The sequence below is a fragment of the Lycium ferocissimum genome, chromosome 12 (genome assembly GCF_029784015.1).
Source record: "Lycium ferocissimum isolate CSIRO_LF1 chromosome 12, AGI_CSIRO_Lferr_CH_V1, whole genome shotgun sequence".
NCBI classification, from domain to species: domain Eukaryota; kingdom Viridiplantae; phylum Streptophyta; class Magnoliopsida; order Solanales; family Solanaceae; genus Lycium; species Lycium ferocissimum.
Genome location: NC_081353.1, coordinates 41,684,238 through 41,797,882, shown reverse-complemented (window position 1 = coordinate 41,797,882; position 113,645 = coordinate 41,684,238). Strand labels below are relative to the sequence as shown.

The window sequence follows — 113,645 nt, the reverse complement described above, 5'->3', positions numbered from 1 at the left end:
TATCCAACTAATTCAAGGATAAAAATGACAATAACATAAAATTATTATTTTAAAACCTAAACTAGACAGCAAAGTAATACTCATTATAATATAGGGATTTTTACACTCTATGGTAATTATGAAAAACTAATTACCCATTTTAGCCTATTTTTAAATTTTTTACCCGAGGTAGCCATCATCATCTCTGTGAAGATATGCTTGTATTCAGATGTCCATCTCATTGTCCATTGCAGGGAAGTAAAAGCTGGACATATCTATTTCTGGTTCATTCATAAGCAACCGATTCCCATCATTTGCAGGTTGTGCATAATTAGTTAAAATCATGTCCTCCGGTGGTGAAGATGAGAGCTTTTTGTGGTGCTTTGTTTGTAGAGTTTGGTGGGAACAGCGGGGTTATGCAATTGTTATGTTTTTTATGGAGTTTTCATCGCGGAAATAGATAGCTATGGGGTATCTATGACGGGTTTCTTAACTATTTTTCATGGTGGTCTTGGGTATATTCGTATGGGATCAAAATTAATTTTTGTATAAGTTTGTATAATAGTGTAAAAATCTGTATAAACATCTGATATACATTTTTATACATGGTTGATACATTGTCAACAATATGTGTATACATTTTTATACATCACATATACAGGGTTATACATTATTATACTTCACATGTATACAAAGGAATTTGTCACGGGAATTTCATATGCAGGTTTATACATTGTTATACATCACATATACATGGTTATACATTATTATACTTCACATGTATACAAAGGAATTTGTCGCAGGAATTTCATATGCAGGTTTATTCATTGTTATATAGCACATATACAAGGTTATAAATTATTATACTTCACATGTATACAAACTTTATACGAAGTTATACATAGATTATAAAGTCTTGAGGCTGCATATTGGTGATTATACACCCAGTAACTTGGAAGGAAACAAAAATGAAGCTTTATTTGACCTAGCATTCTATCCCAACAAATATTATACATGAGCAGTTAAAATAATATTGTTGTCTTCTTGCATATCCGCAAACGAAGAAATCAAGGTTCAGCTAATTCTAGTGATACGTAATGGTTAAATGAAGCTTTATTTGACCTGAAATCCATCCATTGCCACCACTAAATGGACAAAATAATTAAAAGAAAATAAAGCAGCTAGAGTAAACGCATGCAATAATAAGATTCAAGGAATTAACAAGAAAATAAGCAGCTAAAGTGAAATATATTTTTAACAATGTGGCATAGTCTAAAGAGAAATGGTTATTCAGGCTTCAAAAGCACAACTTTTTTTTTTTTAAATCAAAAGGCATAAAAGCCTTCTTCTTTTTTATTATTAATAAAGCAAAAGCAACTAAGAGTCTAAAACAAAACACAAATAAAACAAATGCAAAAGGAAAAAGTCAAAGTATCTAAGTGGTTAAGAATAGGAAAGTGTGTTCTACTTGGGAGATCTTCATCTTCGCATATGGGACATTTTTGGTCAAGATCCATCTGAAATTTGGTCTTCATCTTTTAAAATCCAAGGTGGGTATGCTTCATTTCTTGATCATTTTCACCTTTTACTTCACCTTGTTCAGTCCGTTGGATGTGTTCTTCAGATCTGAGAAGCTGTTGATGAAGATCGAGCTGAAATTTGTCCTTCTCCTCCAGAAATCGAGTGCTAGGTATGCCTTCTATCCATTCCTTTTGTAGCTGTTGTGATTTTATTTTGCTGAATCTGCTCATTGTTGTCTCTATATGTGCCAATTTGCCGATTTGCTTGTGTTTTAACTGATGTACTCTGCTTTGTGGGAAATTTCGTTGGGATGTCCTCTGTAACGTCTTGATACTACCCATTCTTAGCAGCCTTCCTTGCATAACAGATTCTTGTTCAATGGGATGAGCACCTAATGGCACTAATACCACCATTAAACAATTGTCTGATAGCAAAGTATTTTGCCATGGGTGTATCCTTTCATGAATCTTTTTTGATTTCCTTTTCCTCTTTGTTGAATCTTTCATTGCTATGTTTTATTAGTCTCCCTGTATGTATGTGTTTTATTTTTTTTATTTTTTTTATTTTTATTTTTATTTTTTATAAATGTCCTTTGGTACCTGCAAAAAGGAAACAAACAGTTAGTCAAATTAATCCCTATATTCTTCTCCCAAAGGATTTGAACATAGGGATTGTAGTCACTCCATTTCATTCCATTTAGTTCCTTCATGTGCAAATTCTCCTTCTCAGATATGGCAATTGTAACTTGTCATTGTTGAGTAATCTTCTTCCTTCCCTTTCCAGTTGCTGAAATGAGCTAACTAGGACGCTGCCATTATCTAGTGCCAAATTTGCCAAATAATCTGCCATTTTATTTCCTTCTCTCAGAATGTGATTCACACTTATACTCCTAGTGGCCATAATTTCCCAAATCTCCTCCATTTCATTCACTATTTGCCAAGGCACCTCCCAGATTTTATGAATCACCTTCACTAGAAGTAAAGAGTCAGTTTCAATGAGTACCTGATCCCTCTGAGTGTGCTTAATAAATCTCAGAGCCTGAAGTATGGCCATTACTTCTGCTTGTGTATTTGTAGAATATGCCCCCTCTATCTCCTCTGCCTGAGCATGAATAATGTCTCCAGTATTATTTCTAACACAGAAACCCCAAGAGCTTCTACCAGGATTACCCCTCGATGCACCATCTGTGTTACATTTGATCCATCCCATTTCTGGAAATTTCCATAGTACCTGTGTAACCTTGTACTTATGAGTATAAGCCTGTAACACTTGCACCAATTCATTCCAATTGTAGGGTGCATACTTAAAGTTACTCCTTCTCACTTTCATGAACATGATAATATTGTGCATGAAAATAAAGTTACTCCTTCTCACTTTCAAAAGCACAACTAACTGTTGCTATGAAATTTAAGTACTCAACATAGTCCCAAACAGAGCTGAAAGAGAAGCTTAATTGAATATTCAGCCTCTTTTATAACTAGGCCATGATTTGTTGGGCCACGGGTTTGTAATTTAAAATATGGGCTATGAATATGTAATTTTGACTCATAAATTGTTTATTAGTGAAATTTTCCCTATAATATAAGCCAGAATAGATCTTCAAAACATTATCTAAACCAGAGCGATATCAAAAAGAAATTCTAAAATAAAACTATCTTGAGAAAGATAAATTAAAGAATGTTAAAAATCTTGAAGAAATAAAGCACCAAGAAGAAAAATCCAAGCATGGTAGCATAGTAAGAATTAGAGGACAAATCTCTTTTGCTTTGTAGTTTACACTTTGCATACAAAGGTATAAAGCATATTTGCTACTCCGTAAACAACAAAGAGAAAAGATTATGAAATTAGGATAAATAATTAGAAAAAACTTTTGACTTTTTGAGATTTTTAGTTTGAGAATTTACTATGAATTAACTTTTGGATATTTAACTTTTAAAAAAGAATTTATTAAGCAATTTTGGCTCAAATTTAGAAAAGTTCTCGGGGCTTATGTCCTAAATGAAAGTCCAGAATGTTAGGGCTTACATCCCACGATACTTACGCCTCGCCAGTACAATGAGTTTTTTGGTGCGCCTCGCCTCAGGGCTGGCCCAAAAAAGTTAAATAATAAAGAGAAAAGATAAGGAAATTAGGATAAACAATTAGAAAAAACTTTGACTTTTTGAGATTTTTAGTTTGAGAATTTACTATGAATTAACTTTTGGATATTTAACTTTTAAAAAAGAATTTATTAAGTAATTTTGGCTCAAATTTAGAAAAGGGCTTACATCATAAACAAACGCCCAGAACGTTGGGGCTTACACCACACCATACTTACACCCCGCCAGTACGGTGTGTTTTTGGTGTATCTCATCTCGGGGCTCGCCCAGAAAAGTTATATACAGGAAAGGGTTCAAGCGACAACGACGGTGCGAGGAGATCTCTTCTCAATTATTTATTAGCTAGAAGATGTGCTTCTACATATAAGCACACAAATGTTGCTTTTCACCACCGATATGGGAGAAAGTTCACTTGAAAAGTAATTTTTCAAATTTTATTTCCCTCCATTTCCTAATTCACACTTCATCTTCAAAGCCCATACTTGCGCCTCATTTGTTTGCACTTAATGTAGGTTTGAATCTGAATGATTCAGATCTCAGCCTATAAAGTGCATTTATTTTTATTAAGATTTAACCACTTAATACATCTAAATACATGTGATTCGCCAGATCTAAAACCAAGTCTGAAAATCATTCGGTTCCTATCTTGCTCTTTTATTTTTTAAAATATTAATTTCTTATTATTATAAACGTTCCTTTCTTCTCCAATCCATCTCCCTGCATATGCACATCAACCATGGCTAAGGATTTCCAAACTTGTCCTTTCAACTCATTTATATCCTTCATTGTCAGTTCAATAAAAACAAGAAACTATCATCTAATCTTCAGCACAATGACACAAGAAACAAATTCTATATCCGAAATTGAAATGGCCAACCATGAAAAACAACCATGAACAAGATTAGACGACCTTGAACTCTTCCAAAAATGCACTGCTAATACCTTCTCTAATCACCTACCACCCCAGTAGAATAGGGGTGACCCACCACCACCTTGATTGTGGTAGATTTCATTGAGTTACAACGGAAAAAATGGTGGATCTAATAGTGCGAGTAGTATTTGGAGATTGAAAAAATAATAAATTAAAAATTGAATCTAGTTTCTTCTTGTTCGTTCTTCCTTGAAATTTGAGTTTTGAAGCTTAAAAGTTTTTTAGTGGATATTTGAAAAGTTCTAATTTGTTGGTGGATCTACAAAGGCTACGGCAGTAGGGACTTTTCTATATGCAGGTGTTGGATGCTAGGATTAAAAGTTGAGATTCTATTTTTTTTGCCCTTTTTGATTATGTTCATTAATTTTGAAATAAAGTAATAATATAAATTTATACTTTTATATTATACCTTTTGAATATTTAATTATTTTTTATTTGAATTGTATATTTATAAATAAATAAATTATACATATTCAGATGTTGAAAAACAAACGGTCTTAATCATTCGGCATTCAGATCTAAAGACAACATCTTAATCATTCAAATATGTATTCAGATTCACACGTCTTAGAGCCCGTTTGGATTAGCTGAAAAAAAAAGTGGTTTTTAAGCATAAATGTTTAAAGTACTTTTTAAGTACTGACAGTTATTTTATAAATAAGCAGTTACGTGTTTGGATAAATGTGCTTAAAGGATTTTTAGAGGTAAGAGTAGTATTGGAATTTGATAGATATATTTGTATGGCTAGAAGGATAATTTAGTCTTTTGTATTAGTTTTACATATTATAAATACCTCTTGTAATTATACAATGTACATCATTGAAGATAGTTATTGTTTCATGGTATCAGATACCCAGGTGGTCTCCAACTCTTTTTTCTACGTATCACCATGGTTTCACCTTCTCAAACCTCTTCTTCCTCTTTTATGGCTACTCTTTCATCTACATCTCTCGGTTCTCAAACCTCCTCTTCCAAAGCAACTCTTTCTGTTACACCTCCTATTACAAATTCAGATGTCTTTGTTTCCAACATCAAAAACTTGATTCCTACCACTCTTGATTATGCAAAGTACATGCTATGGAGAGAGTTATTTCTTCTCGTGTTTAAAGGACATGGTGTCTATGGCTTCATCGATGGAGGTTTTTCATGTTCAGAACTAACTCTTACCATTGATGACGGAACTTTAGTTGTCAATCCAGCTTTTCAACAATGGGTCCAACTTGACTCCATTGTTTTGTCATGGATACAAGCCACAATTTCTCAAGAGATACTTCAGGCAATTATTCATCCTAACAAAACTTTTACTGCTCGCGAGGCGTGGTTACAAATTGAATGTCTTTTCCGTGATCATGTTAGTTCCCGAACTCTCCAACTTAAGGTCCAATTTAATAACCTTAAAAAAGGTTCCCTTTCTATTTCTGATTATGTGCACCGCCTCAAGTCCATTGCGGATGCCTTGATATGAATTGGTAATCCTATCTCCGATTCTGATCTTGTTCTCCAAATTCTTTCTGGCCTACCTTCCTAATATCTCTCTGTTAGCACTCCAATATCTACCAGAATTGCACTTCCTACTTTTCTTGATACTAGATCTCTTCTATTTTTCCAAGAAACTCAATTAAATGGTCTCTCCTCTGATGCATCAGATTCTTCAACTGCTTTATTGGCAAAACAAAATTCGTTTTCTCAAGGACGTGGACATGGGAGAAATTCTAATGGTAGTCGATATGCCAATGGTGGGCGTGGCAGAGGCCGCAACAACAACAACAACAACGCCTACCATAAAAATTACTCCACTGGTCCCCCTAATTTGCTCCGCATCCAAACGCTCCTTCGATTTTAGGTCCAGCTCCGTACTCTATTACTTCTCCCTTCTATCCTCGTCATCCAGCACCTTCTCCCTTTCAATGTCAATTACGTTTTCAATCGACTCATACTACATGAGATTGTCATCTCTTGGATCTAAAGCATTATTTTCTGATCTTCAATCTTCATCCGTTACGCATTCATATACTCCAACAGGTAATACTCCTTGGTATGTTGACACTAGAGCCTCTTCGCATATGACACCCACTCCTTCGAATCTCTCTTCTGTTCAGTCATATAATGGTAATGATCGTGTTATGGTGGATAATGGTAATCAACTTCCCATCTCTTATACTGGTAATAATACTTTCTCTACTCATTCTTCCACCTTTTCTCTCAAAAATTTCTTAGTTGTTCCAGCTCTCTCTTGCAATTTATTAAGTGTTCGTAAATTCGCTTCTGATAATAATTGTTCAATTGACTTTGATGCTTTTGGATTTTCAATTAAGGACTTCAAGACGAAGAGAACTCTTCTCAGGTGCAATAGTCTAGGTCCGGTTTACTCCTTCTGTCCATCAACTCTTGTTGTTGCTGCTCATCATGCTTTTGTTGCCTCCTATGATTCTCCAACTCTCTGGCATCGTCATCTAGGACACCTTATTTTAGCTATTCTTTCTAGTTTAGTTAGAAATAATAATTTGCAATGTTCTTTTGCAAAGCGATTAGATTTTCTTTGTAATGCTTGTCAACTTGGCAAGCATACCAGATTACCATTTAAGGAATAAACCTCTTTTTCTACATCCCAGGAGGTGAGAAGAGTTGAGAACAAAGTGGCGAACGGGTGCGTAACGCGTGGGAATCTGTCAATAGTTCGGGCCAAATCAAGAAAGCTAAAAAGCGCTGTTTGATGAGCCTGCGTAGTATTAGGTAGTTGGTCAGGTAAAGGCTTCTTTTGAATTGATTCACAGTGATATTTGGACCTCCCCAATTCCCTCTGTTACTGGTTTTCGTTACTACATATTATTTCACGATGATTTTACTAAATTTTCATGGGTGTTTCAAATTCGACACAAATTAGAGGCATTTCTTTTGTTCAAAAACTTTTATTCTTATGTTTTAACTCAATTTTCAATCAAAATTAAAATGCTACAATGTGATGGTGCTAGAATATGTCAAACTTGCTTCATTTCGTGAATTTTTAAATTCAAATGGTGTTTGTCTTCGCATTTCTTGTCCACATACTGACCAGCAAAACGGTAAAGCCGAACAAATGCATCGCACTTTATTAAATATTTTTCGGTCTTTACTTTTTCAATCTTTTCTTCCATCTCAATTTTGGGTCGAAGCACTAAATACTGCCATCCATCTCTTAAATATTTTACCTTCCTCTAAGCTTAATTTTCAAACTCCTTATGAACTTCTTTTTGGTAAACCACCCTCGTATCATCATTTACGTGTATTTGGTTGTTCTTGTTTTCCTAATCTTCATGATTATGCACCACATAAATTGAGTCCTCGGTCTAAACATTGTATATTTCTTGGTTATCCTTCTAATTATAAAGGTTATAGGTGCTTTGATCCTGTAGAAAATAAAGTTTATATTTCCCGTCGTTATTTTTCACGAGGACTCACTTCCCTATCCTTCCTTAATTTCCAAGTGTATATCTCCAAACACTTCCGTCTCTTCCTTTAAACCCCCATCATCCTTATCTTTGCCATCTCTCACGTCTTCAGCTATATCTCCAGATATATCTCCAAATATTTCTCCTACTTTAGCTCCAAATGGAGTTTTAAATTTTCATACTTCCCCTAATCTAGCACCCTTTGGTCCCCTGCCTCGACGTTCCTCTTCAAATGTATTTTCCTCATCCTTATCTCCTATTCCAATAAATTCAACCAGTACTTATCCTAATATCACGTCCTCAATGTTGCCAGCTATTAGTTCTTCTCCATCTTCACTACCTTTTTTAAATTTTGCAACTTCTCCATTATCCACTTCTCATCCCTTTACATCTACTAACTCTCCTAGACTTCTCCTATCTTATCACATGTGCATAATTTTAACATCCTCCCTTTTCCAGTTTCTTCGTCTCCTAGATGCTCTAGACCTTCTTTACAAGGACAACTATCTCTTCTTTAAGCCAAATAATAATAATAATAATAATAATAATAATAATAATAATAATAAGAAGAAGAAGAAGAAGAAGAAGAAGAAGTTGGGGTTGAGCAACTTCTTGGTTTTGGCTTATTTTAAGTACTTTTTAACTTAATTTAAGCTGTTTTCTATTTTATCAAACACCCAAATAAGTTTAAAAAATGGCTTATAAACTGGTTTGACCACCTTATAAGCCAATCCAAACGGCTCTTAATCTTAATTAAAACAAATGTAGCCTTAGTGTCTTTAAGGCAACAGTATTTGCTTTGTTATGCGATTTACGTCATTAACTAGTGAAACGTTCCTTTTAACACATTTACAACAAAAACTCATACTTCCATAGAATTTAAACCTGAGTCAAGATGTCAACGTTGAGACTCGAACTTTACGCATTCAATTCTCCATCTTCTTTGGTCTTTTATTTTTCTGAATCATTATGCTTTAACCAAGTTTTATAATCTAACTGCTACAATAGTTAGGGCAATAGCGCAAAGCTTAACTTATAATATTGTTATATGCATGGATAATATCAAGAATCTTTACACTATTAGTGTATTTTAACCTATTGTAGCATGTACATGTCCCTTTTTTTAAGGTTACTAATCTACCAGATGAGCAAGATAAAAATAGTACAGACACTTTACTTTTACCTCCCTACTGCCCACATCATGATTTCACCCAGATAAGTTGTTTGCTTTTGTAATCTAACTAGACGAGCACTTGTAATTAACTTTTAGGAGGCCTAATAGTGTAAAAATTCATTTACGTGCATAAACTAGAGAAGTTATGTATGGTGAAAGGGTTCACTTGAATCCCTTTCGCCAGATAATTGTACTACGTATATATAGGTAAAAACAAGATTATTTATGCATACATAAAACTTGTTTGAATCCCTTTTGGTTTTGCAGCTTACGAGGAACAATATTCGACCCAAGCCACAATGTTTCAAGACCAAATTGAAGATCCAAATTTAGTTGTGGTAGCATTTAGAGGGACAGGCCCATTTGATGCAAATGCATGGATTTCAGACAGGGCGAATGACGTATAAATACATGAGAATAGGGTATATTACAATATATGACGATATTTTTCAGTTTACAAAATGTAACGATAGATTTTTTACAAAACATATACGAAAATTTTCGCTCAAGGCTTAAAATTTTGTGTATGAAATGTATATATCTCTCTCAGGGCTTAAAATTTTCGCTCAAAATTTTGCATATGAAAATTGTATGAAATATGTATATCTCACACTTATTATACACATATCAGTTTTTAATATTTAATGACTAATTTATATAGAATTGATACACATCATATACACTATGTGACCACACATATCTCAAAACTGATATAGACCAGATTCCATACAAATTTCATACACATATCAGCTTCCACAATGATCACACATATCTCAATGATACAGACTGAATCGCCATACACACTTAATACACAAAGCCGCAGTCAAAAGCTTTCTATTACTAATGTATACAAAATTTATAGACATTTTATACACAAATGACAACACACATCTCAGTAAGAAAATAAACAATTCGACTACTAATTTATCATAAATATACACATTTCATACAACCAACTATGACCAAAAAACATCTCAAAGTTAAAAAAGTTTTTAATTCCTTCAATTTAGACGACAGCTTCTTCTTCTTTGATGTTTTGGCTTTGTCAACCTCAGTGCTTTTAACTTTAGGAATATATATTTTGTCTTTGAAATTGTATCATTTGTGTCTGATTTCTTCAAAGAAATCTTCATTTTTTGTTGGACTACGTCGGAATCACACTTTGTCTATCATGCTTGAGTTTTTTCCTAATCTCTCTGGATTATGGGGAAATTTTTCACACACATTGCAGGGCTTGTTGCAAACACAACTTTAGGGCTTTTACGAGGGGGAGAATTAAGATAAAGTTTTAACCATTTTTCCGATCCACAAGGGGAAGGAAAAATAATAATAACTTTGAACGACGTAAGAATCTAGATTTTCAAATAAACTGAAATTGGCTAAAAACAAACAATGTGTGAAAATTGTGGGTTGATGAAGATAGTATCGTGCTTGAAATTGAGTGAAGGAGGAAAATTGATTTTGGATGGAATCTTGCCTAGAGTGTAGAGAGAGAGAGAATATTTTGAAATTTTAAAGAAAAGTGAAGAAGACAGTAAGGTGAAGGAGTAGCCCAATAATTAAGCCAACAAACAAATAAGTTTCCCTGAAATTGAGCCCAAAATCGTGGCAACTTCTAGGGCAGCGAAAAAGTTCACATATGATATAAAATGTAATATATTTATTATGTTTTGTAAATAAGGAAAATTATTCTTATATTTTGTAATTTAGGGTCTTAACTAGTATTACTAGGTCATATTCCCTTCGTTATATAGACCTATCATGGTATGATCTTGAAGGCATGGGAAAAATCCATGCAAGGTTCATGAAAGCCCTAGGGTTGCAAAAGAAAATCCATGCAAGGTTCATGAAAGCCCTAGGGTTGCAAAAGCCCATTGGTTGGCCCAAAATCCAAATACAGCATTAATCAAGAAGCCCAAGAACAAAATAATAATAAGCAATTTGCATATTACAAAATCAGAGAAGAATTGAAGAAAATATTGAGCAAAAATGAGAAAGCGAAGTTCATAGTTACAGGACATAGCTTAGGTGGTGCATTAGCAATTTTATTTGCATCTGTGTTAATTTTGCATGAAGAAGAGTGGCTATTGGATAAACTTGAAGGGGTTTATACATTTGGACAACCTAGAGTTGGAGATGAACAATTTGGGAATTTCATGATGGTGAAATTGAAGAAGTTTGATGTGAAGTATTTTAGGTATGTTTATTGCAATGATATGGTGCCAAGATTGCCCTATGATGACAAAACTCTCTTCTTCAAGCACATTGGATCTTGTCTATACTATAATAGCCTCTACAATGGCAAGGTAAACTTTCTAGTCTTCTCTATATTATATTTAAGGATCTAGAATGTTAAGATAATGCATGTGGTGTAACATGGCATGAAATATTGTTACATTATCAGTATCGATCATTAACGAGTCTAGGATTTTAACATAATGGGGTGAGATACCATTACACTCACTATGTATTCGTGACAATAGATGCATACTTAACATAAAATGTACTCCCGCTGTCATAAAAAGAATAGTAGTGGGGATCAGAGCATGGAGGTCAACATATTTAGTTTTTAGCATTAATTCAAACATCAAATTTTTCATTTAAAAAAAAAAAGGATTTTACATATTCAAAAGCTACATAAAAAGTATTAAATCGTATCTTAATAGCTAAAATTAGAGGAGGGAATCACTCCTATTTGACTCATCGGATAATAAATAATGTCAGTCTTTTTCTGAACGAAGATAGTTATCTTTAGAACTCTCCGATTTTTTATACATAGTTCGAGCTGAAAGACATATACGGTACTTCGGTCGCCGCATTGGAGACACGTTTATTGATTAGGAGATTAAACAAGTTCATTAGTCTTAATTAAATTCCAGTTGTTTATGGAGTAGGTTTTCAATTCACCAAAGTCTTAATCTGAGACTAATTGCAGGTTTTGGAGGAAGAGCCAAACAAGAATTACTTCTCACTACTATGGGTTTTACCAAAGGTGTTGAATGTAGCTTTTGAGCTAATTAGGAGTTCCATCCCTTGAATTAAGGGAAGTGATTAAAAAGAAAGTTGGTCTGAGATAATGTTTAGGATGGTTGGATAATTAATCCCGGGATTATCAGCTCATGGTTAGTAGATTATGTTAATATTACACGCTTAGGTTCTTCGTCTTCCTCAATCACAAGAAGGACTTAAACACGATTAATTCCCAAGCGAATTTGCTCTATTTTACTCAGTTAGGATGAAAATACCCTCAAGGCATGTATAAAGTGTGATATTTGTGGTAGGCTGTTAGCCATTTAGCTTTACAAAATTCATATTGATTGTATAACCTAAACAGAATCATAGGGGTGTTCATGGTCCAGTTTGACTCGATTTTTGATTAAAACCAAATCAAACCAATTAAATCGGGTTTTTTTTTTTTTTATATATTCAAACCAAACCAAACCATTATAGTATAATTCAATCGGTTTCGGTTTTGTCGGTTTTATCAGGTTGGTTCGGATTTTGCGGTTTTTAATGAAGTATTTTATAATGCAAAGAAATTGATACAAGTAAGGTGAAAAAAATGAAAATAAGATACAACAACTATGGTGAAAGCAATATCACATTCACATCAGTGCTAAAACATTCATTCCGTATCATTTTTGTTTAAGGACTTCTTCGTTTGTTGAAGGACTTCAAGTTACGCACAAAGATTTTGCTTTTATTCCCTCTCATAGTGGCAGAGACATAACCGAAAATGTAAGCAAATACTACACAAATTTGTCTCATCATCTCTGTAAAAAGAAAAAGGAAAAAAAAAAACTCTGAGCTTCATTCCCCTAAGAATGTGGATGGAAATAGAATAAGAACACTACCCAAGAAAATGGGCTAGACTTTTCTTTCTAATTATTTGAATTAGTATTGGACTTGAAATGAACCAAAATTATAAAGAAGATACAAATTTTTTTTAATTAATATGCAAGATATATATATATATATTATTAGACATAACCGAAAATGTAAGCAAATACTAGACAAATTTGTCTCATCATCTCTGTAAAAAGAAAAGGAAAAAAAAACTCTTAGCTTGATTCCCCTAAGAATGTGGGGGGAAATAGAATAAGAACACTACCCAAGAAAATGGGCTAGACTTTTCTTTCTAATTATTTGAATTAGTATTGGACTTGAAATGAACCAAAATTATAAAGAAGATACATAATTGTTTTAATTAATATGCAAGATATATATATATATATTGGTTTGGTTCGGTTTTTTTAGGTGTAACCAAACCAAACCAAACCAAATATTAATCGGTTTTTTAAAATTTAAAATCAAATCAAACCAAACCGAGCAGGTTTTCGGTTCATTAAGTCGGTTTGACTCAGTTTACCGGTTCAGATCGGTTTTTCGGTCTCATTTGAACACCCTACAAAATCATATTGATTTTGACGTTAATTTAAGTTGAGAAAGAATAAGGTACTTTTAAGTTTTAACAACTCTGCCTTGATTTATGGACCTTTACAAGATACAATTGTCAGATCTTGTCGCTTGCGTGAATCACTTAAACTTTGATATGTTTTCAGCGTCATAAAACACTCCCATGAGCTATTACCCTTTCTTCAAAGGATGACTGCATCCATTGCGGAGTGCAGATGTTCGTTAGTATTTGGTTGAGCATGGCATGGTATGCTAGCCATTTAGCTTTACCCTACCATGAAAAAAAGGAGAATTTGAATAGCAACTACTCCAACTCCCTAATAATGCCGTGCCACGAGTTTGAAGATTACAAAATATCAATTTCTACCTGTCATGGTTAAACATATTACGACAGCATATTACTAGTGGTGAAATTACAAGATTCAAGTATAATAATCTCTACATAGTCCAATCAAAATGGCATATCAGCATCATTTTTCATGGCTATGACCAGTTCCCCAGGTTCCACATTAAAATTATATGATGCCACGCTTGGGGGATCCGAGTCCACTGAGGACTTCCTGGGCTGGCCTTGATCATATCGCGGTCTTTGGGTCCCCTCGTCCCTCCTTGGAGGAGGACGAGCTGCATACGGCTCATACCAGTCTCGCGGGTTCCTTTGCCTAGCGGTTGGGGTGTACAAAGGAAACCGACAAACCGCACCAAACCGACAGTCCGAATCAAACCGAGAAAAAAATCTGACTAGTGGTTTGGTTTGACTTAGTTTGGTTTTCCAAAGAAAAACCCAACCGCCATTGGTTTGGTTTGGTTTTAACTAAAGTTAGTCAAACTGAACCAAACCAACCCGACATTACATATATAAAATTTCAAAAATATTTTATACACAAAAATGTTTATTTATAATGTAATTTATAAATATTTCTTAAACTTTTTCGTAGTTTTTTTTTCCTTTTACATATTATTTCAAGCTTGGATTTGGAATTCTGAATAGTCCAATAAGATTTATGGCCCATAGATGTTGTAACTCAACAAAAATTAAATTCATACTAATGATAAAAAATAAAAAAATAATAATAAAAAAAAAAACTAGGAATGATAAACAAAAAAACTAATGCTAACAAAAGAAATCAATTCTAACACTAGAAATGACAATAATGTTGGATATCTATTCTTTAGTTTTATATTGACTTAAATAGTGAAAATACATAACTTGATGTGTTTTTTTCTTTAATAGCTGGTCATGTAATTAATACTTACTTATTAGCCTTACTTATTTTAGCATGACTTAGTACTTTTAGATTATGATCATTTTCTATATGCCTTATAAATTAGTCATATTTATTATAGCATGACATATAATTTACCCAACTATGAGTCGGGGTCAATCCCACAAGGAACAATATAATAGGTGATCTAAACAAGTAAAAAATTATCACCAACTACGCTAAGCCAAACACTTTTTCAATATTTGATTTTTTTTTTAACAACTAACAAAGCTAACTAGAAAGCGGGTAAAATGATCAATGGCCACAAGTATGGATACAAAGGAAATTACGCTCAAGTAACGATCCAATTTATTTTATGATTTTAAAACTATGAGTGAGTTTATGCTAATTAGATAATGATCTCTAAAATCTCATCAAAAGTCTCTCGACCAAATCAATAAATTTCACTCTAAGCTTTCTCAAGCCTTAGAGTGTGATATTAAGCATAATCAATATAATCTCAAGTAACTTTCCTATCTCTAGCTCAAGTTATTAAATGGGATTTAATGACCTAAATTCTTGTTAATTAATCTTTCCCAACCTCAATCTTCATCTCTCTCGAGCTCAAATCGAAGTAAATGGGCGGGTCTTAGGGTTAGCTAATCCCTTAAAAAACATTAAAAAACAAGATAAATTAAACCAACATTAATCCACTTCATTAGCAATAATCAATACATAAGCAAAACAAGAGTTTCATCCAACACTTTAATCATAGAATATTTTCATAGACAAGATTCAAGTGAAGAACTTAAATACTACACACTTAGATATTCAATACAAAGCAAGAAATTAAAGAGATGAAGTGAAGGTTCAAGAAAGTGCTCAACCAAATCTTCAACTTCAAAGTGTGGTGTAAAACCCTAGCTCCCAACTCTTGTAAAAATGGCCAAAGATGCTGATATTTTCCTTCAAGTGTTGCTTTTATAGCTCCCCAATATTTCCACATCAAAATATGACCAAAATAGCCCAATATTTTTAGATTTGCAAATCTGTCCCATTTTTGCAGTTTTAGCCATTTTTGTCATTTTCTTCACTTTGACCTCTTTCTAGCTTGTTTTTCACTTGATTTCTTCATGATCACTTCTCAATCATATAAAACTATAAAATTGAAGTAAACGATATTAAATGCACTATTTTCTCAATCAAAACATAACAACAATCTAAGATTAAAGAAGAAATAAGTTGGTAAAATACCAACTTATCAAAGACGACTAATTCGATCTCGCGTCGCTGGAGGTCGTGTCCAGTGATGGATGCTTTAAAGATCATTATGTGATCCTTCGGATCCATGGTTCCATCATATTTAGGAATATCTGGTATTTTGAACATCTTTGGGATGAGCGCGGGAGCCGTACTTGGTTTGTACGAAATCTTTCCGTATTTCCTCGCTCCCCGCCCCTTTTAGAATATGGGGAGCCCTAGGTATTTGGCTCATCCGGTCATGGAACTCTTTTTCTAACTTGGCAATCCTTTCTAATTCTGCACTCTGTTTGACTGGTTCCGGCTCTATCTGCTTCGTGTCCACCTTGGGTGTCCCAGGCGCCTTAATGACCTCCGAGTTATCCGTAGGGCATTCAACCGGTGCTCCTTTGGGCCCCGACCATGCGGTTCATGAGCTTCTCGATACGTTTCATCATGGCGCTATTTGATTCCAGAACTGCTGCTAGTGTTATCTCTGATGGGAAGTCGTCCGTTTTATACATTCCTTTCACCCTGGGGTGAGGGCGCCTTTTCCTTTTTCCAGAATAACGTCCTCGAGGAAGTCTCTCGCTGCTTTTCGCCTACTAGTCAGGGTGGTTTTTCTTTGTTGGGGCTTCGTTATGGGTTTCCTCTAGGGGTGGCATTATTTCCTCCCTCTTTACTTGCGTTTCCAATTTTGGGTTGATTTTCCTGACAAAGCTATGCTGGTTCCTCAGCTACGAGCCTTGTGGGTCCCTCATTCCTGCTAGAACACTACTTTCTGACATGCTGCTAGCTATTATAGGCATGATCAAGCATGTTTTTTCTCTTCTCTTTTTTCAAACAGAACGACTCGAGACCTGAGTAAGCCTTTTAAGGTTTTCTGCTTTGGGTCAGGACGACACCACAATTGTCTATCCCCACAGATGACACCAAACTGTTTTTCGGTGAAATCGGATTTAACCAAAAAATCAGTTAAAGATTTGTTTTCTAAGGGTTTGAAGACAAGTGGGACGTATCTAACCCCGAGAACTCCTTATACGAGCATGGTAGATCGTGATATAGTTTATTGAATAACAAAATAATATAGTATGATCAAACAGATAAAAATGATCTGAAAGTTATGATTCCGGGTATCTTCCCCGTTCTCTTAAGAATAGATTGATGTTTGCAAGAGTATTTGTTTACATGAATGTGTATGGGAAAGAAGAAGATGCCTTTCTTTTCCCCTAAGTTCCCTTATATAAGACAAAATAAGATTTTTCTAACCCTAACGTTCTAGCGATGTGATGTGACTGTGGTTCAACGTACGCTTTTGCTATGACACACTGATCGAGGCCTGCGGACATGACCCGAGTTGGTAGGAGTGGAGGACAGCTGTGTAGATACCCCGAACTCTCCGAGTTCTCGATTGCTGAGGCTCGCCCGGATATGCATTTTGTCCATAGCACCTTCCTTCTTCCCTAAGCTAGGTCCATCTAAGCCACTTCTCCATTCTTCATAGTTTCCAAGGTACAACTGACGTGACTTTTTCCGCCACCCTTACGTATATACCTACGATAGCGCTCTGACCGTTGACTGCTGATGTGGCGGGAGTTAGTGAGAATGGGAACCAGCTGGACAACCCCTGTGGCCGAAATAAGTTCTCGTGTCCGGACACGCTTTTACCCCCATACAGTCATATTTCTATAGATAGATTGAACCTTTATCATTTATTTGTTAAAGAATTTTGAAAGCTAACATTACTAATTACGGAATTTGACATATGATTTGCATGGGAACTATAGGGTGAGCCCCGAACATTGAGCGTTGGGCGTTTGACGCACACCTTTGATCTCTAAGACGTAAGCCCTACATAATAAAGTCTCACTCGTGAGCCTCAAGACATTTTGTGAATGCCCTGCCCAGGGGCCAGCCCCAGACAGGTCACAAAATGACGTTTAAAACATTGTTTGGATATAGTATCTCCATTTTCAAATACTCAAGGTTGTAACCTCCCTGTTCTTAATTCGTTCTTTTCATGATCTATTATTTTAGTTATGAGATTCAATGAACTCTAATAGAGCTTTTGATTCCGGTTGTTCTTGTAGTATTGATTTTTATCCCTTCGTCTTCTTACTTTTTCTCGCACAAACAAATTCCGTCTTTTGTACAGGCAAGGAAGCAATTTATAATTTTGCCATCAAGAATAGTAATTAGTGGTGGTTTATCAACCTTACATTAACTCTAGGTTACGTTAGGTTTAAATGACAGAAAATTATGACAATTTGATACAACATTTATAACACGACAAAACTTGGGCAGACAAATTAAAAAATATGGCGTGTTCGGTATGGATGTTTTCTAATTTTCTCATGTTAATTTTAAAAAATTTTTAAAACATGGTATCTTGTGTATATCTTGTATATGTTAATGGTATACTTGTGTATATTTTGAATATGTTGTTGGAATGAAGACTCCCAATGGCTATTTAAGTGGAAAAAATTATAAAAAGTTGAGAATTGATACAAACCACCAAATAAAAAAATAATTGTTTGGTTTTAAATTGATAACATTACAAATTCAAAACATACAAACTTGAACCCCCCCTTATTACAAATGAAAAGTTTTTTTAAAGTTTTGATGGAGAAATTTTATTTTGGTTTTCATCAAAGTTCAATTTTGTGCCTTTTGTCCCAGTGCCTACGTAACGGACCGGTACCCCCAAAAACTCGAATTTTTACTTCATATTATATTTGACCACAATGTATAAAAATTAACATGTTCCTTGTCTATTGGTTAAAATGCAACCACACCGGTTGAAATTGATCGTGATCGAGAGGGATAGGGGTGGAGGATTATCATTATCCATTAAATTTAAATTTTTTTGAACTTGGAATATATGGAAGAGAGAGAGAGAGAGAGAGAGAGAGATTTTGATGAGTAGGAAATTTAGGGAAAGAAGAGAGTAGGGATTTGTGAGGGATGGGTATCGAGAAGAATAAATGATATTTATAGATTAAAAATAGGGTATAATTTGAGGAACTTGATGGTTGGGGTTGGTGGGGCAACTAGATTTTAAAAAAACTTAATAAATTTTAGTATTAAAATTTCTTTTTAAAATAATAAAAATTCACTTATATTTCACTACCCAACCGAATATGAAAAAATAAGTAGAAATTCACTTATTTTCCAAGAGCACATTTTCTAGAAAAATTTTTTACTTTGAAAAAACATTTTCCATACCAAAACACCCATAATGTGTAAAATATAATTAATTGCCACTTGAAGAAGAAAAAATCTAAGGAGTAAAAATATTTTACTTTGAAAAAACATTTATAACACGACAAAACACACCTATAATGTGTAAAACATAATTTGTGTTGAAGAATGTTTTCTAATTTTCTCATTTTACTTTGAAAAAAAATTTTGGAAAACATTTTCTTTAGGAACATAAGTTATAAAAATGTGTAAAATATAATTTATGCCGCTTGAAGAAGAAAAAAAATCTGAGTAAAAATATTTTACTTTGAAAAAACATTTTCCAAAAAAAATAATGTTTGTAAAATATAACTAATTGCCACTTCCAAGAAGAAAAAAAGTTTTGAGAAGTTTATTTTATTTTATTTTGGTTTTTCCATACCAAACACACCTATAATGTGTAAAATGTAATTAATTGCTTCTTGAAGAAGAAAAAAATCTAAGGAGTAAAATTTTGACTAACGTTGAAAGTTATTTCCTTGTGAATAATTGGGTGGTGGTGAGGGATAGTGGGTGGTGGTTGGGTGGATAAGAAAAAACTTTCCATTTTTCATAAAAGTAAAACAAAATATATGAAATAGAAAATTTAGGAGGGGTGGGTGAAGATGAAGTGCGTTGGAGGGTAGTGGATGGGTGGGGGTGGGATTTGTTTGGGGGATGGGTGGTGGAGGGCAGGTGTCTTATATTGGGTGGTGGATGGGTTGATTTGATTTTTTTTTTGGGGTTCCATATTCTGACTTTAGTGGCCAATAAATGTTTTCTACTCATTGGGACATATGCATAATTTGACAAAATTTTTTCACTACCTTATATCATGTGGAAATATAAAGATAAAGTGAAATTTTTTTACTTTGAAAAAACATTTTCCATAACTTGCCCCATAGTACCTAATAATTGCCACTTGAAGAAGAAAAAATAAGGAGTAAAAAATCACTTTGCAACCAAAATATCCCAACAAACAATAATGTGTAAAATAGAATTAATTGCCGCTTGAAGAAGAAAAAATCTAAGGAGTAAAAATATTGCATTTTCCATACCAATACACCCATAATGTGTAAAATATAATTAATTGCCACTTGAAGAAGAAAAAATCTAAGGAGTAAAAATATTTTAATTTGAAAAAACATTTTCCGTACCAAACACACCTATAATGTGTAAAAGTATTAAAAACACACTTGAAGAAGAAAAAATCTGCCCATTTTTTTTATTTGAAAGTTATTTCCTTGTGATTTTATGTAGGCCATACAAACAAAAAAAAAAGGTTGATATAGAAAAATATCAGTAAGGAATAAAAATTTTTAAGAAATATATTTTCACAAATTTTGTATTCATGTACCCTATATTTTTTATAAAAAATGTAATTAATGTTACATTTTCATACAGTATTGGTATATCTATATAAATAATATATAAATGTATATAACACATCACTAGCTGCAGAGATGAACTTCTTATGCAATTTTTATTTTATTTATTTATTTATTTATTTAATTTTTTTTATTATTATTATTATTATTATTATTTCAATTTTTAGTTGTCATTCTTGTTCAAATCAAATATCAAATGGCTGAGATAAAAAATCTTATCGATAATGCGATAGACAATACCACTAATCAGAAATATATAGCAAGTTGTAGTTCAAATTATGAAAAATAATCATTCGTAGTGTCTTGCCCATAATTAATAAAGTTGGCAATTTCTTCAACCCAAAGTGAAAAATTTTCATATAGATATAGGGCTTTAATTTATATAAATTTATATAAAAGTAGGAATGCTTCTCTGGTCCACTTTTGCTGGGAGCTATTTTTTTTTTTATTTATTTATTTATTTTTATTATTATTATTATTTTATTTTTATTTTCACATTTTTAGTTGTCAAAATTTTGTTCATAATGAAAAAATAATCGTTATCATGAAGTTCCAAAATTTGAGACTAAAACTCTAGACATATTGTCCCGAAGTTTTAATGTAAATCAAATCAACAAATGATTATTTTTAAAATAGGATAGAAATGTGATCAATTCACCTATTTTTACGTTGAATTCTTAGTAATAGCTGGTTTCTAAAGGTAAAATTAGGGTGGTGAATATATATGATGGAAATACTAGTTGATGAAATATTCATGGTGGATTTAACCAACCCGTACTACATAATGCTATTGAATTTCGATTCAATAAGGTTGCTATAGAATAATAATGATATCGAATAAGAAATTTTTCAGAAATATATAGCCAACTAAAGTGGTTAATGTAGTTATAAGCATTTAGTGTATACCTCTATAACCTACTTTCTTCAACAGTGTTACATTTTCATACGGTCTTTGTGTATCCATATAAATAATATATAAATGTGTATAACTACAACTATGGAATAGAGCGAAAGAATTGCTACACACGAACATAGCTAATAAACTTAGACAATTTTTAAATGTCATTCACCAATTCTATTCAAAGTTCAAACCTCCACCAAATGGCTGAGAGTGTAAAATCTCTATCGATAATTATGGAGAAAATACCACTAGCAGTAGTTCAAATTGGAAACAATAATCATTCGTATTTCTTGCCCATATTAATAAGATGATGGGCAACCACCAAAGTTCCAAAAAGATGCTATCTTTAATAACCTTTCTTCTTGTTTTAGTTTGGATTAAAAAAAAAGGAATGCTTCTCTGGTCCATTTTACAACTTGATACGCAATGATTTTGATTCTTAAAATCAAGGGAACATTTGTTATGTCGGATTCTCACTAGGACTATCGATGGAATTCACAAAAAGCCAAAATTTAACTTCTATAATGAAAAAATAATCATTATCATGAAGTTTCAAAATTTACAGGTAAAACTCCAACATATTGTCCTGAAGTTTTACTATGCGAGTTGGATTCGAAAAATGATTATTTTTAAAATAGGATTGAAATGTGATCAATGGATGCTATTTTTACGTTTACTTCTTAGTAATAGCTCAGATGTTTCTAAAGGTAAAATTAGGTAAAATATATATTAAACCTGAAATACTAGTCAACAAATATTCATGGACGATTTAACCAACATTTCCCATATTAATAAAATTGATTAATTACCAAAAAAAAAAAAAAAAAAAAAAATTTACCTACCTAGCTGTCTGCCCTGTTAAATCTTGATCATCGCTTGCTTTGTGTCTGCCAACTTTATATTTATTTTTAAACTAGATGACTCATAGCACGGGCCCAATATTTACAAGTAAAATTTCCAATTTCTTCTTTTTGCGAAGATTACTTTAGAAAATTTCCAATTTCTTCTTTTTGCAAAGGTTACTATAGCCATCATTTAATTAAACAGTCAAACCTCTCTATAGCATTGTTGGGTTCGAAGAAGCGAAATCTTTTGGTTGCTATAACGAACGCCTGTTATACACCTATAACAGCAATGACATTTAAATAATATTTAGTTCTTATAGGAAGCAAAGATGCATATATAAAATCTAATTTTTTTTAATTTTTAATTGCCAAATTATAAACTTAATTACACTTTGTATAACGAAGGAATATCTTTTAATGAGGAAATTAATATTCTTGTCATGAATTGTGTATTGAAATATGAAAATATTTGGTCAAAATCTCTAGACCTATTATTCATAATCTTAGAGATTTATATATCTATAAAGATGATTAATCATTATATTGTCAAAAGAGTGTACTATTATAAAGACACAAGATTGAAATGTCTCATTTTACTTTCTTGTGTCTTTGATTATAAATGTTGTGTCTTTGATTATAAATTTTTATAATCAAACGGCCGGAATAAATTTATATATGTATAAAGATGATTAATCATTATATTGTCAAAAGAGCGTACTATAATAAAGACACAAGATTTAAATGTCTCATTTTACTTTCTTGTGTCTTTGATTATAATCTTGTGTCTTTGATTATAAATCTTTATTATAATCAAAGAGCGTACTATTATAAAGTTGGTTGTTGTTGTTATAGGCAAAAAACTGTTATTGATAGAAAAAATATAACATAAAACATCGGTTCCAAAAAAAAACTTGCATTGATTCTTTTTTTTAAATAAAATAATATATATATATATATATATATATATACATAGGGGAGAGGGGATTACATTCGAACACTTACCAACAAGGTGAAAGTTTATGTAACCAACCAACTGAGAAAACTTGATTGTTATAGAGAGGTTTGACTGTATAGGATGTTAATTGTGGGTTTGAGATTGTTTAGATACACTCATTTGTCAATGAAACAATTGACACAAAGTATCCCGAATCCATTCCCCTTTAACATAACTTGAAGGGACAGTTTCTAGAATTCTAGAAATTCTTCTTAGTACTTTTCAACTCAAAGTTTAAATCTTTTTCACTTCTATATGCTGAAGTGAAGACCATGTGGAAAGAATGAACAACAACAATCATGAACTTCAGCCCTGAAAAAGATAAAGAGTTTCAAAACAACTGACATTCTAAAAGATTAAATTATTCCATAATTTTGCAAAATCTACTAATTTTCCCTTGCTTCCGAATGACAAAACAGCAAAAAAATAATTCTTTGACTGTTGTTTTCTTTTTCTAAATTTGTTAAATCAATAACATTGAGGACCTGCGTACTGGGCATTAGCTAAGAGGTGAGATTTATCAAAATGCCATTATTTCTGAATTTACAAAAATGCCCTTGGACGACCATCTTGGCTCTTCTATATAGTAGAAATTCTCCCTGAAAGAAACAGACTACTCAATCAGATAACAAGACCATATAAGTTTCGGACAAGAAAAGGGGTCTATCAAATACAAATATTCTGTTGCGCTATACTACCATAATTATGAAGTTATTTACGTATGGTCATTAAACTTTATTAGAAATCTAATTCTGCCAAAATATTCTAAAATATACATGTATTTTTTTTTCTCATTTAATGTTCAGCATCCGCTTTGAGGCCCGACTAGCTTTGATTCACTTCTGGAATCTCACTTTGTAAAAATTCTCTATAAAATGTAGTTTCATATCCAATGTTCGAACTCGAAACCTCTGAATCTGATTAAGGATGAATGAATACTTATTATTTTACAACCGTCTTAAATGATCTACACTTGTAATTATATCCTCTAAAGAGTTTTACGAATTAGTTTTAATCGGTTCCATTTTTACCTAAAGAGGATTATATTGGGATGTCATTCTTTCCCCTAATTAAGATAAGGTAAAATAAGGGGTGAAAAGTAAAAACTTGTCAATCACTCTAAATTATCATGAATATATTTGTGTGTGACGCGCCAACCACCACGAAGATGGAGCACTAGTTGAGTTTCTTTGAAATTCTACATTATGACCAAATCACTTAAAATTAGCTTTAATAAAATGGTCAATCTATATATTATTAACCAAACTATTTTAGCTTGATTAAAATGACCATTTTCAAATATCCACTTCCAATAGAAACCAACACAAAAACAACCAGATTGCGCCGCCGCCCGTGCCTATATGTGACAGAAAATATACTTGACAGCATATAAACGATTTTTATATTTACATTTAAAGATGGCAATCAGATAATGACTTTAACGATAATTATCCACAATAAGTAAAATTAGTAATTTGAAGAATATAAGCTAAGGCTGAACTACGATTTTCTACAATAGGCTAAATTACTATAGTGAAGAAAATAAGTATTCTATGCTGTCAATGCATACTAATACGAGTTAAAGCAATCGAAAATCTTCAAACACGATAATTGAGATTAGCATTTTATAGCTACTTTTCTTCCAGTTGTACATCCGAGTTATTTGTATTTTCTCGAGTTGAATTGAACAAAATGAAGGAAAAGTAACTACTATATTAAATAATATATAGTACTGTAATTGGCTGATTTAAGGACTATTCAAAGAGAAACCACGTAATTAAGTATATCAGACATGTCGGATTGACCAAGCTGAGGCCAAAAGTGCTTACTTGCTTTAAAAAGTGTTTATTTTAGAGAGGCTAAGTGTTAGACCAAGCTTTAAGGAAAAAGTAGTAATATTTTAGAGTAGTAGCAATTATTTTTATGAAACGGAATAAAGTAGTTATTCCCATTCAAAGAGAAACCACTTTTATATCATAAAAATTCAAAAGTGCTTACGAAAAAGTGTTTATAAAAGTGTTTTAAGGAAAAAGTAGGAGTAAAATTTTTTCAAATTGATTAGTCAAACAGAAATCACAACGTGCTAAAAGTACTTTTTCGAAAAGCACCTTTCAAAATATTCCCTCCGGTCGATATCATATGGTATTTTTAGCTTATATATTTAGTTCAAAATAAATATTTTGTTACATAATTAAGAAGATATAATTTTTTTTGCTTCCAAATGTACTTTTATTTAGATAAGTGAGTTTTTACATAACCAAGAAATCATATTAAATATGTATCATTTAATTAAAGGTAATTTAGCGGATACACCTCGATGTGAATAAATTTCTTAAGGGAATCTTAAGACCAAAGACAAAGTAAGACACCGTGTACTTGGAATTTATTTACATGAACTCAAACTTTGACAAGTGACAATCTTATATTTTAGAGACATAAGGTAGATTATTTATATAATCATCAATTAGTTTACAAATATATCCAATAGGATAAAACGTGTTTCTTAATTGAAAATGTGATTATGTAGATTATTTATATAATCATCAATTAGTTTACAAATATATCCAATAGGATAAAACGTGTTTCTTAATTGAAAATGTGAGCTCACTAAAACCCTCATATAACTATATAAATATAGACATATTTTGTGAACATCATCATCTAAAAATAAACATCATCATCTAAAAACTTTTCATACACATTTCTTCTAAGTTATAATGTCTAACAAGGAAGAATTCTGCAAAGGTTACTTTGAGTTAAAGCCACAAGAGGCTAGTTGCTTTGATTTTATTCGTATTTTATATTCTAGTGAATTCTCATTATTAAAGTTAAAGTATATTTTGATCTATCGGACGGTGTAGAGAGGATAAGAGGCTTTCGACGGCGATGGAAACCTTATATTTATCTAGCATGTGGTTTTGCAGAGATTCTTGTTTTGAAATGATTTAGAAACCTATGGATAGTTTAGGTTATATAGTTGGGATGTTAATTTTTAAAATATCCTTCTTTCAATGGTGGAATTTCTTTGTTTCCAAATTGTAAAACTTTTTTTGAATATATTCCACAAGGTTTATTATTTTCAAAATCTCTCTTTTTGTCTTCTCATTTATTAATTAATTAATTATGAGTATGTCACTTTAAATTTTTATGGAATCATCCTACCCAATCCTACCAAAGAAATTATAAGATCCGCTACATGAACCCTCCCTTTTGAATTTCTCAATCACCAACACTATGATTTTTTTTTGACAAAGTCTTTTTATATAATGATCAATTTCACAAATATATCCAATTAAATATTTTCTTAATCAAATGGATTATATTCTTTTTTATATAATTAATTTTTTAAATTTGATATTAATTAAAAAAGAGAGGAAAAAGAAATTTAACTATATAAATATGTTCGATGGAACAAATGAAAATTATCATCTAAAATTTTTTTACATTTTGTCGCAAAAACATTTTTTGATGTATTTTCCGCTGAAAATTCCATATTTCCGGATATTCTAGTGAAACCTTGAAATTTCTATGATCCTAAAGATGGAGAATATAGTCCACACGTGTCAATCATGGTTTGAAAATTTAATAAAACGTATTTTCTTAGTGGGGCGTGCCATTATCCTTCTTTCAATGGAAAGCTAATTATGAACAATGTCACTTTTTTTTCATGCTCACTATGGAATCATCCTGATAAGGGTTAATCCAATCCTACCAATGACAAATTTCATTTTTGTTGTTTTCATCCAGTCCCTTAAAAAAAAAAAATGATCACGACGTCAAGAATTTATTATTATTAAAAAAATATGTTCGGGCCATTTGGGAATTTCTAAATTCAAAAGTGTTAACATTGTTCATTTGTTCTACTTCTATTTTTTTTGCAAAGTCTTCTTTGTCATTCTCTTAAATGGCTTCCAATTCTAAGGTATTTCTTTTTTTTTGTCCTCCTTTTTTTTAATCAAAATCACAATAAATCCATTATAAATATTTTAATTTCACTCATTTTGTGAAATGGGTAATATTCTTTTTTGAACCCCAAGCCTTAGATTGTTTTAATTTTTAAATTTGATTGTTAATTAAAAAAATGTCACAATAATATATTTTTAGAAAAAAAGAAAAAAAGTGTAGATTTTTATTTAGTAAATTGAATCATATTACGAAACAAACATTTGGTAGTTTTTTGAAAATGAAATATGTCATAATTAAAAGGTTAAATTTTTTGTTACATAACAAATTGAGTTTTTAACATTGATATTATTAAATAGGCTTTATTTTATTGGCTTTTAAATTTTGTGTATTATAAAATTTTTTATATTGTCAGTGTAAATAAGTAAAGTATTTTGTATTGTAGGAAAAGCAGTAAGGCCGGAAAAGTCATCGAAGAAGTTCAGGTCGTTGATCGGAAACCTTGATATGAGAGTGGACTTAGACAGGACAATAAAGATGGGAGACAGAAGATATAGTCCACACGTGTCAATCATGGCTGCTAAATTATCGTATGAAAATGAAGCCCTTAATAAAACAGTGATCCAACATCATTGGCAGGTAATTAATTACTTTGCAATTTTAAGCAATCTTCCCTTCATTGATAAGAAAAGTTTTGAAATATATTTCTACTGATAAAATATGTACAAATTGTATTAATGTTATATGCAGATGCATTTCTTGGGGCTACAGAACTTCTGGAATGGTAAGTTGATTTTTGTCTCTCCAATTCATTTGACATAGTTTGAATCTGCATGGAGTTTAAGAAAGAATAATTTTCTAAAACCTGTGATCTTAATAAGATGTATTATTTGTGTGGCTATAAATTTTTTGAAATTTGTTGCCTAAAACAAGTTATAACATTTTGCTTTATATTGTTATAAACGAATATCATTAAGGGTAAAGCATATAAAAGATATTACTCTCAAATATAACTATAGGTCTTTTTGACTAAAATGGAAAGGGTGTCATATAAATTGGAATGAAAAGAGTAATTAATATAGTATCACAAATAGAACAACATTAACAATTTGTACACAAGGGGTGTACATGGACCGGGTTAGTTTGGATTTTTTAAACACCAAACCAAATCAATTACGTCGGGTTTTAAAATTTATAAATCAAATCAAACCAATAAAATTCGAATTTTTCAACCTCGGATTTTCTCATGTTATTCGATTTTCTCGGGGTTTTTTTTTCGGAATAGTCTTGATACAAAACATATAACTTTTACTTCAAATATTTCTTTAGTCCTAGTAAGATACAACTAAGGTGTTTCTTAAGAAAATAACACAAAGTGTGAGAAGAGTGATGAAATTGTATTAAAATATTCAACAAAAGCTAATAAAATCAGTTAAAATAAATATTGCTAATTAACAAGTCATAAAGAAAATGACAATAATCTAAAAATACTAAGTCATGCTAAAATAAGTACGGCTAATAAGTATTAATTACATGACAAAGAAAAAAAAAACTGAAGTTATGTATTTTCACTCTCTAAATCAATTATGCAAAACTAAAGAATAAATATCCAACATTATTGTCATTCCTAGTGATAAATTGAATTTCTTTTGTTAGCATTAGTGTTGAGTTGGTTTTGGTTTGGACTTTATTTGAGTTACTAAGATCCATAGGATATATTTATTGGCATTTAAAATTCTAAGTTCAAGCTTGAATAATATGATAATACATAAAAAATTACGAAAAAATTTAAGAAATATTTATAAATTACATTACAAATAAATATGTTTATGAAAAAATATTTTAAAAATTGAGTACATGTAATATCGGGTTGGTTTGGTGTTGACTTTTTTTTTTTTTTTTTTTTTAGTTAAAACTAAACCAATCCAATTATAGTCGGGTTTTTTTTTTCCAACACCAAACCAAGTCAAACCAAACCACTAGTCAAATTTTTTTTTCTTAGTTTATCAGTTTGGTGCGGTTTATCGGTTTACATTGTACACCCCTACTGTACACTATATATCAGTGTATATATTTAATCCTTTCTCAAATTTATCGAACTCTTGTCGACCGTGGTTTGATTCAATTAAAAGATCATAATCAAAATAACTATAAACAACATTTTTGCTTTAGTATATATACTTCAATATGGGATCAGTTATAGGTTACCCAAATGTTACTCCCCTTTGAAGTTAAGTATTTAATTTCCAGAAGTCCTTTCACTTGACAGAGTTATGACGGAGGCGAATGTAAAGTATCGATATCGGGTTCATCTGAATTCAATAACTTCAATGCATAGTAGAATTTATGCAAAAAAAAAAATCTATAAAATTACTAAATAGTAGATCAATGTGAAAAACCTTAAAGATTGAATCTCTAAGGCTTAGACCCTGGAACTGTCTACGGTTATGAATTTCAACAAACGTAAAATGCAGATAGATTCCATTACATCCTCTAAGTGCTTTACAATTTTCCAGCTATACTTATCTCTTAATAATTAAGTAATTAACTATACTTATGAAAATAGTGCTAATCTTTGACTTTAGCTTTATCATTAAGACATCAGAGTATTAATAATTCACCTCCAGATCTCACAAATGACTAATTCATTAAGCCATGTACCTGGGGATGTTCATGTGCAATAACATAAATTATAGTGATTGATTGAGATGATTGCTTTCAAAATTGCTCTCTTTATTATTGAGTGATCCAAAAAGTACGTTTTGATCTTTTACTAGCTTCTTCTTCGGTTGATTTCACTTTATTACTTTTTATTTATTTGTTAGGCTATTTACATCATTAACTAGTGAAATATTAGTCCTTTTAACACATTTAAAGCATCAAAATGATATTAAACCTAATGTCATACTTTGATAGAATTCTTTTTATTTATTTGTTAGGCTGTTTACATCATTAATTAGTGAAATATTAGTCCTTTTAACACATTTAAAGCATCAAAATGATATTAAACCTAACATCATACTTTGATAGAATTTAAACTTGCGTCAAGACGTCACCGTTGATTTACCAACAGAGAATTGCATATCCCTTATTCAATTCTCCAATTCAATATAGTTTTTGATTTTTTTTTCTAAAATAAAGCTGAAATCGAATACAAATTTATTTCTTCTGCCTCATTATCTTTACCCCAATTTTATAATCTAATTGAACAATAGATAGAGCAATAGTGGAAAAATCAACTTATAGACATGGATAATATTTAGAATTTTTCTTTATTAGTGTGTTTTAGCCTATGGTAAGTTGTAACACGTGACCTGCCTTTTTTTCTTTCTAGGTTAGTAATCTAGCTACACATATACTTATAATTATATTTTAAGTGGCTTGATAATGTAAAACATCATTTACACTGTCATTGTATACAATGGCAGAGCTATGTATGGTGAAAGGGTTCAATTGAATCCCTTTCGCCGGAAAATTGTACTCGTATATAGGTTAAAAGAAAAGTTATGTATATATATAACTTGGTGAATCCCCTTTTGTTTTGCAGCTTACGAGGAGCAATATTCTACCCAAGCCACAATGTTTCAAGACAAAACTGACGATCCAAACTTAATTGTGGTAGCATTTAGAGGGACAGGTCCATTTTATGCAAATGCATGGATTTCAGATATAGACCTATCATGGTATGATCTTGAAGGGATGGGTAAAATTCATGCAGGGTTCATGAAAGCCCTAGGGTTGCAAAAACCCATAGGCTGGCCCAAAGACATTATTAATCAAGAAGCCCAAGAACAAAATAATACTACTAAGCAATTTGCATATTACAAAATCAGAGAAGATTTGAAGAAAATATTGAGCAAAAGTGAGAAAGCAAAGTTCATAGTGACAGGACATAGCTTAGGTGGTGCATTAGCAATTTTATTTGCATCTGTGTTATTTTTGCATGAAGAGGAGTGGCTATTGGATAAACTTGAAGGGGTTTATACATTTGGACAACCTAGGGTCGGCGATGAACAATTTGGGAATTTCATGATGAAGAAATTGAAGAAGTTTGATGTGAAGTATTTTAGGTATGTTTATTGCAATGATATGGTGCCAAGATTGCCCTATGATGACAAAACTCTCTTCTTCAAGCACTTTGGATCATGTCTGTACTACAATAGCCTCTACAAAGGCAAGGTAAACTTTCTAGTCTCTATACTAACTTTAAAGGACCTGTCATGCTATATGATCCATCTCGGCCAGTAACAGATCTAGAACTTTAAGATAGTGTAAGTGGTGTATCATTACATTCACTATTCTTACATTATCGATTTCAATTAGTAACGAATCTAAGATTTCAAGATAATTTGGGGATGGAGCACCATTACATTCAATATGCATTCAGATGCATATTTATATAAAATGTCTTCTACCGTCACGAAAAGAGTAGTAGCGGGTATCTTATCACGGGGGCTCAACATATTTCGTTTTTAGCATTAATTCAAACATCAAATTTTTCATTTCAAAAAAAGGATTTTACATATTCAAAAGCTACATAAAAAATATTAAATCGTATCATAATAGCTAAAATTAGAGGGGGAAATCGCTCCTATTGACTCATCGGATAATAAATAATGTCATTTTTTTTCCTAAATGAAGGGAATTATCTTTAGAACTCTTCGATTTTGTATATATAGTTCGAGCTGAAAGACTACATATGCCACTTTGTTCTCCCATTAGATTGGAGACACATTTTTCAATATCATTGATTAGGAAATTAAACAAGTTCATCAGTCCTAATTAAATTTCAGTTGTTTATGGGGTTAGTTCCAATTCAACAAAGTCTTAAGTTGTTACTAATTGCGTGGTTTTGGAGGAAGAACCAAACAAGAATTACTTCTCACTGCTATGGGTTTTACCAAAGGTGTTGAATGCAGCTTTTGAGCTAATTAGGAGTTTCATTCTCTCTTGGCTTAAAGGAAGTGATTACGAACAAAGTTGGCTTGAGATAATATTTAGGATGGTTGGATTCGTAATCCCGGGATTATCAGCTCATGGTCCAGTAGATTATGTTAATCTTACTCGTTTAGGATCCACCCTTCATCTTCCTCAATCACAAGAAGGACTTAAACACGATTAACTTACAAATGAATTTGCTCTATTTTACTCAATTAGGGTGAAAATACCCTCAAGCCATATATAATGTGTGATATTTGGGCTAGCCATTTAGCTTTACCAAATTAATAGTGATTGTATCAGCCAATAAAAGAGAAACATATTGATTGTGACATGAATTTACTTTTACTACTATATATAAGGGGCAATGTAATGAGTTTGTAGTACTTAGTTACATTATAACTATTGGTTGGCCCAACCAAACTGGTTTGCTCTTTCAAATTGTCTTTAGAGTTGCTATTTATTACTTTGTGTATGAAAGTATATTCTAATAAATCAAGATACTTTGAAACCCTTTTTGATAGCATATCTTTTTTCCATGTCTTATTTTTGCCCCTACTTTATTCCATTTTTACTTAGGTTGACACAATCAATTTGGTCAATATAATCAATTTTGAGCCCTTTAAAAATGCTAATAAATTTGTCAATGTATTGATGTTATCTAATAAAAATAACTATGCACAAAGATAATCTAAAACTGTGATGATAATAACTTTGAAGAACACATTTGGTACCGGAAGAGTACTATATCGATCAAATTTTCTTTAGTAATTCTTAAATTACCATTAAATTTCTCTTGATCTTATTTTTAGTAAAAAAAAAAAAAAAAAAAAAAAAAAAAAAAAAATTATTCTGAAAATATAAAGTTAGATTTAATGATTTAAAACAATTATACAATAGAAAATAAATTTTAAAACTTTTTAAAAATTAATAGATTAAAATCTTGGAAAATAAAAGAAAAAGAAAATTTATATTTTATTCAATTTGCTTAATTAAGTGGAATAGAAAAGAGAAAAGATGCTTACCAAGTGATCAACTCCTCAATCTCATATTTATTAAATATTGATAATCGCATCTTTCTTTTCTTGCAGACAATTTAATTTGTCAGAACTCATGTAATCCTTAATTGGTTGAGTAAGAAAGTTTTCTTTTAAGAATAAAGCATCAATGAGTTAATGTCAAACTAAATCAATTCTTAAACTTTGTTTCAAAGAATTCAATATATTTTGAATTTCATCCAAACTTAGACTTTAATCACCATATTTGTTTTAACATAAACCTTCGTCACATGAAATTATGAGTAGTTAATCAATGAATAGCAAAGCATGTATTCCTACCTCTAACTAGAAATTATATGCTCACAAATTCATAAAATATAAAATTGTCTTTTTCAATTTATGACTATAGTCAATTTGAAATCTTTTTTTTTAATAAACCACTACTAGGAGACACCTAGTAGCTCTTTTTTATTATTTTATCATTAAATAAAGTCTTTACACAATAAAAGAAAATGTGAATAAGGACCACTAAAGTCACTTTTGTCCGCACAAATTAGGGGTATAATCCCTAATTTGGAAAGTGTCCTCCATTCCCATAGAATTTGTTGAGAGAGAGAGTTTTCACTCTTGTTGTTCCATCTCCACTCTTCAAATGATGAATCCTTGCTGCTGGTTGCTTTTTCCGTAGATCTGGTTGATTCGAGTCGGAGCTCTTCCATTGATGAGTTCTCCTTCATCATATTTTGGTCTACTCAAGTGAAATCCAAGCTTGGTTCTCCGCTTTCCAGATCTGAATTTATTGAATATTCCATAACACTGTGCTCCATGTTTAGTCTTTCTCTTGTTGATGCTTCGAATCTGCTTGTATGGGTTGTTGATGTTATTTCTCATGTTGTTTTCTTTGGTCTGTATTTTTCCATTATTATTGCTTGAATCTGTGTTGTATAATTTCTCAGAACCGCTGTTGTTGAATTGGTTTAGGTCTCCTATCAGAGTATCTTTTCATGTGGTAGCTCAATATCAGTGATCCAGTAGAATGAACATCAGATGATGTTAATACCACACGCTGAATCCCTTTTATTGAGCTGGTCCTCATGAAAGTTGCTCTAATATAGCCCACCTTGAGAGTTAGTTTCCTAATGTTGCCCTTGCCCTATGTTGGTATTGATGTTGCTGTGATTAGTGTAGACCTTGACTGATGTTTGAGCTGACCTCCTTGCTGCTAGAATATCCGTGCTACCCATAGTGTATTTTCCATTAGTTTTCCAACCACCGGAATGAGCATCCAAGGATGCTAATACCACACGTTGGTCAGTCCATAGTGGAAACACAATGATTATGTAACCTGCAAAACAAGTAGCTATGTTAGTGTAAAAAATAGAGTTCCTTTTCCTCTTCTTCCAAAGAATTTGAGGAATTGGGACCCCACTGATCCCCTTCTTCCTTAACTTTGCTCTTAGCCTCCACTTTCCACAATCTTCAAAGAAAACAATCATCTTTTACAATTTCTAACCCTCAGATAGGGAATGCTACTCTTATCACTGTTGATTAACTTTCTCCCCCATGTCTCCATTTCCATGAAGTTATTAGCAATGAAATCACCTTTATCCAGAGCTACATTAGCAAGGAAATCCGCCAATTTGTTCCCTTCTCTGAAAAATGCTGAATCAGTATAGTTTTCCTTTCTATTATCTTCCAAATCTCTTCAACTATGCTAATGATATGCCAAGGACACCTCCACAGCTTATCAATGATATTTTTCATTACCAATGAATCTGTTTCCACCACCATTTGGATGATATTACTTCTGTCCATATGCTTTAGAGCCTATAAAATGGCTTCAGCTTCAGCTTGTGCGTTGGAGAAATTCCCATCCTTCATCTCCTGAGCTTTAGCATATATAAGATCACCATTAGAATCCCTGATGCAAAAACTCCAAGCACTTCTTCCTGGATTTCCCCTAGAGGCCCCATCAGTGTTGTATTTTGTCCATCCAAAGATCAAAAGGCTTCCATTGAACCAGTGTTACTCTCAGTTTTGGAGAATACTCATGCATTGCTTTAAGTAACTCCATCCAGCTATAAGGTGCCTATCTAAAATTTCTCCTGCTAGCCCTCAAAAATAAGTTCAAAGTATGCATAATCATGTACTTTAACTTATTAACAGAGATGTTCCCATCATGGAGCAAGGTATTCCTCCTTTTCCATAGTTCCCACACTATAATAGCTGGTATCACCTGGTAAATTTTCCTAATATTAGGATTTACTGGTGTTTCCGACCATAGTGTTATCACCTGTGAAAGTTGTAAACCTGCAATATTGAATCCAGCAGGGTCACAAAAATACCTCCAAACTGTCTGTGCCACAGTAGAGTTCAGAAAAACATGAGCTATGGTCTCCTCCTGTGGAATAGTACAACAGTTACATCTTGAAGCAAATTGGAACCCCCACTTCTTCAATGTATCATCTAAGAGCAATTTAGATTGCCAAATTTTCCAGATGAAAAAACCAATCTTAGTAGGCAACCCTTTAATCCACATATATTCATACACTTTTCATGGTTATTTTCTTTGTCTCATCACTTGGTAAGCAGACTTTACTGAGAAGGAACCACTAGTATCCAATTTCCAATAACCTTATCAACAGTTTTCTCTCCAGTAGGTGGTTGAACATGTTGAATAATGTGGTTTGCTATCTCTTCTGGAAGCAAATTCCTTACTTGCTCTTCATTCCATCTTCCATCCACCTGTACATCTTTTACCAAAACAACAGTGAAATCACAAGAGTAATGTTATATCCCGTATTTTGCACGTTGGAATATTTTAAGTTGGATTGCGACAAGTTGTGGATAAGACTTTTAATTTTCGATTTTGTTTTTGTTTTAATGCACAAGTTGCATATTCATCTTTTCATTGGTATGGAGTGTTAAGGGTAAATTTGGAATAAGGAAAAGTTTGGGATGTTGAATAAGTTATACGATTGTATGGAGTTTTGGACATATCCAGTATGCAAATAAAGAGATCGGTGTATAAAAGTTTTAGGTCTCGAAATAATTTCCGCGGATGAACAAAGATTGCTACAGAGGGTCGGCCGCTACAAGATCGCTACGGTGACTTCGGCACTTTTTATAAAGGGGCTTAACCCCTCATTTTCAGCCAAAAAATCAGACCAAAAAAACATTCCAAATATTCTAGAAAATTCCCCAACCTTCCACCACTAACTTTTAGCCCGAAACCAGGTATAATTCTCAAATTCCGGTCCGGACAACAGATAGTTGCGGCTTCAAAACTAGCGTATTGAGGCTTTGTGTCTTAAGTTCAAGGTGGAGGAGTAAATATATAGCATTATTATCGAGGGAAAGGTATGAATCTCTTTCTATTTGTGTTAATATTGGTTTATTTACGGAGAAGGAGTCAGAAAATCGTTATAAAATGGTTCTGATGGAAATATGGGACAAACACCATATGGAATGTTTATGAAGTATTTTGAAATTGGAAATATTATGGTTAATGTTATGTTGGTTATGGGATGATTTGGAAGTTTATGCGAATTTTATGTAATTTTTATACTTATGAGAATTGCCTTGTTAATGTGCGGATTAATGGTGCAAATTATGAATTTGGAAGGGAAGAATGTGTTTGGTGTTGTTCTCGGGTTCGGAGACAATTTCGGGTGAGTTGGGATGTGGTTTTGGTTGTTTGGAAAAATTGTGTGAATTGTTTAAAGCGTTCTTGAATATTGTCCGTATGGTTTTGGATTAGTAATCGAATGTATAAACGTTGATATTGGTTTGAATGTGAGTGAGGGAAGTAAGTATGTCGAAATATTATGAATGCTGTGAAGTTATGTAAAAAGAGCTACTAATGTTAGAAATGCATTTTGAATTGATTGTTGATGTTGTAGTTTGGTTGTTGGTATTGTTGTTGATGATTTGGCCGAGTTGAAATCTCGGGGTGGTGTATTTACAGAGAAATGCTGCCCAATTTTCTCGTAGAATTTGGTATTCGTTTGGAATCGGGTTCCTAAATGCTCTTAGCTAATATTTGATTCTTAATGGCATATTGTAGAGCTTGGGAAGTTCGCGACGTAAGATTGGATTAGCTTCGAGAATAGACGAGGTATGTGAAGCTTACCCTTCTTTTCTTTTGGCATGTCTTAGACGGGATTAAGGTATGACATGATTTGTGCCTCGGGGTAACTCCATTCTTAAGTTTCGAGTATGTTTGTGATTCGTATTTGTTTTTGATGTTGGTATCCTTAGCATGGTCGGCTATGGTTCGTATGTTTTTGATATGATTGAGTTTGAAATGTTGTGTAAACGATTCTTATTTGTTTCTTGGTATTCGTATCCTTAATGCGGTCGAGTTATGATCCTTATGACTTTTGTATGATTAAATTTTCAAGGTTGCAAAAGAGTTTTGTTTTCAAAAGAGATTTGTTCTTAAACGATTTCGAAACTACGAACGCCCGTAACTTTCAAGGAAGGGCTCGGATCGCTTTGATACTTTCACAAATGACTTTGTGACGAGTAATGACTTAAATTTTCATAGGCGGTCCCGGATTGGGTTGACGCTCGTCCGTGGGTCCCGCGACCTTCTATGTTGGTTCTAATGACCTATTTTCGAAAGAATCCGATCTGACTATCTCTCGACCCCCGAGTATGATTACTTATTTATCTGTTGAGTTTGAAATAAGGATTTTTATGCTTATGACTTTGATACGTGAATATGGTTTCGGAAGTTCGGTTTGATATATTCCCGAGTGATATTCGGAAGGAAATCTGATTTGACTACTTATTTGGCTTACAAATGATGGTTCGTTTGATTAACCTATTAAGTATTTGAAAATATTTTAAACTGTATTTGGTTACTTGTGATTCTCGCTCGTGCATTTTGTTGTTACATTTTTCGCCGAGTCCCGGCCGGTACGTGTGATATTGTCCGCCGGATACTTGACCGCGGTCTGTGACACGACATTTGGATTCTTGGCCGCGGCATGTGTGTGTGTGATATTGTCCGCTGGATACTTGACCGCGGGCTGTGACATGACCGCTGGATTCTTGGCCGCGGCATGTGTGTGTGTGATATTGTCCGCTGGATACTTGACCGCGGGCTGTGACATGACCGCTGGATTCTTGGCCGCGGTATGTGTGTATGTGTGACATGACCGCTGGATTCTTGGCCGCGGTATGTGTGTATGTGTGTATGTGTGATATTGACCGCTGGATATTTGGCCGCGGTATATGTGTCTATGTGGTATGTGATATGTGATGATTTGATGATATAATATGTGATGATCTGATGATACAATATGACATGTGATATGATAGGTGATAGTATGACGGTACGTTTACGATATTATGTTATATAGGGATTGGGCCGTACGTTTCTCGGCAATTGGTTAATGTCAGCTCATGTGGTATGTTTGAGTTTCCGCATATACGAAGCAGAAATGTTTTTCAAAAAAAAAAAAGCAAAGCATTTTGACATTCTGATTTTCCTATTTGTCTTCTGTACCGCTTATGTATGATTTGGAGGGCAGATGTAAGTACCTTGGTATTCGGCTTATTATGCTCGCGTTCGGTGCACTTTACTTTGATTATGACTCCATTTTCTCGTACTTGTCGCTTTGCATACTCGACATATTCCGTACTAACCCCTTTCTTCGGGTCGCGTTTCATGCGCGTAGGCACCCACAGATGAGTAGATGATGTTAGCAGAGATGTTCCAAAGGATTGGCGAGCTCCATTTCCTCCGGAGTGCCGCCGAGTCCGGAAAGTGCGTTTGTGTGGTATCCGAGATGTTGGTAGAGGCTTTGCGTACGCTGTCGTGTGCGTGATATATCGGTTTTGTAATCGGCTATGTAGGCCGACATATTATTATGCATTATGTTACGTATTTGTTGTGACTACAGATTTTATTTGATTTGAAAAAGACGAACAAGATGTTTGTTTTCCGAAAAGTTTCCTTCGCATTTTGACACGTTCGTGGGCCCAAGACGATTATGAGAATTATGAGAGTCTGCGGGTTCGCTCAGCCCTAAGTAAGGGTCGGGTGCCCATCATGCCCTATCGGAAGTTAGGGTGTGACAAGTAATTAGGTGGTAATCTGTGAATTAAAGCTCCTTTCCTATCCAGTTATCTAGCCAAAAATAAGAGTTTCCTTGCTTCAATTTCCACTAAATCTCCTGATCAACTATATTTCTACATTGTAGCATCTTTTTCCACACATAAGTTCCTCCCTTCCATTGTGCTATGACAGCATTGCATTTCTTCAGATACTTATTACTCATGTATGTCCTCCACAAAGACTGTTTTGTTCTAAAATTCCACCATAGCTTGGAAAACAATGCTTTGGACATGTCCTGAAGACATCTAAAACCCATACCTTCCTCTTCCTTTGGATGACATAAAGTTGACCAAGACACCCAATGTTTGCTTGAATTTCCCACTGAGTTACTCTAGAAAAACTTAGCAAATATTCTATGTATTTTGACCAAAAACTCCAACAGGTGGATCACAGGCTGATAATAAGTGAATAGGCATACTCTGTAAAACATGGTTAATAAGAGTAGTTCTTCCCCCTACTGAAAGCAATTTTCCAGTCCACAGACTCAATCTATTTTGTATCTTCTCAGTAATCTCTTTAAAGTGACCAATTCTTCTCCTTCCATAATAGATAGGCACTCCAAGATAAGTGAAAGGAAATTCTTTTCTAGAAATATTTGTACATGCTACCACACTACTGGCCAGAGTCTGAGAAACAGAATGGTGGGGGAACACTGCACTTTTCTGTTTGTTGATTTTTTGACCACTTATTTTCTCATATTCTGCTGGAGTCTCCATAACAAGCTTCAAAGAGTGGGGCTGTGTAAAGTCAATTTGAAATCATTCTGCATACTTCAAATTATGTTACTAAACGTCAAGTGATCTTTGTCTCTTTGATATCTGTTTATCCCAAGCGAACTTGCTCTCTTATAACAATTCTTTTAGTAAATTATCAAATTATATGATCAAAAAATTTAACTAATGAATAATACATGATTAAGAAGCGATCATTTTAAAAGAGTTGTGCCTAAGAAACGTGCACAATTTTTTTTTTTCATTAAAAACATTATAAAGTGCAGTATTATCTTGATCTTGGAGCACGGGCTTCACTGGACTAGTTAAGTTTAGAAAGAACATGGTATTTTTTACAACTCTTTACATATTTATGGACCTTAACAGGATACATTTTTAACATCTCATCGCTAAATTTGCGCTTTCTTCAAAGGATGACTACATCCACTTCCAAATAATAGTCAACGTTCATTATTTGATTGAGCACAACATGGTATGCTAGCCATTTAGCTTTACCCCACCATAAAACATAAATTAAGAACATTTGAATAAACACTACTCTAACTCCTTAATAATGCCATGCCCCGGGTTTGATCATTACAAAATTGTGCACAATAGTACAAAATAATTAGTTTCTACCTGTCATGGTTAAACATATTACGATAGCATATAGTAGTAAATTGCAAGATTTAAAGTTAAAGTATAATAACTTCGACATAGTCCAATCCAAGTAGTAAGGGTGTACATAGACCGGGTTGGTTTGGTTTTTTCCTTTACCAAACCAAACCAAAGATGTCGGGTTTTTATATTTATAAATCAAATTAAACCAATAATACTCGCGTTTTTCAACTTCGGATTTTCTCAAATTTCTCGGGTTATTCAGGTTTCTCGGATTTTTGTGGCTCGATGTAACTCATCTTACAATAAGCAACAGTAGAACAATCTGAGTTCCCAGAATTGCTAATACCAGGAATATACTGGAAAAGCATGTAATTTTCAACCATCTGCAAGTGAAGCTTGTGCATTTTCACGTCAGATTACCACTTATGTTGTTCATGTTATTAGACATAAAGGAAGTCATGGAATCAAGTCGGTATCGCTTCTACTTGCCACCATTTTCACCACTTGATCAAGAGTAGTTGCTAAAAAATAACCTCTAACAAGTAAAGGTTCCTAGAGAATTTCAACACTTAAATCCTACTCCTTCCAATAGGGTTAGAGACAAAAGAGAATTTGACAATGGGCTTAAACTCTAAGCCCAAATCTGATGTTAAGAAATAAAAACTATGACAAAGTCAAAGAAAAAGATATAAATTATACTTATTATAATAAATATTTTTATGTATAAATTTTTTTTAAGTTATACTATATATATAATATCGGGTTGGTTTGGTCTCGAGTTGACTTTTTTTTGTTAATACCAAATCAAACTACTTATAGTCAGGTTTTTCTTTTAAATACCAAACCAGTAATCAGGTTATTTTTTCGATTTGACTCGATTTATCGGTTTGATGCGGTTTTGTGGTTTGGTTTTGTTCACCCCTACCAAGTAGCGTTTCACCACCATTTCATCCAAACTTATCACATCTAAAAGCGGAGCCAGACACCAAGGCACATAGCTGAATCTCACAAGAAAAAAATGTCCAATCTCAGAAGTAATAATTTTTTTTATACGTATGATACTCTTTCTATACAAGAATGATACAGTTTATATACATATGCTGGAATTATATATACACTTTCTATACAAGAATGATACAGTTTATATACACTTTCTATACAAGAATGATACAGTTTATATACATATGCTGGAATTATATATACACTTTCTATACAAGAATGATACAGTTTATATACATTTCTATACAAGAATGATATAGTTTATATATTGTATATGTATGATACATTTTCTAGACATATGATACACTTTCTATTCAAGAATGATACAGCTTATACATAAATTATACAACAATGATATATTTTCTATACTTATGTATGAAATATGTATAATATGTGAATCATCAGTGTATAATCAATGTATAACTAATGTATAATATATGTATGATTAGTGAGTATACGTTTATGATACATTTATTATACACAAATTACACAACAATAATACAAACCTATGATATATTTTCTATAGATATACGGTACGGATACATATTCTGTACAACAATGATACTTTTTTATACGTATGATGGTCCCCAGGGTTTTCTTTAGTGACATCCCATCATCAGTTAAAGAGATATTGCCTCACATCTAGATTTGGAAGACTAGAACCATGAGATTGAAAAATCACACTCATTGCTACGGATTCAGGTACGCTTCCATGTTGAGTCTATTTTTCTCAATGATTTGACATGATAAGTCTAGGGTAGATCGATCTACAGTCTAATTCTAACATGAACTTGATACGATCAGTGCATTTACCATCACCTTAGGATGGTATAGCCTTAAAAGTGAAGTGGAGTTTCAAACAAGGAAAGGCATAGCGATAGACGAAATGCTCCAATAAAAAAAAACAAAAAAAAAAAAAACAATTTAACATTCCCTAACTCATACTACCCTTATAATTAAAAAAATTTATAGCTGCATAAATATATATGACTTGTTTTTCACGGATCACAAGTTGAAAAGTATGTCTTTTTCCTTTCATAAATTCATACCCAATCAAACATCATATTATAAATTAGGAGAGAGAAAGTAATAAAATTGAAAATACAAGTCAACAAGTAACTAATCATGTACGAGTAAACAACCTCAAAAGCAATCTTGAATTAATTTTTATTCAATCGAAATGTCAAAATCTTTTGTCTAACAAAGTAGTTACCTTCACAGCTCTCTGTTCTATCAAATCTTAATTATCCCAGACAGACTACTCAATCAGATAACAAGAATAAGTTTTGGAAACACTGTTACAGTTACGGAATTATTTCACGTATGGTTACTAAATTCTACTATTAACTATTATAGAATTTAATTATGTTTTGTCACATTAAAGTAATTGTACTTTATTTTTTTATAATAGTAAAATTACAAAATTTACTAACTATAAAGGTAAGTTAGAAGAGAACAACTGAACAAGCTCACACCAATGAAATTAGAAGAAAAAAATTGATGAAGTAACAAAGGAAACAGTTGCCCTTTTCAATGAAAAAAAAAGAACTGCTAATAAGCATCATAATGGACTTATAACAAGGAGGCTTTAGCCTTGTGGTCTTAATCTATATAAATCTAGTCTTCTTCTTTTCCTAAGGACGATCTAATATATGATCTCAAGATAAAATATTCCTTCAATATTATATATTGTGCTGGTTTTTTTTTTATTGAATCTTTGCTAGTTTCTATGCTTCTAATCTATATTATATTAAAAGAGCGAGGGCCTTAGAAATGTTGTTTGAACTTTTTGCCCTTCATTAAAAGACTCTACAATACATAAAGTTGTCATTTACTGTTTTTCTTGAATTATTATTTAATTATATTATGAATGAAGTTCTAATATTTATAACTTTACAATATTACCTTATATACTAATAATATAATTAAATACCAATCCTAAACAATTTAAACCGACACCAAGTACTATATAAATGATTGCCGTGCCTACATTCTCCATAAAATTAGGTTTAAAGAGGTACGTTAATTGACTCAATTCTCACTTTTTATTTTTCTGTGCGTCTTCCTTCTCTTCATACTTCTCTTAGTTTCTTCTACTATTCAGTCATTATTGCAATTGTCTTATCTTTTTAGTTTGCATCAATAGTTAATTTGATTTTGATATTTTATTACATTGCTGAAGCCTAATTCTGTTTCTAACTCCTTTATTGCTTTTGCTTTTGTTTTCCATCTCTTTTATGTTCTTTACTTGATATTGTCTCTATTAAGCACACCAATTGAAAAAAGCTAAATACTTATCCACACCAGGTACTTACATCAAGTCGATGCAATTTGTTATATTTTAATGATTTAATGAAGTGAATGTATGTGTTAATTAATCATGGTTAATGATAGTTGTATATATTCAAACACATAATGAGATAATTACCCTCACCATCCTTATTTAGTCTTATTGCTTTATAGTTTTACTAACACGAAAGTCCTTAGCGAAATGTCGTTTACCTTTTTTACCATTTAACTGTAGTCGCAATGGACAAGGTAGTAATTTGATTATTTTCTAATATTTAGAACATTGAAATCAATTAGAATTTTGGTTATAAAATCTTTCTTTATTTGAACTATAAAGAAACTCCTATTACTTAGGAATTTATATTTCCTATATTTAGGAATTTGAATCAACCAAAATTTTTGTTCTTAAATATTTCCTAATTTAAATAAAAGAATCTCCTATTATTGGGAATTTAAATTTAAAATCAGTAAGCTAAGTAAACTCCTATATAAATCTTTTGCATAGAAGGCTAACAAAACAATTAACCTTCATAATCAACAAATCAAAATAAATATAATTAACCGTGATTAAGTGTTAAAAAGTGTATATGCAAGATAGTATATGATTTACATTTATTGACTTTGTATAAACACTCGGTATGAATAAATTTTGGTCGAAAATTACTCCCTTGAATCATTTTTAAATTTTTTCACCTTTCAAAACATCCACTTGGGAACTCGGTCAAATATAAATATTTTGTGGTTGAAGCCATGCGAAAATTATTGAGAAACAGAGTAATTTTATTTTAAACTTAATGTAAAATTTCATTGAATAAAGTCCAAGAATGCAACAATCGCATCTCCACCATTAGTTTTTCAAATAGTTAACTTTGTTGCATTCAAAGAGGCAACAAAATATATCAATAGAACAATCTTTGATACTCAGTTCATTTAGATTTATTAATTAATCTGACATTAAATGTATGAAACTTAATATAATCATATTTCTTACTTACATGTATTTACTTTTTAGTATTCTTTGCAGACATACTAAGCATTTTAGTAAATTTAATATAATTGATTCAACTAAATTGTAAATCGTAGCAGGTTTAGAAGATATTCAATTTTTTTGTTTTATAAAAAAAAAAATCAACTATTGCTTCAATAGTTCGATGTAACAAGTGAATATCCATATGTATTTTAATGTATATTTCTGTTTTACATAATTTGTGCTAAGTTTGTAGCTAAGTCTAACTTTTTCCCTGAAGTGTTTGTTGTCACTCACATGAGGTACGCGCTTTGGTCACGCGCAAAGCGCGTACGCTGAACTAGTTTTATATTATAAGAGCTTGTTGAATTTTAGGACAGTGTCTATGACCTGCCTCAAACTTTCAAGAATTTTCTATAATTCGTAAAATCAAGTAATTTCCGTAAGATTTTCAACACGAATTATATAACTAATATAAGATCAGTCAAGGTTTACGAAGAATGAGCGGCTTATAAAGATGATTGTAGTAGGATTTACTTAATCCCTTTTTCGATTTTCATTTTAAACTCACAGGATTTCGTTTCGAAGATGGTCAGTGGATAGGACCCTTAGAAAGTTTAAGAGGATAAAACAATCGAATGGATACTAGAATATTTTGTCACACAATAGATAGAATTACTATTTGTCATATTGTATTCTTCTATTTGGAGAAGTTTACCATATTAAGGTGATAAGATTCGAGCCTATGACTAGGGGTGTCAATGGTACGGTTTGGACGGTTATTTTATAAACTTTATACCATAACGATTTTTCGGTTAGTATAACAAAAATTAGACTTTTAGAAATCATCCCATCATCTTGGTTTTTTTGGGTATCGGTACGGTTCGGTTAATTTTTGATTTTTTTAAAACAAAAATTCCATGTAAAAAATCAATAGTAAAAGTTAGAGCACGACACCATGCATACTCCGGTTGGACTTTGACAAAAACTATCTAGACATTTTTACTGTTTAAAAGGTTACAAATGAAGAAAACGTGAAAGATGACAAGAAAGAGATTGATCTCACTATTTTACGATAGTGTAAAATAATGTTAGCAAAGACAAAAGGTATAATTTAAATCACACAAGTGGGAAGAAATCAATCAAGATGAGACTCAAGAACTGAGTCTACTAAGATTAAGTATCCAATAAGAGAAATATAATTCAAATCATACGAGGGGAAAGATGATATCTAATATCTTGTAGTTTGCTATCCAAATTCATTCGAATACCTTGTAGTTTACATGTTACTAATCGAGATCGTAGAACTAATTTAGTTTAATATATAGAAGTAGTATAATAAGTTTCAATGTTAGGACCTTGGGTGTTAAGTATGTTGGCGGCTCATAGTTGTTTCCATCACCCGAGGTCCAAGGTCAAAGGTCAAAGGTCAAAGTTTTAATATTTTGTTATTTTTAAATTTAACATATAAAATATATACATATAAATATATTCGGTACGGTTCGGTATTTTTTCAGTTTATTTTTATATAAAAACCAACCTAATTATTCAGTACGGTTATAAATTTGTATAAAAACCGTCGATTTTCTTAAAGAAAACCTACTAATCGATTCGGTACGATTCGGTCAGTTAAGTCGGTTTTTTAAAAACCATTGACACCCCTACCTATGACCCTTGAATGGTTGGTGTTGTTCATTGTGTTGCTGTTAATCATGTAATAGGAAAAGATAAAAGAATAAAAGAGTTCAAGAATAAAAGAGTTCCATTCTAAGCTATTCAGATTGCTAATAAAATTTTCTCTATCTCTTAAAATACACCACATAAAATTATTTGTCTCCGTTTAAAGTACACGATCGAATGGATACTAGAATATGTGTCTCTTTTTAAATTTATATGACATTTTTCATTTTTTAATATTCAAATTAAACTATGTAATCTTTGACCGATATTGATAATATTTTTCATCAAATTGACAAGAAAAAATTGTAATTTATAGCACTTTTCAAATAATTATTTAATAGTTAAATTTTAATTGTAAAATATGAAGTTAACCTAATCTAATTTAGTTTAAAAGTTTAGGTAATTGACTTTCGGGAAGCAAAAAGAACCACATAAATTGGGACAGAGTACTTAGTTAATATTAAACTAATATTTGAGTTTTTCTTTTAATTTTTTGGACTTTACAACTCTATATAAACTGGAACCGTGATGTTTTGTCGTCCTCACAGATTGTTTAGTCCTATGAGACTGCAACATGTGTCTGTGATTTTTTCCCTACGTATTGCCCTCAGTCATTTTTTTATGGCCATTCTCATTTGGGCCTTTCTAATTGGGCCTAAAGTGATATCTCACTCTCAATTTATGTGGCATCTTTCGAATTTCGAGATTCAAATAAATTTGTCTTTGATTGTAATTTTTTCTTATGTCTTTTAAATATTTTGGGTTGTCAATGCTTGAGACTTATAATACTTTTTACGTTGTTTCCATATATATAAATTTTAATTAAAAAACTTGAAGATTCTATTTCCTAATTCACAGTCAAAATTAAACTGTTTGACTATCAAAATTTAAATTGTGCCACATAAATTGGGACAGAAGGAATAGTATTTTTTTGTGGATCTCTTTTTGTCACTATTAGACTACTCTTTCCCTTCCTTTTTCTGGTTCCTTATACTAAATATAAATTTTTCCTTTTACTTGTCTATTTTAGCAAATCATGAAAGATTTATTAATTTCTTCGTATAATACCCTTTATCATCAAGTAACTACATATATAGAGTATTAGTATTCAAACTTAAAAGTTCAAAGCATAATTAGTAAGGGTTAATTTAGAATGTTTTACTCCTAATAAATATCCCCCCCCCCCCCACTCAAAAAGAGTGTCCACTTAGCCATTACAAGAATCTTTACACTATTAGTGTATTTTAACCTATTGTAGCACGTACATGTCCCTTTTTTTAGGATACTAATATAATTAAACGAGCACTTGTAATTATCTTTTAGGAGGCATAATGTAAATATTCATTTACGTGCATACAGTTGAGAAGTTATGGTGAAAGGGTTCAATTGAATCCCTTTCGCTGGATAATTGTACTATGTATATATAGGTAAAAACAAGATTATTTATGTATACATAAAACTTGTTCGAATCCCTTTTTGTTTTGCAGCTTTACGAGGAACAATATTCGACCCAAGCCACAATGTTTCAAGACCAAATTGAAGATCCAAATTTAGTTGTCGTAGCATTTAGAGGGACAGGCCCATTTGATGCAAATGCATGGATTTCAGATATAGACCTATCAGGGTATGATTTTGAAGGCATGGGTAAAATCCATGCAGGTTCATGAAAGCCCTACGGTTGCAAAAGCCCATTGGTTGGCCCAAAGACATTGTTAATCAAGAAACCCAAGGAAAAAAAAATAGTGCTAAGCAATTTGCAGATTACAAAATCAGAGAAGAATTGAAGAAAATATTGAGCAAAAATGAGAAAGCAAAGTTCATAGTGACAGGACATAGCTTAGGTGGTGCATTAGCAATTTTATTTGCATGTGTTAATTTTGCATCTGTGTTAATTTTGCATGAAGAAGAGTGGCTATTGGATAAATTGGAAGGGGTTTATACATTTGGACAACCTAGAGTTGGAGATGAACAATTTGGGAATTTCATGATGGAGAAATTGAAGAAAATTGTTGTGAAGTATTTTAGGTATGTTTATTGCAATGATATGGTGCCAAGATAGCCCTGTGATGACAAAACTCTCTTCTTCAAGCACTTTGGATCATGTCTATACTACAATAGCCTCTACAATGGCAAGACAAAATTTTTGGTCTTCTGTCTACTATTTTTAAAGGATTTGTCATGCTTATATGATGGATCCCTGTCAGTAACGGATCTAAAATTTTAAGATAATGTGTGCGGTATATTACTACATTCACTATTCTTACATTTTCGATTTCGATATGAATCTAATATTTAAAGATAATGGGGTGGAGCACCATTACACTTACTGCGTGTTTGTGACAATAGATGCCTACTTATATAAAATGTACTTCTACCGTCACAAAAAGAGTACTAGTGGGGATTATAGTACGGAGGTCAACATATTTAGTTTTTATCATTAATTGAAACATCAATTTTTTTTTCAATAAAAGAATTTTACATATTCAAAAGTTACATAAAAAGTATTAAATCGTATCTTAATAGCTAAAGAGGAATCGCTCCGATTGACTCCTCAAATAATAAATCATTCTTTTTCTAAATAAAGGGAATTATCTTTAGAACTCTACGATTTTGTATATATAGTTCGAGCTGAAAGACTATATATGCCACTTTGGTCACTGAATTAGATCGGAGACATATTTATCAATATCATTGATTATGAATTAAACAAGTTCATCATCCTTAATTAAATTTTAGTTGTGTATGGAGTCAGTTTCAATTCACTAAAGTCATAATTTGTTACTAATTGCAAGTTATGGAGGAAGAACCAAACAAGAATTACTTCTCACTGCTATGGGTTTTACCAAAGGTGTTGAATGCAGCTTTTGAGCTAATTAGGAGTTCCACTCTCCCTTGGATTAAAGGAAGTGATTACAAACAAAGCTAGTCTGAGATAATGTTTAGGATGGTTGGATTAGTAATCCCGGGATTACCAGCTCATGGTCCAGTAGATTGTGTTAATATTACACTCTTAGGATCCGTTCTTCGTCTTCCTCAATCATAAGGACTTAAAACACGATTAATTCACAAGCGAATTTGCTCCATTTTACTCAGTTAGGGTGAAAATACCCTCAAGGCATGTATATAGTGATATTTGTGGTAGGCTGGCAGCCATTTGGCTTTGCAAAATTCATATTGATTGTGTTAACGAAACAGAATCTTATTGATTGTGACACTAATTTAAGTTGAGAAAGAATAAAGTACTTTTTAAGTTTTAACCACTCCGCCTAGATTTATAGACCTTTACAAGATACAATTGTCAGATCTTGTCGCTTGAATCACTTAAACTTGTATATATTTTCAGTCATAAAGCGCTCCCCTGAGCTATTACGCTTTCTTCAAAGGATGACTGCATCCATTGAGGAATGGAGATGTTCGTTAGTATTTGATTGAACTTGGCATGGTATGCTAGCCATTTAGCTTTACCCTACCATAAAAAAAGAGGAGAATTTGAATAGCCACTAATAACTCCCTAATAATGCTATGCCACGAGTTTGAACGTTACAAAATATCAATTTCTACCTGTCATGGTTAAACATATTACGATAACATATTACTAGTAGTAAAATTACAAGATGCAAGTATAATAATTTCTACATAGTCCAATCAAAATGGCATCTCCCCATCATTTCATCCAAAATTATCACATCTAAAAGCGCAGAGTCGTACACCAGGGCACCAAGTTGAATCATTTTTCTACCTTCCAAGTCTAATTGTCGGTCAATTTCCGACATACTTTTCGCAATTCGTCGTAGAAGCATAAGCGGCAAATGGTTTATGGAATTTCCACAAGCTTTGTTCCTATAATCAATAACGGTGGTGTTCGGGCCACTTGTGTACACTTCGATTGTTCCACTGTGTACTTGCTACCTCCCATCACACAAGTATCTACTAACTCTGCCCATCAAACCTCGGGAGGATGAGAAAGAAATCACCTAGCGCTTTTGGCTCTATTGGTATTAACCCTGCTCTCCAATGGTTTTCACCAACTTCATAGATAGGTAGACCACACCCTTGGATGCTGTGGAATTGCCACACATGATAACCCTGAGAGAAGGGATCGTTACATGTACACGGTAGAACTAGCCAGATAAGACTCGTACACCACTCCGTCATTCACAGCAAAAGTACTTCACTCGCCGAAATTCCATTGCACTACTAACAACCAGTAGAGCTCTACTAACCCTTCCTGTTAATACATACGCCATTAGAAACAGCTGTCTGACAACAATCACTGCCAATTCCACATCATATTAAGTATATATGAGCATACATACTTCACTATACAGAAGAAGGCCAAAGCAAAGACAAACCCCATGTGCTCCGGAGAGAGGTATAACATAATTCCACTTGGCAAAAGAAATTACTAGATTCATCCGAGCACCGGTTATCAGGAGGGTCCACAGAAGTAAGCTGTAACAGCCTCTAACTTGCCATTTAAGAAGGTATCCATAATTCCACTTGGCTAAAGAGATTACCAGATTCATTTGACCACAGCTTATCACGAGGGTTTACAGAAGTATGCTGTAACGGCCTTGAACTTGCCATTTAAGTAATTCTTCTCCACCTGAGGTCATATGCATCCCAGAATTAAAATATAGTGTAAGAGTAAATGAAGTCAATTATGAAACCAAATTACAAAGAATTCTCAGATGTCCCTACCTGCTGGATTTTAAGGAGAAATGGAAGACTAGAGGAGGAAAAAGCACAGCTGATATGATAAATCACTCATTCCAAATAAACCAAACAAAGGAATAAGCGATGAGGCAATCAGTGAAGTCCATTCTCTTCACAACTTCATCACAAAGTTTTGAATGGAAACAGTTCTAGCCTCTAGGTATAGAAAAGGAAACCGGTGAAAGCAATAAATCCATGTTAACATTGATCATGATGTAAAACTGGTGTAATATGAGTGAGGGTACTCCAGAAGGAAAGAATCAAAATTAGCAAGAACTTGTCATACTCGTACCAGAGACTTATACACACACACATTATCCCCATGAACTTGTGCACGCACCATAGCAATAACTAGGAAAGCCTATTTATTGTAGACAGAGTCTATCACAAGTGAATTACAGAGAAAAATAACAACATAAATGTTGTATGCCCTCATAAAACGCAAATATTCGCAACAAGGCAGGCGAATGCTGGATGAATACCTCTAATGACCATGGTGGATTTGCGGACTGTGACAATTCTGCCAACTGATTGATATCGACATTTCTTGGAAGGAACATAACAACTTTGGAGGCAATTCCCCTGCCAATGCTGAAGAGGAAGTTCCTGATAGTAATAGACAAAGAAATGCACAATATCAGAAGTACTGTTTGAGAAATATAAGAATTGATGCAGAAGGCAAATCTAAATAGCATACCCATCATGTGGCCTAAGCATGGTTTTCATGTCAAATGTTCTTTCCTTCAAATAGTCTGGTCCACCCCAAGGTGGTGACATAAAGACTACATCTGCCTGAAGCAAAGCAAAGACCATTTTAAATCTTGAAACTAGGAGAAAAGAAAGGAGAGAGAAGACAAAACTTGAACAAGATTTTCACAATCAAAGAAAATAACTAGAGAGCCATCAAAGCTGAATTAAACTATCAGACACAGCAAATATACAAACTAAACAGCAGACTTCTAACATAAATATATAACCTAATGATCTGTTGGGAAATTTGTTACCTTCAGATTTGGAGCCAAAGCAAAAGAATCGCCTCTAATGAAGTCTATCTGGTCGCGAACTCCATAGATGGCAGAATTATATTGAGCTAAGTCTATTCTTTTTGGATCAATATCGATCGCAATGACATGCTTACTCCTGAAAATCGTTATCCATCGAATTAATACTTGCAGGTATTTGAGTGTGCTGTCGGTGAAAGAAAGTATCGACATTCCTACCCATGCTAGGATAGATAAGAAAAGCATTCAACAAGTGCTGCATAAATACTTTCTATAGATAACTTTTGTTTACTGATAAAAAGGAAAATATTCCCTATAATATCGCCAAAATAGTCCACTTCCATTACTAAAACAATGAAAATGTCCAATTGATAAAAGTATGCCTCAAGTACACACAAAGTCTTCAAAGACAGGATACAAGGAACAAAGGACGCAAGTCTACCAAAAATAATAATAGGACGACTCGAAGCTCAAGCTCCATATAAGGCCCAAAGATCTTTGAGCTTTGCGCATTCAATGGGATTGAGATGTCTAAGGACTGATGATATAGCACATACCAAAAACAGAAAGTGAAACGCAGCCATACTCACCTCTTAGCAAATTGAATTGAATTCCCACCTACTCCAGTAAATAAATCCACTATAGTACCAGAACCACAGCGAAGTGCATGATGCTTGGCGATGGCCTCTGGCGTAACTGAGAACCATCCTTCTTCGTCCATCTTTATTCCTTCATCATATTTGTTAAATAGTAGATACCTTTGACACCAATATTTGTTCAAACTGGGAGATATTTCTTCATTAATATTGCAGAATTCCAGCTCTATGGACCAGGAAAAGAAAAAGAAGAAATTTCATCAACCAAATATAATCAGATCTTCATACTTTAGTTAGCTAGAGCCACTAATAGCTCTGACACATATAAGGAGGCTACGGAATGATAATATTCATAGAAATGGAGATGGAAGTGACCCCCAGTATCCACTGTCGAAGTAGTTTACTCAATAAAGCCAGCAATCCCAAAAGACTTGTTTGTTTCAGTTTATCAGAATGATTTCAACTCTAGCTACAAGCGTAGTCATTGAAGAAATAGATTCTAAACTTAGGCTACAAAAACAACTAAATTGTCAGCAGAAATCAGGAACAGAAATTTTAAAGAGAAGTATCTGCTGCTTATCAAATTTACAATCATTAAGTTCAACCTGATGAAAAATAGCATTCTAGTTGAGAACAGTCATGGAAAAATAGACCTAAACCAGGCATCCATAGATAAAATCTCAGTTACTTCTAAAAGGTTATCAGCTGTACTCAGGCAGGACATGGTATATGGCACGACCAAGTCCAGATTCACACAGGGTTACTGTTCACTATGAACCCATGGCTCAGAACTAACAAACCATACTTACCAACAATTCATATTCGATTACACCACTCTTCATACACATCAAAGATGGAGAGTTAACACAGTTAATACCAGGTAAGTTAACGCATATAGATATGTAAGGCAAGATTAAGGATTGCTCTAGTTAACAAACCTTGAGCTTCAGTTGGTGTCTTCCATTTGGGTTTCGTTTTTCTGACTCTCGTCTTCTGTTTTGTAGAGTTAAAAGTACACAATTTGTCAGCAGATTGTCCTGTTCCCTCTGATTCATTGAGCTCTCTGTCCAACAGTACATCATCCTCCTTAATTCCATCTGCAATGTCAAGGTCAGACTGTATACTTGCAGAAGTTTGCAGATCATTAGATTCTTTTAAATCTGCAACATCAAACTCCACCATCTCAAGTGTCATTTCTGGTTGTTTGGTAGTAAAATTAGTAAACACTAGGTCGTCCATTCCTGGAGGTGGATCCCATGTACATTGCAAAGTCACAATGTTATAAAAGTAGTTTCTTCCGTAATCATTGTCCCAATACAACCTCCAATCATCAATAGTTCCGTCACAACCATTATTAGTTGTATTATGACTATTTAACACTTCACCATCATCATTGCAGAGCAGCCCATCTTCTGTGCCATGTTCATCCGTTTGCATAGCAGTAGACTCTATTTGCTCCCCAGTTAAAGGAGCACCCATACAGGCACACTCCATCTGCTCTCCCTTTAAGGGATTTCCCTCACAATGACCATTTAATCCCTCTCCACTGATCCATCCACTTTCGACACAGCTATTTATTGGACAGATTTCTGCATGGTTTCCACATTCCAAACTTGAGCCAACCATTACTCCGACATCTTTTGCCGATTGAACTTTTTCACACGTAGAGACAGTATCCTTTGTATTAGCCAGACTAAGATCTGGTTGCTGATTGTTCAAACCTTCCTCTCCACCACTAAGACAATGGACATCACCATCCCCAGCATAGCAGGAAGAGAATTCACTTTGTCCAAGAATTGACATGCAGGAAGAAGCATGGTTTGAGTCGCCATGCAGAGTAACATTAGACTCACATTCCTCCTTCTGCTCTTGTATTGCATTTAGCACTTCATCCTGAGTATTCTCGCACGACCAAAGATTCTTCTTCTTTCCATCCTTTATTTTTCCCTTACCTGTTCGATTTCTCCTGTGCTGGAAGAGATAGAGAGAGACATACAAAGAGACATAAGGGAAGAAGTTATACCCCTTGAATGAGTGCAAGACAGCAACCTAATCTAGGAAATCAAATTTATAGATTCCATGAGCTTTATCGAACAGCCTTTTTTAATAATCGTGGGTCTGTGCCAGCTTGCGCACACCTCGACTAATTCCAAGGGGTACCTACTACCTCCCACCAGCACAAGTACCTAGTAACTCTGTCCACCAAGGCTTGAATAGATGAAAAGAAATCACCTAGTGCTTTTGCCTCCACTGTGATTTCAACCTGAGACCTCAGAGTTCTCAACCCCCTTCACTGACCACTAGGCTACACTTTTTTTTTTTTTTTTTTTGGGATAATGGGAATGAGCTTCACTGGACTGTTCAAACATATTATTCCATTATTTAATGAATATCTCTGACAGGAATTTGAACGAAATAAATATTTCAGTCACCATACCATGAGGGAATAACCTTAATAAGTTGATTTTAACACTAAGACCATTGCAGTTCTTACCTTATTTATCAACTAAGAACCCGGCTAACGCATTGTTTGTACTTATACTATCAAAAAATCAGTCTCAATATCTGCGAAAACTGGAATACTACTTGAATGGAGCTAGAATTATATAATAAAAAACAAACATATGAAAATCAAACAAGTTATAAGAGAAAATGGGATACCTCCTTGTTAGTGTGGAATGAAACAGGAAGGCCCATTTCATTCATTTGTCTGGCAAGCTCCAAATCTTCCGGTAAAGAGCCAAAGTCTGCCAAGACAAAAGAAAACTGCCTATTAACTAGATAAAGTACAAGATATTTTATTCCAAATTTTCCAGTATCTCCTTAATAACACAAATATCATATGTAACAGGTAATCAGCAATTCGATAATAATACAACGGAGCACTTGCCATTTAATGGGGGTGCATTATTTTTGTAGATATCACTGTTCTGCACAGAAAAAAATAAAAAAATAAAAGAAGCACAATGGTTATACTGAGATGCATAATCGGCAAGGAAATCAAACTACAACCTAAAGAGAGAGGGAGAGTGTGTGTCTGTGTTTCAGCTTTGAGACTCGAAAAATCAGTATTTCAGCTTTGAGACTCGACGGGTAATGGGCATACTCCTCTACCCTTCTCCACTTAAACATATAACTTGGTTCATAGTCATGTTCCGAGCTTGTGAGGTGGGCATATACCACATATCCCCTGTTATATGACCTTTTCCATTGAACCAAAGCCCTATGAGGGTCTATGTTGCTCGGACTCTTCAAAAATGTTCGTAGCCATGTCGGATCCTCTAAAAATGACTACTTTTTGAAGAGTGTACCAAAAGTATGAAGAGTCTGAGCAACATAGGTGAGAACGAGGCTATGTATATATACACACAAATATATGAATTTGTGTATCCTATCCCTAACTACTTTGAAATGTTTTTCCTCGCCGAGGGTCTATTGGAAACAGACACTCTACCTCACAATGTAGGGGTAAGGTCAGCGTACACACCACCCTTCCCAGACCCTACTTGTGAGATTACACTGGGTATGCTGGTGTATATATGTATTTGTGTATGGATGCATACGTTCCATAAAGATATGTATGTTTCTACCTCAACTAAGGTTCAATTCCAAACTAGTTGGTATCTATGAAATACAATTATCCCCTTTCTTTTTATATTCATGACAATTTAAACTAGAACCCAAACTAGAAAATAATTTCTTTTTCACTACATGCCCATTTAAACTAGAACCCAACCTAAAAAATAGTTTCTTTTTCTATTCATGCCCATTTAAACTAGAACCCAAAAAAAAAAAAAAAAAAGTTCTACTAGCTTCCACTATGCAAATACCCAGCTGAAACTATAAAAAAGGAGACAAGTGAACTTACTGTAGATTCCAATAAAAGCTGCCCTTCTTGAGAATAATCTCTGTAAAAAACAAACAATTTGAAGTTTGAAAATCAGTTGCCCTAATATAGCTAATATTAGACATTTAAATTTAAAAAAAAAAAAAAAAAAAAAAAAAAGAGGGGGAAAAAGAATGCTTACGAAAGATGAACTTGAGTAAGCTTGAAGAGTGAGCCAAGAACTGCAATTGCTGAGCCTTCTTCTTCAACTTGAAACGTTAAGCTTTCCATTTGTTACTACAGAATTCAGTCAAGTGAATTCAAAGAACAAAGAAATATTGTAGCGTGTATATATATATACGAGCACTGTTAAAGGAAGATAAACGGGTTCGGGTTTTTCTTTTTTGAGTTGAAACGCCCTTCTTTTTAAAGGGAAGACGTTGAATTTGCAGGAAAACTTTGGACATGGAGGTTTTTGAATAAGAAAATGTTTTTTTTTTTTTTTTTGTAAATGTTGAAGATATGTTTGGCTAGTTATGTTTTTCTATTTTATGATGATTTAATAATAATTTTGTGAGTAGAAAAGCAAATTTTGTTTAAGTACATAATAAAATTGTTTTTTATTTTTTTATTATGATTATATATGATTTATTAGATAGAAAATTAAAATATGTGATGGTTCAATTTGAGTTACTTATAATCTAACTTTTAGATGAGTTGACTTAGGCAGATCAAAATGGGATGTGTTAATGAATGAGTAAATGACAAGTCAATGACTACCCAAACTTGAGCAGGTTAGATGGGTTATATTTTTATGAATTAATTTTATCACTTCTATTGGATCCCTACAATTATTACCCATTCCATACATAATCTTAGACCTCGTTTGTTTGCATTTAATATAGGTTTGAATCTGAATGGTTCAGACCTTAGGCCATTAAGTGCATTTGCTTATATTAAGATCTAAACACTTATTTGGTCTGAATAGGATTTAATCATTAAAATCTTGAACAAAGTCTTAATATCATTAAGAGGTATTTTTGTATGGATAATTTTACCACTACTCTGTTCACAACCACCACCCTCCATGCCCCAACCCCACTCCCACCAAGGCCACCACCCATCCACCCCCGCCCCACCTATTCCCACCCTCAACCTAAACCACCTACCCTCGCCCCCTCACCTACTCCCGCCGCCACCACTATTAGCCCACTACAACCACTATGGCAAATCCTTACTACCAACCACCTCTACCATCATAACTAGCACCGTCGCCAACTACCACCAACACCATCGTCAACCACACCACATTTTTTAGCCACCACCATCAACACCGTCAATTACTAACATCAACCAACTTCACCATGACAACCACCACCATCGCACCAGTCACTACAACACCAACCACCAACACCATCGTCAACCACACCACATTTTTTAGCCACCACCATCAACACCGTCAATTACTAACATCAACCAACTTCACCATGACAACCACCACCATCGCACCAGTCACTACAACACCAACCACCTCCACCATCACAACTATCACCACCACCACCACTACAAAAAGCATGTCCACCATCACCAGCGAACATAAATGTTTTTTTTATCAAATAATATTTTTTTATTAGATTTATTTATTTTCTAATATTTAGTTACTTTTTTATTTGAATTGTATATTTATTATATTTAATAAATACATTATGCACATTCAGATGTTGTAAAACAAATAGTCTTAATCATTCCGTGCTTAGATCTAAAGACAACATCTTAATCATTCAAATGTCCATTAAAATTCAGATTCAGTCTTAATCTTAATGAAAATAAATGAGGCCTTAATGCATGTCTTAAGCTTTATTTACAACTTCTTGTATGCGACTATCCTTTTAAGTTTTAACCAAAAAAAAAAAAAAGACTATCCTTTTAAGTTATATAATTATACATGGACATGAAGTTCTTGTAAAACATAGAAAATTTTCGGTCTTCATCCTTTTAAAATTCATCGACGTCTCTTAGGATATGTTTGAACATAGTTCAGATAACATGCTTGCCCAAATTTCCTTAAATAAGTAATTATTAATAGTAGTTGTTAAGCGATCGGTAAAATTTAGGCACACTTGATATTTACCCCTAATTAATGAATAAAACATGTGTCTTTCTTATACGTATTTATCTGTTTTTCCCCACCTAATATTGGTATTTGTATTGGGGCCTAACTAATATAAGGTCCATAAAAAGGAGAAACACTGCCTACTGAGAATTTTTTTGTACTCATGGGCGGAACCTCAGATTTCTAATTAAGAATAAAAAAATTCTATCAATCTTACTGCAACCTTCAATAGCATATACGCATTTATGATGGGACGTCTTTTTTTTTATTTTTATTTTTAATTTAAATACTATTGCTACCATTCACCAACTCTTGAAAGTGGATTAGTTGGACTTGTAGGGGTGCAATACTTGTTGTCCTTGGTGTTATTTGACGTTAAACAGCAAACTGTTAATTAGCACTTGGACTTCCACTAACGGGCAACTTGCTATTTGTAGATGGTGTTATATGTCGTGATCCAATTCCTTATAATCCGGTAAGTCTCAAATAGTACAAGTCAAGATGGTCCAATGAATAAAGCATTAAGCTATTAACCTACTTTTTACCAATTGCCTTTTTTCTCAAAGTCAACCCTTAATTAAGTTTTTATCCGTTTATAGTTTCAATCCCCATTAGTTAAAAAGTGGTCTTGTGACCCACAAGAAATTGTTGGCAAAACTTGTTAAAATATCCCTCATCGGTGATTTAAGAGATGGTTGGACTTCTTATATGGACTTGAATAATCCTCTTCTTACAAGTTAGCTTTTGAGATTGAGTTAGGTGCAAGATGCATTTTTACAAAAGTGACACTATTTTTATTAAGTAGGCGTTTGGCCATGAAAATCAAATATTTTTCACTATATTTGGAATTTGGGAGTTGGAGTTGAAGTTGAAGTCGAAGTTGTGTTTGGTTATAGTTTTTGCAAAGAATATTTGGTTGTTTGAATGTATTGAAAGTGAAAACAAGGTTTTAGTTGTTTTTCAAATTATTTGAATTTTTTATGGCCAAAAGCTATTTCCAAATAAAGTAAAATAATTTAAGCGATTTGCAGGATTGCCCTTCGTTGGGAGTGGTCTTTAAATTTTTACCCCTCAAAATGGTGGTCTTTAAATTTTCCTTTCGGCAAAAAATTCGCCTTCGGAAGAATTGACATGGCATGCGGAAATTTGCGTAGGCGTAAATTTTATTTTAAAGCGCAAGATTTAACCTAGGCATGATTTGTAAAATTCGCCCGAAGCAAAATTTTGCAAAGTTCGCCGATTTTTTTTTTTTTTTTTTTCTTGAGTGGGGTTCGAACCCACAACTTGGCAAAAATGTTAGGCGAGATGTAAAATTTAAAGACCACCAATTTGAAGGGCAAAAATTAAAGACCACCCCAAATGAAGGGCAATCCGCACAAAAAAAAAAAAAAAAAAGAAAAGAAATTATTTTCCGAAAAAGGTGAAAAATTTTCATGGTTAAACGGGTCCTTAAGTTTTCTCCATTCCATCAAAGGATAAATAGTGATTCTCCACTTATAAATGTAAACAAATCCTTTTTGTCTCTAATTAAGTTGCAAATAAAACAGTTCTTAAGATGAAATTTTCTTGTAGTGCTTTGTTTGCACTTCAATTTCTTTGAGATAATGAATAACTATTTTTGCTATGAGTTTTCAGTTGAGAACATTTCTTGAGGAGTGGATTTCGCAACAGAGAAGAGTTTTTAGCTGAGAGCGTGATTTCTTGAAAGATAAAAGAAAGAAAAATAAAGGAAAATGAACATATTCATCACTAAACTTTGCTAAATCGTCTAGATATGTCATTCTATAATAGTTGATCATGCGGGGACACGTGGCAACCTCAGGCGCTAATCGAAGTGTTTGACATGCTAACTAGATCCACTAAATGTCCCGACTGTCAATTAGGACATACATGTGCCATTGTAACAAGAAAGTCACAAATGGACTCAACTATTTACGAAAGGCATAATTAAGAGCAAATTTATACCTCTTCCCTATAATATTTGACCCGTTAATTCTGGGTTTTGTCCAATTGACAACTCCATTTTTGAATTTGTCACATGTCAACAGAAGTAAAGGAAAAAAAGGAAAAGTGCTGTAATAGGCTCAATAGGTCCTCAAAAATGCTTCCCAGGTTCTTTCCTTGTCAAAATCTTTTCACTTTTTTCAGTACAACAAGTTGAGATATTATTATTGGCGTCACTATCACTCCAATTCCCAACAAAGCTCATACTCCAACTACGCCAACCCCCCAATTCCCCATCACACTTACAGCTAATTCATCTGTATACTGTCAGTTGACAGCCCACCAAAAACTGTCAATATTTCATCTGTACAAAGTACTTCTCCCGACAAAGTCTTTAACTCCTATGCTGACACTGACAAATACCCCACTTTCTTACTCCTTGCGTCCCCAATTTAAATGTCTTAATTTAATTAGATATCCAATTTAAAATATAAAAAAACTATTGAATCTTATAATTCTAAATTAAATATATGTATAATATATTAAAATGTTCTTGAAATCTTATGATTTTATATTTGTCATGTGAATATTTAAATTATTAACTTATTAAACATAGAAAAAGATAATTTTTTTGGAATAGATAAAAAAAAAAAGATAAGACACTTAAATTGAGACGGAGGGAGTATTTCCTTATTTATTTCCTGTTCAGTTTGCCTCGTACTTCCAACTTCACTCACTCTCAAGATTCCCTCCTCCTTTCATTTTACTTCTCTAGGTATGTTATAGAAACAGACAAATATTGTCTTTTCTTTAACGGAATTTACTCTCACTATAAAACAACTAACTCCAAATCTTGAATCTTTTTTATTGGTTACAAGACACCCTTTATAGTTTTCTTCTGTTTAGTTCTTTCATTCTTTCAGTTTTGGGATCTGGGAAGTTGTAGTTTGAATCAAATGGAGGGAGCTGCTGATCAGGTATTCAATTCATTGGAGCCAGAATTTTCTGCTTCTTCACCAGTCACACGCCAAAAAGCAGCTGCAGCTAAGCAAATCATTGAGAATCATTACAAGAACTATCTTCAAGGCTTGCAAGATCGCAAAGAAAGGTTCTTTATTTTCTTTTACATGCCTGCATTTACACAATGTTTGTAGTTTGTGTTGTTTTAAGTCTGGGGGTGGAGCCACAATGGGGGTTACGCGTTCAGCAAAACACAGTAACTTTGACTCAAATCCTGTATTTGTGTTAAAAGAATTCATTTAATACCAGTAGTAAAAGGATTTGTGGTTCCATGAACTAAAAATTCTGGCTCCGCCTATTTTAACATGCGTTTGTAGTTTGTATTGTTTTAATTGGGGGGGCGCCACATTAGTGGTTACGGGTTCAGCAGATTCCAGTAACTTTGGCTCAAATCTTGTATTTGTGTTAAGAAATTTATCTAATATGTTATAAATAATCTATTCAGACTCTAGTAAGCAAAAAGGAATTGTTGTTCATAACCCATATAATAAAACTTCTAGCTTGCAAGATCGCAAAGAAATGTTCTTTTTTATGTAATAGTGTGAGGATTCAACATGAATTGACCAGATTTATATACGAAATGCCAATTAGTTGGGAATATATTTTAGTAATGTTAATACCATTTACTTTAGGTCCTATACTTTCTAGGAGTCTTTTAGCCTTATCAAAGATTCACCAGCAGGAAATATAGAGAACTTGTAGTACTTCTCATTTTGGATAATGTTGACTTGGTCAGTGAAGATTCATATAGCCTATCCCAACTTGTTTGGGAGTGAGACATAGTTGTTGTATTTACTCATTATGTGTAGTTTGTATTTGACTCTTTAATTGTTTTCTGTTATGTTTGTGTGTTTCAGGCGAAGAGCGTTGCAGAGGAAGGCGCAAGAAGCACAGATACCGGATGATGAGCAAGAGAAGATGCTGAGGAATTTGGAGAAGAGGGAGACTGAGTTTATGAGATTGCAGAGGCATAAAGTTGGAATTGATGACTTTGAACTGTTGACCGTCATTGGTAAAGGCGCATTCGGGGAGGTACGTCTTTTTCCCAACTCCATTTCATAGAATTGGTTTCTATAACATGTTTTCGTGATGAAAATTTAGTTAAGAAGATGTCTGGATGGTAATCGTATTGCTTTATTTGAGTATTGGAATGATTTGAAATCGAATAGAGCAGAATAGATATAGAGGATTCATATAGTCGATCTTAGTTGGGGATTGAGGCATAGTTCATTCGTTGATCAGTTTAGTAATTTAGCACTGATCAGCATCAGATACATGGATCAACAAATCAAATGATCCTGTTTAATAGGATTCATTTAACATATGTCTTAGTTTTTCAATTAAGTGATTGTTAAGGCTAAAGTTAGTGTCTTTGCAAGTTATGGAACTTCCAAAACAAAAACCATCTATGCTGATCAACTTATGATCACTAGTTGTGAGCAAAGAGGTGCTTAAATTAGTCATATAGACAGATATAGAAGATTTTAGAGTGCATATTATCCCTTACTTCATCTCCTTTAAGGAAGTTAATTGATTAAACAAGATGATAGATGGATTAGCAGAGGTGAGTTTGCTGCCAAAATGAGCATCGGTGGAGTCAAGAGTCTGAAATATCTGCACATCACATTTCTTGTTATGCTAGCATTTAAGACTTGCACTGGCATTGTTGTGGAGAAGCACATATGATCTCCAGCTCGTAATGTTTGCTTCCGAAATTCTTGCACATGATATCAATGGGAAATATATGCTGGTCTTTAAAACTGCATCAACCCCCTTTTCCCTACATGAATAGGTCTTTGGGGCAAGAGTCTTTTGTGTTCTCATTTGTTCTAAGCTTTATCATTTTTTCATTTATAAAATATGTGCAGGCAAGGAACTCATTATTATAGTGTAAGCACTATGCTAGATACGAGATCTATGTTTGTACTGAATGTGCACTATAAATTCTACTTTCAGTAAGAGCTCTATTTCCTAGGATATCGAGACACAATACACAATGTCCACGTGTGGACAGGAAGAAAACAGATATCAAATGAAGTGATTTCTTACAGGATCTAATTTGCGAATGCAGGTTAGACTGTGTCGATTTAAAACTACTGGCGACGTTTTTGCCATGAAGAAGTTGAAGAAATCAGAGATGCTTAGCCGAGGGCAGGTGAAAGTTGATGATATAGCGAAATATGAAATGTTTATCTACCGAAACTGATTGAAGAAATTTCTAATCATCAATCCTGTGTCTAAAATTATATATTCATGTACGCTGATATAAATAAACTTCACTGGTTCTTTCAGGTTGAGCATGTTAGATCTGAGAGGAATTTGCTTGTAGAGGTTGATAGTCGGTGCATAGTGAAACTTTTCTATTCTTTCCAAGATTCAGATTTCTTGTACCTTATCATGGAATATTTACCTGGAGGTGACATTATGACCTTACTGATGAGAGAAGATATTCTTTGTGAAGATGTTGCTCGGTTCTATATGGCAGAAAGTATTTTAGCAATTCATTCTATTCATCAGCACAATTATGTGCACAGGTATCTGAATAATACGTCAACAGAATTTGGGTTTTTTTGCAATCTTATATGTTGATTGATTCACTATATTATATAAAAGCATAGCAATACATGCGTCTATGTTTAACTTTAGTACGTGGGAGGATAAACTTGTCTGTTGCCAAGTGCTATGCCATTTGTGTATGCAGACATTTTCAGGCTTAGTCTACAATCTCGCCTTGCAGCTGATTCAGGAATATTTATTCTACTTTCAGGGACATTAAGCCGGATAACCTTATACTGGACAAAAATGGACATCTAAAGCTTTCTGATTTTGGTTTATGTAAACCACTGGAAAATAAATACTCATCACTGTTGGAAGATGAGGATCTGACAACTCAGAACTCCTTAAGTGAGGCTGATAGTGATCAAGCTCCATGGTTAATGCAAAAAGAACAATTACAACAATGGAAACGCAACCGCCGTGCCCTGGTATCCTTATATTAGTACTACATTTTTCCATTATTGTGTCTGCTAAAGAATTTTGTATTTTAAATTCTTCTATTTGGTTTCATTGTCGTTTGATTATGCGATGATGATTGTAGAATATAATCAACTTATCCGTGGAACTCTTTTGTAGGCGTATTCTACTGTGGGAACTCTTGATTACATGGCACCTGAGGTTTTGTTGAAGAAAGGGTATGGAATGGAATGTGATTGGTGGTCACTGGGGGCAATCTTGTACGAGATGCTCGTAGGTTATCCTCCCTTCTGCTCAGAAGATCCAAGATTCACATGTCGCAAGGTACTTCAATATTCGTTTTGTTTATTATTTGGTGAAAATAAGATAATGCCTGTCACACACACCTGGACTCTAGAATGATCTACAAATTTTATCGAGACAAAACTATTGCGAACAAAGATTCCAAAAAAGGCCATGGCTTAGAAATGATTGCTTTCTCAATTCTTCAAGCATCCTTTTGGACAAGAAAAATGAGTTTCAAACTCGTGCCAGACATCCTGTTAGCTTTTACAAGTTTCTTTGTATGATGGTGTCATATTCTTTTTTAATCTTTGTATGATGTGTTATATTTCTTTTTATGTATCAGATTGTCAATTGGAGAGCATGCTTGAAATTCCCGGAAGAACCAAAAGTATCAGATGAGGCTAAGGATCTGATATGTCGTTTGTTGTGTGATGTCGAATCAAGATTGGGAACCGGAGGAGTGGAGGAAATAAAGGTAAATAACCACTAAAGGAATGAATTAATGCCAATTGACTCTGCAGAGTGCAGACACTGTTTTCAGACAAATAAAAATGGAATAGGCTTCTTTCTCCTTTGAATTATGTCGCTTTTTCATTAAAGGATCATTTTTCCTCCTATGGTTGACACTATTTACATCATTTTTTGCAAGATCTGGTACAAGTTCGTATGCTGTCATGATGCCTTTATTTTTGTGGTTTAATTTCTTCCTCTTAATGTGTGAATATGTCTCTAGGCTCATCCTTGGTTCAATGGAACTAAGTGGGATGCACTTTATGAAATGGAAGCTGCCTACAAACCCATTGTTACTGGAGAACTAGACACTCAGAATTTTGAGAAGTTTCCTGAAGTGAGTATTTTCGCTTATAGAACGCTTATTGTATTAATTTGACTTTCTATGGAGGATCAAGTATTTGTAAATTAACGCTCATGAAAATGAGGTCAGTTAGAAGTCGTCCTTTTGCTTCATGATCCATGAGCCTTACATGAGTGTGATTATCCTCATATATATCTCTTTCACTTTTTCTCTGTCTTGTCCAAAAATCATGAAGATACCAGCCACCTTTTCTTTACCTTAGTAACTTCTACATGCAATTCGACTAATTCATCCATCATTTATGAACTTGTTCGGTTGAATCTTTGCTATTTCTGAGTATTATCAATAGATATCTCCCTTTCAGCTTCTAATAAAGTCATTCTTTTGCATTTCACTTCCCCAAGCCTTTTGTTCTCAACATTGATCCACCAAGGCGAAACCATGATTTTTAGTTTAACGGTTCTGGACCGCATTTCTTTTTGCATACTGGGTTCCAAAATATATTATTTTTACATATTAAATGAACTTTTTTAACAGGATTTGAGCCAAAGTTGGTGGGTTCTGCCGAACCCGTAACCCTCAATGTGGCTCTGCCCCTGAATGATCCGTGTAAATTCTGAAATTTGGAGATCTCAGAATTTTAGTGTCTTGCTCAAAGTGATATTATCATTTTATTTCAAAGCAGGTTTATGTGAAATTTTCCTTAAATGACCTCTTTCATGCTTTAAATACTCACTTTTCATTTGTAGGTAGAAGGTTCACAATCAACAGCACCAAGAGTGGGACCCTGGCGAAAGGTAGTGATTGCCTGTTCACAATGCATTACTTCATTCCGTCATCTAAGAAAACACTACAGAAAAGAAAACTCAATGCTAGAATGTAACTACAGTTAAAACCTCTCTATAACAACGTTGTCTGACCAGATATTTTTGGCTGCTATAGCAAGATGCTATTATATAACATATATTATCACATAGTATGAAAGTCGGTTCCAAAGGAATTGTTACAGAGAGGTCTAACTGTATGAGAAAAATACTGATCACCTAAATATCTGGAAACTTTATGCTTGTCCCAGTGAGACCATATCAGTTACCTGTTTAGCAGTGATTCTTGAGAAGGAGTTAGTAACTTGTGCATGTTTCTTTATTTGAGATTTTTAAAATTATATTTTTCCTTTCCCAAAGACTTTGGATCCCTAGCTATTAAGTATATACTGGTCTAACTTGTCGATTCCAACATGCAGATGTTAACATCAAAAGACTCCAATTTTATTGGATATACTTACAAGAAATCAGACATTCTTAAATCAGCTGGAACTTCAGGTGCCAACTTTCAAAACATTGCTGCCTTGAATTAAATTTTTAACTTTTGGCCGTGATATATTAGTTAGAATATGTCAAGTTCCTTATGAAACTACTTTATTAGTGAAAGGCAATAAGGTAACTACTTAATTAGTGTAAGTTAGCTGCTTACTTAGTCTAAAATAAATTACTGCAGCATCAGTAGAAACTGTATCCTCTAATTTGTGAGATTAGAAATAGCCAAAAGTACACGTGAACGGTTGCTCTGACACATTCACAAGCTTTTGATAGTCTTAGCTTATTGTTCTATCTCCATTTCTACTGCATGTATTTTGTCTATCTAGTTGCACAATGGAGAACAAAAATGCAGATTCTATTTGCTGTCTCTACTATTGATCTACCTCTAATTTCAGAGGGACATCTTCATCATGCAGGGATAGATGCGAGTTCAAATGGATCGAAACCTCCTCCATCTTTAGTGTCATTATTTGGTACGGTAAATTTACATGATTTAACATACACTTGTTGGAATTTGAAACATGAGATAGATTCTGCTGAACTTAATTTTCTACCCTACCAGATGATGTCGAACTAGATAGTTTGGATTTAAAAACAAACAAGAGGCTAAATGCTATATGAGGAATATCTCTTAGGAATATGTACAAGGGCTCTGCTACCAACTCTGTTCCTTTATTTTGAACCAAGTTTTCTGCTAAATGGGCTCTATAAGTTTGGATCACCATAGCTAGGTAATGTTTTTCGCACAGACTTCCTCGGTAAATTTTGCTAAACATCTCATTTAGACTACATTTTCATGCAAACTGCTATACGCAACTCTTTACTAGTTTGATGTAAGCTCAGAGGCACCCTTTTGAATTGCTTTTACAGTCTTGATATCAAAAAATGCTCCATGAAGCTTTATGAGTTGGTTAAGAGCCCGTTTGGATTGGCTTATAAGTTGCTTATAAGCTGTTTTCAGCTTTTTTGAGTGTTTGGCTGGCCAGCTTAAAGTCATTTTGTGCATAAAATAAGCCTAAAAAATAATTGGGCCCGTTTGGCTTAGCTTATCTAAAGCAGCTTATAAGTTGAAAACAACTTATAAGCCAAAAAAAATAAGTTAGCCTACCCCAACTTATTTTTTTTTTTTTGGGCTTATAAGCTGCTTATTTTAAGCCCATCCAAACAGGCTCTAAGTGATGTTATACCCCTGCACATTTCATAAGGGTGGCACCAAGGGAAAGATGGTGCTAAACTCCTTAAAAATTATACTTCTTCGCTCCCTTCCTTTACCCCCTCCCCCCTCAAGTAAAAAGGCAGTCTGCTGCATGAAGCATCTTGCGTTCACGCAAGTCCAAGGAAAGGTCGCATCCCAGAGGGTGTAACTGATTCTGACCCGTGACCAATAGGTCACATGGAGACAACATTACAGTTGCTCCAAGGCTCCCCATACCCCTAAGTGTTGAAATTATTTCTTTTGCTCCTTTTCTATCTAAGTTGCTCAGCATCCCACAAGGTCCTGTCTCGCGAGCTTTTGATACAAATAATACATGTTATCTGTGAGTTCTATTCAAGAAACTGATGATATTTCCTGTTTTTGGTGACAGGCCGTGTAGAGTTGCAAGACACAAGAAAAGAGGACGACCAAAACAGGGACAGCTGACTTTGGAGTCCCCTTTGCATGTCCTTTCTACTGAGGACAAGAAGCACAAATTGCTTGTGTATAAAAATGGGAATAAGCAGTCAGCATTAAATTTCTCAAAATTTTTGAGTTTCAATTTTGCCCTCTCTGGCTTTCACCATGTAATGGTAAATGTACAGGAAAACATAACCATGGCTCAATTTCAATCAAAAACATTTATGGGAAATATCAGTTTTGCTTTAAATACTTTGATTAATGTAATGTTGATTCTTGAATTTACGCCTAGACTTATCACCTTTTTAGAGCACTAGTTGCAACATGTCAGAGCACCTAGATATGGTTCTAGGTGTTAGAAAAGTTGTGAATAGTATCTCAAAAGGACTCATCCTTTATAGGGGTTGTAAAAAGATACTAAAAGAGATTGGGCTCGTGGACATGAGAAGTAGACTGATAGGCAAAACTGGCAGGATTTGCCTGTCCGCGAGATATGACTGCTACCGGTTCATACTAGAAGAGCTTGATGAATCTTGGGGTATACACTTTTACTGTTGAAACATCCTTAAGGACCAGTAATAGAGATTATGTTCAGTTGAGGTAAATAAAAAAAGCATAGCATATTGGACACATAATGTATCATATGGTTTCAATACAAAGATTAAAGTCCAGGGGATTTTAGGATGATTTTCAAAACACAGAAGTTCGGTAGAGTGTAAATACATTAAATTGCTAAGGTATCTTCTGTCCATGAGAAATGGACAACATAACTGCACATTTGACTCGATTCGTTACAGCAATCAATCAGGACTATATGCAATAAAATGGAGGAAATTATTACAAACAGGCAAAACTATTAGGATAATAGAGCTTAGAGTTAGAAGTCGGACTGTGAGACGATTAGCATTGAAAGATATGCCAAGTGATAGCAAAAATAGATGTGTTGCATTATATAACCCATACGAACATGAAACACAAGGGAACTCATATCTTCACAAGGCCAAGCTTTTGAATTGCTGCTAGCTTTTTGCAGAACTAGCAGGAGTACACATTTGAAGCCGCCAACAACTTTAATACGCAAAGGCTTATTGACAGAGCCAAACCTATGACAAACTTATTGCCCTCTATAATCTGCCATCCAGAAAGTGAGAATTATTTTAGTACTGTACATAAAACACCTCAGCATATACATAAATATTCTACAAGAATTTACCCTTCTTAAACCAAGAAAAATGTAGCAGAGATCATCATCTTGCCTTGGCCTGTGCTTTCTTTCTGCCCAGATACATAAAGATGCGTGGGAAGAAGGATTTCTTCTTTTTCTTCGGGACCTTCACTTCTGGAGATGAATCAGTTTCAGTGTTGCTTGTTTGCACATTTTCTTTTGGACTTAAGCTTTGAGCTTTTGATTCTTTATTCTCCTCGAAACTCATTTTTGCGCTTGTTGTTTTGTTTACTGGTGGAATGGATACACCAGATTTCCGTTTTTTCTCATGCTCCGCTCTCCATTTCCTCAGCTCTTGCTCTGCTGCCAATTTTCCTTCTTTGGCTTTCTCGGCCTTCTGCAGTGCGATTTCCAGTGCTTCCTTCTTTTCAGTCATAGCAAGATTAACCTCCTCGAGCCTGTTTAGACTATTCAACTCTGATTCCTTGGCTACTTCTATTTGGGACATAGCAGCAGTCACCCTTATGTTAGCTTGTTTCTCTGCCTCATGAGCCTGCTTGCTGAGTTCATAATATTCCTCCAAAGAAAGAGTTATTCTGGTTGCCTCATCCTTAGTGTTTTCGGTTGATTCACTATCTTGTAGAGCACTTATAGCTGCTACTGCTAAATCCTCTGAAGCTTTTGCAGCTTCTATTTCTTTTTTGGCTGCAAGCAGTTTACTTTCCATTGTATTAGCAGCTGCCTTTGCTTGCTCCACCTCTTCCTTTGCCTTCCTCAGCTCTTCACGAGCCATTTGAGCAAGTGACTTTGCACGATCGGCCTCTTGTGCTGCCTCTTGTAGTTGCTTTGGAAGATCCATGATCTTTTCTCTTGCTTCTTTTTCCTTCGTCCGCAACAGGGAAATCTCTGACTTTGTTTGTTTCAACTCAGCTTCAAGAGATGCAACGGCGATTCCCGCCATTCCTTCTCTTTGTTGTATGGAAGCTAGTTCTGATTTCTCCTTTTCCAGTTCTTCCTTCAATGCAATTGCTGCTACTTTTAGGCATCCTAATTCAGCTGTCGCTTTCTCAATATTGAGCTTCACTTCTTCGAGTTCCTTCTTAGCCGATGCCACTGCTTCTTGTATCTCATGATGACTTCTTTTCTCCGGTTCTAACAGCTCGCCTTTTGAGTTCTTCCCTTCTTCATCGGCCTCCTGTTTTAACTTTGATTCCATGTAAGCTGCTAACTCATTGTTGAGATCTTGTAGCAAAGCTGAAGCAGTATCTAATTTTGCTTTATGACCCTTTGCAGACAGAATTTGCTGGTTTACCCTCTCAAGTTCCTCTTCTGCCTGCTTCAGTTCTTTCTCCCAGTTTAGAGTATCTTGCTCTCTTGCCATAGCGGCTCCGACTCTGTGTTCCTCGGCCTCCAGATGTGCAGCGTGCGCAGCCTCCAAAGAATCCTTTGAAGTAATAAGCTCAACAGTCAAATCCTCCACTGTCTTTTCAACTTCGTTTGATACCGAAACAGCTTCTTCTGCTTTTTCTACAGCAACATCTTTTTCAGACACCAATAAAGCATACTCCTTACGGAGAACTTCTAATTCAGAATTCACGGTTTTAAGCTCTGAAACTGCAGCTTCAAGCCTGGCTCGAGCAACTTCAAGCTGTGCTTTGGCTGCAATACTAGCGTCATCAGCAATCCCCCGCTCCATCTCTTCTACCCTAAGCTTGGCAAGTTCCGAATCCTGTCTTGCTTGTTGCTCTTCCATTTGTGCTCTCTCTAGGTTGAGCTTTAACTCTTCTATGAGTCTCTTAGTGCTATCTAGTTCTTTCAGAACTAGCACTTTTGCATCTTCCGCATCCTGACATTGTTTCTTATATAACGGGATTTCCTCCTGCACTTTTGCTAGTTCTTGCTCAATAATATTCCGTTTCTGCACAAACAAAGAAGAAAAAAAAATGAGCTTTAAAAGTCGAGAAAATAACATAAAATTGGGGTAGCCTTTTTAACCAAGCTTCTGAGAAACCAAAAGTAATAGATTTTAGAGAGTTGAGTTTGAGCCGAGGGTCTATCGAGAGCGACCTCTCTACCCTATAAAGGTAGACGTAAGGTCGACGTACATCTTACCCTCTTCAGACCCCACTTCTGGGATTACACTGGGTACGTTGTTGTTGTTGTTATAGGTGTTTGACCAAGCTTTTAGGAAAAAAATAAGTGCTATTAAGTAGTAGCAGAAGTTGTTTTTCAGAAGCTAAACTGTTCCCCAGAAGCACTGTTGGAACCTTGGCCTAGCATAAGTTGTTGCTCCAATATTAGCAAAAGTGCTTGTAAAAGTGAGTAGCCAAATACAAATTGCAACTCTCCAAAAGTTCTTTTTCAAAAAGAACTTATGGCAGTAAGTACTTTTCAGAATAGGTTATACAACCACTTAACACGAGAATACCTCCACTGTCTGTTGTCGATGAGCCTTCCAGTCGACAATCCCTCCAAACTTTGAAACTGCCTGTTTCACAGATGCGATTGGTGCTGCTGTGTCAATATTAACTCTGTTTATGTCAAAGTTCTCAGGATGCTTAGAAGGGGAAGTGGGTCCTGGGATCTTGACTCTCAGAGTGGACGCCTTGGCTAGGGGCTCATCAATGTTATCCGATGACTCTACATGACTGTTATTTTCAAGTTTTTTCACTTGGATAGGAGAAGTAGAAGGTGAATCATCAGCACTTTGTGTACTAATAGGAGGATTATTACTTGCTTCTGCTCCTGAATGATTAGATTGAATATGTTCAGAAGAATCTTTTATTTCTTCCTCTTTTAGGGCCAATGTGTCTGAATTCCCGGTTAATAATGATGAAGTATCTGTCTCATCTTTTGGACCATCAGAAGTATTAGGTGGCTGGCTGTGAACATCACCATTAGAACCACTTGGTTTTTCACTTGATAGAGACGATGGACTGGCTTCGGATGGAGCTGTTGTATTTCCATCGGCAGGAGGCTCCAATGGTTTCGGACTCTGCACCAATTGAGATGAGTCTTCCTGATCAACCATAGGTGTACTAGAAGCTTCATCAGATTTAGTGGAAGAGGCTGAAATTAAAGTTCCTTTTGTATGCGTCTCACTCTTTTCAAGCGACAGAGAAGGCTCTTCTACATTCTCAGAAGCATCCGCAGCTGGTTTTTGAGTCTCGGAATTTACTTTTTCATTCGCGCGTTGGCTGGTTTGAGCTGCACTAAGTGATTTATCCTCATTTGGAGAGGAAACTTCAGGTATAGGAGAGGATTCTGGAGCATTTTGTTTCAGATCTTTGGCATCTCCCATTTCCAGTTAAGAGCTTAGGATAACCAAGTGGAGACCTAGAAATCAATCACAGAAAACGTTAGGAGATATATAACCTCTCTATCAAATTTCTGCAATCATCTCATATGAGTATAGAACTTGAGATTTCAATCGGTTTCCTTTATAAGACTAACTGGAGAAACTCAAAGCAAACACTTATGTAGGTCCATCCATTTAGAAGTAAATTTAAATTGCATACTTAAAAGTGAAGAAAGAGCCCCATGTAGGGAACATGCTTAGTGAATACCTAAGGACCCAGAGACGAGGTAGGGCATAAGGTGACGAACAAAATGCACCATTTTCTGCACGACACTAGATTACTTGTATGTATCTATGTCCTATGTGACCATTCTTTAAATTAAGGAATATTGATACTAAGAAGTCAGAATCATCAGAAGTGAAGTTTGCCTTTGGTGGAACAGTTAAGTGACTCAAAAACTAAACAACTTCCTTGTTTTTTTTTTTTTTTTTTTTTGGGTTGGGGTTGGGGGGGGGGTTGGGGGGGGAGTGGGTTAGGATTGCGGCAGGCCTAAAAGGTTCTCCATTTTACATTCCTAACATCAAGATAAACCATATTATTAGATCGCAGAAGTTATACAGCTGCAGTAACAATCTTAAAGTATCTGTATGTCCTACAAAATGTAACATATCAATTATGAGCAACACATAATCATAGCAGAGATGAACGATCACAAAAAGGAAGGAACAGTAATTGAATGCACATCAAGTGGTAAGTTCTTTTCTTTGCCAGTCTGGAACAACAAGCTTAGCATATAGATCTACCACTCAAAGATACGATATGACAATAATAGTTAGCCATGATTCGTGTGAGGATTAGCAGCTTAGCGGATTAATAGCAAGAAGATAAGTCCTTAAATCAACAAAATTCATGAAGAATCTTGGATTTGCCTTGTACTTAGTCATAACTGACGAGTTAAATAAGAAAGAACTAAAATTAATGTGCAGCGATCATGTGGAAGCTCCATAACTTCAACCACATTAAACATATGCCCCTGAGAAGGTTTAATGCAGTGACAGCCAAGAGATAACTGTTCATAACAAAAGTTATGACAAGCTGAGGACTAACAATATGCAGTTCAAATGTTTGCAGTGTTGGAACAAAAGCTAGTTAATATGCAAGAGCATCATGACATCTACTTTTTTTAGTGAGACTGATACCTACTTAAACACCCATTATAAGTTGATCCGCTAGGCCATTGTATAATCCGAGAAAGATAAAAATGACAGCTTTGGGCATATAACTGTCTCGAATTCGTGAGTTGAAAATACATGGAGAAAAATTAACTTGAGACTGATGGTTTAACCCTCAACTAGTTTAAGTTCAACCGGACATCAGTGTGTAAATAATCACATCCAAAGGACCTCATTTTAACAGCTAAATAGCCATTTCTTATCAGTAGATATTCACATTTCAGATTAAGAAGAATATTTGCTTAGAACACCTGAATTATGTTATGTTTAGCCAACCCTGCATAGCACTTGAGGCTCAAATACCACAGAGTAGCAGTAAATGAAAAAAGGAAATAGAAATTATAAACACTACACTTGCAGCTAACGAGAATACGAGATCGCAGGATGTGGCCTCATTTAAGCAAGCTGATCAAGCCCCCTAAAACAAGTACATATACACCAGAAGTAACCATCAATATGGGATCGAACACCTAAAACGAGCAAGCTAAAAACTAAACTATGCTAAAACAAGATTAGCCAATTCTCAAAGAGCTCCACAGTTTATTAACCTTCATAAAACTTGCAGTTTACGGGATCAGACACACATGTTTTTTCTTTTTGATAAACGTGGTGTCAGGCCAGCTTTAACGCACCTCGACTAATTCCACGGGTACCTCTTGCGCTAGAACTTTAACTCGGAAACATAAAAGTACTGTACCCACTTTTTTAACGGGCTCGGAATTATTGAAAGAAATCTTAACGTCAGAAGAACAAGTTCTTTCTTTGACTTTCCCACGAGCTTCTTCTAGTTTGTGGGGAGTATATAGAAGTCGGATTTGGTATTTGGATATTTTTTGTATCAATGATCTGGCGAATTATTAACTGTTCATTCTTAGATTTTCTATACCTCCAGCACAATATCGGGTAACTCTATCCACCAAAGGCGAACAGAAGGGAGAAGGGAGGAAATCACCCGAAAAAAAGTTTATGGAATCATAAAACAGGGTTATCAGAATCAATTAATTTATGCCCACAAAATAAATTTACCAAAACCTGTAATTCACCGACAAAAATAAAGGTAAAAACTCGGAGCTCTAGGAAAGGGCCAAAAAAAAAAAAACAGAAAGATATTGCCAAGGTAACCCCCATGTTTATAATATGTGAGATGGAACTAAACAACATAGAATCATCTTAGGCTAAATTTGCATTTCATATCTACTCCTTCTGGTACCCAAAGCTTAAACACAATCATGTGTTAATTACAGATTAACAGATAGAGAACATATTTTAATATTAGCTAATTAACATGAAAATTGTTAGAAAAAAAAAAAAGAACATAAAGGAACATACCAGGAATAACCCAGAGAAGCTATTATTGATATTTCTTTGTGTGTGAAAATATTCTCCAAAAAAAGAAATAAAAAGTATTCTTATTAAATATATATGGTCCAAAATTTACTGCAAAACAAAAAGAAAAGACAATTAATTCAATCAAATTATTAAAAGACGTTCATAAAAGGAAAGAAAAAAAGCAATAATGATTGACAACATGGGGTGGGAGCCTACCTATGTATAAATTACAAAATTTAAGATAAAATTGAGATAAATTTGTATAAATGAATCAAAAAGATTATATTTGTTGAAATTATGATATGAAAAAGAAGAAGAAAAAAACGAGTTTAGTAGCTCGTTTTTGTCTTCTTTCTTTCTCTATTTTGTCTTCTTTTTTTTTTTTTTTTTTTTTCAGTTTTCTCTCTCTTTTTTTCTTCTAACTGTTTTCTTGAATATAAACATAACAATAACTAAAAAGTTCGGTATTTGTGATGTTTTTTTTGATAAGAATGGTAAACCGTTGACAGTTAGATAAGTACGTGGTTGAATTACAGTTGACCGACCAAATATATAGGGGCAACGTGGATTCTCTTAATTTAAAAAATAAAAACATATGGCATTTTTCATGACTAAAATAAAATGAAGTCCATTTATTGTTTATGATTTTTGGATGGTAGGGAGGGAATTGCTGGAAGAAAAATGAGTGGTCATAAGTTTGTATTTCGCAATGCAACATAATTATTTTGAGTGACTGTAATTTTATGGATATTGTTGTTTATTTTGACATCTCGTAATCTACATTTGACTTCAAACTATCATGGTAACATTGGACACAGCAAAGCAATGTCTCAAATATGACATTTTCCAACAAATTTAAATAATACCCATCGTTTGTGTTAGCAAATTTTTATACTATCAGGTGAAGTTTACATGTTTAAATAGGTAATATCTTATTTAAAATATTTCAGATCTCACATATTAAAGAGGTTTACTAGATATACTTTGGATGACCTGATGATGTAAAACATTTGTTCGCACAAATGGTGTATAACAGGTAAATTTTTTCCGAACTAGCAATGCAACCATTCTTCGAACACCAATTACACTTCGTACCAAATTTTAATGTGTTTCAACTAATCTGGAATTTCAAATAATAATAAGACCTCAACTTATAAATCGTGGAGAACATAAAATAAACAACTCTTTGTAATAATTTATATGAATTCAAATGTATAAATAGACTAATTCTATAGGATTTAAACAAATTCATTTTAATTTGGTCCCGGTAGAGAAGACTAAAATTGCCCCCATTCTGTATATTAAAAGGACTATTTCTCTTGTAACTTAAACAAGACAATATATCAAGCAAACTTTCTTGCATCAGTAATATTATCCAATGCTCATGCTTTAATCTCATTTCTTCAGCCCTCTTCCTCCCCCATTATTTTCCAACACCATTTTCCTCAATCTTACAAGCCACAAAATTTCTTTAAGCTCTCATCCATGGTGTCATAAAATTTCCACCATCTCCTATGTGCATCATCGTTAGCGTACCCGCGATTTTCAAGAATGTTCCAGTTACAATCATAGTCCCTGTAACACATCCATGGCTTTAATCCTAGATAATGTATTGTGTAGAGCTTTGGAGGATTTGCTCCCTACCACTCTGTCCCATTTGAACTTTCCCTCCAAAAGTCCTTCAAGAAATTTACCCTTCTTGGCAACCTATGCCACCATACAAACACTTCATTTAAAAAATCTTGGTCACCTCCATTATATGATATAATTTCTTTCATACGTGGCATGAACATGTCAAATGTGCAATTTGATGGCTCGATCACCATTAACCCTGAATTGAAAATTGACTTGTCGTTACCTGCAATGGCAAATTCAAGATTTACTCAAATTCAAGATTTAGAGTAAGTGAATTTTTTTTTTTTTACACACATATAATTTGAGCTAGATATATCATATACAATAAGAGTATCAGTGGGCTCTGATACCAATTGATATAGATTGAACATGAAATGTTCAACCCAAAAGACTAGTCTATTACTAGTTAGGTTGGAGAGCCAATTCAGGTTATAAATCTATTATTATTTCTCATTAATCAATGAAGGGAACTTGATATATCGCTCTTAAGGATCGACGACTTCGTCGGTCACAATTGACATCTCATTCCTTTTTCTTTTTGTTTTTGAGCCCAATTAGTCACGACCGACACCTCTCTTGGATTCAAGCCAACACTCCTGACACCCTACCAGTTGGTTACGGCAGGTACCTCTTCTGACTCTAGGCCACATTTTTTGCCCTCTACCAGGATACCACTTAGAGTGACGACTTCAAACTGACTTGCTCTGATATCAGTTACAGGGCTAAGTTATCCCACAAAAACTCTTAATAAAACATAGTAGGTTCTATTGAATCTGTTGCATCTAGTCTGATCTGTCACTGACCTGTAGCTGACATTTGGGGAAAATAGACCAGAAAATCAATCAATGTTACGAAGGACAATTATATCAGAGTCGAGGAAAATGATCTTGTTATAGTCCGTGAGTTGCCATAGCCTGACCTTGTTATAGTTGTATTCATTATATGTGTTCTTTTCGGCTCTAGGGTTTCAGATCCTCTTGATGAACCAGAGTATCCAACCGGCTCGGGCGAGGGCCTCGCGTTTAGAGGCAGAGATACTTGTGTCCAAAAGGAGAACAAGGTCGTGTTTGGTTCCTGTTTTGAGAAAACTTTGAGCTAGAGCAAATGCACCACAAACATAATCTTTGGAGGAACGTAGTACAGTGGCGTAGGCTTCTTGTTTTGATGTCTTTGTGATGCCTTTTATGTGGGAAACATCATATACCTCTCCCATTTCTGAAAATCAAATAATGACAATTTTAATTTAGTAGATATTCGGATTATTTTTTTTAAAAAAAAATCCTAAGTGCGGCGGTGTAAGAATATGTAAAAGATACATGTTGAATACAACCATGAAAGGCTAATTTGTCCATATCATATGTGTATTTAAAAAAATTTGCATACTCGATCAAGAAAGATATTTAATTAGAGCTGTCAAAATGGGCTGGCCCAGCCCATTCCAGCTAGCCCACGTAGGCTTTGAAATTTGACGGGCCAAGCCGGGCTAGTCCACCATTTGATGGGCCTTAAGACAACAAGTCCAACCTATCAGTAGGTGGGCTATGGGCCTGGCTGGGCCAGCCCACCATTTAAAAAATATTTTTCATAATTCTTTAATTTAAATTCTAATTTAAAAATGCTAATATAAATATTTACAAGACAATGTTACATGGTGTTACTACTTGCTAACCAAGCCTTAAATCCACAAATAAAATGATTCTAATAATGCTTATGAAGTTTGGCTTCAAGTAAAGATTTGATTGTATGACTTCAGTATGAAATCTCTACCATTCTATGCAAATATTTTGTGTACAACTGAACAAGAAAACGATCTTGTAGAACCAAACCTTCTGCGAAACTGAATAACTTTTGACATTGTTAACACTTAACATATTAATAACTGATATCACTCGAACCAAATAGAGATATTAATAGAAAACTAAATAGTTAATGAGTAGCAATACAACTAGCTAAATAGGAGTATTAACCTAGCTTTGTTTCAATAGATCTCAATAAAACATAAAAGAAAATGATAATATTCCATCCATTTAAAGTAAAAATAAACTTCTCAAAGAAACTTCTATGACACTTATGGTGTATCCAGCACCAGCACATCATCTTCATCAAGCACATCTCTGAATCTGCTTCTAACAAGGTTGTCTTAACATCTTCACTTTCATTCTATTTTTTCTTTTCTAATTAAAACTTTTTATGTGGCCCATGGGCCCAACCCACGTGCGCTCAAGCCCTCGGGCCAGTGGGCTTACTCGGGCTAGGCTAAAAAGCCTCGCTCTTAAATGGGCTCCAAAAAGTCAAGCCCAACCTTGTCAAATCACGGGCTGGGTTGGGTCGGCCCACGAGCCTTAGCCCATATTGACAGCTCTATTAATTTAATAAACTTAATCATAACAATATTTGTGACCCTTTATCTTCATAAAAACATCTCCGTCAATTAAAATGTACTCCACTAATTAAATAGAAGAATGAGAGTAAGATCTGAAAATGACGTACTCCTAATGACTTTTATTTTTCTAAAACGACTATTACTCCTCCCGTCACAATTTATATGATGTACTTTTCTTTTTAACTGTCCCAATAAAAAAAAAGTTATATTCCCTTATTTAAAAATAATTTAACCTTTAAACTTTTCACTTTATCCTTAATGAGATGATTATAGTCACACAATACAATTAATAAAGGGACTGAAGAGATGGGCATAAGCAGCGCCTGTAGCTCAGTGGATAGAGCGTCTGTTTCCTAAGCAGAAAGTCGTAGGTTCGACCCCTACCTGGCGCGTCCGTATTTGTTAGTCTTTTTATTTTTTATTTTCCTCTTTGTTTTATCTTGTATTATTTTAATTCTTCTTGTTTCTTTCTGTCTCTAATTTTTAACCCATTTCTGAGTTAAAGAGGGAAAGGGAAACAAATAGCAAATAGTAATAAGTGTACCAAAAAATGTTACTTTTCCCTCAAGAGGCATAGCCAAATCGCATGAACCAATTGGCAAAGAAACCTTTAACTCCAACTTAACCACATCCACTTGATAATAGCACCAATCCCCTTCATGTTTCATGAATTCATCACATCTAAACAACTCCACCATTGGCCTACACTTGCTCAAAAACATCGCTTTTGTCTTCTCATCCCAATCATTTTTTCCTCTCTTCACTACCAAATTAGCCACCACAAGGTGCAATTGTAGCCTAAACACATCCCTTGACCACCCTTCTTTTGGATAATTGCATGGCAATTTTGCAACTATCATGTCTATGTTAGTATTGTAGTTACTAAAATTTGGCATTGGTATTTTAGGACATGTAGGCACAACCTTTTCTTCTTCTTCTTCATCTATCCATGATGGAAACAAATCTTTCCATTTAAATAAGTCTGAAATTTTCTCAAATTGCACTGGTATTATAATATGTCCATGCATATTCCAATTGCTAATATTTTCATCCTCCATATTCACCACACCTATCTTCATACTTCTCCCAATAATTGGAATCAAGAAAAGAGGCAATTTATGGTTCTATCATTTTTCCTTTCTGCCTTCATATCGTTCATCACTGGCTCGTTCAACTTTGCTTTCATCTCTATCTCACCTTTCGCCGATTCAAAAATTTTTTTTTTTTTTACGTGTTTAAGTTTTATGTACTGGCAATACATAAAATATATTTATTGTCAGGTTATTTAATTTAAAATCATAGATCATCACTAATTGGTATATAACCTGAAAAAAGAAAGTTAAACAACCTTCTACAACCTATATGTAATAATTGAGTAATTTTTTCTTGCATAGTTAGTATATAGAAGCATATGTAACTTGTATGCGATACTTACTAATTTTAACTGCTAAATGAACTTTACAATTACGCAATTACATACTTGTGCAGAAGTGCTAATATCATAGGGAAATATATTGTTGCTGTGTTTGGTAAAATGTTTGATACATAAGCCTTTTTTTCTGTTTGAAATAAAATTCCCTTAAATCTATTTAAAAATATAAATTTGAAGCATCTTTACATACTGTAAAAGGACAGAAATGGAACGAAAAGGATGTTATGGTTTTATTTTGAGAATTGATATTTTCGGAATTACCAAAAGAAAATTAAAGATGAAGTAGTAAAATTTCCGATCAAATCAGAAGTTTATAAGTTGAAAAGTCACAAGTCTGGCGATCAACTTATGATTGATTTTGGCTTATAAGCATTTTTGTATTCACTAGACACCTAATAACTCCAAATGTACATATAAGTTAGTTTGACTATTTTATAAGCTCACACAAACCTTATGATGACATTCGTGCAATGAGCATGTAACAAGGGATGCTGCATTTTCGCGATAAACGGAAGTTGATGGACGGAGAAGAAGGCCGGGGTAAGCGATCAAGAAGCAAGCCAAAATAACCAAGTTGATTTTGATGATCAATGCCTTTGATGGAGAAGCCTTCATCATCATCGTTTTTTCAAGAAATAAATTAAAACGATAGTGTAGAAAACACCCATAGTGAAATTTTATATCATGAAATGCATTAGTAGTCTCTCACTTTCAAAAGCGAATTAGTTATATAGAAGTTAGATAAATTAAGGGAGGAGACCGAATTAAGAAAAAAGACTAAGGAAGAAGTAAATAAATCACTAGCTAGGAAATCTCTAAAATAGTTGTTTCTTTGTTTTTAAATGTTCCTTTCTTGGAGTCAAAAGGATCGGACCAAATGATTGGGCTTCAATTGTTTTCCATATGTTTTAAAGGTAAAAATTTCACAGGCAGCCTGTTGTGACAAATGTCATTTAATCTGTATCTATTTTTAAAAAATTTCGCATATATTAACTTTAGATATATATGCAATGTTGAAGTTAGACTTGACAAAAACAAACTTTAGATACAACGTCTGAAGTTACATGTGACTGAAGTTCAGTCATATATGACACGAAGTTCAAGCAAAAATGGCTGAAGTGAGGTAAAAATAGCGAACTTCAAACACAATGTCTGAAGTTAGACTTTATTAATTAAGATTAACTTCGGACACTATTTGTCTGAAGTTGTCCCGAAATGTGTATATATATGTGTAAAAAGAATTTAAAAAGTGGACATAAGTTAAATGACGGCGTCAAAACAGGGTATTCTTGCTCTTTGTCCGTTTTAAAGCGCCAACTTCTTATTAGATTTTTTTTTTTTTTTTTTTTTTTTAAGGAAAGGGTCATTTCCACATGTACACTTCCTTAACTATCCAAGATTTAAAGGTAAAAATTACATAACATTCGTGTATTTCTTTAATGGCGGAACAAGCATAGCCATCCTTTAGTCATCTTACTATAATGTCTTGGTTGCTGGCACAAAGAAGATTTCCGCTAAAAATAAACATTATGGGACTAATAAATTGTTAGTAAGTTGTTACCGAAAGTCACTTCCACATTTTCATTTTTACCAAATCAAAAGTAGTTGCAAATTGGGATAATATTTTAACATGATATGATTTCTTTCCATGTTAATTAAGAGGCTTCTGGAATTGCGAAGTTGTCACAAGAATTTTCTGAAGAAAGACAACGAAAAGGTCACACATACCCCAGAGTCCGAAAAAAATATTCAAAATATTAATAAATTTAAAAAGCTAAAAATTATATTTTATTTTTAAAAATGTCATGTGGACAAAAAAAAAAATCCACATGGCACATGTGTCTAATCTAGCGGGGTCAATGCTATCAAATAAATTAAATATGAGAGGTAACTAGTAGGATGAATGTAACTTGCTCGTGCTGCTGAAAGTTTAAATTAAGTCAATGAATTTAAGGCATATGTTTTGCATGCAGATGTTTTAATAACTAATCATAGCTAAGTAATACATATTCTCAATTAGCTAAAATTCAAACACCAAATAACTTTATTATGTGACTCACATCAAAATTTCTAATGTACATATTAAGAATTTGGTTTGGAGCTGGTGGACTGGTGAGGATGTCAATCCTTTACACAAAACTATCAGTAAAATTCTCCCAATGATAATCAACTAGGAAAACTACTCTCTCAAAGTTATGCTAAGGCATTTGAAAAGATATGAGAAGGTCACTGGTCAAAGAATTAATAGAGACAAGAGTATGTTCTTAACTTCTTCTACTGCTTGTGCAGGAACTCACAGTAGAATCAAAAGCATGACAAATTTTAAAGCTGGAAGTTTCCCCTTTACGTACCTTGGCTGTCCCATTTACACAGGGAGGAAAAAGATCACCTACTTTGCTGAAATTACATCTAAGATCCTTAAAAGGATCGGAGGATGGCAAGGTAAGTTTCTTTCTCAAGGGGGGGAAGGCTGTAATTATACAACAGGTTTTACAGTCCCAAACTATGCGTCTTTTGGCTGCAATCTCACCTCCCAAAACAGTAATCACTCAAATTGAAAAATATTACAAATACCATTGGAGTTCCTGGAAGAATCTTTGCTACCCCAAGGAGGAAGGGGGAGTTGGTTTTAAATCCTTAGCTGATATACAAAACTCCTTATTTTTAAAAGATGGTGGAGGTTTAGAACCAACTCTAGTCTTTGGGCTGAATTTTTGAAATCCAAATGCGTACCGTGTTGTTAATTCTATTGCCGGAAAATTTGGAGCTACGTTCTTAATTGTAGAGCTACGGTAGGAGCTCATATCTTGTGGAAAATAAATAGTGTTTTACGGTGGGATAAGCTTGGTCCCCTTTTTGTATTCCTTCAAAATGGTACTAGGCCAGGTAATACTTTGGTCAATGAATTCATTCATGAGAACAAATGGGATAAGAACCTCCCTACCCCTCTTCAAATTTCATTAAGAGGATTCATATCAATGATCCTAGTAAGTCGATACTTGTATTTGGACCATCAATAGTGATGGAAAATTTGCTTGTGCTCTGTTACGAGAGGAAGGACACTAATGATACTCTCAATAATCTTTGGTATAAAGGTTTACCTTTCAAAATAGCTTTCCTTAATTGGAGAGTTATGAGAAAGAAGTTACCATTGGATGATATTGTCTCTAAATTTGGCCAGAATATTGTTTCCGGATTGGTCCTCAATCAAACTTTAGATCACTTGTTTGTGCATGGTGATATTGCTAAAAATGTTTGGCAATACTTTGTATTCCTCAAAATTTCTAATGTACATATTAAGAATCACGGTTTGGAGCCGGTGGTAATCCTTTACACGGCTATCGGGATAATCACTTGTGGAAAAGGAGAGGTCAATATGGCCGTAAATCTTATTCATGTTACTTTTCAAGTCAAAATTATGTTATATAAACACTTTACATGGTCTTGGAGAGATATTTGTGTCATTGTAGATAATTACAGGAATCAAATTAGTAGCTGTCCAATATATTGGGATAGGCCAACAACTCAGTAGTTGAAGATTAACACTGATGGCAGCTCTTTGATACAAATGAAGAAAGCAGGAGGTATTATAAGAAACAAGGAAGGGAGGATGATACTACTATACTTAGAGTCTTTGGATTTGGACCCATCTTTGAGATTAAAGGATTGGGTTGAAATACGATTCTCTCTAAGCCTAAACAATATCATACTTGAGATGGACTCTAAACTCGTGGTGGACATTGTCATACCCTATTTTAACCAGGGTCAAAATAGTTTACAACATCCCGGTAATTCCGGAATTATTTAAAGTTAAGGAGTCGCCACCTAATTATTTATGGTGAATTAGGACACCTAAGGTTAATTAAAGTAATTATCTAAAGTTGATTTTTTTTAGAGTCTACGAAACCAAAAAGACTCTTTCAACTAACCTAGAGGGAAGGTATTAGGCATCCTCTAAGTTCCATTAACAATGGTTAACCGACCGGACTTAAATTTAATTAGGCTAAGTGCAAATATTTTAGAAAAAGAAAATAGTTTTGTAGATATGGCTAAAGTTATAGATAGAGATGTAAGAATATTATTTGAAATAAGACTCGTAGAAAATAGTAATTTGTATAAAAGAGTACTTCCAATGCTATGTTAAAATACGACTTGTAAATGTTATTAAGGCTTTTAAACGAAAGTATAATAGCATTGTTTAGAATAATATTTGTAAAGGAGATTCAACAAACGTGAATTTCAATAAAGATTATATTGTATTATGATGTAGAAAATCTAAACTTATTTTTTTTGTAAATGAGATGTAAAAGGGAGTGAATTTCTTTCTCTTTTATTAACTTTATTTAACTAGATATGCACGATTCTTGAAAATGTGTTTATAAAATATGCCTTGAATTTATATTTACATATATAAGAAAATATATATTGCAACTCATTCAAGATTGTTTGTAGCAAAAACGATATAGAAAATAACTTTTGAAATGTTATAAAGACATACTTTGAAAATCGATAAAGGCAATCTAATGGAATGATTGGTTTTCCTTAAGTTAACTACTCATTGTTAAATTAAACCTCACTAATCCTCCTACAATTCATCTAAGCTAATTGAGAACAAAATAAAACGAAGTGTTAGTCAAACAATCAAATACACAAAGATAATATAATAATGGAAAGGTAAAGAAATTCAAATGAGCTTGGCCCATTTTAGTCGTTGTGCTCGCTTCTATTGGCCGTCCCAAAATTTTATGTGAATATAGGCTGACCCGAGAGAAGAGTCATGTTGGGCTTTGGCCCAACACCGAATGCAGGAGAAGACGACGAGTCGCTTGGACTCGTATGCGAGATGTCATGCATAGAAACGAAAAGAAAAGGATTAGTATGTAATCAATAAATAAGGCTAAACAATGTACAATGTAAAATTTAAGACAGACCAACAGCTTTTAACTAGAACAGGGGACTGCCCATGATTAATATATTAATGACTCCTAAACAAGCAATAAGAAATGAATTAGACAAATATAGCAGACCCATGTTCGGATTAGATGTCCATAAAGGAAAGAAAATGGGGCGAGACACAAAGCAAACTAAAGTTGCACATATACTTCAACGAGCAGGCCCAACAGATTGTTTTGGATGGACAGCCACCAATTTAAAATAAAAAGGAAAGAGGAGTCTGAAAAATTCATACGCTACTCAAACATAACCACCAAACAACTACACGTGAAAGTTACAAACACATATCTCAAAGGAAAATTATACTTATCCGAAAATGTATACTAGTCAACGAACAATCACTTAGGCATACCGAAAAAGAAATCTTGAAACTACGTAGGAATGACTAACAATATTTCAAACGATGGCTTTTGGTTTGGGAAACATCTACAAATTTCGTATCAAACATGGAGCAAAATGTTAGAATAGTTACTCTAGGTATCATTTAAAGAGTGCACGGTCTAGATTGAAACTTTGGTTTAGCTAATTGCTTAAGAATGATCCTATTCATTTCGTTTAGGTAATTCCAACAGTAACGTGTAAATGTCTTATTCTCATGAACAAAATGGAAGTTAAATACTTCAACTCAAACAAAACTGATTACTTAAATGTTTCAAATTATACGCTTATAAGGCGCTTTTGGCAATAATGGAGGAAGGGCTTGATATAGGGTCAGGGACACCTAAAGGGACCAACAACTTACGTCAAGTTGAATTCTCCTACTCATTCTCATGTCAAGCAGTAAAAGGATAAAGAAAAGAAAGGGGAACTCAAACAGAAATGGCATGGAAAATTACAAACTGTATGACATCATTTACAAACACTACAAGAACATGACATAGGACCATTAAAGACTTTCAAAAGCAGAGTCCAGTTAATGATGGTTGAGCCGTTTCTTGTATCGAAACATAAACAAACGAACGGATTCGTGCTTTGCACACATGTCGCTCATAATTATATCCTCAAAGAAATTATCTACTTCAAGAATTTTAGAAAGGAAGTAAACACGTGCTAATCTTTTGAACAATAAAGACATCCCTCTAAATTGCTACTTTTTTTGTAATGAATTCGTAAATCACGGTTGGTTAAAGAACTGATTTGAACATATCAAGTTTAATCGAAATTTGGATTTGCACTTAACGGAAGGTTTCATCTAGACTGAAATTTCTATCCCAAAATTATCAAACCAGACTTTACGTTTAATGACGATGGTAGACATTTTCAGTTCTGGATTAAATAAACAACCACCATATGACATAACACATGATACTAGCAACTAAATGAAGGAAAACATCACATACAAAAGCTCAGGACTTTAAAATAGTGAACATACTTAATGCTGTTCGACTATTGAACCGAATTAAGACGCGAACCTATAAACACTATTAATTACTAAATCGAGATTAGGCTAACTAAAACATGGATCTGCATAATGCTACTAAGCTGCTCAACTGAAATTTAGCCAAACTGAAACAACAACATACACGAACATCATGGACTTCAGATTTCAAAGTAAAAGAACGCACTGACCTTTTGTGGGTACAGTGAAGTGGAGCGTCGACGGTCGCGAATCTACGATCGAACACGACGAACCCGACCCGATTAAAGTAACCCGAATCTCAAATGTAAAATCAAAGTAAAGCAATATCAAGGTATTTTAGGAGTGATGCTACGGCTATCGAAAGGAAAAAACTCTCCCGCTATGAACTAGAGACGTCTTTATATAGTGACTTCTTAGTGGTTTTCGATTTTTGTTTTGCTCAAAGTTTTTAGGCGGGATTTTGAATGACTTTGAAGCCAAATGGACCCGTTATCCGTACGTGATCGCATCCCAAAATGGATCGATTTTCTCTTTCGGAGGTTTGTTGCATTTGAAGCGAAAAAATCTCTAAACGACAGAGAAAAGCAGATAGGGACGTTGTTGTATGGAAACGGGGAGGCAAGTTTCAAGGTGAGAAAGGAGAGTGGTTTGTAGAATCGAAAATGGAGTAGAGAGGGAAGAGAGATTAGAGAGAGAGGAGGAGAATCATGTTCCTAGAGAGAGAAAGAGATTAGGGGTTAGGGTATTAGGTTAGAATAAGGAGATTGGGCCGGACCGGGTCGGGTGAGGTGTCGGGCTGAATTATTTTTAGTCCGAAAATGGGCATCTTCTTCTCTATTTTAATTATTCCCAGGCTTCTAATTTAACAACTAGTACAATATGTATTATGTGAAATTAATACGTAGAAAATAAAGACTTGATAAAGTATAATTATTTAACGAAAATAAAGTGACGACGAACCCTTTTGAAATTTGTGAAAATAATGATATTAATAGTAGTAGAAATAGTAGTGAAAATAAAATACTTAACTCGTCAATAAATTTAGAAGCCCGAAGAAATAAATTAGAATAAAGGAGGGACAAAATTGGGTGTCAACAGACATGATCGAAGACAACAACACTCCTTCCTGGAAGTTTCAACATATGATTGAAGAGGTTCAAGAGTGGCTCAACAAACTTGGAGGAACAGTACAACATTGCTATAGAGAAGCCAATACTGTAGCAGATAACCTCTCTAAACGAGGATCAATACAAGGCATTTCAAGTGTCTTTCAGGACTTGCAGAACCTTCCTAAAGCTGCTGTTGTAGCATATAGACTAGACAAATGTGGCATGGCTAACTTTAGGATTAGAAAAAGAAATCGATTGATAATGTATTAGGAACAAATGATGAATCCGATTTATAAACAGCATTCAGCATTGTTCCTTACTACTTTTGCGAGCTTAGAAGCACCGAAGGAATCCCCTTCATCCGGTGTGTCCTAATAGTTACTATGTAACGATTCCTTTGTCAATAATAAAAGAAAATCTTAGTTTTAAAAAAAAAAATGTGACTCACACAATTGACACTAGTTATATTAAGCTTCTTTTTGTCAAAAAAAAAAAAAAAGTAAACCCAAATTGTATACTTTTCTATCCACAAACTTTGATCCACCTTTTTCTGAAACAAAAAGAGACCTAACACAATTAATATCAGTGGTAATGTGTAAGTCGCAAAATAATTTTTTTGTTAAGTCTTAATAAGCTGAGTGAACAAATTGCCTTACAATACTGTTCTAAGATTCTGTCTTATCATCTAGCTGCATTTAGCATATGGGTGAAATCCCCTTTGTGTACTACAAACGACTCCTTCATAGTCCAAAAGGCCACTATTATGTATTCCAGTACTTCTCTAAGCACAAAATTGTGACCTCAATTACCCAATTTACCATTTAAATGCCAAAAATGATCAATATTGGATTAGGAAAATTCAAATACACATTTCCTTCATCTATTAGTTGAATAATATCCATGAATCCATCATCGTGGTTTAGCTTCAATATTAAAGTAAACTACTTTTATAGCTTTATTAACGAGCAAAACATAAACTTTTATAAGAGAAAATTCTGTTTAGAATTGCTTATCCATCTTGATTTTCACACCTCAGAGTCACTTCTTCTTTGATTATATTTTCTTATTTTTCTAACAATATTAAAGAGATATTACCCGTATATACATTAGGAAAAATACAAGCAATTTCCTTTAGATACAACAAAGCCCGTGTTATACCTGCAGATTTTTCTATGCTACTTCAGGAGTGTCCTTATATTTATAGATTTAAGAGATGACTTTTCAGAATAAAGATATGCTTTTTCACGAACAAATATGTCTGTTCATTTAAGACGTCCAAATATTACAAAATATCTAACAAGAATATCCTACTCAAAAGATGGTAAATTGAAACTTATCCAAAACTGGAATAAAAAGAAAAGGTGGGGGAAGATGAGTATTCTTCACAAGACTAGAAGAACTGGGTTCCTGACAGAAAAAAAAATCTAGTCCATCTTTTGTGGAACTTTATACTCCTCTTTTTAACTGAAAAAAAGTTCTCCGCCTTTAAGCCCTATATAGATATAGATTCCTTTTACGAATATATGGTTCCTCGATTCAACTTTAATGAAAAAACATTAGACAAATAAAGAAGAATAGATATATAGTTTGGCCTATCCAAGCCTTAGCAAGTTGATCTGAGTCATATTTTTATAAACGTGACATTATTACTTGCTATATATTTCCTCAAGACCCTGCAGCTGCTCTTGAGACAGTGATTACTTGCAATTATTGGAGTACCAAAGGGTCCAGTATTGCATACTTCTTTATTGGCAAAATTACGTTATATAACGACTTAAGCTCACTAATTATCCATTTTTTAGCAATATTTTAGAGTTATTACGAAAATAGCTAAAATTTATTTCATAGAAGATTTTTGTTGTATGTATGTATGTACATACAACGATCAATGTATATATGAATGTACGTATGTATATGACGACTAGTGTATGTATGCATGTGTGACTATCATGTAGTATGTCCGCTAGTGCATGTGTGTTATATATTTTGAAAAAGGTCGAGCACATAGACAACCCCTTAAACTTATCTGTTTTTTTTTTCATTTAGACACTTATACTTAGAACAGTACCTATTGAACACTTGATCTATATACCAAATGTGCCTATTAGACACACTCCACTAAGATGGCACAATACGTGAACTACGCTTAATTTTGGGTGCATGAGAATGCCAAATTTTTCTAATTTTTGATTTTTTTTTCTACTTCAACCTCTTTCTCCACCATTCTGCCACCACCTTCCCACGTATTCTCTCATGTTACCATTGTCATCACCACTTTTACACAACTGAGAATGATGGAATAAGACGTCTAGAAACTCCGAAGGGTTTACATGAACTTTTTGTCAACAAGTTATTGCTAAAATTTATTAAGGATTCAACTTTGAGTTTGAAATCGGCGTTGCGTTAATTTTGAACCTGAATTTGATTGGGTTTTGTTGTGAGTTAAAACCTCATTGATTCCAGCTATAATTTGAAGGTATAGCTGGTGGAGGAAGACGGTGGAGGACATGGCGGCCAGTGAAATGGAGGAGATGATGGTGTCCCCTTTTTTTCCTTTTATTTTTTATTTTTTTCTCCTTTTGATGTGTCTTTTCTGAATGGTTTTATTTTCCACATCATTCGCGTGTAACACACTCGTTTTACATTTCTAGTTGGTTGTTTTTAGGTGTTCAATAGACATATTTTGACTCAACTCGTGTTGCTCAATAAAAGACAACTCTTGGTCAAGGCTTAAATTAAAAAAAATAACAAGTTTAAGGGGCCGCATATATATTCAGCCTTTGAAAAACAACTGTTGCTATATATATATTTTGAAAACTTAGTAATAGCATCATAATTTGTCATTAGGGGCATTAAATAATGCTATTTATGGAAATTCCCCTATATTCATTGCTGAATCATTTTGGAAATATTTCAAGTTCACCAAATTAAGAATTGGGTCGTTTGAGCTGCATATGAGTCCAAGTCTCAACCATGATTTACAAGAATAGCATCACAGGTGGGATTCTGCAGGGACAAAACTTCAAGTTTAATAAGTTTTGCTTCGTACAAAATTTTTGACTTTTGAATTTGAAGGTTTGCTCATAGGGCAATCGGGAGTTAAAAGTCCAGAACCACCCATTCAAATATATAAACTTACATGACCATATGAGGAACCAAAAAAAAAAAAAAAAGTTAAATAACTTTACTAGGTAATTTGATTAAATTGAGTGACCATTTAAGGAATTAATTCGGTATGTTATTGTTGTTGCTGTTGTTGTTAAACCATCAGAAAATATTTTTATTTAACTGATGACGTCATAGAAGATGACTATAAGCAGCTTGCGTCAAGAACCTATGGATAATGGAATAAATTCTTCCTTTGAACTGTTGTACGATTCTTTCTCTTATTACAAAATTTGCAACAATGCAGCAAACAATGGACAAATTGGTATCTCGACATTATGTGATCTTAGCGCAAAAAAATAAGAAATTTTCGAGGATGACCCTTTTTGGTATAGTTGTTTAAGAAATGATTATTTTTTTAATTGTCTTACAATTTATATACCTTTTAAATCACGAGTTAAAAATATCATTTGAGTAAGCTAATAATCTTATGAGAAAATATTACACGGCGATTTAAAATTCTAAAACTTTAGAGAATAGTTAGAAGTTTTATTAGTTCCAAGGGCTACAGTGCACAACTTTTTAAAATAGAGATAAATCTACATTTTTTTTGCGCGGATTGTCCTTCTTTTGGGGTGGTCTTTAATTTTTGCCCTCAAATTGGTGGTCTTTAATATTTGCCCTTCGCTTAACTCCCGTGAGGTCCGGGTTCGAACTTTAGCTAAAAAAAAAAAAAAAAAAAAAAAAAACGCAAGCCATAAGTTGGGATTCGCAGGACAGAAGTTGGAATTCGCAAGGCATAAGTTGGACCCAGCTTATGGCTTAAGGCAAATTGTTATCCAAAATTAGGCCTTAAAGCAGAGGTTTGCAAATTCCAGCAAAATATATATATATATATATATATATATATATATATATATATATATATTTTTTTTTTTTTCTTTTCTTTTTTTTGCCTAAGGTAGAGTTTGAAACTTAACTTATGCCCTGCGAATCCCAACTTATGCCTTGCAATTTTTTTTAAAATTTTTGACTGAGCGGGGGTTCAAACCTGGAACCAAGAGACTTGTAGCGAAGGAAAAAAAGAATTAAAGACCACTGATTTGAGGGGCAAAAATTAAAGACCACCCCCTGCGAAGGGCAATCCTGTAAATTGCTCATAAATCTAATGTAACCCAAAAAGAGTGACATTTTGTGTAAATTAACCGCAAAAAATTTAGAATCATATATTTTGATTACCTCAATTTATATGTCACTTTTTCTGATAATCGAATTTATATGTCACTTTTGTTAATAATATTTATGACTTTCAGAAATTTAAACTTATCACTGTTCAGATTTAACTCCAACTTGAAGTTTTCTAACATTCGAATACTATTTTAATATGTTTCTTTCATTTATAACTAGTAAATTACATTACATATGCTAAATTAACATTTTAAGCTTTGTATCTAATCACCGCCATATATAAATTCGACAGAGGGGTACTTTAGCTACATAATTACAAGTTTTACTTACCCAAATTGAAATTCCTTTTGTTGATAAATTAGACTTTTCAAAACGAATTGGAGTAGATAAAATTAAGTGCACATTTCACACAATTCACATCTTTATTGATACATTTTGTTTTTAGTCCCTGTGATAATTGACAAGACATATTTAACTACTCCACCAATTATTTAAAATGTACACTTTTAATTCCTTTGCTTGGAAATATTCACAATTTTTCATAAAGGGACCAAAATTACACATTTTAATTAATTGAAGGTTAAATATACTGGGCCACATATCACAAAGACCAAAATCAGAATTCACCAATAACCAAATGACCAAAAGTACTATGCTCCCTTCTCTTTTAAACTTGCCAAATTAGGGTCAAAATAATTTATTGTATAATTTTTAATTAATTCACATTTGTTAGTTCCCTTGATTACTTTACGACGTCTCTTATTTAACATCTTAGTTGACAAGGGTTCAGAACTTAATTCTCCTATTACATTTGGTCCCTTAATTCTCCTATTACATTTGGTTTTCATTTCGTCACTTTACCTTTTTTGTTTTTCTTTTTTCAAGAGAATCTCGAAGATTTTAGAAGGCTTTAGACCTCTAGTAGGTAGAATGCAATATACCATCACCTTAGATCACTCAAATCATATATTCTAAATAAAATGTAACATGTAAGTAAGAAGTTACCCCAAGTCCCAAGACGAAGAACTAGATTCTATTATTATCTACAGATAAAAAGATAAATCCTTTAGTCTTATTTTAGATCACGAATCCAATTCTTGAAAACAACACACTCAACTATTTACGAACATTGTTACCACTTTTTGCACCTATAAAAAACCACCTTAATGTGGTTCCTGGAAATTATAACACAAACCATCTAAAAAAAAACGTTAGATTAGCATGTCTAACTACAGAAAACCGCTATCCGAGGAGGAACTAAAATGTCTTCTTAAGAGTTATGACAAAAACGGAGATGGGAAATTGAATAAGCAAGAATTGCAGGATGCTTTCAAAGATTTGGGGTTATGGTGTTGTAGTTTGAGAGCTTATCAGGCAATGCAACATGCTGATAAAAACAAAGATGGTCTTATAGTTGATGATGAGATGGCTGTACTAGTTGAATATGCTATCAAATGGGGCTTTACAATTGCATAACTAAGTGTAAATTTGTCTATATATGTAATGTTTCTTCTTTTTCTTTTTAATTTCCTTAGGCATCACGTATAAAATCTACTGGTCCGAGTAATCCGAATTCGAGCCATGTAGAACCAGTAAGGAGGTATACTATTCCTTACCAAATAAAGGTTCTCTGGCTCGAATACCCGAGATCTCTCGGTACCCTTTTGTGGAGGAATTTGTCCATGCATATTCCAATTGCTAATATTTTCGTCCTCCATATTCACCATATCTATCTTCGTACTTTTTCCCATAATTGTATCCAAGAAAGAGGTAACTGATTGTTCATCATTTTCCTTTCTGCCATTCATCACTGCCTCTTTCAACTTTGCTTTCATCTTTACCTCACCTTCCGCCTATTCGAGAAAAAGATACGTGTTTAAGTTTTATGCATTGACAATTCATAAAAAGATATTTACTATCAAGTCAATTAATTTTAAAGCATAAATCCTTAATTGGTATATAACTTGGAAAAAAATGAAGTTAAACGACCATCTACATTAACCTAGATGCAATAATTGTGAGTAATTATTTTACATTGTTAATTAGTGTTAGCGCGGTACGATAAAAACACAGTAATTAACGTGGTTCGGATCAATGTGATCCTAGTCCACGGAGAACGGCCGGCACTTTTATTAATATCAAGGGAGAAAGTAAGTTAAAAGATCGAATACTATTAGGTTCTATGTTCTGTCATAATAAATCCTAGCTAACATGTATTTATACTGCTAGGTCTAATCCTTTCCTAGAAAGGATCTAAATCCCAATCACACTCGAAAACCAATAAAGAAAAAAAAAGTTTCCTTTTATTTCTTTCCTCTTTTGAGTAGGAATTGGCTTGAATATCTTCTCAACTTCACAAATAGTATATAGAAGTAACGTAAACGCAGTACTAATAATTTTTTAAATGCTAAATTTGATTATATAAAAATAAGTAATTATATGTTGGGGTCGAAGTGCTAATATAATAATATGTTCTTGTGGTGTTTGGTAAAAAGCCTGATAAGCTCCTTTTAGTTCCGCTTGAATAAAATTCCCTTAAATCTATTTAAACAAATATAAATTTAAAAGTGTCTCTTACATATCGTAAAAGGACAGTAATAGAATGAAGAGGAAATTATGTTTTACATTTGGAAATGATATTTTTAGAATCACAAAAAATATAGGATGAAGTAGTAAATACTACAACAACAACAATAGCATACCCAGTGTAATCCCACAAGTGAGGTCTGAAGGCAGAGTGTACGCAAACCTTACTCCTACCGTGGGAGGTAGGGAGACTGTTTTCGAAAGACACTCAGCTCAAGAGAAAGCATGACAAAAAAACGTTAGACTAGGATTGAAGAAAGTAAGGATGAAGTAGTAAATATTTCGATTAAATCAAAAGTGTTTAAAAGTTGAAAAGTCATAAGTCGGGCAACAAAAACTTATGATTTTTAGCTGATTTTGGCGTATATTCAAGTACTTAGATAAGCCAAAACGTACGTATAAATTAGTTTGATCAGCTTATAAGCTCACTAAAACCATCTCTAACTGGACAAACCTTATGATGGCATTCGCGCACTGAGCATGTAATTTCAAGGGATGCCATATTTTCGTGATAAACGGAGAAGAAGGCCGGCGTAAGCAATCAAGAAGCAAGCCAAGAAAACCAAGTTTATTTTGATAATCAATGCCTTTGATGGAGGAGCCTTCATCACCATTATCATTTTTCAAGAAATGATCAACCAAAGTGTAGAATGAAGTTTTATATGAAATGCTCGCTCTCACTTTTTGGTGCTAATAGTTGAAGCAGGCTTATTAGTTAAAAATTCAAGTGATTTAACATGTTTAAAAGGGATTTTAATGAAGTTGTAATTAGAGAAAGGGAGGAGACCTAATTAAGAAAAAGGACTAGGGAAGAAGTAAACAAACCACTAACTAGGAAATCTCTAAAATTGTCGTTTCTTTGTTTTTAAGTATATGTTTTAGAAATAATCCTAGATTTAAAGGTAAAAATTAAATAGGGATAATCTTCGTGTTAGCCCTCCTTTGGTCATCTTACTATAATGTCTTAGTTGCAGGCAGAAAGAAGATTAATGCTACAAATAAACGTTGTGGGACTCAGTAAGTCACTTCCACATTTTAAATTTTACCAAATCAAAAATAGTTGCAAATTGCGATAATATTTTAACTGCATGATAGGAATTTTTCCCATGTTAAGATGTACGCAAACTTTATCTCTGGGGTCTGGGGAGGGTAGGATGTACGCAGACCTTACCTCTACCTTTGCGGGATAGAGTGACTGTTTCCGATAGACCCTCAGCTCAAAAGAAACGTAGTCTATGCAGGATTACAGGAAAGATAAGACAACAAAATATCAAGATACAAAATAGATGGCGCAACACAGTAATACACACATAAAGATAATGAACTACGCGATACCAAAATAGTATAACTAAGAAAGGGAGAAGAGGAGATGGAAAGGCTAGCCCCCCATCTCTCTCACACACAGTGCAAAAACTCAACTATCCACTAACCTTTTATCCTATTCCTCGACCTCCAAATCTTCCTATCTAAGATCATGTCCTCAGTCAGCTAGAGCTGTGCCATGTCCTGTCTAATCACCTCCCCTCAATTTTTCTTCGACCTACCTCTACCTCTCCTAACACCTGAGATCGCCAATCTCTCACACCTCCTAACTGGTGCATCCTCAGGCCTCTTCTTCACATACTCAAACCATCTCAGTCTCGCTCCCCTCATCTTGTCCTCTACGGAGGCCATTATGATATTGTCCCGTATATCTTCATTCATAATCATATCTCTTCTAGTATGACCACGCATCTATGAGCATTCGCATCTCCGCTACCTTCATCTTTTGAATGTGAGTGTTCTTAACTGGCCAACACTCTACCCCATACAATAAAGCTGGTCTAACCACCACTATGTAGAACTTACCTTTCATCCTAGGCGACACCTTCTTCTCGCAAAGCACCCCAGAGGCGAGCCTCCATTTCATCCACCCTGCTCCAATACGGTGTGCGACATCATCATCAATCTCCCTGTCCCCTTGTATTATGGACCCACGATACTTGAAACTCCTTTTTTTGGGTATAACTTGTGCCTCGATCTTCACTTCCACATCTGTCTCTTGCGTCACGTCACTGAATTTGTACTCCATGTACTCAGTCTTAGTCTTACTTAACCTGAAACAAAAAAGTATGCTGCAACCCAGAATCGAACTCGGGTTTGTGCGGCCGACATCAAGGGCCTGAGGGCACGTTGACCAAATGAGCCAGCCCGACTGATGATTTTAACAACTAACCGTATATAGTTTTTAAAAAATACATATTTTCACTTTGAATTTGATGATTTTTCAAACTAATTGTTTAATTGAGTGTAAACATCGAAAATTTTATTATGTGACTCACACAATTGACATTAATCGTGTTAAGCTTCTTTTTGTCACAAAAAAGTGAACCCAAGTCTTAAACTTTCCGGTCCAAAACTTTAGATCCACATTTTTGTAAAACAAAAGAGAGGTCTAACACTAATATCAATGATGTGCAAGTCACAAAATACAACATTTTGTTGAGTATTATTCCAAATATTAAGATAAGGATAAGAGATCAACAAGTGACATCTGGGATTCTGTCTGATCATCTTGCTGCATTTAGCATATGTGAGTGACATCCCCTTTATGTACTACAAACGACTCCTTCATAGTCCAAAAAGCCACTATTATAGAACTCCAGTCTCCAGTACTTCTGTAAGCACAAAATTATGACTTTAATTACTCAGTTTACCATTTAAATGTCAAAAATGATCAATATTGGATTAGGAAAATTCAAATACACATTTCCTTCATCTATTAGCAGAATAATATCCATCATCTTGGTCTAGCTTCAATTTTAAAATAAACTACTTTTATAGCTTTAATAACGAGCAAAATATAAACATTTTTTTTATTAGAGAAACTTGAGTTTAGAATTGCTTATCCATCTTGATTAGGCAATCCTACTAAGAAATTGGTAACTTGACAAGACTTGAAGAATTGGGTTCCTGGAAGAAGAAAAAAAAATCCAGTCCATTTTTTGTGGAACTTCATTTATACTCCACTTTTTAATTGAAAAATGTTCTCCGCCTTGAAGCCCTATATAGATTCCTTTTACGAATATATGGTTCGTCGATTCAAATTTAACGAAAAAACATTAGACAAATAAAGAAGAATATATACATAGTTTGACCTATCCAAGTCTTAGCAAGTTGATCTGAGTCATATTTTTATAAACGTGACATTATTACTATGTATTTCCTCAAGACCCTTCGGTACGCTTCGAGATCGTGATTACTTGCAATTATTGGAGTACCAAAGGGTCCAGAGTTGCATACTTCTTTATTGGGAAAACTGCGTCATATAATGATTTAAGCTCACTAATTATCCGTTTTAGCAATATTTTAAAGTTATTACGAAAATAGCTAAAATTTTATTTTATAGAAGATTCTTATTATATGCATCGATCAATGTATATATATGACTGTTGTTATTACCCGTAAAGCACAACAGTGATTATTATATCAGTTTGTGTTTGTTAATCAAAACCAGAAACAGAAAAATCGTGAAAACAGAAATGTAGAAGAAGTAGAAAAATCTTCCGAGCCCACAAGTTTTTTGTGTGTCCTTAAGGAATTATAACCCCCTCACTGTTGCCAAAGGATCTGGGTTACTTCCTCCCAAGATAGAACGGAAGAACGTTTCTGTAGTAGCAGCAATGCAAACCACAAAACTCCGACGAACTCAAATTGACAGAGCAAATCACAGGACACTTACGGTTAGTATTTGTTAAAACAATGCACTGAATATAAAGAGAAGAAGTTGAGAAATTTTAATTGCCGAAAGTTCGAATTTAGTCACAGGTAAAATGAGGCAAAGCCTTTGAAATTTATATGGGGGAAGAAACTGTTCCGAACAAGCAAGGTGACCATTCGGGAAGGGCTTGCCTTTTCAAAAAATGGTTGTCGGAAATTCCGCGAAATAAATTGAATATCCAAATCCAAATCCAAAGCCGAAGTCGAACCGAGCGACGATGACGGCACGAGGGGAGTCTCTCTTTATGAGCTAGAGGATGTGTTTTGATATATAAACACACAACTCTCTCTTTCCACTACCAATGTGGTACAAAGTACTCTTTCTAAAAGGAACTTTGCTCAAATTTTCAATTTTTCCTCCATTTCTCATTCACACCAACTAAGCTTAAGCTTAAAATCCTAACAATCCCCCACATGAATGGGGAATGGCTATAATGAAAATATGCATGAAAAAACTATGTGATTTGCAAATAAGGATTAATCGCATATAAAGAGGTTTCCCTTGAACTTTCCATAGCGAACATATATCTGGTATACTCTCAGCCTGAGATTTGATATTTTTGAACCATCGAGCTTTGGTGTATACCTAGACAACATAGGTCACACAATTAATCCTTAACCGTCTTTGGTTCTCATTGTTGTGTTTGTTTCAACCATGTACACCGCCTGGTTTCATAAGTGGGGCAGAGAATCGGCTCGATTAAAACTCTCCTCAAGCGGCTTCCACTTCTCACTTACATAGGTGATTCCTAAACGTGTAATCCTTTAAAAAAACATAATTTGATATACCCTGTATCAAACTTAGAAATCATTAAAAAGCCTTAATGCTTTATCCTGTTACTGAACATTGTCTTCATCAGCTTAACGGACCAAGGCGTGTTGTTCGACAATGTCGAACCGTCAATCATAACTTTGTTTGATCTCTTTCAACCCAGAGCTTGGGATCTCCGCCTTCTAGGTAGAGTTACGCTTACGATGACTTGTCCCTCGCCATAGTCCCATTCCCTTTGATGATTTCTCAACTCCGCTCTCTACCTAGGGCCTTTTGTGAAGATCCGACACATTATCCTTTGACTTGACATAGTCAATTGTGATCATTCCACTAGAGAGAAGTGTTCAATCTGGCATTATGTCTTCGTCAGATGCGGACGAGATTTTTCGTTATACATAACGTCCCACTCTTCCTATTGCGCGACTATCGCAATGTATGCATATAGGTGCCAGAGGTTTGGACCAAAATGGAATGTCTTCTAAGAAATTCTGAAGCCATTCAGCTTCTTCATCGGCTTTGTCCAGCGTTATAAATTCAGATTCCATGTTAGAGCGAGCAATGCACGTCTGCTTAGATGACTTCCATGACACTGCTCCTCCACCAATGGTAAAAACATATCCACTAGTGGATTTAGTTTCGGTCGAATCGACATCCGCTTTTGCATCACTATATCCTTCAATTACCGGCGGATACTTGTTATAGTGTAATGATAATCTCGGGTATATTCCAAATACCCCAAAACTCGTTTCATTGCCATCCAATAAGTTTGGCCGATTACTTGTATAGCGACTCGCGCTTACTTATAGCACAAGCTATATCGTGTCGTGTACAATTATTATGTACATCAAACTTCCCAACACTCGAGCATAATCCAATCTGAGACTTGCTTTGACCTTTATTCTTTACAAAGGAAACGGTTCGCAGATCAATCGAGTTCTCGCGACTTCCGAAATTCAAATATTTGAATTTTTCAAGTACCATTTTAATATAATGAGATTGAGACAATGCTAAACCTTGAGAATTTCTTTGAATTTTAATTCCTAGAATTAAATCAGCAACTCCTAGGTCTTTCATATCAAATTTGCTAGCAAGCATGTGTTTTGTAGCATTTATGTCGGCAATGTCTTTACTCATTATCAACATATCATCTACATATAAGCAGTATTAAATGACTATATGATTTGGAGTGTTTTTAATATACACACATTTATCACACTCGTTAATCTTGAACCCGTTTCACAACATGTTTGGTCAAATTTTTGCACGCCATTGCTCGATGCTTGTTTTAGTCCATAAAGAGACTTAACGAGTCGGCACACCTTCTTTTCTTTTGCTGGAACAACAAACCCTTTAGGTTGTTCCATATAGATTTCTTCCTCCAAATGTCCATTTAAGAACGTTGTTTTAACATCCATTTGATGGATTTGAAGATTATACACAGCGGCTAACGCTATTAGCACCCGAATGGATGTAATTCGTGTTACCGGTGAGTACGTATCAAAATAATCAAGACCTTCTCGTTGTCTAAATCCTTTGACAACAAGTCTTGCCTTATATTTGTCAATAGTGCCATCGTCCTTTATTTTCCATTCAAGATCCATTTGGAACCTAAGGGTTTATTTCCGGGATAAGATCAACCAATTCCCAAGTATGATTGTTTAATATGGATTCTATTTCACTATTGATTTCCTCTTTCCAATATTGTGCTTCTGAGGAAGACATAGCTTCTTTAAAAGTCCAAGGTTCATTTTCCAACAAAAATGTTAGAAAATCCGGTCCAAAGACGTAGACGTCCTTGACGTTTGCTCCGTCTTCGATTTTCCTCACCATGAATATTGTCAATTACTTCTTCGAGGTCGCTTAGATCTTATGCTAGACGTCTCACATTCATTTTTATGGATATATATTTTCAAAATATTCAAATAAGGCTCGATTCAATTACCGTGTTCACTCAATCTCGGGATTTTCTCGATTTATGAACTTAAATCGATATGCTTTACTGTTCGTTGCATATCCAATAAAAACACAATTAACTGTTTTTGGTCCTATTTTTACCCTCTTAGGTTTAGAAACTTGCACTTTCGCCAAACACCCCACATTTTGAAATATTTCGTGTTAGGATTTCTTCCTTTCCATTTTTCATATGGGATGGATTGTGTTTTGCTATGGGGAACTTGATTAAGTATTCTATTGGCAGTAAGAATGGCTTCCCCCCACAAGTTCTGTGGTAAACCAGAACTTATCAATAATGCATTCATCATTTCTTTTAAGGTGCTATTTTTCCTTCTCGCAATCCCATTGATCGAGGCGAATATGGAGCAAACTTGCTCGATGAATAATGCCATATTCCAAACAAATTTCTTCAAACGGAGATTCATATTCACCACCTCCATCACTTCTGATCATTTTAATCTTTTTATTTAGTTGTGTTTCCACTTCATTTTTATATTGCTTGAATGCATTAATTGCTTCATCTTTACTATTAAGTAAATAAACATAGCAATATCTTGTGCTATCGTCAATAAAAGTTATAAAGTACTTTTTTTCACCGCGAGATAGTGTTGACTTCATATCGCAAATGTCGGTGTGAATTAAGTCTAAAGGATCTGAATTCCTTTGAATTGACTTAAAAGGATGTTTAACATACTTTTATTCCACACATATTTGACACTTGTTTTTATTACATTCAAACTTAGGCAATATTTCTAAATTAATCATTTTTCACAACGTTTTGAAGTTGACGTGACCCAAACGTGAATGCCATAAAGAATTTGACTCAAGCAAGTAAGAAGAAGCAACATTCTTATTCATTTCTGTCGCTATTACATTGAGTTTGAAAAGGCCCTCATTCAAGTAACCTTTTCCTAAATACATTTCATTCTTGCTAAGTACAGTTTTTTCAGAAACAAAAACGCACTTGAACCCGTTTTTAACGAGAAGTGCAACAGAAACTAAATTCTTCCTAATCTCTAGAACATGGAGAACTTTATTGAGCGTCACCACTTTTCCTGACGTCATCTTCAAGTAAATCTTTCCAACTCCTTCGACCTTGGCAGTTGACGAGTTTTCCATAAAGATAGTCTCGTCTGGACCTGCGGAAGGATAGGATGAAAATAATCCTTTGTTAGAACACACGTGAAGAGTAGCCCCAGAGTCAATCCACCATTCTTTAGAGTTTCCTACCAAATGACACTCGGAGAGCATGGCACATAGGTTCTCCACTTCCTCATTTGTTTCAATCATATTTGCTTGACGCTTTTTGTTTTCTTTCTTCGGAGCTCTACACTCTGCAACCTTGTGTCCTATTTTTCTGCAATTGTGGCAACTGCCTTTGAATTTCTTCTTTGGTGGAAAATTCTTAGGTCCAGAAGACCTCTTTCTCTTTTTGTTGTTCTTTGGTGCCTCTTCAACAACATTTGCCCCCGCAATTGTTGAACTTGCTCGTGACTTCTTTTCCGCAGCCTTATTGTCTTCTTCTATTCTTAGGCGCACAATCAGATCTTCAAGGGTCATCTCTTTTCGTTTGTGTTTCAAGTAATTTTTGAAGTCTCTCCATAGTGGAGGCAACTTCTCAATAATCGCCGCTACTTGAAACGAGTCGTTTATGACCATACCTTCAATTAATAAATCAACATTAGTAACATAATCAACATATTTAATAAAAATATTGATTCAGATTATACCTTCCACTAGAAGATCATGGATTATGATTTGTAGTTCCTGAACTTGTGACATAACGGACTTGTTGTCCACCATTTTGAAATCCAAGAACTTTGCAGCCATGAATTTCTTTAATCCCGCGTCTTCTGTTTTGCACTTCTTCTCAAGTGCGTTTCACAATTCTTTAGACGTTTTACACACACTGAAGACATTATACAAGCCATCCTCTAAGCCGTTGAGAATGTAGTTTTTGCACATAAAATCAGAATGTTTCCATGCCTCAAGTACCACAAATTTCTCCTTATCGAGAGTGTCCGCAAGCAAGACAGGAATGTCCTCATTGATAAATCTTTGTAGGCTAAGGGTGGTCAGATAAAAGAACATTTTCTGCTGCCACCTTTTGAAGTCGATACCGGTAAATTTTCCGGGTTTCTCTGCCTTGGCCAACGCCGCGGAGTAGTGCGACTCGACGACGCAAGAGCGCTTGCCGCCGCGGCGTACTCATTCACGTAATTAGTTTGTTTCGTTCCCGCAGTCATTTTTCTGAAAAGAAATTGACACACAAACGATATTAGTAAATCAATGAAGTTTTTTTTTTATTTTTTATAATCTTCAAACTGAATATAAACTCGATGAAGATTTCATATCTTCAAATCGAGGACAAAAAACTAGATTAACTCGATGAAGAGTTTATATCTTCAAATCGATTACAAATGACTAAATAATCTTGATGAAGTTTTTATATCTTAAAATCGAGTAACAATATGAGTAGAAAGTCACAAGGACTTTAATCTGAAAAGGAGTAATTTTTTTTTTCCTTTGCTGTTGAACAGATTTACAGAATATTTAAACACAAATGCGTATAATTCCTTAAGCTTGTTATTACCCATAAAGCACAACAAAGGATTATTATATCAGTTTGTGTTAGTCAAAACCAGAAACAGAAAAATCCTGAAAACAAAAATGTAGAAGAAGTAGAAAAATCTTCCGAGCCCACAAGTTGCTTGTGTGTCCTTAAGGAATTATAACCCCCTCACTGTTGCCAAAGGATCTGGGTTACTTCCTCCCAGGATAGAACGGAAGAACGTTTCTGTAGTAGCGGCAATGCAAACCACAGAACTCCGACGAACTCAAATTAATGGAGCAAATCACAGGACACTTACGGTTAGTATTTGTTAAAACAATGCACTGAATGTAAAGAGAAGAAGTTGAGAAATTTTAATTGCAAAAAGTTCATAATTTCGTTGTGTGTCAAAATGAGGCGAAGCCTCTGAAATTTATATGGGGGAAGAAACAGTTTCGAACAGGCAAGGTGAAACTGTTTCGAAATTGAAATTAAATTATGACTTTGAAAAAATAAATTTGGTCCAAAAAGATTATCAATCAAATCATTTGACCAAATCTGAAGCCGAAGCCGAGCCGAGCGATGACGACGGCGCGAGGGGAGTCCCTCTTCTCAACCCTTTATGAGCTAGAGGATGTGTTTTGATATATAAACACACAACTCTCTCTTTCCACTACCAATGTGGTACAAAGTGCTCTTTCTAAAAGGAACTTTGCTCAATTTTTCAATTTTCCCTCCATTTCTCATTCACACCAACTAAGCTTAAGCTTAAAATCCTAACAACTGTATGTAGGGGCGGAGACAGGAGGTGGCTAGGGGGTTCACCTGAACCAGAGGCGGATCCAAGATTAAACTTGGGTTCAATTGTAAGATTCTTAGCATTGAACTCATTATATTTTTAAAGTTAAGGGTTCATATCTATTATTTATTAGAATTTTAGTAATTTTTTACGTATAAATTTATGCTCCGCGTCGAAAGTTAGAGGTTCAATTGAACGCCAGTGTACAAGGCTAGATACGCCTCTGACTCGAACCTCTTTCGGTAAAAAATAACTATGTACATAAGGTTGAAATTATATTTTATGTATATATAGTAGATGTTGAACCCCCTTGGCTTCTTTGTTTGTTTACTACTTTATATTTTTGAACCCCTTAATGAAAATCCCACTCCGCTCACCGATCGTATGTATGTACGACAAACAGTGGATGCATGTTTACCGTACGCACGTGTGACCTAATGTAGTATGTCCGCTAGTGCATATGTGTATGTATGATACATTTTGAAAAGAAAGCATTTATATATATTTTGAAAACTCAATAATATCCCATAATTTGTTAGTAGGAGCATATATAATGCTATTTGTGGAAATTCCCCTATAATCATGCTGAATCATTTGGAAATATTACAAGTTCACCAAATTAAATATTGGGTCGTTCGAGCTGCATATGAGTCCAAGGCAACCATAATTTATAGGAATAGCTTCAGAGGTGGGATTTTGCATGGACAAAACTTCAAGGTCAAAAAGTTTTTACCTATGATTTGCTCATACAAAGAATCGAGTCAAAAAATCCAAGATCGCCACTCATTCTAAAAATCGTTTTGTTCCCCTCCCGAACTATATCACTCAAATAATTTCTCAAGCAAAAACGAGCTTTACACGAAAATTATTTTCCTTCCAAGTACACCAAATATAAAGACATGTCAAGCTGAGAAAATGATTTGAGTTCTTGAAATCATCATCTGTTTGAATATTTGCATAAATGAAATATGATTATATATATTAATTCACTAAATTAAACCATCACAAAGGTATGATAAAATCTACGTACATCTTATTTTTCCTAGACTCTACTTGCAAGATTAGACGTGGTATGTTATTATTGTTGATGTCGTTGTTAAACCATCAGAAAAGAGTTTTATTTAACTAATGACTTCATAGAGGGTGACTCTTAGCAGCTTACGTCGAGAACCTTATTAGGATAATTACTTTTAGCAGCTTACGTCAAGAACCTTATTAGGATAATTAAACAAATTCTATCTTTCAACTGTTGTACGATTCTCTCTCTTATCCATTTGCAATGCACCACACGATGGACAAATTGATATCTCGAAAAGAAAAAACAAGGAATTTTAGCCGGGTATTCCTTTTTTGAGATAGTTGTCTAGTAAACAATTCCGTTATTTATTTATATCTTGCAACTTATAGACCTTTTAAATATCTCTTGAGCATACTGATTATCTTAAGAAAATGTTAAACTATTTAAAATTTTGTATATGTTAGACAACAGTCTAATATTTTATTAGTTCCAAGGGCTATATGCTTAACTTTGTAAAATAGGGATAAAATCTTAATATAGTTAGGCACTTGCATAAACTAACTGCAAGAAAATTTAGAATCATATACTTTCATTATCTCAATTTATGTAACACTTTTTTTTAATAATATATTATTTACAACTTTCAGTTAAACTTACCACTGTTCAGATTTTAAACTTAAACGAAGTGTTTCTAACCTTCGAAACTATTTAATATTTTTCTTTCATTTTCTAGTAAATTACATTTACATATGTTAAATTAATATTTTAAACTCTATATCTAATCACCACCATATATAAATTCGACTGAGGGGTTTTTTAGCTAGGTACAAAATTAGAAGTTTTCTTGCCCAAATTGCCATTCATTTTGTTGATAAATTAGACGCTTCAAAACGAATTGGATTAGGAAAAATCAGGTGCACATTTCACACAATTTACGTCTTTATTGATACATTTTATTTCAGTCTTTCTGATATTTGATGAAATATATTTAACTATCAATTATTTGAAATGTGTACTTTTAATCCCTTTGCTTGGGAATATTCATAAATTTTAATAATACTATTTTATTATCGATGTGTTATGTTAAACTTGTGTTGTTACTCTACATTTGAGGGTAATATACTTCTAAAAACAATCTGAATTTAACATATTTCTGTATAAAAGAATTAAAATTGCACATATTAATTAATTGAAAGTTACATGTACCGAGTCATGATATCACAAAGACCAAAATTAAAATTCACCAGTAACCGAAGAACCAAAAGAATTATTCTCCCTTCTCTTATAAACTATCCAAATTAGGGTCAAAATAATTTATTGTTTAAATTCTAATTAATTCACATTTGTTAATAAGTTCCCTTAATTACTTTACGACGTCTCTTATTTAAAATTTCTTAGTCAACAACGGTTCAGAACTTAATTATCCTATTACATTTGGTTTTCATTTCGTCACTTTACCTTTTTTGTTTTTCTTTTTTAAAGAGAATCTCGAAGATTTTAGAAGGCTTTAGACCTCTAGTAGGTAGAATGCAATATACCATCACCTTAGATCACTCAATCATATTCTAAATAAAATGTGACATGTAAGTAAGAAGTCACCCAAGACAAGAAGAACTAGATTCTATTATTATCTATAGATAAAAAGATAAATCCTTTACTCTTATTATAGATCAAGAATCCAATTCTTGAAAACAACACACTCAAATATTTACGAACATTGTTCACCACCTTTTAGCCCTATAAAACCCACTTAATGTGGTTCTTGGAAATTATAACACAAACCATCTCAACACAAACGTTAGACTAGCAATCACAATATCAAACATGCAGACGACCAGAAGCCTCGAAAAACCGCTATCCGAGGAGGAACTAAAAGGTCTTCTTATGAGGTACGACAAAAACAAAGATGGGAAATTGGATAGGCAAGAATTGAAGGTTGCTTTCAAAGATTTGGGGTTATGGTTTTGCGGTATGAGAGCTTATCAAGCAATGCAGCATGCTGATAAAAACAAAGATGGTTTTATATTTGATGATGAGATGGATGTACTAGTTCAATATGCTAGCAAATGGGGCTTTACAATTACATAATTAAGTGTAAATTTGTCTATATATGTAATCTTTCTTGTTTTTCTTTTTAATTTCCTTAGGCATCATGTATGACTGGTTCTAGTAATCCGAATTCAAGCCATGTAGAACCAGTAAGGAGGTATACTATTCCTTACCAAATAAAGGTTCTCTGGCTCGAATACCCGAGATCTCTCGGTACCCCTTTGTGGAGGAATTTGTCCATGCATATTCCAATTGCTAATATTTTCGTCTTCCATATTCACCATACCTATCTTCGTACTTTTTCCCATAATTGTATCCAAGAAAGAGGTAACTGATTGTTCATCATTTTCCTTTCTGCCATTCATCACTGCCTCTTTCAACTTTGCTTTCATCTTTACCTCACCTTCCGTCTATTCAAGAAAAAGATACGTATTTAAGTTTTATGCATTGACAATTCAGAAAAAAAAATATTTACTATCAAGTCAATTAATTTAAAAGCATAAATCCTTAATTGGTATATAACTTGGAAAAAAATGAAGTTAAACGACCATCTACGTTAACCTAGATGTAATAATTGATAGTAATTATTTTACATTGTTAATTAGTATATAGAAGTAACGTAAACCCAATACTAATAATTTTTTAAATGCTAAATTTGATTATATAAAAATAAGTAATCATATGTTGGGGTAGAAGGTGCTAATATAATAAAATATTCTTGTGGTGCTTGTGGTGTTTGGTAAAAAGCTTGATAAGCTCCTTTTAGTTCCGCTTGAATAAAATTCCCCTAAATCTATTTAACCAAATATAAATTGAAAAGTGTCTTTTACATATTGTAAAAGGACAGAAATAGAATGAAGAGGAAATTATGTTTTACTTTTGGAAATGACATTTTTGGAATTACAAAAATATAGGATGAAGTAGTAAATACAACAACAACATACCCAGTGCAATCACATAAGTGAGGTCTGAGGGTAGAGTGTACGCAAACCTTACCCCTACTGGAGGCTGTTTCCGAAAGACCCTCAACTCAAGAGAAAGCATGACAAAAAAAGTTAGACTAGGATTGAAGAAAGTAAGGATGAAGTAGTAAATATTTCGATCAAATCAAAAGTGTTTAAACGTTGAAATGTCATAAGTCGGGCAACAAATTTATGATGTTTAGCTGATTTTGGCGTATAATTCAAGTACTTAGATACGCCAAAACGTACATATAAATTAATTTGATTAGCTTATAAGCTCACTAAAACCATCTCTAACTGGACAAACCTTATGATGGCATTCGCGCAATGAGCATGTAATTTCAAGGGATGCTACATTTTCGTGAAGGCCGGCGTAAGCAATCAAGAAGCAAGCCAAGAAAACCAAGTTTATTTTGATAATCAATGCCTTTGATGGAGGAGCCTTCATCATCATTATCATTTTGTCAAGAAATGATCAACCAAAGTGTAGAATGAAGTTTTATATGAAATGCTCGCTCTCACTTTTTGGTGCTAAAGTTGAAGTATGCTTATTAGTTTTAAATTCAAGTGATTTGACATGTTCAAAAGGGATTTTAATGAAGTTGTAATTAGAGAAAGGGAGGAGACCTAATTAAGAAAAAAGACTAGGGAAGAAGTAACCAAACCACTAGCTAGGAAATCTCTAAAATTGTCGTTTCTTTGTGTTTAAGTATATGTTTTAAAGTGTCATCTTCTTATTGGTTACTTTTAGAAATAATCCAAGATTTAAAGGTAAAAATTAAATAGGGATAATCTTCGTCTCTTTGTCTTACTTTAATGGCGGAACAAGCAGAGCCCTCCTTTCGTCATCTTACTATAATGTCTTAGTTGGGGCAATTTGCAGGATTGCACTTCGCCGGGGTGGTCTTTAATTTTTGTCCCTCAAATTGGTGGCCTTTAATTTTTGTCCTCTGTCCAAGGCAGAATTTGCGACGGCAGAGAAAAAAAATTAAAGACTGCCAATTTGAGGAACAAAACTTAAAGACCACCAATTTGAAGGATATAAATTAAAGACCGCCCCAAATGAAGGACAATCCGCGCAAAAAAAAAGTCTTAGTTGCCGGCAGAAAGAAGATTAATGCTACAAATAAACATGGTAAAATTTCTCAAATGACTACCTTATTGTAGCTTCCTACCATTTGTAGCTACCTTTTAAATATTACCATTTGTAGCTACATTTTGGCAAAATAGTGTATGTTTTTGCGAGTATTTGTTGCCAACAAATACATGAGAACAAGGTAAAAAAAAAAAAAACATGATCCTTGATTTTAGCCTTTAATGGTGGAGCTATTAAATTAGATATTAATATATATTTTTTTGATGTATTTTAGTGATTTTTTTTTTTTTTTTTTTGATGTATTTCAGTGATTTTTTATTTTTTTTTGCTATAATGTATTTCCGTGTGTTTTTATTTTTATTTTTTATGTATTTCGGTTGATTTTTTTTTTTTGATGTATTTCGGTGGCTTTTTTTGATGTATTTCAAATACATTGTGTACATTCCAACTACTATGAAGCCAAATATATTCAAATTTTCGTGTATTTGAATGGATTTCAACATATACATTCGAGATACAAGACCAAAAATTCAAATACATGACAAATACATTCAAAAAAATAATGTGTTTGGCTATTAACGTAAATACACTAAAAAATGCACTCAAAAATACAAAGACAAATACAATCAAAAACGGGTATTTGTTAGATGTAGATTTTTTAATGTATTTGTATTTGGCTTTTAACAAATACACATGGCCAGATCTGAGACACTACCACCACCAAAAAACCCTAATCTCTCCAACACCACCAAAATTCTAATCTGAGACACCACCACCACCAAAAACCCAAATCTGAGACATCATCACCACCAAAAAACCCTAATCTTTCCATCACCAACAAAACCCTAATCTCTCCACCTCTCCGTCATCTTCTCCGCCACCATCTCAAAATCAATCCACGCGCGCCATCAACAATGCACACGGCCGGATGCAGAGTGAAAAGAGAGAGAGAGGGGTGAGCACAGAGGGAGACGGAGAAGAGAGAGATGGGCGGCGGAGAGAGAGAGGGGTGAGCACAGAAGGAGAGGGAGAAGAGAGAGGGGGCGGTGCGGCCATGGTGGTGGTGGTTGAGAGAAGGGAAGAGAGATTTTTTAAGGTTTTTGAGAAATGAAAAATATGAAATGAGTAGTGATTGAGAAAAAAAGAAAGATATATGTGTTTGGGTATGTATTTTTTGATATAGCTACCATTTGTAATTTAGAAAAGTTAATTAGCTACTAAATATAATTAAATAAAAGGATAGTTAATATTAATAATTAGGTCTTAAAAGAAGCTACAATGAGTAAAAATTCCAATAAACATTATGGGACTAATAAATTGTTAGTGACAGTAAGTCACTTCCGCATTTTAAATTTTACCAAATCAAAAATAGTTGCAAATTGCGATAATATCGTAACTGCATGATAGAAATTTTCCCCATGTTAAGAGGCTTCTGGAATAGCGAAGTTGTTACAAGAATTTTCTGAAGAAAGAGAACGAAAAGGACATACCGACCCAGCGTCCGAGATAAAAATTCAAAAATTAATGAATTTAAAAAGATAAAAAATATATTTTTATTATAAAATAAAGACTATAAAGTAAATATATCAAAGACAAGTATATAGAAAAAGACTGATATGTTATTTAAACCTTTAACTTAAGAGAGATTTCATTATATATATCATATTCTACAAATGAACCTCCTATTTATAAGAGGAAAATGACTTGATGGCCAAGCAACCAGGAAAATAGCTTGGTGGTTAAGTTATCTTTGTGGCCAAGTAACCAAGGTACTTGCTCTCCAGGTAAATTAAATAGGCATACATTAATATTTACAACACTCCCCCTTGGATATCCATTAATTGATTATGTGCCTCGTTTAAAATTTATTAGGAAAAATCCTGTGAGAAAAAGTCCTAGTGAAGGAAAAAAGGTACACATATCTAGTAATACGATTTGAGAGTTGTCTCATTAAAAATCTTACCAGGAAAACCCAACGGGACAAAACCTTGGTTAAGGGAAAAAGAGTAAAACGCGTATTTTACTCCCTCTGATGAAGACCAAAATTCAGATGTTGAAGTCTTCGCATTCCAGTCTTGAATATCATCTTCTCAAGAGTTGAAGTTGGCAAAGATTTGATGAACAAATCTATTGGATTGTCACTTGAACGGATTTGTTACACATCAATATCACCATTCTTCTGGAGATCATGTGTGAAAAATAATTTTGGTGAAATGTGTTTCGTTCTATCTCCTTTTATGAAGCCTCCTTGTAATTGAGCTATGCATGCAACACTGTCTTCATATAATACTGTGGGTATTGTTGTATCACACTTCATGCCACATCTTTCTCTGATGAAATGTATCACTGATATCAACCACACACATTCTCTACTTGCTTCATGAATAGCTATTATCTCAACATGATTCGAAGAAGTAGCAACAATGGACTATTTTGTAGATCACCATGATATAGCAGTACCTTCATATGTAAACACATACCCTGTTTGAGATCGAGCTTTATGTGGATTAGATAAATAACCTGCATATGCATAACCAACAAGATCTGCACTACCATACTTAGCATAAAACAGACCCGTATCGATAGTTCCCTTCATATATCGCAGTATATGCTTAATTCCGTTCCAATGTCTTCGTGAGGGAGAAAAGCTAGATCTTGCTAGAAAATTAACAGAGAACGCTATGTCAGGTCTTGTAGCATTATCAAGATACATAAGTGCACCAATTGCACTAAGATACGGTACTTCAGGACCAAGAAGCTCTTCATTTTCTTCTAGAGGCCAGAACGGATCTTTACTCGTTTCAAGTGAGCGAACAACCATTGGAGACTTAACGGATTCATTATCCATGTAAAATCGTTTTAATTTTTTTTTGATATAAGCAGATTGATGGATAAATATTTCATTTGTTAAATGTTCAATTTGCAGACCAAGACAAAGTTTTGTTTTTCCGAGATCTTTCATCTCAAATTCTTTCTTTGAATATTCAATCGTCTTTTGGAGCTCTTCGGGAGTCCAATTAGATTTATGTCATCAACATAAACAACAAGTACAATAAATTCTGATTTTGTGTTCTTAATAAAAACACATTAACAAATGACATCATTTATTTAATCTTC

The 113,645-nt window shown here is 33.9% G+C and overlaps 6 protein-coding genes, 1 non-coding gene and 2 pseudogenes across 13 annotated transcripts; 5 read left to right on the top strand and 4 right to left on the bottom strand.

The window, feature by feature from the left end:
* Positions 1-2,205: 2,205 nt before the first annotated feature.
* Positions 2,206-2,829, bottom strand: LOC132039329 (uncharacterized). Its single transcript, XM_059429830.1, has one exon. The coding sequence runs from the start codon at positions 2,827-2,829 to the stop codon at positions 2,206-2,208; it is 624 nt and encodes a 207-aa protein (XP_059285813.1).
* A 4,663-nt stretch (positions 2,830-7,492) lies between these two features.
* Positions 7,493-12,169, top strand: LOC132039328 (triacylglycerol lipase OBL1-like). The gene is made up of 5 exons (XM_059429829.1): positions 7,493-7,592; positions 9,400-9,519; positions 10,881-10,974; positions 11,033-11,438; positions 12,068-12,169. The coding sequence occupies exons 1-5, from the start codon at positions 7,493-7,495 to the stop codon at positions 12,167-12,169; spliced, it is 822 nt and encodes a 273-aa protein (XP_059285812.1).
* A 15,523-nt stretch (positions 12,170-27,692) lies between these two features.
* Positions 27,693-32,528, top strand: LOC132040301 (triacylglycerol lipase OBL1-like). The gene is made up of 4 exons (XM_059430940.1): positions 27,693-27,881; positions 27,993-28,026; positions 30,790-31,426; positions 32,097-32,528. The coding sequence occupies exons 1-4, from the start codon at positions 27,750-27,752 to the stop codon at positions 32,362-32,364; spliced, it is 1,071 nt and encodes a 356-aa protein (XP_059286923.1). The 5' UTR covers positions 27,693-27,749; the 3' UTR covers positions 32,365-32,528.
* A 14,041-nt stretch (positions 32,529-46,569) lies between these two features.
* LOC132039327 (triacylglycerol lipase OBL1-like) lies at positions 46,570-48,795 on the top strand (annotated as a pseudogene).
* Positions 48,796-50,050: 1,255 nt separating this feature from the next.
* Positions 50,051-57,049, bottom strand: LOC132039326 (uncharacterized). Its single transcript, XM_059429828.1, has 10 exons — positions 56,913-57,049; positions 56,753-56,792; positions 55,745-55,814; positions 55,546-55,661; positions 53,823-54,855; positions 52,879-53,110; positions 52,292-52,427; positions 51,985-52,079; positions 51,770-51,893; positions 50,051-51,177 (listed from the first exon to the last, which is right to left on the bottom strand). Exons 1-10 carry the CDS (start codon positions 56,999-57,001, stop codon positions 51,112-51,114), a joined length of 2,001 nt encoding a protein of 666 aa, XP_059285811.1. The 5' UTR covers positions 57,002-57,049; the 3' UTR covers positions 50,051-51,111.
* A 4,428-nt stretch (positions 57,050-61,477) lies between these two features.
* Positions 61,478-69,043, top strand: LOC132041007 (uncharacterized). 3 transcript variants are annotated; one of them, XM_059431732.1, is made up of 12 exons: positions 61,478-61,875; positions 62,645-62,819; positions 63,859-63,942; positions 64,080-64,321; positions 64,555-64,771; positions 64,920-65,084; positions 65,389-65,520; positions 65,779-65,892; positions 66,609-66,656; positions 67,103-67,181; positions 67,574-67,651; positions 68,765-69,043. In XM_059431732.1, the coding sequence occupies exons 1-12, from the start codon at positions 61,724-61,726 to the stop codon at positions 68,818-68,820; spliced, it is 1,542 nt and encodes a 513-aa protein (XP_059287715.1). In that variant the 5' UTR covers positions 61,478-61,723; the 3' UTR covers positions 68,821-69,043. The 3 variants fall into 3 exon arrangements, with proteins under 3 accessions (XP_059287715.1, XP_059287717.1, XP_059287716.1); XM_059431733.1 differs by having other exon boundaries at positions 61,479-61,875; positions 67,595-67,651; XM_059431734.1 differs by lacking the exon at positions 67,574-67,651.
* A 387-nt stretch (positions 69,044-69,430) lies between these two features.
* Positions 69,431-76,220, bottom strand: LOC132041006 (protein WEAK CHLOROPLAST MOVEMENT UNDER BLUE LIGHT 1-like). Of its 5 annotated transcripts, none has more exons than XM_059431731.1 (5): positions 76,035-76,219; positions 75,819-75,926; positions 72,387-73,294; positions 70,007-71,876; positions 69,431-69,924 (listed from the first exon to the last, which is right to left on the bottom strand). In XM_059431731.1, the coding sequence occupies exons 3-4, from the start codon at positions 73,257-73,259 to the stop codon at positions 70,041-70,043; spliced, it is 2,709 nt and encodes a 902-aa protein (XP_059287714.1). In that variant the 5' UTR covers positions 73,260-73,294; positions 75,819-75,926; positions 76,035-76,219; the 3' UTR covers positions 69,431-69,924; positions 70,007-70,040. The 5 variants fall into 5 exon arrangements, with proteins under 5 accessions (XP_059287714.1, XP_059287710.1, XP_059287713.1 ...); XM_059431727.1 differs by having other exon boundaries at positions 70,050-71,876; XM_059431730.1 differs by lacking the exon at positions 75,819-75,926 and having other exon boundaries at positions 70,050-71,876; positions 76,035-76,220.
* A 941-nt stretch (positions 76,221-77,161) lies between these two features.
* On the bottom strand, positions 77,162-81,889 carry LOC132041199 (UDP-glucuronate:xylan alpha-glucuronosyltransferase 2-like; annotated as a pseudogene).
* Positions 80,156-80,228, top strand: TRNAR-CCU (transfer RNA arginine (anticodon CCU)). The gene has a single exon. It is a non-coding gene; the product is annotated as a tRNA-Arg (tRNA).
* Positions 81,890-113,645: the final 31,756 nt, after the last annotated feature.

Excerpts from the sequence above, each read along its gene's own strand:
- LOC132039329 (XM_059429830.1), bottom strand. The coding sequence starts at position 2,829 with ATGAAAGTGAGAAGGAGTAACTTTAAGTATGCACCCTACAATTGGAAT.
- LOC132039328 (XM_059429829.1), top strand. The coding sequence starts at position 7,493 with ATGGTGCTAGAATATGTCAAACTTGCTTCATTTCGTGAATTTTTAAAT. Across the intron at positions 7,593-9,399 it reads ACATACTGACCAGCAAAACG|CTTACGAGGAACAATATTCG; the intron begins GTAAAGCCGAAC and ends TTGGTTTTGCAG. Across the intron at positions 11,439-12,067 it reads ATAGCCTCTACAATGGCAAG|GTTTTGGAGGAAGAGCCAAA; the intron begins GTAAACTTTCTA and ends GACTAATTGCAG.
- LOC132040301 (XM_059430940.1), top strand. The coding sequence starts at position 27,750 with ATGAGAGTGGACTTAGACAGGACAATAAAGATGGGAGACAGAAGATAT. Across the intron at positions 27,882-27,992 it reads TGATCCAACATCATTGGCAG|ATGCATTTCTTGGGGCTACA; the intron begins GTAATTAATTAC and ends TGTTATATGCAG. Across the intron at positions 31,427-32,096 it reads CTCTACAAAGGCAAGGTAAA|GGAGGAAGAACCAAACAAGA; the intron begins CTTTCTAGTCTC and ends TTGCGTGGTTTT.
- LOC132039326 (XM_059429828.1), bottom strand. The coding sequence starts at position 57,001 with ATGGAAAGCTTAACGTTTCAAGTTGAAGAAGAAGGCTCAGCAATTGCA. Across the intron at positions 56,793-56,912 it reads CTTACTCAAGTTCATCTTTC|AGATTATTCTCAAGAAGGGC; the intron begins GTAAGCATTCTT and ends TGTTTTTTACAG. Across the intron at positions 55,815-56,752 it reads AGCTTTTATTGGAATCTACA|AACAGTGATATCTACAAAAA; the intron begins GTAAGTTCACTT and ends TTTTCTGTGCAG.
- LOC132041007 (XM_059431732.1), top strand. The coding sequence starts at position 61,724 with ATGGAGGGAGCTGCTGATCAGGTATTCAATTCATTGGAGCCAGAATTT. Across the intron at positions 64,322-64,554 it reads CAGCACAATTATGTGCACAG|GGACATTAAGCCGGATAACC; the intron begins GTATCTGAATAA and ends TTCTACTTTCAG. Across the intron at positions 65,521-65,778 it reads GAGGAGTGGAGGAAATAAAG|GCTCATCCTTGGTTCAATGG; the intron begins GTAAATAACCAC and ends ATATGTCTCTAG.
- LOC132041006 (XM_059431730.1), bottom strand. The coding sequence starts at position 73,259 with ATGGGAGATGCCAAAGATCTGAAACAAAATGCTCCAGAATCCTCTCCT. Across the intron at positions 71,877-72,386 it reads ATCGACAACAGACAGTGGAG|AAACGGAATATTATTGAGCA; the intron begins GTATTCTCGTGT and ends TTGTTTGTGCAG. Across the intron at positions 69,925-70,049 it reads GAAAGAAAGCACAGGCCAAG|ATTATAGAGGGCAATAAGTT; the intron begins GCAAGATGATGA and ends TCTGGATGGCAG.